At 44.4% G+C, this 133,822-nt stretch overlaps 2 protein-coding genes across 5 annotated transcripts; one reads left to right on the forward strand and one right to left on the reverse strand.

The window, feature by feature from the left end:
* Positions 1-2,717: 2,717 nt before the first annotated feature.
* On the reverse strand, positions 2,718-43,909 carry SYT8 (synaptotagmin 8). Of its 2 annotated transcripts, XM_053252142.1 has the most exons (11): positions 43,853-43,909; positions 41,229-41,302; positions 36,076-36,155; positions 29,608-29,748; positions 24,994-25,154; positions 20,439-20,534; positions 18,682-18,849; positions 17,330-17,497; positions 6,538-6,655; positions 5,189-5,322; positions 2,718-3,454 (listed from the first exon to the last, which is right to left on the reverse strand). In XM_053252142.1, the coding sequence occupies exons 4-11, from the start codon at positions 29,729-29,731 to the stop codon at positions 3,221-3,223; spliced, it is 1,203 nt and encodes a 400-aa protein (XP_053108117.1). In that variant the 5' UTR covers positions 29,732-29,748; positions 36,076-36,155; positions 41,229-41,302; positions 43,853-43,909; the 3' UTR covers positions 2,718-3,220. The 2 variants fall into 2 exon arrangements, with proteins under 2 accessions (XP_053108117.1, XP_053108127.1); XM_053252152.1 differs by lacking the exons at positions 36,076-36,155; positions 41,229-41,302; positions 43,853-43,909 and adding an exon at positions 30,628-30,706.
* Positions 43,910-44,647: 738 nt separating this feature from the next.
* LOC128326085 (cytosolic 5'-nucleotidase 1A-like) lies at positions 44,648-70,110 on the forward strand. Of its 3 annotated transcripts, none has more exons than XM_053252198.1 (7): positions 44,648-44,768; positions 48,003-48,061; positions 50,347-50,514; positions 57,757-57,886; positions 61,097-61,219; positions 63,091-63,269; positions 65,159-70,110. In XM_053252198.1, exons 2-7 carry the CDS (start codon positions 48,017-48,019, stop codon positions 65,459-65,461), a joined length of 948 nt encoding a protein of 315 aa, XP_053108173.1. In that variant the 5' UTR covers positions 44,648-44,768; positions 48,003-48,016; the 3' UTR covers positions 65,462-70,110. The 3 variants fall into 3 exon arrangements, with proteins under 3 accessions (XP_053108173.1, XP_053108162.1, XP_053108180.1); XM_053252187.1 differs by lacking the exon at positions 44,648-44,768 and adding an exon at positions 45,324-45,439; XM_053252205.1 differs by lacking the exon at positions 44,648-44,768 and adding an exon at positions 45,647-45,737.
* Positions 70,111-133,822: the final 63,712 nt, after the last annotated feature.

The raw sequence follows: 133,822 nt of genomic DNA on the forward strand, positions 1-133,822 counted from the left end.
CGGAGGCTGCCGGAGAGATTAGAGGTGATCCTGCCGCCAATGTCTCCGCTGTCGTGGCCACCTATGCCATCTCAAAATTTAATAAGGTTAAAAGTACCCTATCTCCCCACCCCACCCCCACATTACTATCTCCCACCCCACCCCCACATTACTATAGGGAATGCCCTTTACTTATAAAGAGGAATCCTCCCTGAATTCCCCTTTACAAGTATACCCCCAAACTGGTCAGCGAACCAGTTCTTAGAACTGGGGCTGGTCCGGTTCAAACTCGGACCACTCAAACTGGCCAGTTCTATTGGAACCACAGTTCAAATCAAGCATCTATCTAGCTTAGAGCAGCATTCTAAAACTGTAAAGTGTGGCTGCCCCTGTTTCCATGACCAGAAGACTGGAGTGGAAATGGGGCCAATCACATTTACAGTGTTGAAAATTGGTATATAAATATTCAGCTATATGCATATAATCTTTTCAAGAAACCATTTATATTTGCCATCACAAGTTGAAATTGTATGTCTCTGAAAGACAAAACAATTCTCAGTTTTAAGAGATTAATATATACAATGAGCTTAATTTTGGCTGAACTGAACTCACAGACTCTTAACTAGTACTTTAGTTTCAATAGTGACACAAGAATTCAGTCCGAGGACCAGCCAAAACAGTTAATTGTAGTCCTGGGCACACTTCAGAGTCTAGTTACAAGTAGGAGAAGCCTGGATATAATGATGCAGATCATATAGATTTCTAAAGATTGCTGGGTTTTCTTCTGGACTCCAAACAAAAACATCTGAAGTGAAATATACAGAATTCCACTTACCCAATTTTAAAAAACAACAGCACCCTCCAACTGCTTTTTACTTTGCCTCCTTGTCTTTCTGTATTGCTAACTCTTGCCTGTTTGCTGCTGCTGTTGCTGGGCTTCTGGAACAGAATCAAACAGACAAGCAGCCCCCGTCACTTATGAAGAATCCATACTCCTCCACAAAGCCAATTGTGATTGGCTGGCAACTGCTGACTATGGGTATCCAAGATACTGCTCTCTATATGATGCCACATTTCACTGCTTGAGATCCAGAGATATAAGCTCTTTGTACAAATATAGTTAGGAAGATAGTGTTTCTAATATTTTCAAATCAGTTGGTACACAATAAACCCTCCAGAAATAGTTAAGAAATAGCATCAGAGGCAGGGGCAAGAAGTAGCAGCTTAAGATACCCTTGATTTCTCAATAGAAGATAGAACAGTCTCAAGATCTTCTCTCTGTTACTGCAGAATTCATCATTTGATGGTGACATTTGTAGTCCATACATAATTCTAACATAAGCAGCAGATTTACCCAGGCAGCACAGAGAAATAGTAAAAATACCATACACCACTGTGCTATACTGAGTACACCAAGTATATATACTCTTTGCTGGTCCCCAAGTAAAAGGTATTCAGGCATATGGCGAGCTATTTGCCTTTCATTCTTGCTATAATGCCACATCCAGAATGCTTTAATTTTGAGGACCAGACACAACTTGCTTCTGATCCCTTAATGCAGGGGGCTTTAGTCCATGGGTAGCCATCTGTAAATCTACATAACTGGACAATCAGAAGCTGATTTCCATCAGTAGTGCAGCTCTGGCAGTGGCTACCTTTCACCTTTGTATTTTCAGGCATGCACAACAATGGAAGGTTTCCAATTATAAAACCCTAAAGCCCAATCCTGTGAATGTTTACTCAGAAGTCAGTCTTAGTGACATCAATTGAGCTTACTCTCAAGTAAGTGTACATAGATTTGCAGCCTAAATAACTGAGGCTCACCATACAGTCAACCTTCTGTTTCAAAATTTCTGAAATCAATTGAGGGTACCATTTTAACAATATCATCTTTGCACCAACTAGACACAGGAAGTGTGCCTAGAAGGAAATGCCCAATGGCTGTTCCAATGCCCGAGCTGGAATCCCACAACTGGCAAGTTTCCAAAAAGGAAGGGAGTCAGAACAGCTTCCAGAAGTGTTGGAACACTTATCTGTTTGAGTGTCTCTTGGTAGTTTGGGATAAGCTGGGAGGGATTTTTAGTAGCATTTTGACTTGCAGAAATTAAAAATTGCTTGCATTTTATTCTGTTTTAGTTGCAATTTTGTGCTTTTTGTTACCCTTTAAGAACAGCAGCGCAAAAAGAAAAGACACATATACAATGGAAACACCACATAGAGTCACTGAGGTTGCATCCAAATATCAGTTTCTTGTACTTCTGATTGTGCTATTTTGTGCTGAACTATAAGTACAGGAAGCAGTACTAAAACAAGTGGTGGGGGCCAGAGCAATGCAGAATTTTTGCATGAAACCCTTCATAACCCATTTTTGGGTACCATGTCATCAGACCGACCCTATTAAACCTTGTTGGACTAGGATCAGTCAGCTCAAATATGGACATAGTTCCCATATAGTTAGAAAACTCTGCCTACTAGCTCTCCAAGAGACAAGGAAGGACAAACCAAACTAGGGGGAGGGGAATGGAAACAGAAGCAACAGCAGTGGTATAGGCCTCTCCTTGGTCCATGTGTTTATGTCTCATACAGACACATTCTGGATGGTTTGCCACATTTGTCTCATCTGAAAAACCTTTTAGAAATCTGCCTAAAACAGCTAGTAGCAATGTTGGAAGGAGCATTTATTTGTTGCTTTGTATTTAACAAGCACTTTATTAACAGTTGTTCAAAGGCTAATGAACTTCAATGTGATTTTTAAAGTATTAAGGTGGACAATAATCATGCAATTATATTTATTTCTGAGTTTTTTCTTCCCCTTAGGCTTGGTGGAAATACCAGCTCTACACAAGTCCATATACATCACCCTCTCCACATCATGTTAATCACATTGCTTTAAATCCAAGGTTTTATTGACTACATATTATATCAAAAGTACAACCATGGGCATCACATGTTATTCTCTCCATCAACACGAAACAGTACTTTTGTTCTATTATGGCAGACACATGCAGTCCTGGTGTATTTGGAATCCTGGACTGCTCTTTGCTTGACCTGGGGTCCAAAGGGATACTTAGTTATCTTGCACAGGACACTTTTAGCTTCCTCTCCAATTGATTCTGGTATTACACAGCAGAAGCCACTATTAGCTCTCTCTTGGCAAACTTGTCTTTTCATCCAGACTCTAGGATGGGTCAGGCCGTGGTCTTATCAAGAGGAATAGAGCGCAAGAGAACCACCTCTTTGTTTAGCTACTGGGTAGCGGCAGCTTGAAGCGGGTCTTCCTCCCCAGGGTTTTGTCAACTTCTTCCACAGGTTGCAGGTTGTGCCACTGTGCAACAGGCCTGCGGGGATTGGCCAGCATATCTGACCAGTGGCGCAGCTGATTGCCTGTAGCTCTGCAGCCGAGGAACACTTTGCCAATCTGGTCATCCTTGGTCACTTTGTCATGATCCCAGACTGAAATCACCAGGTCTACATTCTGGAAAGGAGATACAAAGCAATAGGCTGAGAGGATATGCAATAAGAGAGAACTGAAATGGGGAGAAAGATGTTTTTTGACATGATGCAGACAGGATGTATTATGTGTACCCTGCATATCCTCCTACAAGATTCCCTCTAAATAGAAGTGCCTTTATATTGATTGATCGTTAAGTTTTTATACTGCCTTTCATAAAAAAACCATTCCAAGCCAGTTTACAAAAGTTAAAATACAAGAGAATTTCATTCAAATGTTAAAATCAATTAAAAACCACAAAAATATCACAAAGCAGTAGCCATAAGGAGATGAAGGCAGAGCAGCAGGGGAGCAGAGAGATTGGCAACCCCTAGGAGTTAAAAGCCTGAATAAATAAAAACATTTTAGTTGCTTTTTTAGAAGCAGCCATAGACGTCAGTGAATGGACACATCCCGAGAGAGCATTCCGGAGCCTGGGGGCAACAGAGAAGGCCCTGTCCCATATGCACAACAGTAGAGCCTTCCTCAATGTTGGTGCATGGAGCAAAGCCCCCTCTGTTGGATGGGCAGAAACCTTTGGGAGCAGGCGCTCCTTCAGATATTCAGGGCCCAAACCATTAAGGACTTTAAAGGTGATCACCAGCACCTTGAATTAGATCAGGAAACAAACTGGCAGACAGTGCAGCTCTTTCAAAATAGGTGTAATAGGCTCAGAATGAGCAGTTTCAGAAAGAACCCTAACCACTGAATTCTGCACCAACTGATGTTTCAAAATATTGCTCAAGGGCAGCCTCACGGAAAGTGCATTGCAGTAATCCAGCTATGATGTGACTAAGGCATGAGTAAACGTGGCCAAATCTGTCTTCTCAAGAAAGGGACTACCTGAAGCTGGGCAAAGGCATCCCAGGCAAACGCCTGCACCTCAACATTCAAAAGCAGAGCCAGGACCAGCAATACCCCCAAGCCGCATACTTGCTTTTTCAAAGGGAGCCTAACTCTATCCAGAGCCAGCTGAACCCACAATCCTGATTGGCTTTCCTACCGACCAACAGCACCTCTGTACTGTCTGGATTTACTTTTAGTTTAGTTGCCTTATAAGTTACAGCAGTGACTTTTCCATGAGTACATCCCACAGCATTGAAGTAATGTTTATAGACCTGCCACCATGTGGAGAGTATAAATTGGGGATTGGGCTGTAGCTCAGTAGTAGAGCATCTGCTTAGCATGCAGAAGGTCCCAGGTTCAATCCTTGACATCTCCTTGTAGAACTGGGGAAAATTCCTGCTTGAAGCCCTGGAGAGCCACACTGCCAGTCAGAGTAGACAGTATTGAGCTAGATCAGGGCTTCTCAACATGTGGGTCCCCAGATGTTATTGGACTTCAGCTCCCATAATCCCCAGCCCCAGTGGCCTTTGGTTGGGAATTATGGGAGTTGAAGTCTAATTACATCTGGGGACCCACAGGTTGAGAAGCCCTGAGCTAGATGGACCTGATTGGTCTGACTCAGTACAAGACACCTACCTATATTCTTAATCACACAGGTCTTTGCCACCCAAGTTTTGCCTTCAATTCCAGCCAGGGAACAATTGCATAGTGAGGATCCTTGTGCCTGGCCCTGCCTGGTGGCTAGTCTGAGCCAGAGGACTGTATGCACCAACAACAACTGGTTAAGCTGTGTACAGATTCACCATTCCCTAGGAATGTGCACCTGCCATTAAAAGGTACCCACTGGGTGGAGTGGGATGGAAGAGCATCTACCTGAATCAGGTTGAAAGGCACTTCAAAGCTGAAGGCCTCGTTAAAGTAAGGACTTAACGTGTTTTTCTTTATGCTTGTCTTCTTTCTCTTCCACTTCTTTTTGTTCAGAAGAAGTTGCACCTTGACATAGGGATCTGGGATGGAGGAGAAGAGAGAAGAGACTGAAACAATTGAAATTGTGATAGAGAAATCTAAACAGTGAGAGGCATTGGGAGGCAATCCTGGATTTCTATTTGGCTCCCTTGTGGGGTCCTTCTAAGGCAATTTAATTCAGAGTGGTATCGTTTTCCTCAGACATCAACTTTTCATAAAGGTTTCAAAAGGTCCAGAAGAGAGCACATCCTACTCTTTTGGACCTTCACACCTCCTAGGACCTTCACCTAGCTTTGTTAGCTGAGTCCATGCTGCATAGCTCCTAGGAGTGCACAGAGTTCATCATGATACAACCTTTTGTTTTGTGAACTGCAGCTTAAGACCTAAGATCTACTGAGACTCCTGTCTAACACCAGACAGGAAGAAAGGGACCTCGCTCACTTGTGCATTTTGACCATTTTGCCTTGTTTGCTTGTAAACTGTCCTGCTTTTTATATTTACTTAAACAAACTAGATTTTGATTGATTTAAACCTGATCTCGCCAGGAAACTTGCTTCATTCTGCTTTGCTATGTGCCCACTCTGGCTTGTTTTGAGGCATTTTGCTGTGTTGTGAGTTCACCCTGGTTCTAGATAGAACAGGGAAGACTTTAAAGTTGTTTTCCTCTCTTGTGAGAGTTCATGAGGCAGTTTCACACAACTGGGCAAAAGTCAGTAAGCCAGGAACCACTGGTTTCCAGGGAGTGTGCACTCTTGACAGGCGTGTTGTTCAAACTCAACAACACGCCCAGTTACCAACTTTCTCCCAAGATTCGACTGAGCATCTTTGTTCAACCTCAGATCTAGGTGTCAAATTGGGTGAAGATTCTTGGTAGAATTTCAGTTACAGGCAGAAGTTGGTAACCAGGTGCATTTGTAGGTTTGGTTTATACACTCATCAGGAGTGCCCATTCCCTGGATTCTTGGCTTCTCTCTCAGCCTTAGCAATCTGAACTGTTTGTTATGAAGCTAAAATGCTTATCTGAGCTCTTGAGGCCCTGAATGTAGCTTTCTTCTTTCTAATACCTGTACAAGGACAGCAGGAAGTCAAGTCAAGATTGCTGAAATAGTGCTCAGCATGCTAGATTACATCAAAGAGGAACCTAGGTGCAATGTGGCTTAGATTTTATCCGAGACCTGCCCATCAGTGGATCTCTGCATCTGCTTCACGTTCCTCTGCTCTGCACAGAGAGCTCCTGTTCTATCTTTCCTCATTACCTGACAATCCATGTGCATCCATCCGCTTGAGTTTTTGGGCTTCCAAGATGACTATGGTTAATTTGCTGGTGCTGGGAACGTATCGGAGTGAGAAGCAAATCTCCCCAAGGTGTTCTTGCTATTTGAAGAAGAGACAGGGGGAGGGGAAAAGATTAATAAAATCATTGACAGGGAGCTATGAGCAAAAATTAAAGGCCCAGTTAGGATGTACTGTGGCTCCAGACTGCCTGGAAACCATGAGCCCTACTCTGGCAGTCCTTCCCAAGACAGTTGTGATGACATATAAATGCACTCCAAATATGTACAGAGGTGCTGCTCTCCTCTCCAGTAAGTATGATAGTGTAAAATTGTTTCTGCTTATGGAGGATACAGAATGCGCAGAGGTCGATGTCAAGCACTGAGCTAGCTCAAGCTAAACACCAAAACAGAGATGGCATGGAAGATCCACAGTAGGATTTCAAGTAGACTTGAAAGAAAACATATTAAAGCAGACACAGGGAGCTCTAATTTTGATGAGAGCAGCAGCACTGGGAGACAGGGAGGCTCTACACATGAGTGGTGTGTAGCGCCTGGGAGGGTTCAGCAGGGAGAGTGGGCTTAGCCCGCTCTCTCTGCAGACGATCACTTGCGGAGCCCTGGGCAGCCAGATCAGCCGCCCACATGACTACTGGCCTTGTCACAGAGCCGGTAGGGGCTGCAGGGATTGGGGGCCTCTCAGCTGCCATAAATCCCAGGATATGCATGGAGCATGCGCGCAGGCGAGTGCACGGGGCATCCTGTGGAGACCTCCCGAGACTGGGAGGATTGTTTTAGCCTCCCGCTGGGTCTTTTCATGAGTCACCACAGCACGGAACCGTGCCATGGCGACTCACAATTGCCAAAATTGGGTTAGAGGAGCGCTCACTCCGCTAGCCTCATTTAAGGAGAGGGCTACTTTGGTGGGCTAGCCCCCAGTGAATGGGGGGAAGCAGGCTGGGCTCCTTGAGCCCGGTTTCCCCCCATCGTGAGAATAGCCTCCGGGTGTTTAACCCTCCCTAGCAACCAATCCATCTCTCTCCCCAAAGCTACTATCAGCCCCATTAAGGAAAACGTATAGGTACCTGTATCTTCTACCTCCAGCAGTTTTACCTTTGGGGAAATGGCACAACTGGGGAAATGGCACAAGAAGAAAGGTGAATGCTCCCACAGGCAGCACCACTGCTCAGATCAAGATCAAAGAATCCCTGTGGCTATTTTAATTGGGGTTTTTAAAACACACACACACACACACACACACACACACACACACACACGTTCTTATCACAGATCTCCCACATTATTTACTGAGAAATTTTTATAGTTCATCCCCCCAGCACAATGCTGCTCAGGTCAGCTCACAAAATAAAATCACATCTATTTGGCCCTGAGTATTATCAAACCTATATAGCACTGTTTGAAGAATGTTACTTAGATAACTAAGAGCACACTCTTTTATCTAAGAGCACACAGAGATATCTTTGAAGCAGGTATTGCTGTGTTTGTTTGTTTTTCTCCCACGGGGTATGCATAGCTTCCCCACCTTCACAATGCATCTGACAGATATACCCACCAACGATCTGAATGCCGCTTCATTCATCTGGCTTGTTTCTGCCCCCATTCTTTAGGTAAGCTGTCTGTCTTTTTATGTTTATTGTCATCATCAAGTAAAAAAATACAATCATGTAAAACAAGATGTAGCGTGCCTTAGATGCACAAATATGATCAAGAAAAAATGAATAAAAATACTGTAAAAATACAAGTACTCTCTTGAAGTACTGTCAAGAGAGCCAGTACTGAGCATGTACAGCACAGAGAAATGTTAAGGGAGTATAAATTTCTACAGTCATTGATGCAGAGTGTCTTTAACATTGCTTGCCAGTTTATTTAACTCAAGGGTTCTTTCACTGCCTTACACACAGAAACATGTGCACACACTATTTAAAAAAAAACACCATTGAAAACGTGCTCTGAGCATGTGGGTGTATGACATCACAGGCACCAATCAGCACTGTGTACAGCTGGCTTCTGATGTAGAGAAGCCAGATTTGTAGGTTAAAGACCTACAAAACCAGGTTTCCTTGTACTCAAATTATATTAGTTTGTATGCAATCTATAGTGGGTATTGTCACATTTGTCATCATAGTGCCCTCTAGGGGAATATTTAGTTTATGCAGAGATGATAAGAGCATAAGAATTGCCTTACTGGTGTCAAAGGCACTCTTCTTTGTTCCAGCTTTCTTTTTCCAATAGTGACCTGGCAGATCCTGTGGGAAGCTCACAGACAGGGCATGGTCATTTTCTGAACTAAAAAGCCTCTTTGGCCTTTCCTCAAGGAGTTTGAAGAATGGAAGGGAGAGCTAGATTCCAATCCCCGTTCAGCCATGAAGCTCACTGAGTAACTCTGGGACAGCCACTTCTCTCTCAGCCTAACCTACCTCATAGGATTGTTGTTATGATAAACACAACCATGTACACCGCTCTGGGGTAGTTGGAGGAAGGGCGGGATACATAAGAATAAAAATAAATAAAATGTGCTCCTGTTCTAGGTGAGCATCTCTTAGCTTAGAAAACTGGTGTTAGTTGCCATTTGGTTGATTAAAATAGACTTGGGGAGGATTCAGAAAACCAGTTTTCCCCGACATGTTCACTTTTGTGCTCATCACTTTGTGGGAATCAACAATTTCCCACTCCATGCTTTGGACAAGCTGGTAGCTTTTATCTAGCTTTGATGAAACTGCAGTGGACATGGAATCTAATGCTTCTTTAACCCCTTCAACATGCCTAGTTCTGCACAACATGGGGTGCATATACTCAGGGTCACAGATGAGCTGTACCTTAATGTACACATCATATTCATAATGAATAGTGGTAAGAAATGAGAAATCTCCATCTTGTCTATCCATGCTTCTGAGTGAAGTGGAGATCTTAATTTGTGCAAGCATGCAGCCAGAAAGTAATAGCTGCTCTAGACTCATTAACATGGCACACTAGGCATGCTCATATCTGCCCCCAGGTTCAGTGTCCACATGGTATGTTATCATCTCTCCCAGCTGTAAGACTGCCACATTTTTCCTAACAGAGGCACTGCATAGCAGGCACAGACATAGGTTTTTTCTTTCAGCCTGTCTTGGTTGGGAGTAAAGGTCAAATGAGTGCACTTTCAGAGGAAGAGTTGTATGCTTGCAAGAGAAGAATCTCCCATCTGCTGGTTTCCCCCTACCAGGGCCTCCTCTGTCCAGCATCCGTGTTCCCTTGGCAACCAGGGTTTGGGACCTTACCCCGCTAAGTAAAGAGTAAAGATACCCTTTTAAAAGTGGTGATTCTCTTAGATTTAGCAGGGGGAAAGCAACTGGCCATATCCAACCCCAGTACAGTATCCCTCCAGTGGCTGTTGCTGGTATCTGCCTTATGTTTCTTTTTAGATTGCGAGCCCTTTGGGGACAGGAGACCATCTTATTTATGTATTATTTATTTTTCTACGTAAACTGCTTTGAGAACTTTAGTTGAAGAGTGTTTTATAAATATTCGTAGTAGTAGTAGTAGTAGTAGTAGACGACCACATGCTGAAGCACTTCCATTGTTTTGGGGATCTCTTTCCTTCTCCTCATACTGTTCCTGAGCTGAATAATTATGAGCATCATCAGATAGCTTTCTCCAGCTGCTGCACTGAAAGTGCTGTCCCACCAGAGAGTATTACCATAGACAGTAGTGTAGGATTAGGAACATAGGAAACTGCCATATACTGAGTCAGACCATTGGTCCATCTAGCTCAGTATTGTCTTCACAGACTGGCAGCGGCTTCTCCAAGGTTGCAGGCAGGAATCTCTCTCAGCCCTATCTTGGAGAAGCCAGGGAGGGAACTTGAAACCTTCTGCTCTTCCCAGAGCGGCTCCATCCCCTAAGGGGAACATCTTGCAGTGCTCACACATCAAGTCTCCCATTCAGATGCAACCAGGGCAGACCCTGCTTAGCTATGGGGACAAGTCATGCTTGCTACCACAAGACCAGCTCTCCTCTCCTGATTCCCTACTGATCAAGACTGTTCCTCAAGTGCCCATTGATCCCATGATTCAGAGAGACTTTGGGGCCACTTCATATGGTCACCTCAGCCAGTACCAACTACAGTTTCTATCCAGTCCATGCTGATTTTCAACACATCAGCCTGGGACAAGAAGATTGCATGGACCCTGATGTACATAGGCTTCATCACTCAAATCAACCCTGTGGATACACTCAGTATGATCACTCATATCTGTGCAATCCTAATGGCTGTTCAGCTATTCTGTTGGCATTAGACCACTTTTTCTTTTAGAGCAAAATACATGAATGGTGCAATAGGATCATGCCAACTAACCATGTTTCCCACTGTCAAGATGTTGGCACCGCCATGGTCTCTGAGCATCTCTGCATTCAGCATTTGCAATGGCAAGCTCTGAACATATGGAGGGTCTCTCCTCATGCCTGAGAACCCAGAGCAGGATTTTTAGTAATGGGGAGAAGCTTGCCCCACATTCAGCACTTGCCTTTGCAGACAAACACTGAACAGCTTGTGGGGTCTGGCTAGCTAATGCATTAGCTGGGAGGTTTTGTTAGCAGGTGGCATCCTGCTGTGCCCCTCGCAGGTTTGCTTTTCCCAGATAACATAATGCTTGAACAGTCTTTACTCTGTTCTACACTTGACCGAAAAGTAGAACCATTTTTATGGTGTGTATACACACACGCACCCCCATCTGTCCAAACAATCGTTATGATAGCAGATGCAGTTCGATATAAAGTTAGAAGGTGGTAGGTGGAATATATTTCTTGCAGGTGTTGTTTGCCTTGATCTTGTAATGCCACCCCTTCTCCTCTAGCCACACGGTATTTATTATCACTCCTTCCATCATTGGTGAGGCCTCTTATTTAAAGGAAATGCCATATAACAACATGATTCTGTTGGCAGAATGTATTATTTATTTCCCCTTTGTACAGCATTCTGAGACCACAGCCTCAAAACATTTTGAAACTGTTAAGGTGGTTTGCATTTGCTTCCTTCCAAACATTTAACCTTCTGCTGCTCTTCCATATCTGACCCAACTTTCGCAACTGGCTTTACCTTACATCCTGTTTTGGTGCTTCAAAATACTACATCATGCAAGTCATTTATGCAGCACACACAGCCATTTTCTTTCTCTGTTCCCCCAAATGCCAATAAACAGATATTTTATGTATGAAAGATACTGAGACGTTATTAGGACTAAAATGAGCATTTTAAAGAAGAATTATGTTTTGCCACACTGTTCTTAGGGATGTGCATGAACCGGTTTGGCGGTCCTTTTGCAGACTGCTGAGTCAGTTCGAAGGTCCGGCAGTTCAGCTGGTTTGGTGCGAGGGGTGTGTGTGTTAACTTTAAAGATCGGGGAGGGTGCTTCCCCCCACACACTGCATTTTCCCTGACGGCAATGTCTTTAAAGCTAGCTGACAGGAGCTGGACAGTATCAGGTTCAGCATATGCCATCCTGTAAGCTGCGAGGGTGTAAAAAATTCAGATAAAACAGAAGGGGACAGAATGAAACCACATAAAGAGCAGACAGAATGCGGTGCCAGCTGCTCAAAGAGTCCAAAGAAAGATAGCATACACCAGGGAAGAGATTCAGCTTATAGATGCTTATATGCCAATGCCAGAAGCCTCCAAGCCAAGATGGGTGAACTGGAGTGCTTGGTTGTTAACACATAAATAGATATGGTGGGCATAACAGAAACATGGTGGAATAGTGAGAACAGGGGTGGAGCAAGGTTGGAGTGGGCCCAGAGATAAGATTTTAAAATGCCCCCCCCCAACTGAAGCGCAACTCATGAAGTAAAGAAATCTTAAATGAGGCTGAATAGTGGTAACAAAAAGCATAGTGATATATATAACATCATCCTAAATTATTTTTTTAAAGGTTTTGAAAATTGTGGATGATGCAAGTCATTTAATGGTACTAGAGAAAGACATGCTGTTCTGATAGCTCCAGGTCTTAACACCCATATCAATTTTGGAGGATGAATACAACTGAAGGAAGCCCAGGCGGGTGCATGGCTGGGGGAGTCAGTCATGTGACTTGCCTCTAGGGCCCCCCCCAGGCAGTGGGCCCCTAGACAGTTGTCTCCCCTTGCCCCATTATTGTTACGCCCCTGAGTGAGAACCAGTGGGACACTGTTATCCCTGGATATAAACTCTATAGAAAGGACAGGGAGGGGCACCTTGGAGGTGGAGTAGCACTGTATGTTAGAGAAGGGATAGAATCTAACAAGGTAGAAAATCTACTAACTAGGTGGACTGGAGTCCTCCACAGAAGCCCTGTGGGTGACAATACAAGGCCTGAAAGGAAATATGCTACTGGGGACGTGCTATTGCCCTCCAGATCAAAACACTCACAGTGACTGGGAGTTGCAGCAGGAAATCAGGGAAGGTTAAAGGAGATGCAGGGCAGTAATAATGGGTGACTTCAATTACCCCACACATAGACTGGGTAAATTCACAGTCAGGTAATGACAAATAGGTCAAATTTCTAGATACTCTGAATGACTGTGCCCTAGAACATTTGGTCTTGGAACCAACCAGAGAGAGGTTGACCTTGGACTTAATCCTGAGTGGCACCCAGGACCTGGTGTGTGATGTCAGTGTCATCGACCCTTTAGGGAACAGTGACCATAGTGCCATCAAATTCAGCATACATGTGGGGAGAGAATCACCAAGGAAGTCTGACACAGACACTGTGTTTCAGAAGAGGAAAGTTCTCCAAAATGAGGAGTATGGTGAAAAGAAAGCTGAAAAATCAGGAGAAAAATCAGGAGAAAAATCAGGAGAGTCATTTTGCTCCAGAATGCATGGAGTTTATGCAAAACCACAATACTATAAGCCCAATTAGATTGTATACCCAAAAGGAGGAAAGGAACCACTAAGTCCAGGAGGATGCCAGCATGGCTAACAGGTAACGTCAAGGAAGCCATAAAAGGGAAGAAGACTTCCTTCCAAAATTGGAAGGCTTGTCCAAATGAAAAGAACAGAAAGGAACACAAACTCTGACAAAAGAAATGCAAGCTGACAATAAGGGAGGCAAAAGGAGAGTTTGAGGAACATTAAGCTAAAAGCATCAAGGGGAATAACAAAAACTTCTTTAAATACATCAGAAGCAGGAAACTTGCCAGGAAGGTGGTTGGACCCTTAGACAAGAGGGAGTGAAATGGATTATTAAAGAGGATATGGAGGTTGCAGAGAAGCTAAATGAGTTCTTTGCATCTGTCTTCACGGTGGAGGATACTGAGCTTATGCCTGTTCCTGAACCAGGCTTTTTGGGGATGGAGGCTAATGAACTGAGTCAGATAGAAGTGACAAGAGATGATGTTCAGTTTTTCTGTCTGGAAAAACTGAAAACCAGCAAATCACCAGGGCCGGATGGCATCAATCCAAGAGTCCTCAAATAACTCAGATGTGAAATTGCTGACCTCCTTGCTAAAATACATAACCTATACTTGCAGTCAGGCTCTGTACCGGAGGACTGGAAAGTAGCATATGTAACACCGGTTTTCAAAAAGGGACCTAGGGGCAATTCAGGAAATTACATGCCAGTTAGCTTAATGTCCATTGCAGGCAAATTGATGGAAAGCATCCTCAATTGTAAAAGCACATAGAAGAACAGGCCCTGCTGGGAGAGAACCAGCATGGCTTCTGCAAAGGTAAATCTTGCCTCCCAAACCTTCTGGAGTTCTTTGAGTGTCAATAAGTATGTGGATAAAAGTGATCCAGTTAACATAGTATACCTGGACTTCAAAAAAACTTTCGATAAAGTTCCTCATCAAAGACTCCTGAGAAAACTTAGTAGTCATGGGATAAGGGGACAAGTACATGTGTGGATTGCTAACGAGTTAAAGGACAGGAAACAGAGGGTAGGTATAAATGGCGAGTTTTCACAATGGAAAGAAGTAAGAAGTGGGGTTCCCCAGGGATTTGTACTGGGACCGGTGCTTTTTAATTTATTCATAAATGATATAGAAGTAGGGGTAAGAAGCGAGGTGGCCAAATTTGGAGATGTTACCAAACTCTTTTGGGTAGTGAAATCCAAAACGGATTGTGAGGAGCTCCAAAAGGATTTCTCCAAACTTGGTAAGTGGGTGACAAAATAGCAAATGTGGTTCATTGTTGGCAAGTGTAAAGTGATGCACATTGGGACAAAACCCCCAACTTCAAGCATACATTGATGGGATCTGAGCTGTCAGTGACTGACCAGGAGAGGGATCTTGGGGTCGTGGTGGACAGCTTGTTGAAAGTGTCTACTCAATGTGCAGCAGAAAAAGGCCAGTTCCATGCTAGAGATCATCAGGAAGGGGATTGGAAATAAAACTGCTAATATTATAATGCCCTTATACAAAACTATAGGGATGTGTGAACCGGTTCGAATTCGAACCAGTTTGAATTGAGCCAGGGTGGTTTGGAGGTTCGAATTCGAACAGAACCAGCCATCAGGTTCGAGCTGCAGGTTCGATTCGAACTGGTTAGAACTGGTTCAGACACCCCAAAATTGGTAGGATGGAAGCTGGCACCCAGGGGTACCTGTCACCCAAACCCCAAAGCAATCGGACATGCGTACAATTTTTTAATAAAAAAAATTTCTCATAGGGTATAATGGGACTCGAACCAGGCCATTATACCTTATTGTGGAGCACCCATGGGTGCCAAAAACCACCCAAACCCTGAAACAATAGGACAGTCCTACGATTTTTAATGAATATTTGAAATATTTTTAATTATTTTTCTCATAGAGTATAATGGGACACGAACCAGTCCATATCCCCTATTGTGGAGCACCTAGGGGCACAAAAGCAGGGTTATTGGTTATCCTCTGATTATTGGTGAATTGTTAAAGTATTTTTGAATTCCTCATAGAGAATAATTAGGATTGCAGCAAATGTATAGCTTCATGTCGGGGGGAAAGGGGTGTCGTAGAGTGGAGTGTGGTGGGTGGTAGTTCCAAGGGTGGGCAAGGAAGCTATCAGAATTATTTGAAAGGAATTGGGCAAAGGGCTGATTTTTAAGTGATTTTTGAAGTTTACGCGTCTTTAAGGTTTTTCTCCCTAAAGAAGCATGGAGGTGTCAGCAAATGTATAGCTTCACGTCGGGGGCAAAGGGGTGGCCTAGAGCAGTGTGGGGTTGGTGGTAGTGCCAGGTAGGGGCAAGGAAGCTACCTGAATTTTTTCAAAGGATTTGGGCAGAGGGCTGATTTTTGGTGAATTGTTGAAGTTTACGCGTCTTTAAGATTTTTCCTCATAAGGTATAATGGAGCTTTCAGTAGCCCCATAAGTGCACTTGGGGGGTGCTGGGGTTGCCCAGAGTGAGTGGTGGTGTAGTGCACATAGGGTGCCAACCACCCCCATGGGTTTCTAACCCATGGGGTACAGGGTTCTGTTGTTTCTGAGGTATTCTGAGTGTGGATTCTATGATAGCAAATGAGATTTTCAATGAGACACCATGAACCCACTCTAATTTGCTATCATAGAATCCACACTCAGAATACCTCAGAAACAACAGAACATCCCTACAAAACTATGGTGCGGCCACGCCTAGAGTACTGTGTTCAATTCTGGTCACCACATGTTAAAAAAGGACATTGTAGAACTGGGAAAGGTGCAGAAGAGAGCAACCAAGATGATCAGGGGCCTAGAGCACCTTTCTTATGAGGCTACAACACCTGGGGCTATTTAGTTTAGAAAAAAGACGAGTGCGGGGAGACATGATAGAGGTCTATAAAATCATGCATGGTGTGAAGAAAGTGGATAAAGAGAAATTCTTCTCCCTCTCACATAACACTTGAACCAGGGGTCATCTCATGAAATTGATTGCCAGGAAATTTAGGACCAACAAACAGAAATACTTTTTCACACAACACATAATCCACTTGTGGAATTCTCTGCCACAAGATGTGGTGACAGCCAACAACCTGGATGGCTTTAAGAGGGGTTTGGATAACTTCATGGAGGAGAGGTCTATCAACGGCTACTAGTTGGAGGGCTGTGGGCCACCTCCAGCCTCAAAGGCAGGATGCCTCTGAGTACCAGTTGCAGGGGAGTAACGGCAGGAGGGAGGGCTTGCCCTCAGCTCCTGCCTGTAGGCTTCCAGTGGTATCTGGTGGGCCAATGTGTGAAACAGGATGCTGGACTAGATGGGCATTAGGCCTGATCCAGCAGGGCTGTACTTATGTTCTAAAGTTGCTAGCGTGGGGCAGCAGCATACTTCCTTGCTGCCCTGGTCAGTGTCAAACTGGAAATGCCTGATGCACGTGCATTGCACGGTCTTTTGGAGGAATTAGTTAATCCTTTACATGGGTTTGTGGGCTTGCCTCAGCAGGTTGGCAAGGGCATAAGCCAGGAGACCTAATTCTCCTTACTCTTTACTATACATTGTACAACCAAAGCCTATGTTGCCGATTCAGCTGGCACAGCACAAAAACAGAGGTAGCATCCTTTAGTAGGCAAGTGTTGCTGCTGCCATATGAAAGCACTTTTGTCCAGGCTCTGTACCGAATCACAACCTGAGCGTATCTAGGCAAGAGGCCTTTTATCTCATTTCTTCTATGGTCAAGTAATAAACAAGGTAACCCAAAAAGATTTCACGTATAAATATGTTGTACAGCAAGTTGCTACATCAATGGGAATGATGGGGAAATCACCACAAAGCAGTCCTAAAGGACTGCTAATACTTTGCCATTCCACTCTGTTTAGCAGAATTTGCCACCCTCTTGCCTGAAATACCAACCTCAATCTTGCTGGCTGCAGTGAGCTCATGCCATTGCTCGATGACATGCTGCAAGTCAACATCACCAAGAGGCAGTCTCATCTCACCAATGATGTCATGTTTGGAAAAGCGGTTGAAATCATACACCTGCATGACCAATGCAGATTCAGCTACCTCTGCTTGGGGTATCTGGAAAGGAAAAAAGGAGAGGGCAACCTGATTCCCAGCTTTCTCTCATGAGGTCAAATCACATGTCTTTCTGGCATTATATGTGGGCTTGATGCAAACATTCATTTGGGTTACACAGATCACCAAACACAAGTCTTTTCAGATTAGGCCAAAGGTCTATCTCATCCAATATGACAGGGATCTCCAACAGTGGACACAACAGTGGACACAGTGGCTCTTAGGGGGCCCCTCAGGAAATTGCTCTCCACAGGCCCCCTCCTACCTGGGTAGGCCTCCACCTCACAAAGGTTATGGACAAAGAAGTGGTCTCAAGAGGCAACAGTGGGCCCTTCTGCAAGCCCATAGATGCTCAGCAGCTGCCCAGTAATGCCAACCCGAGTGTATTACATTGAAAAGCATCCATTCCTTAAGCCTTTCTTCAAATGGAAAATACTCCATTCTCTTGATCATTTGACCTCGGCCAGCTTTACCATAGCCTTTTTGAGATGGGAAGGTATTATCTTCATTATTACCTTTGTGCCCATCTTTCTCCTGCATGTGGCTAACAATCCCCCAGGTCTCAGAATGTATGCATTATGCATCTGTACAAATGTTTCACACCATATGCTCATCAAGACAAGCTATTTTGAGGACATAAACACAAGTCCCCAGGATCGTTTTGAAAACACAGTTTATATTCCAACACACTGAAGGCCTCACATGGAAATTAATAGCCCCAACTTATTTAGCACAGAGATAAGGTAAAGGTAAAGTGTACCATCAAGTCGATTTCGACTCCTGGTGCCCACAGAGCCCTGTGGTTTTCTTTGATAGAATAAAGGAGGAGTTTACCATTGCCTCCTCCCATGCAGTATGAAATGATGCCTTTCAGCATCTTCCTATATCACTGCTGCCCGATATAGTACCAGCGGGGATTCAAACCAGCAACCTTCTGCTTGTTAGTCAAGCATTTCCCCGCTGTTCCACTGGACAAGGATAACAAGCGTTTAATATAAACATTCATTGGCCATTAATAGGGGTGTGTTCCTACTGAAGTCAAAGTACACCAGACCACTAGGTGCTACTGAAAATTTTATCTAAGCTTTTTCTACTCTACAGCAAATCCTCTGAACAAATATGCCCCTTGCAATATTGCACTGGACAAATGTGGATTAGTTAGTTGACAGAGCTAATCTTTTTCCTACCTGAAAAGTGAAGTTCTCATTGAAAACAGGGTTGAGGGTCTTACGGTAAACCTTTGTTTCATACTTCTTCTTCATATCAGATGTCAGGTAGACAATCACATAGGGATCAGAGGTTCCGCCACTGTCCATGGCCTTCAGATCTGCTGCCTGCTTCACTCCAACCTTCATCTTGAAAATAATTTATATGAAAAAATTAACATCATGCAATAACAATCTGCATTAAGTTTGGATATTCTCAGGAAGAAAGGAATTGGCGACTGGAGCAGGAAACCAAGCCAGATGCAGAAAAATAAGATGGTGAGGAGAAGCTGTTTGGCACCAGAGGATGGGAGGGAATCAGATAAGCACTCCATAGGCTAAGCATGCATTCATGATCTGCCTGGCAGATCATGTACTCAGGTTGACCTTCTATGCACCAAAGTGAGGCAGCTGCCTAGAGCAGCAGATGGGGCGGGGGATCAGTGTCATCTGCCTCCTGCCACTATAACCAGTTTGGCCACCACTACTATTTCCCCTGCTCTCTCTGTCTTTTGAAAAGTAGGAGAACAGGAAGTGTAGAATTTCTCCCTGACTCTGCTCCAGAAGACAGGGATGGCAGGATAATATGTTGGAGATGGAGATCCAGTGCATCGACCTTTTGCTCCAACTATCCTAATGACCACTAGGGGCATTGGGAGTAGAGGTAGTTAGTGAGGGTCCCCCTACCTGTCCCTGCTTTTCCTCTACTCTATCATCCCTGCCTTGACTCCTTAGGTATTTCCTGCAGTGAGTCAGACCTACTTCCTTTCTCCTTGGAGAGCAGCTGGGAGCATCTCTTTCTCTCCCCTCCTATTCACTATGTAGCTCATAGTTAGGATAGGTCTTTCCTATCTCAAATGTACTTAACATAATAACTCTTATTTACTTTATACTACACTACAATCTCCATGCTTGTTCTTGACTAACTGTAACAATAAGGCTCTGCAGTACTTCGTAACTGGAGTGGGCAGCTTCCTCTTGGTGCTTTGCTAAACCATCACAGAATTACAACATAATAGTAGCATCTAGGGATGTGTGAAATGATATGGGTACAAAAAAATTTGTACCTGAATCTGACTGATTCAGGTGATTTGTAGACAAAACAAATCGCCCCTGTCCTCAATTGCCCAGATTTGGGTACAAAACAAATAACCCCAGATTCGGACCTGAAAAATTTGGAGATTCAGACCTCCATTTTGTGGCCAAAGTGAGTTGGGTGGTAGTGCCCAATGGGTGGAAACTACCACCAAATTCCAAAGAAATTGGGCAAAGGGGTGATTTTAAAAGAATTATTGAAGTTGGCATGTCTTTGGGGCAGATTCAGGGCAGAAAAGGGGTTTCGGGGGCAGAAGAGTGGGCCAGTGCCCTAATGGGTGCCTGCCACCACTCAGATTTCAAAGAAATTGGTGAAAGGGGTGATTTTTAAAGAATTTCTAAAGTTTGTGCCTCTTTAAGCTTCACCCCATAGGGAATAATGGGGAATTTCAGCAGCTCCATAACTCCAGTTGGGGGGCACCAGGGTGGCCCAGAGTGAGTGGTGGTGTAGTTCACATAAGGTGCCAACTGTCCCCAAACCCACAAGCCCATGGGGCACTGAGTTTTGCGGCTTCTGAGGTGTTCTGAGAGTAGATTCTCTGGTAGGAAATGAGAGTGGATTCAATGACAAAAATTTATTTATTTATTGTAATAAATTTTTAAAAGCCACATTAATATTTCAGCCTGGGGTTTGCAGTTTATACCTCATGACTTCGGAAGTCATACTCCAGGGAATATTGCATCCGTCCTCGTTTCTCATTGTCCAGTCCACATTCTATGTCTTCCGTATCAGGCTGGACCTTTGTCAAGAAAGCAACATGCAGTCAAAGGTGACTAAAGTGTATTGCACCTCTAAATCAAACTGCACTCTTAGAAGCTGGAGATCAGTTCAAAATTCATGAGAGGTACATTGCTGGCAATGAAAAAACATAATTGCCATGTTCTGGGACTGAGACATTAAGGAGCAGCCATTTTGGAACCAAACAAAATTAGACTTGTACAAGATTCTATCAACAGCAAATAGCAAGAGAAAAAGAGAGGATACATTAAAAAGACATAAGCCACTCTGTTATGTAGGCTGCTCCCAAACATCATGCCCTGCAAAATGCATTTTTCATCTGTTTCCTTTCCCAAACTGAATTTATGTGGAGCTGTCAGTAGCAAGGCAGTCCTAAAACCAGCAAGCCATGGAGAAGCTTCTTATTCTGACCTGGCTCCAGATACCTTCATCTATCTATCTAATTCTCTAAGGTGTACCCATGGCTAATCCTGTGTGTGGCAACTCTCGCGAGAGTTCCAGCAAGAGAGAGTTGCTGGAATGGCAGCTGCTGCCGAGGAGGGAGGGGGATTGAGAAGAAGGGGAAGAAATGAGCAATGGCATCTGTTGCTGCCGAGTCTCCTCACGAGGAGGATGGCTGAGCCAGGGTGTGAGAGTACACCGAGGGATAGAGATGTGTGAACCGGTTTGAATTCGAACTGGTTTGATTTCAAACCAGGGTGGTTCGAAGGTTCAAATTCGAACCAGACTAGTCATCAGGTTCGAGCTGCAGGTTCAAATTTGAACCAAACAGGGGGTGGTTTGATTCAAACCAGTTTGAACTGGTTTGAACCTCCAAAAGTGGGTGGGGTGATAGCTGGTGGGGTGATAGCTACCACCCAAACCCCAAAGCAATCGGACATTCATACAATATTTAATGAATTTTTGAAATTTATTTTTATTTTTCTCTAATAGGATATAATGGGACTCGAACCAGCCCATTATTCCCTATTGTGGAGCACCCATGGGTGCCAACAAACACCCAAACCCCAAAGCAATCAGACACTCCTATGATTTTTAATGAATATTTGAAATATTTTTAATTATTTTTCTCATAGGATATAATGGGACACAAACCAGCCAATTTCCCCACTCAGGGGTGCCTACCACCCAAAAAACTGCAAGGCAATCGGACACTCCTCCGATTATTGGTGAATTTTAAAAGTATTTTTGAATTCCTCATAGGAAATAATGAGGATTGCAGCAAATGTATAGCTTCACGTCGGGGGGAAAGGGGTGTCATAGAACAGAGTGCGGTGGGTGGTAGTTCCCAAGGTGGTCAAGGAAGCTATAAGAATTATTAGAAAGGAATTGGGCAAAAGGCTGATTTTTAAGTGATTTTTGAAGTTTACATGTCTTTAAGGTTTTTCTCCCTAAAGAAGCATGGAGGTGTCAGCAAATGTATAGCTTCACGTCAGGGGCAAAGTGGTGGCCTAGAGCAGAGTGTGGTGGGTGGTAGTGCCCAAGGGGGGCAAGGAAGCTATCAGAATTATTTGAAAGGAATTGGGCAAAGGGCTGATTTTTAAGTGATTTTTGAAGTTTATGTGTCTTTAAGATTAGCAATGAGAGTGGATTCATGGTTTGTCATTGAAAATCTCATATGCTACCAGAGAATCTACACTCAGAACACCTCAGGGGAAAAAAAACCCAGTACCCCATGGGTTAGCAACCCATGGGGGTGGTTGGCACCCTCTGTGCACTAGGCCACCACTAACTCTGGGCCATCCCAGCACCCCACAAGTGGCTTTAAGGTTTTTCTCCATAGGGAAGAATAGAGGTTTCAGCAGCCCCATAACTGCACTTGGGGGGTGCTGGGGTGGCCCAGAACGAGGTTGCCAACCACCCCCATGGGTTGCTAACCCATGGGGTACTGGGTTTTGTTGTTTCTGAAGTGTTCTGAGTGTAGATTCTTTGGTAGCATATAAGATGTTCAATGACAAACCATGAATCCACTCTCATTGCTAACCTTAAAGACACATAAACTTCAAAAATCACTTAAAAATCAGCCCTTTGCCCAATTCCTTTCAAATAATTCTGATAGCTTCCTTGCCCCCCTTGGGCACTACCACCCACCACACTCTGCTCTAGGCCACCCCTTTGCCCCCGACGTGAAGATATGCATTTGCTGACACGTCCATGCTTCTGTATGGAGAAAAACCTTAAAGTCTTGTAAACTTCAAAAATCACTTAAAAATCAGCCTTTTGCCCAATTCCTTTCAAATAATTCTGATAGCTTCCTTGACCACCTTGGGAACTACCACCCACCGCACTCCACTCTAGGACACCCCATTCCCCCCCGACGTGAAGCTATACATTTGCTGCAATCCTCATTATTCCCTATGAGGAATTCAAAAATAATTTTAAAATCCTCTCTAATAAAAGCCTTGGTGTCCGTCCGTGGCGTGTGTTCGTGCCTCCCTGGCATGTTCTGGGCATGTGCGGAGCACATGCCCAGAACAGAGCAAGGGACAAACGACCGCCAGCACCCGGCGGACATCTTGGGTGGCCAGAAACGGCCGTCCCGAAGAAGTCGGGTCTGCGGCGGAGGGGGAAACTGGCCAAGGCAGCGGCGGAGCCGGTGCCTCGGCCATTAGCTGCGGCGCAGGCAAGACGAGGACAAGACGGCCAGAAGCAGCCGCCCCGAATAAGCCAGGGGCAATGGCGGCGGGGGAAATACAAAACGGAGGCTCCTCCCTGTGCACAGGACGCAATAGGCATCTGTTGCGCCCAAAGCACCAGTTCAGGAAGAAGCTTTGCAGAGAGAAGAGCTCTGCTTGCGAGCTCCTCTCTCCCTCTCTAATTAACGACTCTCTTCACCCGAATGACGTGGGCCAGGGTAAGAAGGACACGCCAGTTGGGAGGAAGGGCGGAAGGGCGGTGGTGTCGGCCGCGGCAGCAATTTTCATCAGTAGGTCTGTCTAACTAGGACCGTTATGAGAAAATTCTGTTGCTTAAAAGGTGCTGCCTGAGATCCTGCACTTCCTAAGACCAGAGAGCGCTGCTGCCAGTCAGAATTGGCAGTTGGGAGGGAGGGTGGGAGGTCCCTCTTTGCAATTAAAGACGGCAGAGAAAGCTAGCGCCCGTTATCATAACGGGCTTAAAAATACTAGTTCACCCATAATCAGAGGAGTGTCTGATTGCCTTGGGGTTTTTTGGGTAGTAGGCACCCCTGGGTGTCTACCATCCACCATACTTTTGCGCCCCTAGGTGCTCCACAATAGGGGATATGGGCTGGTTCAGGTCCCATTATACCCTATGAGAAAAATAATTAAAAAAAATTCAAATATTCATAAAAAATCATAGGGGTGTCCGATTGCTTCGGGGTTTGCATGGTTGTTGGTACCCATGGGTGCTCCACAAGAGGGAATAATGGGCTGGTTTGAGTTCCATTTTACCCTATGAGAAAAAAATATAAATAAATTTCAAAAATTCATAAAAAATTGTACGAGTGTCCGATTGCTTTGGGGTTTGGGTGGCAGGTACCCTTGGGTGCCAAATACCACCTTACCCATTTTTGTATGTCTGAAATGGTCTAAACTGGTTCAAACCGGTTTGAATTCAAACCGAACAGGGGGAAGTTTGAGCAAAACCAAAATCGAACCACCCCCTCCTGGTTCGAATTCGAACCGAACCAGGCAAACTGGTTTTGTGCACATCCCTACTGAGGGACATCCATGCAGGCTGGAAGGGAAACCCTGACTCGGCTGTCCTCCTTGTGAGGAGACTCGGCAGTGACAGGTGCCATTGCTCAATGTCTGAAGAGAGACTGGCTATGGGGGTGAGGGGAGACTGGCCAAAGGGAGACTGGCTGAGATGACTGGCTGAGGGGAGACTGGCTGAGGGGAGATGCCTGGCTGAGGGGGTGAGTGAGCAATAAAGTCCTAGAGCGTGGATGCAGGATGCTCTGTCCTACCCCTCTAGGACACTTTCCTGCCTGTATTTTATGGCAGATTTGACTTTGGAACCCAGGAATGCCTAATTACTGAAATCCTTGTTCATTCCCCTTGAATACAACCAGCCAGCATCTCATTTGGAGTGTTCAAGTGTGGTATAGTGGTTAGTATGTTGGACTAGGACTGGACACAAATGCAGTAAACAAACAAACAAACAAACACCAATTAACTTGCTTTTGCATGCAGACAAGAAAAGGGAATCAATAGGACTTTGGGCAACCTGACCCTCTGAGGCCAGTTGCTGGATTGCATAAGTGGGGTTCCTGTTCTCCTGCTATGCATTTGCTTCTTCATTCTACCCACTCTCACTAGTTTGTGTTGACAGTCTGGAGCCCACTGAGATTTCCACAGACAGGGTAAAATCCTGCTGAAGTTTCTTGGGACTGAACATACTTCCTTGAAACTCAACATGTTATTTTGCAACACCCCATCTAAGAATATACTGACTAGTTCTTGGCCACAGTGGGAGCCACAAGAAGACAACCTTACCAGACTGGCTGTAGTGGAGGAGCCATTGATGCTAGCCAAGTTGAGTTTCTCCTTCTTCTTGCGCTTCTTTCTGCAACAGCAGCACTTGATGATGCAGATGAGGAACAGGATGAGGATGAGGCCTACTGCAACGGCTATAGCGATGAGAGCCCATCGGGGTACTGACAGCATTAGGGGACAAGGTACGGGGCAAGAAATAAGAGGTTCATGTTTAGTCTTTGCGCAATGCATATCAGTGCATTAGTAGTGTCCCTCACTAACTGAGCAAAGGCAAACTTTTTAAAAGTGGTGGTTCTCTTTATTTAGCAGAGGAAGAGCAACTGGCCCTATCCAATCCAACCCCAGCACAGCATCTCTCTAGTGGCTGTTGCTGGTGTGTCTGTCTTACGTTTCTTTTTTAGATTGTGAGCCCTTGGGGGACAGGGGGCCATTTTATTTATATCTGTGTAAACCGCTTTGGGAACTTTTGTTGAAAAGCAGTATATAAATATTTGTAGTTGTAGTAGTAGAGAAGCATTTTTGGCCAAAAGTAGTATCTTCAAGAATCCTGGGTTCTGGCACCACTTTCTAAACATTAGGCAAATCATTATGATCCAAAACGACTAGACCTGAATGTCAAAAGCTAAGTGGTTCTATGTTCATATACCTGTCATATACTTGTATTTCCCCCCGCCCCTGTTCTTTTCTGTCACAAAGTTTTGGTATTTGGATTCTCCTGTGGTGGTTGTGTGACCTCTGAAATATGAGTGTCCAATTTCAATGGCAAAATTATTCCCTGCTGATCTTTCAAGGAGCCAGTTAGTGTGTTTTTTCTGACTGTCAGGAACATTAATTTTAATTGTTATAATTACTACCACCAGATGGCATAATTAGATGCCTAACTGGTTCCCTTTCCACCACCCACCCTCAAAGGGAAACAGACACATTATAAATTTGGTAAAGCAACCTCACCATGAGCACCATGGTGAACCTCACCATGCTGAAAACAGCCAAATAAATTTCTTTTCTCATCTTATCTTGCTGAAGTCCATTTGTAAAAAGACTAGAAAGGAAAATGAAAGAAACCAATCCACAGAAACTCATTTATGATCATAGCTTATTTGTGAATTTCAGCCATTTGTAAGTGCAACTTTACTGTACCTATTTCTTTTTAGATGATTTACAGTTTTACAATTATTCTTGTTAGATATCTGTGTAAGCCAGAAGATATGTGCCTAACCTCACGTGCTTTATGAGGAGGGCAGGAAGGAGACATGATAACTGAAGATGGGTATTACATGTGAAAAGATGTATTCTCAACATCCCCTTCCCTGCCAGCAGCCTGGAAAAGCTTCATGACATCAGCAGCTGCCCTTCCAGTGGCCACAAAGGAGCAGGGGGTGGATGCAATCATGCCAAAGCTGCTCTAGCTGCTCATGATTGGATGCAATCATGCCAAAGCACATCTTCAAAAAATGTGCTTTGAAGGCTAGTGCATGCACATCCATTGACAGCAACTGCTGCAGGCACAGGTCTCAATGTCTGCTGTGTAGGTGAGGGTGTGCCATGTGCCAGGAGCCCAGGTAGGAGTGGCATCTGGGTTCTCATGACTGGATGATCAGGATAGGTAGGTGCTGCTTTTCTCCACCCTTATGTACAATGCTGCTCACCCTCCACCCTTTTGTACAATGCTGGGTACAAAAGCTGGGTAGCCCTGCCATGAGCAGCCTGATTGGGAGGGAAAGCTTGGCCTCTCACTGTCATGGAAATCTGGGTAGCTCTCTTCCTGCCATAATTATAGCAGTCACGAGAACCAGCCCACTATATCTCAGCTGATCGTACCTCCCATAAAAAGGAGGTGAATCCTATGGGGCTGGCAAGAATAAGAGTGGAAGGAATCAGGACATCTTGGCAGACAGAGACATGAGGGTTGGGAAGATGACTTTGGAAAAGGTCAAAAGCCCTATTCACACATTATGTTTAACACTCAGGCAATCTGTGTACAATGTATACTGTACAGGTGCAGATCTGTACGCCAGTACTACACTTCTTATATGTGTCCTACATTTGAAGGGGCCTGTACCCAGGTTCACTTTTTTAATGAACACGGGTACAGTCATTCACACAAAAAGCGTACAGACGTATGAGCATACAGACATCTGAACACAGTTACAGCATAATGTCTGAACAGGACGAAAAGATCATCTGGAGGTTTTTCACACATGGCTCTATGCCTCTGGGTATCTGAAGAGCGAATCTGCTTCGCAGCAGATTGAGGGATTAGATGGACCATTTGCATAGCCATCAGCACCTCCTTCATATAGCCATCAGCACCACCATCAACACCTTTGGAGTAAGCATAAAGTGATATTCATGAAGTAAAGTGATGCACATTGGGACAAAAAACACCAACCAAGTATACATGGATGTCGGTGACTGACCAGGTGACTGACAGGTGAGCTGTCGGAGACTGACCAGGAAAGGGATCTTGGGGTGGTGGTGGACAGCTCACTGAAAGTGTCGACTCAATGTGTGGCAGCTGTGAAAAAGGCCAATTCCATGCTGGGGATCATTAGGAAGGGGATTGGAAATAAAATGGCTAATATTCTAATGCCATTATACAAAACTATGGTGCGGCCACACCTGGAGTACTGTGTACAGTTCTGGTCACCACATCAAAAAAAGGACATTGTAGAACTGGAAAAGGTGCAGAAGAGGGCAACCAAGAAGATCAGGGGTCTAGAGCACCTTTCTTATGAGGCAAGGTTACAACACCTGGGGCTATTGAGTTTCGAAAAAAGACGACTGCAGGGAGACATGATAGAGGTCTATAAAATCATGCATGGTGTGGAGAAAGTGGATGTGTGGAGAAAGTGGGTAGAGAGAAATTCTTCTCCCTTCACTAGAACCAGGGATCATCCCATAAAATTGATTGCCATGAAATTTAGGACTAACAAACAGAAGTACTTTTTCACACAACACATAATCAACTTGTGGAATTCTCTGCCGCAGGATGTGGTGACAGTCAACAACCTGGATGGCTTTAAGAGGGGTTTGGATAATTTCATGGAGGAGAGGTCTATCAACGGCTACTAGTTGGAGGGCTGTGGGCCACCTCCAGCCTCAAAGGCAGGATGACTCTGAGTACCAGTTGCAGGGGAGTAACAGCAGGAGAGAGGGCATGCCCTCAACTCCTGCTGCAGGCTTCCCAGAGGCATCTGGTGGGCCACTGTGTGAAACAGGATGCTAGACTAGATGGGCCTTGGGCCTGATCCAGCAGGGCTTTTCTTACGTTTTTATAAGCCCTGGAGTTTTTTTTTCAAAACTGCTGGAAATAGAGGATTTTTTTTACCCCACACATAACTCGGGCTAAGCCAGAATTCGCAGCCTTCCTTTGGAGAAAAACAATGTCCTATCTGTCCTGGTCCCTGATAGCCCGCAGGGAGGTCAGGTTAAATCCAGTGAATATGTGCACTGGCACACTCCCATCAGAAGTGGATTCGGAGGGAAAGCCCTGTTTGTAAAACCTCCTGGGGAGGTCCATCTGCAGTTGCCACCAGTTTGTCTGGTGGCTACTCAGGGACGGGCCTTCTCCATTGCTGCCCTGAGTCTTTGGAATGCACTCTCTGTTGAAATAAGAGCCTCTCCATCTCTGATTGCTCTTAAGAAGGCAGTTAAGACACATTTGTTAATTATTTTAATGTTTTAACATTTTAATTTTGTTTTAATTTGTGTTGTTTTTTGTGTAAACCCAAGAGGTATATAAATATGTTAAATAAACAAATAAATAAATTGCATTTGGGTAGCAGAAGGGAGAATAAAGAAATAGGCAACTCAAGGACCGTAGGAGGCAGAGGGGAGAGGAGATACTACCCAGTGAGAAAAGGAGACAAGGACACTATTCTCATGAGCAGGCGAAACCGGGCTAAGGGAGCTTAGCCCGGTTTCGCCTGGTCGTGTGCAGCAATGGGAGCCGTGCAGCTCCCAGCAGCAAGCCTCCCTAAATGCTCCGCTAACCCCGTTTATTGGATTGTGTGCTAATAAGGGCTACAACAAGCCTCCTGGTGTTGGGGGGCTCCCCAGAATGCCCCATGCACATGCGCGGGGCATTCTGGGACTTCCAGGGCCCAGGAGGCCCTGATCCCCACTGCCCCAGCTGGCTCCGTGAAGGAGCTTGTAATCGTGTGTGCGGCCAATCTGACTGCCCAGAGCAAGCTGACTGCTTGTGTGCGGGAAGAGGGAGCCAAGCCTGCTCTCCCTGCAAACCCCCTCACGGCTCTCCATGCTGCTTGTGTGGAGAGCCTTAATATTATGTTTCGGTGACTGTTTTGGTGTTGGTGTTTTGGCAGTTTTGGTGACTGGAGGATTCTGGGCCACAAAGGTCAAAGCAGCGGAGAGCAGGGATGCATATTGGTTTGCACTAATCAAATCTTTCTCCTTGTATGGTAGGATGAGACTGAATTTCCTTACAGTCATCCAAATCTTTATGTACCCAATATCTTAAACAATTCAAGTGAATGTTAATAAAACACAGAAAACAAGGGCTCTACCAAAGTGGAGACCCATCCACGTGCTTCCAGCAACCCTATAAACATAATATTTCTGTTCATTCCCTCAGACCTTGAATTTACTCACATGGAATTTTGTTAAGGATGCTGTCAATGAAGCTGGGACTATCTGTGGCTGCAGCAGTGGTTGTTGTAAAGTTACTAGGGCTGCTAGGAGCCGTGGTGATGCCAGATGTCATTTCATTAGCCATGGTTTGAGAACGGGGAGCTGCAAAAGTAAATGAGACAAAGAGTTATTTTCCAGATCTTTCTCCCATGTTTATGGTAAGGGTCAAATTTGAATCAGACCTCAGAATCCATTTCCAGTTCCAGGCTCAGTCTTTTAAAATGTGAAGTCGTAATGGATAATTGGCTTCTCTGAGCATGTACAGAGTGTAGAGGGGCCTTTGGGGGGTTTCAATGGAGAGGAACAACCACACGGGATTGACTTCCCCTTCCCACTACCTGACATCCCTAAATGGTGTTCCCCCAATACAATGCATTTGTTTCCTCTCAACTCCTTAAACTGGTAAAGAATATTGAAGGGGAAACAGGGTTGCTTCAAATTTTGCAGGGGGAACCTCTTTAGAAATGACTTTTTAATTTTTCAAATTACTTCCACCAAATCCCTGCTATGTATACACAAGGTACAGAAACAGGGAATTTTCTTCAGAGAAAATGGCACAGTTTCCTTCTAGGTGCATGACTACATCTGTTGCCCATTCAGCAATCAGAACAGGGTATGAAGATGAAAACCCCTCCCTGGGAACACACTCATAAGAGCCACACCAAATCAGTGGGGCAGATGCATCAGTATATTTGCTTATTTACTTTGGCTCCCATCCTGCATCCACTCATACTGATGGCTAACATGGCTGCATTTAATCAGGAAATGCCAGCAGAAATTGCCAGCTGCTCTTTCCAGTCAACCAAAGTAGATTTTTCTGGCAGCATTCCCTTACTGGAGCTTCCCTTCCAAGAGGTGAACACTGAAGACATTTGTACACACAAATAGTGAGCACTGTGAACCCTCCATTAAAGCAATTGTATGTGTGTGTTTAAAAAGTAATTGCATCCTTTCCCTGAGTTGAAAACGCAAGAATCCTACCTACACCCTTCCTAGCTCCATCTCAAGACAACACATCATCCGGCCAGTAGGGCTTCTGGGGTGCTCCTGCACGTTTAATAGCTGTATGAAAGAGATCTGAGAATCTCCCCCAGCAATCTTAACCCAACTGCTGCGGCTGCCAGGGAACAAAAGAGCTATGTTCCTCAGATGCAAAGCTCACTCATATCAGCAGGTACCTTTATATTAAGCAGATTGCACTTTCTTCCTAAGAGTTTGCAAATCAGTAAAATCTTATTTATCTTTAACATATGTCAGAAGACTTGACACTTAAGAGGAAGCAAGAACTAAAACCCAGATTATCAGAGGGAGCAGGTTGTGTGTACTGCATTCATACCCAGTAACCAGGATCTGCATGGCACAGATAGCTGTCTATTTTCACTTTGGGGCAATGTGATTAAAAAACCAGCTGTGTGGGCCCAGTTTGGCTCACTGCATATCAACAGTTTGGTTAGGTTAGTTTTTTGTCAAAGCATGGATATGCCTGTTTAGCTTATCTGATCTATAAATCACTAGGTAGTACTACCTTTTGGGGTCAGCTTTTTGAAGGCCTATAATAAATAATGTGTGGAAGTAAATAGGCACTAAACATGAAAAGCCAACCACAGACCCTCCCAACGTTTCACCAGTGAAAACAGGGGCATGCCTGTGGATGTGCAGGGAGCAGGGCCAAGCAAGGACATTTATGGAGTCCTTTATAATGTTTGGTTTACAAGTTGAGCTTTAGATGGAATTGAAATAACAGAGCACTCCTACAAGCAGTGACAGGTTACATCAGATCTCCAGGGAGCAGTTCTGCACCCCAACATGCTTCAGCTCTTTGTCCAGCTTCTCCATTTCAGACTCTTTAAAACTCAGTCTGATGCTGCAGAATTGTGTTCTGTGCTACGAGCTGCTGCTTTTGTTCCACACACCCGGTGGGGTGGGGGTGGGGTGTCACCGTATACCCTCACATCAGCCCCTGCCATAAGCTGGAGCTATTTACTCTCTTACAATTTTTTAATGACTTCTTCCTTCCCCTTCACTGGCCTCCTGGATTATCAGCCAGTGATCTCTCTAAGAAAATTGCTGGTCAGCTAGCATTTATATCCATAACAACCCCAAGTTAATGACATGGTAAAGTGATGGCCTGGGCATTTTCCAGATTATATGCTGCAACAGTTGTGTAATGTGTCTGCTAAGTGCCCCTCCGTATTGGCTGTATTTCAATATCGCGGTTGCTGCACTGTCAGCAGGGTACGGTCCATACTTCCGATGCCTTGATTTGGATTTCATTGATGACCTACAATGTTGTATATGTGTTGCAGGAAAGTAGCTGTATTTTTCCATTGTAGGAGGCTTGCCCCGTTGTTTATGTTTTACAGTGTGGGGTGGGGTGGGGTGGTGTAGACCAGTGATTCTCAACGTTAGGTCCCCAGATGTTATTGGACTTCAACTCCCATAATCCCCAGCCAAAGGCCACTGGGGCTGGGGATTATGGGAGTTGAAGTCCAATAACATCTGGGGACTCAACGTTGAGAATCCCTGGTGTAGACAGTTCAAATCTCAGTGCAACAATTCATTGATTTTTACAGCCCCTTTCTGTCTGGTTCATGAAATAATTTTTTCGTCTTTCATAAAATGATTTTTTAAAGAAGAATTTGCAAACCATGTTCTAACCCTATTCACACACTGTGTTCCCTGTATGTACAATCTGTGTATGGTGTACACCTATACAGATCTATACATATGTACAGTTATTCACACATGTTCAGTTCATGTACTTTTGAGCATTTGAGGGGGCCTGTACCCAGGCTCACTCGTAAAATGGATGCATGTATAGTCATTCACGCAAACATGTACATATGTACAGACATCTATGTGCATGTTTAACATAATGTTTAAATAGGTCTACTGTGATGCTATCATTCTTTCTCAGGATGCTGTTTCAATTCCTATCTGCTTCTGGCAAAATGTTCTCCTAGGAGTGCTGCTGCTTTTTGCAATAATCAGGCTCAAATCGCCAAATCACTTTTTCTCTCTAAGGAAAGACAATCCCACCCTGACACCTGTGAGAAGCTTTGCACTTCCCCAAGAGCAGTGGGACATTTCTGGGGCAGCATTGGCAGGTTCGTTCTTCCTTGGAGGAGAGAGAACTGGAGACTTATGGTGTCTTTATGACATCTGCTTTATTTACAAATATATCCACAGAGCCTATTGGAAGCAAGTAGAGTCTTAAAAACAGACAGTAGATCACCAGAGAGCAATTTGTGCACACGTACTGCTTGCAAAACTCACCCCAGTGTCTAGCTGACTGTAACTAGAAAATTATTCCCTCCCCGCACCCACCTTGCATGCTGTCAAATTCAAAATCTGCAAAATGCATCTTGATTTCTTTGATGATGTATGGAACAAATACATTATTAAAAGTCTGCAATGTGTGTTTTGGCCTAGGGATAAAGGACAGCCTTTAGACTAGAGGCAGCTCCAGGGGTGTAGCTATAATTGAGCAGATGGGTTCAAGGAATCCGGGGGGCCCAGCACCCTGAGGGTCTCCCAGCTCCACCCCTCTCTATTTTCTTCATTATCTCCCTCACTCTGAGGGACCACCGGGGAGAGGGGTGTTTGTTTGTTTGTTTTACAACCCATGGTCAGCTTACAAATCAATTACAGATAATAAAATACAGAAAATCCTGCAAAAGGTTAACAGTTGCTAGAAAGTAATAAAACATCAATCACATACAGTACCAAACAGAAACTTAACTAGCAATTGCTAAAAATAAAAGTATGAATATAAGACTAAAAGTTCAAGGAGAACATACACATGAAATAAAATGCTGACAGAAGCACATAACATTAGAGCAAAACTTTGCCACCTTATACGTAACAGGTGGAAATTGATCTGCCAGAAGATAAGAAAGACAAAAATCTTCTGAGCATCCTAGAAAAGGTGCCAGACAGCGAGATATCAGGGAGCATCTTAGCTCTCTGTAGAACAGGCAGTGGAGCAATACATGTTGGATGGATTCAAGGGGAGAGGGGTGAACATGAGCCCCCTCTTCCCTAGCTACGTCCCTGGGCAGTTCTCAAGTGATACCCGTAGGGACAACTCTAATCTGATATCTGTAACAATCTAGAAGGGCAACTCTCAGCTAATATCTATAAGAGAAACACCAAAATAAATGACTTGTTGCATCTAACAATGTATTATTTAACAAGCACACATTAGAAACCTTGGTTATATAGAAGTACACAAATTGCACACTAGATCTCTGAGTGTATGTAACAGTTTGGAGTCCTCCAGCTAGGGCAGGCTATACAGTACATCTAAAAATTAAAATCAATCTCAATTTTTGTTTAATTGAATGTAATGAGATGTTTAAGATATTGTTAAAATCAATAAAAATTTAATGCAAAAAACCCCAGCAATTAAAATCAATTTGTTCCATAATGCTGAAACTCCAGTGCAGATAAGGGTACTTCCCCCTTTGCTCCTGTGCCCAAAGAGCAGCAACCATCAGCACTGCTGCACCAGCAGTAGAGGGAAATTCCTGTAGTAGTCCAGAAGCCTTTCCATGGGCATTACTGAGGTGGGAGAGAGCAAGAATGGAGAAAAGGCCGATCCCCCCAGCTCCTGTTCTGGCAAGCCCTTGAAAAGTGTTTGGAAACTGCAGCTAGCACAAAATGCCACCAGAGACCGCTTATGTTGATGATATCACCTTTATATTAAGAATGTTTCTGGATCCCATTCAAGGTGGATTACCTTTACAGTCCTAAATGACTTGACCCCTAGATAGCTGAAGGGCTGCCTGCTTTGCAGTGATTCTACCTGTCCTACGCGGCCTTCTGGGGAGACCCTGGTTTGCGTGCCGATACCTGACAGCAGGAAGGCTGAGTGTAATGTAGTGGTCCATTGTTGACCTGATTTGGTTATGCTGGCTGCTGCTGTTGCATGTGATACACTAGTTTTCACTGCTGTGATTTTAATTGTTTGAGCGTATATTTTATACACTATGTTTTAAACTGTGTTTATAATTGTATACCATTCTGAGGCAATTTTTAACGAAAGGTGGTATATCAATAGAAATAAATGAATGTTAACATGTCGGTCAGAAACATGGTGTCTTAGGTCATTCCACCCCCCTCCACTCCCATCCCGTTCATGTTTAGTGCTGTAGGCTACATTCTGTTTAGCCATTAGCCATTGAAAGATGGCTGCATGAGGAGGTGTGCCAACTTCTTCGGAAAGGCGTAGGAACAACCTGCGTGGACGTTGTTCCCATCAATGCACCAATGTATTGCCATCTGACCATGCAGTGCAGGACACCAAAGAATTACATGCAGTCAATGGTCACAGCTAAACCCATATCTGAATCTTTCAAATGTGACATGGGAGGACTACAACACTGCCCCTCTGTGTACGCATGACATTGAGCATGTCACTGGCCCTGGTGTGCTTTAATTTTCTTTGGTAAACAGCAGCTGACTGGGGGTGGGGTGTATATCAGGACTGGGGGGTGGGGAGTTTAACTGATCCCTCCACTATGATCCTGGTCTGGATCACCCCATGTGTTCAATTTGCCAGTGCGGGGGGTGGGGTAGCTTCCATTGACACAATTTGTGATAGAGACAAGGGCCATATAAGACTGTAGCATAGGCCAAATTGTTATGGTCAATAGCACTTCAGTCTGCATCAAGCATATGCTACGCATCAGCTGGGTGGCTGCCACTGGTGCATAAATTAATACAAGCAGAATTGTAATGGTAGTCCTAGAACTAGCAAACTCCTCTTGACTTCATCCCTGGAGATTCCTGGTTGGTTGGGATTCAGTACAAGACTTCCTTTAATCTTCAAAAGCAGGAAACAGATACTGACTATGAGAACAAGGACATGCAAGCTATGGAATTTGTGTTGTATGGGACAGATCCAAGATCTCAGCGAAAGGAGAAACTCCTTCTCAAAAGAAGGAGAAACTATTAGATATAGAAATATTGGGGAAATTGTTAAAAACAAGAAAGCAGGCAGCACCTAAGCATATTGAATGGCAATAATAAAAAAGTAAAAGTGACACATCTAGCTGTCAATTAAAGAACACGCAGAAATAATCCTTGCATCCACTTCCTTCCCATGCAAAATTAGGACCTGGGTTACTGTCACACAGTGAAAAACATGGAAGTATGAACACTTTACCAAATAAGGAAAATGTCAATTCAGACCTCATTTCTGACTTATGGAAAGGGGGCGGGTTGTTATATAAAACAGTTGCCTTAAATAATCAGAATATGTTGCTCTATGTATTTCACTCTTTAAAAATCATTTGTGATATTGTAGTTTATAATGATTAAAAGTGGTATGTAATCATTTCTATAATTTAGAACAACTATTGAAATTAGACAGGCAGCTTTTTCAATAATCCAAATGATAACTGGAAAGGAAGCAAGACTACTTACTACTTTCAGTCCCTCTTCATCATATCTCAGCAGGAGGCTTCTTCCTGTTTCTTTAGCACTTCTTCTTTCTTCCTCAGAACCTGAACGGAGCACATCATCGCTAAACGTGTCAACCCTCAGCTCAACATGCTGAGTTTAATCCCCAAGACCCCGAGGAGAGGACTTGGCTGCCCTTTCAGTGGAAAGCAGCAACTAAACCGGAAATTCTTCTTTGTTAGCTGAGAAACCAGAGTGATTGGAGTGGCTCAGCTTGGCCCCACCTCAGGTATGAAACTATGTACCTTTACACAAAAAGAAAAGCAACTGAGGGCACTCCCAGTGAGATGGGAATTTTATCAGGGACCTACACCGCAGGAGGCTAACAGACTCCAGTAACCAGAGTCAGTGGACATCTGCAGTCATGTCCCCGTTGGTGTCAGTGGGACCGGGTCTGCTGAGGTAGCAAGATTAGTTTGGGGTTTAAAAAAACTCTCTTGTATTCTCACCACTCACTGTTAAAAGACACCCACAACCTGCCACAGAGCTCTGCTTGGAACTGGCTGTAAAAGAAGGAATAATGAGATTTCCAAAGTCTACTGCCATTTCCAGCAGATACTTCAGTTGTGAACTAGACTGGAAAATGTATGAGGTGGATGCAGTTCTCTCCCCTGTCCATTTCGCCATGCAGAAGAACAGAGATAACTCCCCTTCTAACACTCCTCTAACAAAGGCATTGCACAAATGCCTCCCCCCACATGCCTCCCCCCCCATCTCCCCTCATCTGGTACTGTTCAGGATTTCATCAGCTATATTTAGTATCCATGGGAGCATATCAGACACAGCTCAAAGTATTTCAGCACTGAGGCAAGGTGCAAAGCGCTGCCTTATCTTGCCCCCCTAAAGCAGTTAAAGGGAGGGGGACAGGTTGAGGGGACTCTATCACCCTGGTCACCTTTCAAAGCTTGCTGGGTGGCAGGGGTGGGTGGGTTTGCAGAGATTAGAAGAATCTGATCTGCCAGTAAGCAGCCTCTTCTCCTTAACCCGTGTTCCAAAGCCTGCCTGCCTGCCTGCCTGCCTTCCCTTGAATGCTGCTGACTGCAGTGAGCACAACTCTTATGCACCTCAGGGCTTTGGCTCAAGAGGCTTCTCTGCTATATCAGTGTACCTATGCACTCCTATACCATTGTAGCCATGGACTGTTGCACTTACTGTACCATTTAAGGATGTGCACGGAACCAGTTTGGAGGCCCTCCATGTTCTAGAGACCGGCAGTTAAGGCCGGTTCAAAGGTAGCAGGGATAACTTTAAGGACTGGGGAGGGTGCTCTCCCCTGCCCCACATTTCCCATGCCAGTGCTGTTCTCAAAAATTGTCCCACCGGGGTGGCAGCCTATCTCTTTGCCGCCCCGGTAAGCCACGGACCAGAAGTGGCTGGCCACTTCTGGTATGCGATGTACCGGAGCTGCAAGGAGGTATGCTGCTGCCCCAGTGGGACCCTTTTTGAGAAAAGTGCCAGCAGGGAAAGTGTGTGGGTGTGTGGGTGTGTGTGTGTGGGTGTGTGTAAGAGCACCCTCCCTAGTCCTTAAAGTTATCCCCACCACCACCTTTGAACTGGCAGTCACCAGTTCCGTGCACATTCCTAGTACCATTGTGCTAATGCACCATTGTACTAGTTTATCATTGTACTAGTGAGCCATTGTACCCATGTACCACTGTACTCATTGTGCCATTGTGCTAGCATACCATTGTACTAATGTCCCATTGAACCATAGTCCTGGGGAATTCTACTGATGTGCCAATGCACTACCAATTATTATTTGAGGAGGGCTTGTCCAATGGGTGTGTGAAGCGACACAAGGAACTGGATAAATGATGTCTTTTGTGATTTTACTCAGGAGATAGGTTAAAGAACTACAGTAGGCAATGGGTTCTGGCAAGCAAAGGCTAATCCTAAATGTACGCTAAGCTTGTCTAGTAGGGGAGGGGGAGAGAGGCCGAAGGGGAATTGAAGGGCTAAAGGAAAGGGGAAAGTTCATTACCAAGGAGTAGGGAATCAGTGAATGGCCTCTGTTCTCCCGACGATCAAGATGCATCTTGGGGTGCATCTTCAGCCTCGATTGATAAGTGCTAATTGTCAAACAACCATCTCTTTCCTTCCTGGCCCTTTGACCATCAAGTCCTTGATTGACCCTTTAAAGGGGGAATTTGGGGGGAGGGGTGTTCAACTGGAGGTGCACATAACACCACCTGGGACCCACCACCAGAGAGGAGACCAGGGCTGGGAGCCACAAGCTGCAGTGCGCCAGAGGTGGAGGACAAAGGATAGTGGGAGGGGGCAAGTAGGCCACAATGCAGCAGGTGCAGCTCAGGCTCTGTGTGTGGTATGGAACTGCTGGCAATCTTCCCTCTCTGCTCTCACCCTTGCAGAGAGGCTTGATGGGAAGCTCCTGATCTGAGCCTTGCAAGACTCTGCAAGGGCACTGCATGAAGAGGGAAGGTTGCCAGCAGCCTCCCTCTCTGCTTGTTGGAATACATACAGGGGTCAAATCAGGAGCTCCTAATCTGAGCCTTGCAAGCTCTTGGAGGCAAAGAGAACCCCTCCTTACTGGGTGGTGTTGGTGGTGACAGAGGGCACCCCAGTTGCTTCTCCTCTTCCTCACTGCATTTCAACCTTTGCTTGTTCAAAAAGCTGAGGGCAGGGAAGTTGGAGTGGCAGGAAGTGATTTAATCATTTCCTGTCATTCCAACTTTTCTACCCTTTGCACTTGAACAGGCAATGGATGAGACATGTCAGGGAGGAAAGAAGGTGTAGAAATGGACAGGAGCAGTGGCTGGCAGGGATGATAAATGTTCTAGAAGAAAAATGTTCTGGGGGTGAGAGGTCCAGATGGAGTGAAGTAGCCAGAGACAGGGGTCAGTCCACAGAGGTGGTCAATCCACTGCCTCCACAAATTCAGTGCTCAAATAAGGAGGAAAGGTACAATTAAATTAAGGAGAATGCCAATGTGGCTAACAAGCAGAGTCAGGGAAGCTTTAAAAGGGAAGAAAACTTCCTTCAGAAAATTGAAGTCCTGCCCAAATGAAGAGAACAGAAAAAACATAAGCTCTGGCAAAAGAAATCCACAGCAGAATTGAGCTTCTCAGGTTGGGAGGCTGAAGAACTGGGCCAATTTGAAGTGATGAAAGAGGATGTTCTAAATTGTCTTGAAAAACTAAAAGGTAACAAATCACTATGGCCAGATGGCATCCACCCAAGAGCTCTGAAGGAACTCAGATGTGAAATTGCTGGTCTCCTAGCAAAAATATTTAACTTGTCCCTACAATCAGGCTCTGTACCAGAGGACTAGAAAGTAGCTAATGTAACTCCCATTTTCAAAATGGCATCCAGGGGGGATCCGGGAAACTACGCCTGTCAGCTTAACTTCTGTTCCTGGTAAATTGAGGGAAAGCATGCTTAAGGATAAAACTGTTAAACATATAGAAGAAAAGGCCTTGCTGCTGAAGGAGAACCAGCATGGCTTCTGCAGGGGCGAATCTTGCCTCACTAACCTTTTGGCATTATTTGAGCAAATTATTTGAGCAACAGGCAAGTGGATAAAGGTGATGTGGATGACATAGTATACTTGGAATTCCAAAAAGCTTTTGACAAAGTTCCTCACCAAAGGAATTTGAGCAAACTTAGCAGTCATGGGATAAGGGGACAGGTTCAACTGTGGATTGGTAACTGGTTGAAGACTAGAAACAGAAGGTAGGAATAAATGTGCAGTTTTCACAATGGAGGGAAGTAAGAAGTAGGGTCCTCCAGGAATCTGTACTGGGACCATTGCTCTTTAACTTATTCATAAATGATCTAGAAGTTTCAGTAAGCTGCAAAATGGCCAAATTGTGCAAATTTTGACACTGAAAACGTTAGTTTAGTAAAATCCACAACAGATTCTGAAGAGCTCCAAAAGGATCTCTCCAGAGTGGGTGAGTGGGTGACAAAATGGCAAATGTGTTTCAATGTAAGCATGTGTAAAGTGATGCATATTGGGGCAACACCCCCCCACACCCCACCGGCAACTTCACATACACACTGATGGGTTGTGAGGTGTCAGTGACTGACCTGGAGAGAGATCTTGAAGTCATGGTGGATAGCTCATTGATTCAGTGTGTGGCTGCTGTGAACAAGGCAAATGCCATGCCAGGGATCATTAGGAAGGGGATTGAAAATAAAACTGCTAATATGATAATTCCCTTATACAAATCTATGGTTTAGCCACATTTGGAGTACTGCATACAGTTCTGGTCAAGGTATCTTAAGAAGGACTTTGTAGAACTGGAAAAGCTACAGAAGAAGACAACGAAGATGATCAGAGGCCTGGAGCACCTTCCTTATGAGGAAAGGCTGCAGCATCTGGGGCTTTGTAGTTTGCAAAAAGGGCGGCTACATTATAGAGGTGTATTAAACATATAGAGAGAGTGGACAGAGAAAGTGTTTTCTCCCTCTCTCTAGAACACTAGAACTATGGGTCATCCCATGAAACCAAAGGCCAGGAAATTTAGGACTGACAAAAGTAAGTACTTTTTCATACAGCACATAATTAATCTATGGCATGGGATGTGGTGATGGCCACTAGCTTGGATGGCTTTGAAGGGGGCTTAGACAAATTAATGGAGGACAGGTCTATCAATGGCTACTAGTCTGGTGGCTATAGGCCACTTCCAGCCTCCAAGGCAAGATTCCTCTAAATACCAGTTGCAGGGGAGAAGACATGCCCGTACTTCTGGCCTATGGGCTTCTCAGAGGCATCTGGTGGGCCATTGTGTGAAACAGGATGCTGGACCAGATAGACCTGGGCCTGGTCCAGCAGGGCTGTTTTTACGACTGCCTCACCTTGCCTCATTAGCAGGGCCCCCTGGGTAGTATTGCATCTGATACATAAATGCTCTGTCTATGCTATTTCTGATTGTCTGGGATGGCTGTTTCAGACATACAAGTCATCCTCTAAAGTTGCATTCACTGAATGTTGAACATGCATTTGTGAACTCCTCACAAATCTTGACTATTGGAGTGTACCTTTCTGGCAAAATATATATAGGATAACGTTCACAAGATACTGGGTACATCGTTGTCACACCTCAAATCCATGTGCTGGTGGAAAGGTTCATGTATGTCAGACAGTGAGAGTGTACCTTGCTTTTTTCCAGTTTGCTTTGTATAATGTTCCACCCCATCGTTCTCTTTCCATATACAGAGTTCAGGGATACTGTATTACAAAAAAGACAGATTAATTATTAACTCCTTGCCATAGTATTCTCGTAACACGGGGCACACCCTTTAACCATTGATAGCCTGCAATCAGAGACAGAGAAAGTTGTTTGTGGCGGGCGGGGGATGGGATACAGAATGTGTTCTTCTTTGGGGTTTGTGCTGTAGGCAGCAAAACTCCAGTCTGTAGCTCAGATATACTGAAAATCAACAAGGAAAACCTGCTGAGAGAGAGGCACAAGCCACAATTTCTCATGCAAGATTTAGGACTGGCTTATCCGGCAGGTGGTGCCACTATATGTCCTCCATGTGACTGTCCTCAAACTCATGCTGTCCAAGTAGGAACCATCCCATGTGAATTCTAAGGTGGTGTCTGCATGGGGTTACAGCAGTTCTGGTGATCCCAGAAACACTTTTTGATGCTGACAAGATACCAAGAATTGCCATGAGCCCATGAATAAATGTATAGCTGTATTTTCATATCGCACTGGTCTATTGCCATGCAGTCATACACATGTGAGCCTCAAAATGAATCACAGTGAAGGAACTGGGTAAAGACTCCCAGTTTATGACACAGCCACCCAGAGAACAATTTGTTACGGGGTGGCTAACAAATGAAGTTATATTATATTATATTATATTATATTATATTATATTATATTATATTATATTATATTATATTATATTAATTAACTGACCCCAGATCCTGAATGGCCTAGATTTTGTTCAGATATTTCAGCGTGGAATCAGTGTTGCTTTAGGTTTGTCTAGTTTTCTAAACCAAATCTGAAAGAAAAACAAACTCAGGAGTTTTGAATAAGGTAACATTTTATATTGTTTAAGAGGAATTACTGAGGTGGTCTGCGGGATGGCACTGGAATCTTCTAGGCTGATTATCCTGGGGTGGATCCAGGAGCGTAGCAGGGAGGGGTGGAGCTGGGTGGCCCTCAGGAGCTGGGGGTCCTGGTTCTTTGAACCCCTTCGCTCAATTATAGCTATACCCCTGGGAGGATCCCAACATTCAGACTGAGCCTCCTTCACCCAATCTGGTGCAATTCAGGATTTCACAGCCTCCATGGCAATGATGGATCTGCCTCAATTCATATCTGGCCTCACTCATCTGCTAACTAGGCAAAGAGGCACCTTTTAAAAATGGTGATTCTCTTTATTTAGCAGGGGGAGATCAACCTCCTTATCCACCCCCAGCACAGTACCCCTCCAGTGACTGTTGCTGGTGTCTATCATATGTTTCTTCTTAGATTATGAGATCCTTGGGGACAGGGATCCATTTTATTTATTTGTTATTTCTCTGTGTAAACTGCTTTGGATACTTTTGTTTAAAAGCAGTATATAAATATTTGTTGTTGTTGGTAGGTCATTCAGCTGATTGGTGTTTTTGTGAGATGGATGGGATGTTGGTGATGTGGAGGTCCAGGAATCTGATGTAGGATCATATTGAATTGGCAGGGACCTTGGAGGTCTCCTGGACCAACCCCCTGCTCAGTGCAGGAAACCGCTACAGCTTACCTAATAGAGCTGTCCAGCCTCCGTCTGAAAACTTCTAGTGAAGGAGATCCCACCACTGCATGGAAATAGATTTCCACTGTTTACATTAGGGATGTGCGGACTGTTCCGGCAGTTCAGTCCGGGGGTTTGGGGTCGAACCAAAACACACACACCCCCGGTTCCATGGGACCAGAACCGGACCACCGGGTCCGGTCCGGACCGGTCCGCAATTTTTTAAAATTTAAATTTAAGTTAATGTAAACTACCTTTAGCCCCTTCAGGGGGCTTGCTGAGGCCGCGCGGGGGGTCCGCGCGGGTTCCCTCTCCCCCTGCCAGCCGTCCTTATCACCGCCGCGGCCTGGGAATTCATCATCTTTGGCCCTTTCGGGCCTCCGTATGAGCGCATGGCTGCCATTTTGGCAGCTGCCGTGCATGCGCCAATGCCCTCTGCAAGGCCGTGGCCGTGGCCTCGCAGAAGGCATTGGCGCTTGAGTGGCCGCCACCAAAATGGCGGCCGCACGCTCATACGGAGGCCCGAAAGGGCTGAAGATGATGAATTCCCGGGCCGTGGCGGTGATAAGGATGGCCGGCAGGGGGAGAGGGAACCCGCGCGGACCCCCCGCGCGGCCTCAGCAAGCCCCCTGAAGGGGCTAAAGGTAGTTTACATTAACTTAATTTTTTTAAAAAAAATTCGTGGACCGGTCCGGAACCGGACTGGACCAGTGGGGTTCGATGGGGGGCCAGACCGAACTCGCCTGGTTCGGTTTGAGGCTGGTCTGGCCTCAAACCAAACCGGGCCAGCTGGTTCCATGCACACCCCTAGTTTCATAGCAGTCACAGTATGTTCTGTGTGGGAACAGATCCACCTTGGTGCTGTAAAGCAGCCTGGAAACCTGATACATCTTTTTCTGTGTGTGTGTGTTTGTGTGTGTGTATCTCCTTGCCTCAGTTGCTTTCTTTTTCACTCCACTCCATAAAGAAGTAATAAATACTGAAGAAGCAATAGTCACTTCCTCATGGTTGCCAAGTTTATCAAGGTTACCTGTGTGTCCAGAACACGTACATAGGTGTTTCATCTCCTCAGTATCAGGTCTGTCCTGTTTCTGTCTGGCAATGAATGCTGTGTGTAATGCAAAAGGTATTTCAGGTGCAAGGTGTTTGGTTTGGTTTTGATTTCCCCGCCCCCAGAATTACCAACAGCAGGACAAACATAATTTAAAGAGCCTCAAAGTAATTGAGGAACAGCTCAGTGTGTTACATTTGTGTCACATCCTTTTTTTTATAAAGGGGTACACTGACACTAGCACCAAAGGCCTTTCCAAAGAAACCGAGAACAAGAAATCCTCATTTGTTGTTGTGCAAGATCCAGATTTCTCTCCCCAAGTTAGTGCTTCTGCTCCAGGAGAATTGTATTTCCCCAGCATCAAAGCACAATATCCTATTACTGAGAAAATGTTATTCTATCCCTAATAGGTTTCCCCCTTGCCTCTGTAAGTGTGGGTGAAATTTGGTTATCCAAATCTCATTTGAGAGCTTTCCAGACTAGCTGCTGGAACAGCAGCAAAATGCCTCCGTTCGGGCAAGTCACATTCGAGACGTAAACAGCAGGGGGGACAGTCTCGCAGCAACTAACAGCCTGAAAAAAACAGCATCTTTTTCACACCGGATGTACGACATCCTTGCTCTACATCACAGCTATTAAATTCACAACAAGGCATTGGAAATGTGAACTGCACCCTGCTGTCCCTGTAGGGACTGCGGTGTCACGATGCAGGAAGTGCGGAAGCACACTTCGGAGATTCGTCCTGATCCCGTTGTAGAGTCTAGTCTGGAAAGCGCCCTGCTGAAAAGCGTCTGAAACATCACCAGTGTGATAAGCAATATGGTTCTCCCCCTGCACATGCCCAGTGGCACTCAGCCTGGGGTGGGTGAAGTTTTGAAGACAAAAGGTGACAACTGTAAGTCTAAATTAAAATGTTAATATAGCAATGAACGGAAATAATAATAAGATCAATGTTTCAAAAATTCTGTTAATATTTTGTAGTGCCCTTTTTATTTAGATATATTGTTTCCAGAGTTCTGCATTTTCCTCTGGCTTGGGACATTGTTAAATTTAACAGCCCATGAAATTAAAGGGCTGGAAGAAAATTAGAAAACATCTCTGCCAGCAGCTAAAAATAAAAATGCCTTTGGTAGCCTCATGGCAGATGAATACATAGCCTAACGAAAAATGAAAGGATAGCCAACGGTAACCCTGAAATTTAACTCTGAGGTTATCTATTTGCACATGCTCTGCCTTGCAGAAATTCCAGACCTGTCATTACTGTTCGCAGTAAATAGGTTCCGCCCATCGCCCGACTAAACCTCTCCCCACACCCCCTGGCAATTTGACAGTGTGTCAGTGCAAGGCAGGCTGGGAAACAGAGTCCACGTTGCCTTTTTCTTTGTAAGCAGAAACGAGATTTCCCACATAAAATCACTACAAATCCCAGAATGCTAAGCTACTTATCTAACCACTGTGAGCTTCCTGTCAGCAATGGGCAATATAAGAGACAGCATCTTTTCAAAAAACTGGATGTTTTGGATGCCGCTGCTGTCTAGACGAGCTGCACGGAGGAGTAAAGAGGCGGTGAGTTTGGGCCTTTTGAGTCTATTGATTTTCCCTGCATTTTTGACCGTTAGTAAAGGAACTTACCCCCGCCCTGCTTATTGTGCAACTAACTTTTTAGAAGTAATGCGGGAACTATAAAATCGGGCACAACCTACAGCCACCCTTGTCTTTTGCGCTCAGAGAGCTCAGTCCTTAAAGGGGGGTGCAAAAACCCTGCAGTAATCAAGACTGATGGGTCTGTTCATCTTTCCCTCCTAGTCCTCTAGACGGACATGCTAAAGCAACAGGACCTAGTAGCCAGGGGAATTGGTGGAAGGTAATGTCCCAGCTTCACTCTACATTTATGCCTAACGGTAGTACAATGCTGGGAGTACTGGTCCAAATTGGGTCCAGGGCTGGTGCATACTTCTGGCTTGTTTTCACATTCTCTGATACATGTTTTCACTTTTCAGTTTTAACTAAAATACAAACTGAGTGATTTAGGGCCAGTTGGTGACTTTATGTTCCTTTGTCAGCCCAATAAACAGTTACGGCCTGAAATTTTCCACCTTTCCTCTTCTACCCTACTAGGTTGTATTTTGCCAGCCAGGCATTATAAAAGAATTTGTGGAAGTTTAGCAGTGTTAAGAAACCAGGAAGTGTGGTTTCTTAATGTGAAACAGACATTTTGACCGAACTCCTCATCTGCTTGACGTTTTAGACTACTTGCAGCCTGACCCTAGCCTGGCATAGCCAGAAGTAAAGTGTGCCGTTGAGTCGGTTTCGACTCCTGGTGACCACAGAGCCCTGTGGTTGTCTTTGGTAGAATACAGAAAGGGTTTACATTGCCTCCTCCCATGCAGTATGAGATGATGCTTTTCAGCATCTTCCTATATAGCTGCTGCCCGACATACCGTAGTACCAGTGGGGATTCGAACCAACAGCCTCTGGCTTGATAATCAAGTCACCTGCTGCACCATTAGGTGGCCCCATAGCCAGAAGTATGTCCCACTAAATTCAGTGAGTCTTCCTACTAGATAACTAGGTTTTAGGATTGTAGTCCAAATGCCAGTGACCAGTGTATGGTCTCCTAAGTTACAATCCACTGATTTACCAGAGAGTAAAGCCCTAGTCACATGTTATGTTTGATGTATGTACAGTTTGTGAGCAATGTATGCATGGACAGATCTGAATGTATTTGTTCAGTGTTTGTTCATTGCACATACAGTAGTACATTTTCTATCTGTACCTCACATTTCATGGGACCTGTACTCAGGTTCACTTTAAAACTGAACACATGCACAGTCATTCTCACAAACACCTGTATGTGTGGGTACAGCAAACAGCCTCAGAATGGATAATAAAGACATTGAAGTGGTGGATAGCTTCTGTCTTTTAGGATCGATTGTCAACAGTAAAGGATCTAGCAGTCAAGAAATATGCTGCAGCCTAGCACTTGGTAGACTAGCAATGAAGGCCTTGGAAAGGATATTTAGATGCCATGACACGTGTACACCTACAAAGATTAAATCGTTCGGACAATGGCTTTGCCTGTGACACTCTATGGATGCGAAAGCTGGACTTTGAAGAAGCAAGATAGAAAAAGCATTGACGCTTTTGAACTTTGGTGCTGGAGAAAACTTTTGAGGATACTATGGACAGCCAGGAAAACAAACAAATGGATCATAGAACAAATCAATCCAGAATTTTTACTCAAGGCACAAATGACCACGCTCAAACTATCATACTTCGGACACATTATGCGAAGACCCAGCTCCCTGGAGAAGCCCATAATACTGGGGAAAGTTGAAGGAAAGAGAAGAAAAGGACAACCAGCAGCAAGGTGGGTGGACTCGATTATGACAGCAATGAATGCACCACTGCGAGACCTTAAAGGCCAAGCTGAAGACAGATCATCCTGGAGAGAATCTATCTATGTGGTTGCTAAGAGTTGACGCCGACTTGACGGCACTTAATCAATCTATCAGCCCTACTGTAGTAGTCTAATTCCTTTAGAATTACTCCTGAGTAGTCCTATTGAGTAACAGTCTGGATGTCAGCCACTGATCCTTAATGATCCTGTGCTCTACGTCAAGGTCTGTATCCCATGGTGTGTTGTGGCCTGAAACAGAGCACCAGATGGTACCCCACCTTTCTTTGTTCCATTAAAATCACACCTCCAGTTCCTGCCTCTTAAAAAATTCTCAAATCTCCAGATTACTTCCTCAAAGCCGAGTACTAATTTATTCCCATTTTTGTGTGTGTGTGTATGTATGTGTGTGTAAGTGGCTTGTTTGTTTTTGCGTCAGTTTCTGTGACTTTCCTGCCTCTGTTTTCTACTTGACTGGATGTTTATCACTCTCAGATCTGGCACTGACTTCTTTAAACCATATTTTGTGTAAATCTATGAAAAGTTACATCAGTGGCACGGATCAGAAATTTGATTTTTATACTCTGGCTTGTGTTTTTCCTGTTTGGGAGAGAGATTGTTTGCAAAGCATGTCATATAATCGTTTCCATTTCTGATCAATGCTACATTTACTGCCAGTAAACTGAATGCAATTTAGTGCTTGGTAGTAACAGCTATTTCCCCCCCTTGAAGGTTAGAAATAGAAGATGGCAGACCCTGAAAGCACAATCCTAAACACCAGTGTGAACCAGGTAAGACACTAATAGCAGCTGTACTTTGAATTTAATATCTGAAATGTTTTGCTACTGTCTACGTCTTACATGAGTTTAACACCACAATGTAAAAAGAAAAGTATAAACAGGAATATAGATCTGTTATAGATTAACAGATTTGTTTTGTATCCCTTTACACTGTACCGGGGAGGCTTGTTCTCATTCACTTCACCTAATAAATTTAATGCACATTACAGCTGACTGAAGAATGAACCTGCCTGTTTCCTGGTTGCTCTGTTGCACAGCCAGATTGATTTCTTGGCCTATAATGGGGAGAGAAACTTTTGTGTTATATGATCAAACAACTGGATGAGCACTTTGCTGCTTGTCAGTGGTAGAGCACCTTCTTTGCATGCAAAAAGTATCTGAGTCAATCCATGGCATCTCCAGTTCAAAAGATTTCTGGTAGCATGGCTAGGAAACGCCCCTACTTGAAGCCTTGGAGAACTGCTGCTTGTAGACACTATTGGGCTAATGGTCTGACTCTATATCAACCAGATTATACAAGCATGTTGGCTTCTAATCTTAAACTGTGGTAACTAAAGCAACTAAGCCCTTGAAAATCATCAAATTGGACCCTGCGCCGGTGTTCAGTATAACCTGGGGGTGTTAATTGCTTCACATTAATACTGTGTACAGTTTTGTGGACAATACAGTGCCACTGCTATAGACAAAAGTAATTTCCTTAAACTGATTTAAAGTAAGTCAGAAATTTAGTCATCTAGGTTGGCTGGTATTCATGGACAGATAGCCAAGAGGGAATTACAACTGAAAGTCAGAAGTCAAGTCCTATTCTACTACTGGAAAGGTCTCAGGTGAGCAGGAAGTTGTTCCAAAAGAGCTTTTCCTTTCCATCTTGTGTCACTTCTGGCAGGAGCCCCTCCTCTGTCGCAAAGTGCCTTCACCTGGGTGGGGACCACGGTTTTCATCTGGGAAGGGAAGCAAATGGAAGAAAGGACGTGACCCGTCCCCTGCAAGTCAGTACTTGCCAAACTCTCTTCCACCACCCCAGGTGCTCTTACCTTCATGCGTCTGCAGTTCAACTTATCTCACAAACAGAGGGCTGGAAGCCCCCAGCCCCCCAGGAGGGAAGCAACTAGGGGGAGTTTCAGGGGAAAAGCAATTTAAGCATTTGCTTGTCTCCCGTGTCTTTACCCAGTACTAATAGCTTCATCTTGAGGTTGCATTTGCAACAGAAAAAAGGCTGTTGGGGGTTTGCTAAACACAGCTGCAGGGTAATGTTTTTTGCCCCTTATCCCTATTTCCCTAACTTTATATAGAAAGTAGTGTTCAGTCTCTTGTGTAGTCTGGCCTACAGGGACGAGCCCAATGAGTGTCAGGATTTCAGGGTTGAGATCCTGAAGTGGTCATGATGTTTATCTGGGGGTCATATCCCTTCAAACCCAGCACTTTGGTATGGAAAAGCATGGAGGGGGCAGGCCACAGGGACTAGTAGCATTCTCTTATTCTTCTAGTGACCAGTGAGCAACTATGACTTGTAAGCTTTTAGGGGTAGAGTGCGACATTGCATCTCATACTGCGCGGGAGATAGCAATAGTAAAAGTAAGGTGTGCCATCGAGTCGGTGTCGACTCTTGGCGACCACAGAGCTCTGTGGTTTTCTTTGGTAAAATACAGAAGGGGTTTACCATTGCCATCTTCCACTCAGTATGAGATGATGCCTTTCAGCACCTTCTTATATCACTGCTGCCCATACAGGTTTTCCCACTGTTTGGGAAACATACCAGCGGGGATGGTAAACCCCTCCTGTATTCTACCAAAGAAAACCACATGGCTCTGTGGTCACCAGGAGTCGACACTGACTCCACGGCACAATTTTACTCTACTTCATGACATGCTCTGGCCTGTTGCTGTTCATAAGGATCCTTGTTGGTGTGGCCAGTTTCTCTGTAGGTCAGAGACTGATGTTGAAACACAGGCTATAGCTGTGGACTTGAATCATGGCTCTTAAGCTTCAGTTCCATTCTGTCATATTTGTGCTAAACAATGGATAAAATGATACAGGTAGTCTGCCCTTAGTACAGGCTTGCAAATCTTTCTAATAGCTAGGTTTCCCAGAAGGTGAGAGATGTATGATGATGATGTGAGTGTTCAACACTGAACCGCTCTAAGTCCAAGTGGTATGTATTTGACATGGGGTGGAGGGCATGGACTTGCTGTTTCTCACAATTTCCCCTACTTGATCACTGCCAGTTGGCTCAATTAAATTCTGCACCTTCTTTGTTCTTGGGCTTCCCTCCTCAGAAAGATGCAAAGGAAGCTCTTGTTATTGCTGTGACAACAAGAGCCATTTTCAACCTGGAAAAGGAGCATGAGATCTTCTTGACAAAGGGCAAGGATGAGTATTTGAAGCACCAGCAAATGAATGAGAATAACCCTTTGGAGCAAGGGACAGCATTTGCTTTTGTTCAGGTAAGGTGCCTTGAACAGCTGTTTCTCAATGCATTTGTGAAATACAAACCTCAGGCCTTTCCTAGTATTTTAAAGAGAAATCTTCATCTTGAAGTCAGTGAGTGCTTTGCTGCTGAAATAAACCAAGGGTGAAGACAGATGAAACATTTCCAACAGTGGTCACAGTAGTTGCTTCACTCAGAGAGGACTTGGCTTTGCCACTTGTCACTTGCGTGTGTAGCTGGTGGGTCAGCTTTCACTCTTGCCCAGAGCTGCACAACTTTGGCCCTCCAGCTGTTTTTTGGATTACAACTTCTATCCTAGCCATAGTAGTCAATAGTCAGGAATTTATTTGTTTATGTATTTGTACACCATCCCAAACTTCCGTCTCTGGGTGGTTTACAACTATATAAAACAAATTAAAACTGAAATTAAAAACCTTAGAACAATTTAAAACCACAAGTCTAGTTAAAAAGCTTGGGTGAATAAATGTGTCTTAAAAGTTGACAGAGCTGGGATGTAGCTATAATTGAGCAGATGGGTTCAAAGAGCCTGGGCCCCCAGCTCCTGAGGGCCTCCCAGCTCCATCTCTCTCTATTTTCTTCATTATCCCTCTCACTCTGAGGGGCTACCGGGGAGAGGGGTGAACACGAGCCCCTTCTCTCCTAGCTGTACCCCTGATGGGGAGGCTCTTATTTCAGCAGGGAGCACATTCCAGAGTCTCAGGGTGGCAACAGAGAAGGCCTGTCCCTGCTTAGCCAGCAGACAAGCTGGGGCAAATGCAGACCAACCTTTCCAGATGATCTCAATGGGCAATGGGCTCGTACTGAAAAAGACATCTTAAATATCCTGGGCCTAAGCTGAACATAAGAACAGCCCTGCTGGATCAGGCCCAAGGCCCATCTAGTCCACCATCCTGTTTCACACAGTGGCCCACCAGATGCCGCTGGAAGCCACAGGCAGGAGTTGAAGGCGTGCCCTCTCTCCTGCCATTACTCCCCTGCAACTGGTACTCAGAGGCATCCTGCCTTTGAGGTGGAGGTGGCCCACAGCCCTCCGACTAGTAGCCGTTGATAGACCTCTCCTCCATGAAGTCATCCAAACCCCTCTTAAAGCCATCCAGGTTGTTGGCTGTCGCCACATCCTGTGGTAGAGAGTTCCACAAGTGGATCACGCGTTGTGTGAAAAAGTACTTACGTTTGTTGGTCCTAGACCTCCTGGCAATCAATTTCATGGAGTGACCCCTGGTTCTAGTGTTGTATGAGAGGGAAAAGAATTTCTCTCTCTCCACTTTCTCCACACCATGCATGATTTTATAGACCTCTATCATGTCTCCCCGCACTCATCTTTTTTCTAAACTAAATAGCCCCAGGTGTTGTAGTCCTGCCTCATAAGAAAGGTGCTCTAGGCCCCTGATCATCTTGGTTGCCCTCTTCTGTACCGTCTTCAGTTCAACAATGTCCTTTTTAAGATGTGGTGACCAGAATTGTACACAGTACTCCAAGTGTGGTCGCACCATAGTTTTGTATAAGGGCATTATAATATTAGCCGTTTTATTTTCAATCCCCTTCCGAATGATCCCTAGCCAGAGGCGTATCTAGGGAAAATAGCGCCTAGGGCAAGCACTGAAATTGTGCCCCCTGTCCAAACAACTGACACCCAGCTTTGAGATAACTTTACCATAATATCAGCTCAAAAATACAAGTCAAGCTCATTAATCTTTTAATATTTCAAAACCTATTTAGCAGTGGATGTAGCCAGATCAAAAAATGCTGGAAAATACAAATTTCAGTATGCTGGGGCTCATGAAATACCCAAATACTATGTGGAGATGTACTTGGAAAACTAAACAGAAGTGCCTGTCTAATTCTCTACTATGCATTGTAGCATCACTATTACATAAGTTATAAAAATCAATGGAGAATTTGACTTTTTTCAAATACTCTGAAAATAATTAAAGGATATGCAGAGTAAACTGTGTCACTGCTTGGAATATATTCTAGTATTTCAGAAAGACAGTTAAAATGAGAGAAAGAGAGCAAGAAACTCCCAGTGGCCTTAATACTAAGGATTTCACACTGATTCAAAGACAAACTCACCATTAATAGCCATCTTATTAAGACCTCACATTTAACTCACTTATCACAAGAAGCAAAGTAAGAGCAAATGAATACAATCCTAGCTCATAAGCTTCAGCTCAGTATTCAAAAGCCTTGATTCTCTGTACATAGTGCCAAACTGAATATGTGTACAGTGACTTATATTATATCAAATTAATTTTTTTTAACCTGTAGTCCCTTGGGGGGGGGGCTTCCTAAAGGCTGTGTGGGAGTCTGCAAAGGTTCCTCTTCCCCCTGCCAGCCTCTTAATTCACCTCCGCAGCCTGTCCCAGGCTGATTTTCAGGCCAGTTTGGGCCTGCAAAGATCAGCATGGTGGCCATTTTGGAGGCTGCCACGTATGCTCAAATGGCCTCTGCAAGGCCCAGGGCCTCACAGGGACCATCTGAGCATGTGCAGTGGGCATTTTTATTTTTTATTTTTTAATGGCCGCTGAAAACAAAATGGACAACACACATACTCAAATGGCCTCTGCGAGGCCTGGCATGGCCTAGGGCCTAACAGAGGCCATTTGAGCATATGTGGTGGTCATTTTGTTTCCAGTGGCCATTTTTAAAAAAAAATTTCATTTCAAAAAATGGCGCCCCCCTTCAAGTGGCGCCCGGGGCACGTGCCCTGCCTGCCCTACCCTGGATACGCCCCTGTCCCTAGCATGGAATTGGCCTTTTTCACAGCTGCCGCACATTGAGTCGACACTTTCAACGAGCTGTCCACCACAACCCCAAGATCCCTCTCCTGGTCCGTCACCGACAGCTCGGATCCCATCAGCATATACTTGAAGTTGGGGTTTTTCATCCCAATGTGCATCACTTTACACTTGCTAACATTGAACCACATTTGCCATTTTGTTGCCCACTCCCCAAGTTTGGAGAGATCCTTTTGGAGCTGCTCACAATCCGTTTTGGATCTCACTACCCGGAAGAGTTTGGTATCATCTGCAAATCTGGCCACATCGCTGCTTACCCCTGCTTCTAGATCAGTGATTCTCAAACTTGGGACCTCAGGTGTTATTGGACTTCAACTCCCATAATCTCCAACCAAAGGCCACTGAGGCTGGGGATTATGGGCGTTGAAGTCCAATAACACCTGAGGACCCAAGTTTGAGAATCCCTGTTCTAGATCATTTATGAATAAATTAAAAAGCACTGGTCCCAGTACAGATCCCTGGGGGACCCCACTTCTTACTTCCCTCCATTGTGAAAACTCTCCATTTATACCTACCCTCTGTTTCCTGTCTTTCAACCAGTTAGCAATCCACACATATACTTGTCCCTTTATCCCATGACAGCTAAGTTTCCTCAGGAGTCTTTGATGAGGAACTTTGTCAAAAGCTTTTTGGAATTCCAGGTAGACTGTGTCAACTGGATCACCTTGATCCACACACTCGTTGACACTCTCAAAGAAGTCCAAAAGGTTGGTGAGGCAAGATTTACTTTTGTGGAAGCCATGCTGGCTCACTCCCAGCAGGGCCTGTTCTTCTAGGTGCTTTACAATTATATCCTTGAGGATACTTTCCATCAAGTTGCCTGGAACGGATGTTAGGCTAACCGGCCTGTAATTTCCCGGATCGCCCCTGGATCCCTTTTTGAAAATCGGTGTTACAGTTGCTACTCTCCAGTCTTCTGGTACAGAGCCCGATTTCAGGGAAAAGTTAAATATTTTAGCAAGGGGGTCGGCAATTTCACATTTGAGTTCTTTGAGGACTCTTGGATGGATGCCATCCGGCCCTGGTGATTTGTTAGCTTTCAGGTTTTCCAGACAGTTTAGAACATCATCCCTTGTCACTTCTATCTGACTCAGCTCTCTAGCCTCCATCTCTAAAAAGCCTGGTTCAGAAACAAGTATATGCTCAGTATCCTCTGCCATGAAGACAGACGCAAAGAACTCATTCAGCTTCTCTGCAACCTCCATATCCTCCTTAATGATCCCTTTCACTCCCTCATTGTCTAATGGTCCAACTGCCTCCCTGGCAGGTTTCCTGCTTCTGATGTACTTAAAGAGGTTTTTGTTATTCCCCTTGATACTTTTGGCTAAATATTCCTCAAACTCTCTTTTTGCCTCCCTTATTGTCAGCTTGCATTTCTTTTGTCAGAGTTTGTGTTCCTTTCTGTTTTCTTCGTTTGGACAGGCCTTCCAATTTCGGAAGGAAGTCTTCTTCCCTTTTATGGCTTCCTTGATATTACCTGTTAGCCATGCTGGCATCCTCCTGGACTTAGTGGTTCCTTTCCTCCTTTTGGATATACAATCTAACTGGGCTTCTAGTATTGTGGTTTTGAGTAAACTCCATGGACTCTGGAGCGAAGTGACTCTCCTGATTTTCCCTTTCAGCTTTCTTTTCACTATATTCCTCATTTTGGAGAAGTTTCCTCTTCTGAAATTCAAAATGTCTGTGTTAGACATCCTTGGTGATTCTCTCCCCGCATGTATGCTGAATTTGATGGCACTGTGGTCACTGTTCCCTAAAGGGTCGATGACACTGACATCATGCACCAGGTCCTGGGTGTCACTCAGAATTAGGCTGTTTAGGGCTTTATTGCAACCAGCATCTTGTATTTTTGCCCGGAAACCTATTGGTAGCCAGTGTAGTTCTTTTAATATAGGAGTGATCTGGTCTCTTCGAGATGTCTCGGAGACCAACCTGGCTTCCTCATTCTGTACCAACTGCACTTTCCGGGCTATATACAAAGGCAGCCCCACATAGTGCACATTGCAGTAGTCAAGTCTGGGGTTACCAGCATATACTACTTTTCTGAGTTTTTTGAGTTTATCTCAAATGGATGCAGCTGGCGTATCAGCCAAAGCTGATAAAGTACCTTTGGACACTGCATCAACCAGAGACATTTAAGAGAAACTCCAAGGCACACAAAACATTCAACATCTAGTATTTTTTGGTTAGCATAAATTTATGTGTACTGTAGCTAGTAGAGTTGCTAATTAGCCACGATTGGCCTGTAATCTCCAGGAATTGGCATTGGTGACTCCTGGAGGGCATAATGGCCTGATATTGTTGATTAAAGAAGCATGGGGAGGGGGGATAATCTTCAGAAATAGCTTCAGTCAGAGTTGGCAACACTATCAGCTAGTGTGACACCATCTAGAACCAGCAGATCATAATTGTCTTCTGAGCTTGCGAACCCACACAGAAAGTACCTCAATTTTATTTGGATTCAGTCTCAGTTTGATATCCCTCATCCAACCCATCACTGCCCCCAGGCAGGCATTTAGGGAGATTGTCTTTTCCTGATGATGTTGATAATGGAGAAATAGACTTGGGTGTCTATGTTAAAGAGCATTGGAGACAGTATGGAGCCCTGGGACACGCCATACAAAAGTTCACATTTAGAAGAACAGTCTCCAAGTGTCACCATCTGGAATCTGCCCGAAAGGCAGGAGCATAACCACTGCAAAGCAGTGCCTGCCGCTCACAATCCTTTCAGACAGTGCAGAAGGATACTATGGTCAATAGTATTGAAAGCTGTCAAGATATCCAAAAGGACCAACAGAATCACACTCCCTCTGTCAGTTCCCCATTGGAGATCATCCATCAGGCCGACCGAGGCAGTCTCCACCCCATAGTCCACCTCAAAACTAGTTTGAAATGGGTCTAGATACAGTTTCCTCCAAAACTGCCTGGAGCTAGGAGGCCACCACCCTCTCAATTACCTTGCCCAGCCATGGAAGGTTGGAGACAGGCCTATAGTTGCTTAACTCTGAGGAATCCAATACAGGCTTCTTCAGAAGAGGTCTAATGATTGCCTCCTTAAGACAGGAAGGCATCAGGCCCTTCCTCAGGGAAGCATTTATAATCTCTACCAGGCCTTCTACAACAACCCCCTGCCAGATAATATAAGCCATGTCAGACAAGGGTCAAGAGAACAGGTGGCAGGCTGCACTTCTCTAAGCAGCTTATCCACATTATCAGGAGTCACAAACTGAAACTGATCGAGCCTAACCACATAAGAGGAGTTGCTGGACACTTCTGCATTAGATTTCACAATAATTGTGGGGTCTGAGTCTACGTTGGCCCGAATAAAAAACATTTTATCCACACAAAAAAATTGTGTTCTTTGGAGGGGGTAAGGTAATGGGAATTAGGGGTGTGCACGGACCGCGGAGGCATGGTCCGACACCAGGGGGGTTGTACTTACCCCTCCCACCGCTTTCCCCCCTCCGGCGCTCCATTTGTGAGTAAAAATTTTGGGACGGCAGCGTTCCTCCCTGCAGCCCCTGCCCACTTGTTTTCTGCCCAAATTATGGAAGTAACTGCGGCGCATGTGCGTGCTACTGACGCACGCGCTGCGCACATCACTGTGACGTGCACGGCACGTGCATGCGCTGCAGTTACTTCCGTAATTTGGGCAGACACCAAGGTGGTAGGGGCGGCAGGGAGGAACGCTGCCGCCTCATAATTTTTACTCACAAATGGAGCGCCGGAGGGGGAAAAGCGGCGGGAGGGGTAAGTACAACCCCCCCGCCCTTAAAGTGACCCCCCACCCCCAGCGGCAAACCGCCACACTGGCCACATGCGAACCAGTTCGCAGGCCTCGACAATGACCTGCGGACCGGTTCATGCACATCCCTAATGGGAATTGGACTTTGGGGAATTATAGGGAATTGGAATTATGGGAAGAGTAGTCCAGCATCTGCAGGAGGACCAAAGTTGTGTAGCCCTGCTCTTGCCCCTTCCTTCATACTTCAGGCAGACTGTCTTATTATACTTTTTATAGTAAAGGCAAAGAGTGTACATGTGTCTTTGTGCATGTCCATCCAACCTTTGCCTTTAAAAAATAAATAAATCCAAAACTCTTTTTTAAAAGCAGTTGCCAAACTACTCCTAGGATTAGACAAGAGCTGTATTAATGGTGTCATGGGCACTGTGAATAGATGGATGTCCGTCCAGTTTTCTGAAATGCTGGAAATGTACAGATCTGATTTTGCTGGTTTTTGTTAGCTGCCTTCCATTCTACTGGAGGGGAGGCAGGGTTAAAATATTTTAAATAAATGAAGTGTAGTGAGGGTGCTTTCAAACCACCTCTACCACACTTAATTTTTATGTCTGTCTTAATTTTTACACCCAAGATGATCTACCTGCTCAGGGCCTTTAAAAGTCAGCTATTTGTGAAACTACTGTATTGTTTCTTTCAGGCCGTGCAGTTTGTGAACAAGCAACTCCTTGAAAGAAACCCAGAGGAGAAAAGGCTATTTGATGTCATTGTTCTCTCCAATAATAGTCCAGAGAGTGGTCTGCGCATCATCAATAGTGCTAAACATCATGGTAGGTTGCCTACTAGACCACTTTCTCTTTTTCTTTTAAAAGACTATTTAAAAATAATAATAAAACAAGGGTGGCTTCTTTTTTTGCCCTGGTTTGAATTAACGTACAGTACGGTGACCCAATGTCTGATTATGTGCATTTTTGAAATGAAAAGAGGTGTGGGTTGAATGGAATTTGGAGTCATCTATCCCAGTGCTACTCAGGAAGACAGCAGTTAGTGTGAAATACAGGTCCAGTTCACACTTGCCCTGGATCCTATGCAAGCACCGCAGGAGCTCTGCAGTTTGTGATTGCAATGACTTGAGAAAAGGCTCACCCAGTGGCACATATCATGACTGCCGTGCACAAAGAACCCCCCTGTGGAACACAGTTCTTGCAAAGAGGCCCTGCATTGCCTTTAGTGTGAACTGGATGCTGGTAAACAGTGGGGAATAGCTAATCCCAAAGTCCCATTCAGATGACCAAACTACACCACCACCTGTGCTATATGGACATATAAAAACGGTTATCGGTGTGATTTCCACTCTCCTAGTCACTCTGATTAGGAATTAATCATACCAGCTTCAGGCTAAGCAAAGTGCTGAAGTGGAGGTGCACTGCCTTTCTAGATCCAGGGACAACCAGATTCTTTGTGCTGGGATGAGTTCAGAACCACAGTATGAATGAAAGGTAATATCTGCATGTCTCCCGCCTTCACTGTGGGGGTGAGATGGTCCCCTACAAAGGCCCAAGATGCAACTCAAATGGGAAATGCAACACAAATGGTAATCACTGGGTTTGTAGTTGTGATTATGAGCTATAGGGGAGGCATCCTGCAAACATCCAAGAGCCAGCGTGGTGTAGTGGCTAGAGTGCTGGACTAGGACTGGGGAGACCCGAGTTCAAATCCCCATTCAGCCATGATACTAGCTGGGTGACTCTGGGCCAGTCACTTCTCTCTCAGCCTAGCCTACTTCACAGGGTTGTTGTGAAAGAGAAACTTAAGTATGTAGTACATTGCTCTGGGCTCCTTGGAGGAAGAGCGGGATATAAATGTAAATCATTATCATCATCATCATCATCATCATCATCATCATCTCAGAACTGTTGGGCAAAGTGTCTGGAATACAGGAAACCTTGCATGGAGGGGGAAATGAGAAACGGCACAGCGGTAAAGGGCAGATGCCACACTTATATGTTGGCTAGCCGAGGGTTTCTCAGTCTTGGGTCCCCAGATGTTGTCTGATTACAGCTCCCTTTGCCCATGGTGGCCATGGATGATGTCATTAGTTCTCCTGTGGCTTTCCCCTTGATATGTGAAGATGAAAGATGGGCATTATAGAGTTCTGTGAGTAGAGACATGAGACAGTCTGGAAATGGCTAAGGTGTGGCCACCTTAGCCATTTCTGAGTCACAAGGAATTTCAGATGGGTATGACTTGCATGGGTGTAATGGTACTTGAGAAAGACATGCTGTTCTGGTAGCTCCAGGTCTTAACACTCACATCAGTTCTGGAGGATGAATACAACTTAAGGAAGCCCGGGCGGGTGGGGGGAGTCAGTCATGTGACTGGTGGAGCAGTGGTAAAACTGCCGCCCTGTAACCAGAAGGTTACAAGTTCGATCCTGACCTGGGGCTCAAGGTTGACTCAGCCTTCCATCCTTCTGAGGTCGGTAAAATGAGTACCCAGAATGTTGGGGGCAATATGCTAAAATCATTGTAAACCACTTAGAGAGCTCCAGCTATAAAGCGGTATATAAATGTAAGTGCTATTGCTATTGCTATTGCACCTGGTAAGGGCCTAGAAATATGATCAGGTGTGGCTGAGGAAAAAGTTAGGTAAGGGTGCATAAGTATTGATCAAATATTTCTTCAAATGACTGTGTATATGCTCTAGATACTCACTTCCATCCCTGCAACTAACCAAATACAGAGTCCTCTACTTCCCAAAGATTCTGCCCCTACCAAGAATGTAGATGCATCTCTAATTGTGATAGTAGTGGATATTTAATGTGGTCATATACATTCTCCAATGTCTCACTTATAAAGAAACCCAGAATTCTCCTGCCACAGTTTGCAGTGCTCTTTCATGGTTAAATGTTTAGGCTTTCTTTCTTGATTGTACGCTAAAGAATTTACATGATTTGCTAACCTATTAAAGTACACTTGGTTATTTTGGAAGCTACTTTGACCCGAATGTGTTGCACTTCCTTCAGTATCTCAAAATGGTATCCATATTGATGTTTTGGTGTATGGATATTTATTTAAAGCCATTAAACTTCTGAAAAAAATAAGCAGATACTAAACTCTCAACCCTGGTGATTAAATTGGACCCTAGAAATTAACTAACTAAATCATAAGTTGCTTTATCTAAGCCTCCAGCCTTAATAGATCATGTTTAGCCTGGCCCAGAAAAACGGGGCAGATTTCTCACTTTTCCTTCTTTGCATAAAGAGTGATGGATTGGCTATTTTCAAGGGATGTCTTTATCTGATCTATCAGATCAGATCTAGTTGGCAATCTCAAAGTGTTACAAAAGTAAGCTACAGAGCAAAAAGCTGCCCATGAGCTTCATTCTAGAGGGGATGTACTCTTAAACAGAAGTCTACATACCAGCCCAGATAACCAACCACAGAAAGACTACTACACAAAGTGCTTTTGTAACTAACCTTAACTTAGAGCTAATCGGGGAACAAATACAGTGGAAACGTAATGTTTTTATTTGAGGCAAATATCAAAAACGAGACTGATTTGTGCAGTCTGATATCTTCTCTTTAGTTGGAATGAGGAGTACTGTAAGCTCACCTTTTAACCCAGAAAATCTGCTTCTTGAAGGACAAAGAGAATGGGATGGAGAGGGTACTCACTCAGTCACACCTGCCCCCCACCCACCCTGCAGAGCTTCAAATGCATATCTGTTGTTCTTGAATATCTGTGAGGGAGTGGGGAAAGCTTGAGGACAACTTGGAGCAGAGAAACTGCAGTTGTCCAGTTTGGCCCCAAAATCAAGGCCTTACAACAGAGCAAGGATCACCACACTTGGGCACTCCAGCTGTTGCTAAACTACAACTCCCATCACTCCCAGCTGTACTTCATTGTGGCTGGGGATGATGTGAGCAACATATGGAGTGGTACAGATTGCCTATCGCTGTAATAGGGTATACTGTATTTTCCTCTGGTATTCAAAAACTCCTTCTGTTTGCCATTAGAATGGGTTTCTTTGGATTGTAGGTCTGGAGATCTCCAAGTTCTGCTTTGTCAGTGATGAAGATTCCACCCAGTACTTGAAAACACACAATGTGAAGCTTTTTCTCTCAGCTGACAGAAAAGATGTGCGTAATGCACTTCAGAGAGGTTTGTTTTTATTCTTTCATTTTTAACTTGAAAACTTGCACTTCCTTCTTACATCATCTCCTTTGACTTTTTTTCTGACCCCAACATACTACTTCCTTCCCTCCTATCAAAGATTTCATGAGTATCCTCTTAACAAAATGATAGGTGCACCACCAAGAGCACACAGAGGGGCATTCATTCTCTCTCTCTGTATGTATGTGTGTATATTTCTTTTTTTTTTTTTAATTGCAGAAATGTACAAAAGAAAACAAATTACAAAAAGCAGATAGAACTTGGCTCAAGAACAATAAATATAGCACCTCAGGATCATTACACAGTTTGGATGAGCAAAGGCTTTTTAGCTGGGAAGAGAGCTTGTCCTTCTGGCTTGGGACCAGGTTACCTGAGAGAGCGCCTTGCTCCATATGTCCCATCTTAAGATCTTCTTTGAAGGCCCTGCTCAGGGTGCCCCTGCCAAGTGAGGTGAGGCAGGTGGCTACTAGGGAGGGGGCTTTTTGGTGGTGGCATCCTATCTATGGAGTAGCCTCCCCAGTGAGGCTTGCCTGGCATCGTCACTTTGTTCTCTAAGATGCCTGGTAAAGACCTTTCTGTTCACTCAGCCTTCTTTAAAACAATGTAAATCGTTTTGTATTGTAGTTTGCATTTTTTTTAAATTGTGTTAGATATGTGTTTATTGGATGTTTTTTGATGTTGTGTTGTGAGCTGCCCAGAGAACAATATGTTATGGGATGGCTAGCAAATAAAGTCTTATTATTATTGTCCTGCACTATTAGCTCCCAAACATTAACTAACATTTGTTTCTTCCTTTTCCATGATTTAGCAATGCAGAGTTTGGCTGCTAGTAAAAAAAGCACTATCAGTTCCCTGCATAAAGTAGACAGTGGTGGCTTCTCAAAGGAGTTAAGCAAAATTACTTCAGGTTTCACAGCAACAACACAGATGTAATTTCCTTCACATACTGAATTATTCTACGCCAAAATAATTTAAGTCATGGGCAAGACCACCATATATGAAGATATGATCTCACTTGACCACAAAGTCTCAAACACTTATTTGAATATTTGGGAATAATATGGGTGTGTTTTGCTGTTCTTCTGTGGCATCTAGACATGACCTTATGAGTAGATTCCCTTATATTTAATGAAGAGGAAAACAGTCCCTTAGACCATATATTTGTCCATATAGATACATCCATCTTAACTCTTAAATCTGTTTCCCAACTTCTCATGTAATCATGTGGAGATTTTCCCCATTTTAGCATAAGAAGAGTGTAAATTTTAGTAATTAAAAGAGGCATTCTCACTGGTTGCTCTCCTGCTGTGAAATTCTGTTAAGGTGGGTTGCTTCCTTGGGAACAGCTGGTCACTCTCTAGTGCCTCAAGTTGCACTTTCAGATTGATTGCAAGGAGAGTCTGTTGCTTGTAAGAGAAGAATAATGTTTTCTGGCCATAGTCTTGGACATCTTGAGAAATACTGTCTGCCCCATTCATCTAATGGAGGGGAGGGGAGGAGGCAAGCTTCAATCCAAGAAAGACTGGGCTCACTCTTCTCCCACCCAGCCCCACCCCACTGAATCTTATGACAAGCTGCATCAAAGGCCATCTGTTGTCCTCCTTTCCTGATGACAAACTTGTCAATTGTGACATCTAAAAATCTTAACCATTTGAGAAGGTTGCACAGCCATGGAGAATTCCGCAAGCCATTTCTGTCTCTTGTGAAATATACTGCATCTGCCTCCCCTTGAGTTCAGGAGAGCACTTCATGCCAGAAAAGAGGATATTGAAACTGGGGCCTGTGCCAAGCTATATCTGTTGTGTATTGCTGATGAGCCACTTTCAGCCAGACAATATAACATAAGCTTTATCATACAGGAGTCTCAGCAGCACTCATCTTCCAGCAGGAGATCCAGACTCCCAACACCCAGTTGCGTGTCGTCTTTGATGGTGATGCCGTGCTCTTTTCAGATGAGACTGAGCGTGTCTTTCGTGAGGAGGGGCTGGAGGGAGCTATAAAGTATGAGAAGCATATGGAGAATGTGCCCATGGGAGAGGTAAGGTTGCTTTGGCCACTTATAAAGTGTTCTTCTTATACTACCACTACTGTTTATATCCTGCTTTTCAACAAAGTTTCTAAAGCAGTTTACATAGAAATATAAAGAATAAATGAATAAGATGTTCCCCTGTCCCCAAAGGGCTCACGCACTAAAAAGAAAGCGATAAGGTAAACACCAGAAACAGCCACTGGAGGGACGCTGTGCTGGGGTTAGACAGGGCCAGTTGCTCTCCTCCCCCTGCTAAATATAAGAGAATCACCACTTTGAAAGGTGCCTCTTTGCTCAGTTAGCAGGGGTCATACTTCTACTTCACTCCTTTGTCCCATGAGGTATGTGGGTGACTTCCACTTGGAAGACTCATTTCTATAATTTAACCACCCTCTATAGATAGGCCAGACCGGCACAACTTCTGACCCACCAAGACCGATGCAGTGCAGCAGCCATGTATTGTGGCCTACTAAGTGCTTGATACTCCCTCTTTCATCCCATTTTTGGAGCTCCAGGAAGACGCCTAAACCAGGAGAATTGCTGAACCCCTCATGGGCTACAGTGCATGCCTGCTAGGCTGCATGTGGCTTGATGGGTTACACTGTGTAGAAGTCTGAGCAACTCTGCATGAGTTCACATATTGCATGCCATGTTAGTCAGCTGAAGACTATTAACATCAGGAGGTAAGGTAAATGCTATGCCTGAGACAGAGCTTTCCTATTATCTGGCATAATATCAAACACAATACTTCAGTGGAGGCAGTTAACGTGGTTAGATGCAAGTCTTCAGGTGATGCAAATATATGTGTAAAATCAGCCCTACCAATTGTCACAATCACCACCAGTCCAGGGTATTGCAATAACTAGATAAGTGCTTTACTTGTTTGGATTTTGCAACACAGATCTGTCTTCACAGTGCAATCCTTTCTGCTAAGATAACTACACTATCTGTAAGATAATGACACAGATTACTATTTCACTCTGACCTAGTGAATATTCAAGACAAATGGACATACATGACTTAATTGTTAAATCCATGTTAACCCCTGCTAACTGAGCAAAGAGGCACCCTTTTAATATGGCGATTCTCTTTATTTAGCGGAGGGAGAGTAACTGGGCCTATCCACCCCCAGCACAGTACCTCCAGTGACTGTTGCTGGTGTCTATCACATTTATTTTTAGATTGTGAGTCCTTTGGTGACAGGGATCCATCTTATTTATTTATTTCTCTATGTAAACTGCTTTGGAACCATTTGTTGAAAAGTGGTATATAAATATTTGTTGTTGTTAATTGAAGATTATAATATGTTACATTTTAAAATGTAAACTGCCTGGAGATAGATGTTAGGTGTTATAAATAACAAAATTAAATATTCAAATGTTTATTTAAAATTCAAATATTCATTTGACATCTCTGATGAATAGAGCATAAGTGTGAAGTGTGTTGAAATACTTAGATATATTAAACTGTTTTCATAACGATTACCTGAACATTATTACTTGGATGAAATAGGATTATTCTCTTTTAGGTCATTCTATTATCATTGTTTAATTAAAAACAAAAAAGGAGAAAGATATGAAACTGCCTTATGCTGGAGTCAGACAACAGGTCCGTCTAAATCATTATTGTCTATGCTGACTGGCAAGTAGCTCTCCAGGTTTTCAAGCAGGCATCTTTCTCAGCCCTAACTGGAGATGGCAAGGTGACCTTCTGCATACAAAACATGTGCTCAGTGCTTTGCCACCTGAGTTATGGCCCTTTAAAAGAAAAACTATAATGGAGTCCCATAGACTCCTTCCAAGTGGAACTGTTTAGACTTTCCCAGTTCCTGCTTTCTGACGGTCCTGTGAAATGCCTTCCTTCCAAAACTCTTCCTCTCGTCTACTATATTTTTGCAGGGCCCACTGAAAACCTTTGCTTTGCATCTTGGGAAGATGCGTAAGATGTTTGATCAAGGAGACTCCCCTATCCGCACCTACTTGGTAACTGCCCGCAGTGGCCGTGACATGGGTATTCGGGCCATCAAAACCCTTAGGGAATGGGGCCTAGCAATTGATGAGGCCTTCTTCATGGATGGAGCTCCTAAAGGCCCTATCCTATCCAAGATCCAGCCCCATATCTTCTTTGATGATGGTCTTCACAATATCCAAGGTGCTCGGGATGTCGGCATACCCTCTGCTTTGGTCCCATGGGATTGCTAAAAGGGATCTCAGTATTGTGGCACTTGAACAGACAGAGTGACGTCTGGGCAAACCTTCTGCATGCAGGAACAAAGATGGAATTCTGAATCCACACTGGCCACAGGTAATAAATTCTCTGCAGGAAGATATGATGATGGATGCGTTGCTGTGATGAATCTGGAATAAATCAAAAGATATGATCTCATTTAACCTGAGCAGCAGGAAGCTCAATATGCATGCCAGAAGGATACTTGAAATATAAACCAATTGACTCATTTCCACCTCTGCCTTAATTTTTTATCCTCCTGCAACTGCTATTGGAAGTTTTATGCCCTATGTCTCCAAAGATTGTCCTCAACAAAATGTATACACATTGAAACTGCAGCTCCACTGTGCACAGGAAAAAGCAACTTGCTTGAAATGTAAAGTAGGACTCTGCTTACAAGTGTTCTGGTCTAGAACCTTCATGCAAAAGTTACTGTGTGCTCCAGATATTGCTGCTGTTGTCTGAATTGCTCTTTCCCTAAGGAAAACTTGTGAATTTAGCACACAGGTTAAGTATAAGCCTTTGCTGAAAAGGTTTGGAAGCAAAGTTTCTCTTTAAAAGAAATTGGAAGAAGAAACTGAAATTCAAAGAATATTTGGGGAGGTTTCCTAAGAAGAAATTCCAGAGATTTTTTTCTCAGAATGTTTTTCCACAGTAGTGACTTTTTGGTTTCATTTTTATAGCTACTCCAAATTGCTGATATTTTTTGCACATGGATTTGTACCAATGTGCCATTGCCCTGAACAGAATTCTAAGTGAAAGCAAAACCAATAAGTTAATTAATATTAATTTCTCTCTTCTGCTTTGTTTTTCACCTGTGACTGAGCAAAGCTGCTTGTATTCATGATACAAGACCACCCATGTCCACCTTTCTGGTTTTCTTGCTTTGGAATTGGAGCTGGTCAATAGTAGTCTTTGCTAATACAACTACAACAAATATTTTCATATACTGCTTTTCAACACATTTTCTCTAAGTGGTTTACATAGACAAAAGGAGATGGTTCCCTGTCTCCAAAGGGCTCGCAGTCTAAACAGAAACATAAGGTAAATGCCAACCACTACCAATGGGAGAAACAGTGTGCTGGGGTTGGATAGAGGACAGTTGCTTTCCTCCTGCTAAATATGAGAGCCACCACTTTAAAGGTACCTCTTTGCAAAGTTAGCTGTTAATAGATAGGCTGTCTTTATAGTCTATTATACTGTTCCTCAGATCAGGGTAAAAGGCATTTTAGGTGTAGGAAAACGAACATTTTGCCCAAAGATTTCCAGATTTCTTTAGCTGTGAAAACATTCATGTGGCACCTTTTAAGGACTACCAGGTTTATTGGAGCACATAAGACTCTCAGACTTCTGTAGCAGATAGGGAGGAGATTCTCACGATTGGCAAAAAGTGGGCTAAGGGAGCTTAACCTGCTTTTTGCTGATTGCCTGATGCCACGGGAGCTGCGCGGCTTCCGATAGCAAACCCCGCAAAATACTCCTCCCTTTAGCCGAGGTTAACGGAGCAAGTGCTCTGTTAACCTCGTCTTTCTGATCATGTATTGCTGTGGCGTGGCAACACATGAGGAGACCCCCACTGGGAGGCTGAGACAAGCCTCCCAGCCCTGGGGGTCTCTCCAGGATGCCCCAAGCGCTTGCGCGAGGCATCCTGGAACTTCCGGGGGGGCCGCATGGCCCCTGATCCCCACATGCTCGGCTGCCAACGTGCTCATCTGTGGGGAGAGCGGGCTAAGCCCGCTCTCCCCGCTAACCCAATTCAGGCAAGTCTCACTGATCATGAGACTTGCCTCAGGGTGTCCCAACTACTCAATGTAAGCCACATCCATTGTGCTTACCATCTGCCCTTTGCCCTGCTTAGTTTGTATACATAAATGGGGATCTTCTGCTTTTTGATGTAGTGTGCTTGGGGGATTAACTTTATCTCCCAAATCCTAACCATTCTTTTCTAAATCTACATAGAAAGCTTCAGTACAATGTTTGACCTGTTACTGTGGGCTCCTTCTTCATTTTAGCAATTGGCAACTATGAACCAGATGCCATTTTAAAACATAGTTATTGTGCTTCACTCCATTTTTAAAAAAAATCTTCTAGCACTAACAAGCTGCTGTCTAGAACTGCTAGAGTTTTCCTTCTGAAGGCAGCAGACATGACTTTGAAGGAAATAGCTGAAGAGAAAGGAGCTTCATATTAATGTCGAAGAGTTATATAACTTCGTCCTTTCCTGGATGCCCAAACATCATGTTTTAGATCTCCGAAGTCATGTCACTAGGTGTCTCAATTGCTCGCTGCAATGCTTTCTGAATTTACAAATCTGCTAAAAAAATCAAGATGTGTATATAAATTGTTTCTCCTGAGACTAGGATTACCACCTTTTTAAAAGTAGCTGAGCTCGCTCCCCCTATGCCTTTTGATATTTTTTGTGATCTGCTTGCACTAGCAAGTGAATGGGCTTATCTTTATTTTGTGAAAAGCTTCACCTGCTGGATTCTGTCAGCTGAGCTCTTACCAAAGACAGGATCAGGCCACTGTTCTTTCTGGTTAATTGGCCATTCTAAGCACTTGGGGGACAAAGGTACCAATTATCTGGTTCCTGTGCATGCTTCCCGCAGAATTGCTGGCCAAACTTCTTGAGAGAATGCATCTTGTGTTAGGAATGATCTATAGATTTTTAGAAACAAATACATTTTGGAAATAGTCTCCCATTTGCCAGCAGCTGAGGCAGAGCAAAGGATGTTTTTTCCCCACCTAGTTCTAGGACACATCATTAGTTTATGTCATAGTGTGAAAGAGCCTTTAGTGAACCTGGGCATAAGGAGAGTACTCCTGGATCGGCTGGACTACAGTGCCTTTCGCAGCTACGGAACAAGCATAAATGCACAGCTTTGCCCATCGCTATATCTCCATGCTGGAGAGGTGGCAGGGGAGGCCCCTTTTGAGTTTCTGCCTGTTATGCAGACTCTAAAGGAATAAGAGCTCTGCCCGGGGGAGGGAAGAAGTGCTGTGAGGTGCTGCTTAGTCTGACATAGCAGCGCTTGGATGGGAAAAGCCACACAGAGCAAAACCCTCACTTTCATACAACTCTTTGTATGGATAAAGTGGGTGCTGCCTAAATCGAATTACCCTGGACTGAACAAATGCATGTGGCCTTGTGAGGAAAGCTTTTTAATTAAAAGGCCTGCTTTTTCGCTAAAAAGATTGGCTGAATTTCTGAATTACTGAGACCCCAGCATGTTTTTGAGAAGAACAGCTGAAATGCCTAGAAGCCTGAGCAGTATGAACATCTCTTATCTATACACTTTCAGGCCTTGGAAAGTGATAGGGAAAACACTACCCTTTATCAGTTAGCAACCAGCTAGCCAAGGTTTTCCAGTCCCAGTGAGAGACTCTACCCAGGACAGGGGGAGATAGGATGGATCACACTGAAAACAACTTAACTGCTCTTCTGTTCCTTTCCCAGAGCTTACTTACCTCTCTCCTTCAAAAGAAGCAAGTTAGCTCCTGATTCCTACTGCAGAGGCATGTATCTAGTCAAATCATCTGTATTTTGCTTTTCTACAGAATTGTGCACAAATGGTGATATGAGACACCAGCTACTGAGACCACATGATCCCTTTATTGTGCCATCTACATTGGCTCCCAATTTGTTTACAAGACCAGTTTGAGGTTCTGGTCATTGATTGCACTTAAAGTTCTTAACAGCTTAGGACCAAGATACCTGAAGGACCACCTCCCCTCCCCCGATCTGCTGCTGCCCAACTAGTGAGGCCTTTCTTCATGCCTTGCCACCCTTAGAAGTGTGGTAGGCAGGAATATGTTAAAGAGCCTTTTCAGTAGTGACATCCAATTTGCAAAGCTCATTGCCTTGAGATCAGGCAAACCACATCCATCCTGATGTTCTGTCACCTGCTGAAAACCTTTGTGGGGGTAGTATTTAATTTGTTGGGTGTTAAGCTCTTTTTTCACACTGCATTATTCTTCCGTGTACTTTTTAAAGCCTAGTTTCCTTAAGGAAAGTAAGCTTATAAGATTCTGTGAGTATGTGTCCCTATCAACTTTGCAATTCCTGGACCAATATTAGCCAGTTGTAGGGACATATAGGGAAACCTCCACACATAGTTTGTGATGGTGTCATCCACCGCAGTTCAAGATGGCAGACATGTGAATGTTTGAGGTGCAAGTAGGCTAACTTGTGAACCGCCTAACCAATTTGAACCAAATTTGCTACAGGTGTAGGGACACCTCAGCAACATAGTTTGTGATGGTGTCATCCACCCCAGTTCAAGATGGTGGATGTGTGAATGTTTAAGGTTGAAGTGGGCTAACTTGTGAGGATGGTAGTTATTTATAAAGAGTATAGTGAAATATAAATAAGCAGATTAGTTCTTACCAGAATATCTTGTATCTTAATTCTGCTGTGCTTCTTTGGTTTTGTTGCACTTTTATTGTACATTTTATTTAAATGTGTTGATTGTTAGCCACATTGAACATCCCAGAACTGGGGGAAAGCAGAATATCACTTTTAAAATAAGTAAATATAGTGCTTTTTAAAAAGTAAAAATACTTGTAGGGCACATAGGCCCATTTTTACATTAACCCAATAAATGTCCTTGCTATATTTTGGAAAGTGATTGTCTCCTTCCTGTTCAAAAACATCCTCCTTGGCAAAACTCATAAGACGCATTCATTCTCAAACTGTGTGTCAGGGCACACTATTGTACTACAATAACACTGCTAGTGTGACCTGAGAAATCAGTTAAATAGCTGAATAAACAAAATAATTATTTCAGGAGGTGAGTAGTAGTAATGGAACTCTTTGTAATGTGAATTCACAGCAGTTTTTTTACATGGCAAGAGGAAGTATTTTTTTTCAAACATCACACAATTAATCTATGGAATTATTAGCTATGGAATGTGGTGATGGCCACCAGCTGGGATGGCTTTAAAAGGGGCTTAATGGTGGACAGGTCTATCAATGGCTACTAGTCTGGTGGCTGTGGGTCATTTCCAGCCTCAGAGGCACAATGCCTCTCAATACCAGATGCAGGGGAGCAACAGCAGGAGAGAGAGGGCATGCACATACCTCTTGCTTGTGGGCTCCCCAAAGGCATCTAGTGGGCCTCCTGGAGGCATCTGGTAGGCCACTGTGTGAAACAGGATCCTGGACTAAATGGGCCTTGTGCCTTATCCAGTAGGGCTGTTCTTATGTTCTGATTATTGGCCCAGCCACATGCGCTAAGGATGTATACTGCAAGACCACAGATGCCCTTCCCTCCTTGCTGGCGTGTTGGGGCGCCTTTCCCTAATGTTGTGTAGTTCTGGCACACTGAGGTGCTGGGCTGCCTTTCCTTAATTGTGGGAAGGTGCCCTGGCACACTAAGAGGGGGGAAAGGTGTACACTCTCATGGAGTTCACAAGTCCTTATTATGTATTGCTCAGCCAGTTGAAGAAGTATAATTTGAACTGACCCAATGTCAGCCAAACCTATCCTTTGATCAGTGGCTTTTAACAGGATTACCCGATGCATCTGGGGACTCTTGCCGGTACAGGCCTATGAGAAATTGTGCCTTTTTAATGAAAAATGGAGGGTTAACAATAAGGCCCCATTTGAACGTAGTGTGAAACCTTGGGTAGACAGAGCTGTGGTTAATCTTTGAAGCTGAGATTCATACTGCAGATGATCAACTAACTGCAGTTTGGCAACGTCCAGCTTTTGGGCAGAGGAGCCCCTCTCTCTTCCTGGTCTGCCCAGGCTGCACCCCAGCAAGCTCTGTTCCACTCACATTTCCAGACATGCTAGTGAAGCTGCAAGCATTGGCCACAACGTTAGAGGGGGTCATGCTCAGTGAATTCATGTGATTGTGCCTTTTTGGCAGCATCTACCCACCCTTTGCAGGGCAAAGACAGTTTAACCCTCTCCTCACACTGCTTGCACCACTGTCTTCCACAGTTAGGAGGAAGGGTCTTGTGGCCCCTCTCTTCTCTCTGGTAGGAAGAGAGGATTGGGCCCCTCTCTTCTCACTTGCACTGGTCAAAGATAGTCTTCACAAGCGATCCCTCTACTTTCTCCCTTATATCTGCAGAATGAGGTTATTGGTGATGACCATTTGTGACACACCTACACCAGCCCACTCTCCAGCACATATCCCATGAGACTCACATTCCCACACCACATTTCTCTAGGGACCTCTATTTTCCCCCCTCTGCCTGGACCCCCATCCCTATCCTGTTCATGAGTGCTGGATAGGATGAGGCTAATAGGAAGAGGACAAGATTTCTTAGGATTTGCCCCTTCAGTTTTTGGTAGTATTGCTTTTCCCCCCTTTTTTCACACAAGTTGGTAGGGGAAGTAGGGCCCAGCCACTTCCCCTTGGTTCAAGCATTGGTCTCAGCCAAGCCTCATGAGAAGAACCGTCCATCTAGAAGAGAATTAAATCACATAAGAGATTCCTTTTGTATGATGAAGATGGATCTGACTTCTGAGTGGGCCACTCTCTCATGAGAGTGCCTGGCCATAGAGACACGCATGTGGGCTGGAGGGCTTTTACTGCTCAGCCAGGCTGACAGTTCCACCAAAGCCCCTGGAAGGGTCCCTCAGCAACATCTTCCCCGGCTCTGGTAAGTGCTGGGTACCAAGAATACAAGTGCTCCTTAAAAGAGTCTGGTCTCTCCGCAACACATCTCCATGCTCGGTTTTACTGCTTGTGGTCACCTGGCTGGCCAGGGACCATTCTAATCCACGGGTGTCCCGTACCAGAGAGCCCCGCAGTGTCTGGTTTGCATTTACCACAGCGTCAGGACCAGATTGTAGTGATTGGCCTGGGACAAAGGATTAATCCCCGGTTTCTCTTTGTTTGCTCACCCAGCCTGGAACCCAAAGTGGCCTGGACCACTTTTAAGTCCGGAAGGGTTGGGCAGAAGGGGCAATGTGCTGAGTATGAGCTCTATTGTTAACTGGTGATGCCAGGAGCCCCCCAACAGTAGGGGCCCCTATAGTTGAAAGGCTTACCTCATGAGAGTGCAGTCAAAAGGAGAGCTGAAACACATTAGAGTTTCTGTTTTCTCCGGTGGACTGGCCCTCCCATGAGAAGGGTAATCCCTCGGCTGGCCCAAGGACAAGAGTGTGTTGGGTCTTGCTTATTGCTTTGTCCAGGTCTGCATGCCTGGTGGTACCCTTGGTTACAGTGAACCAATCTCCAGGATCCTTTGCCTGCCTTATACATACATCCTCTTAGGAATTCAATAAAATCTATTGAAGTACCAGATTTCTGAAGTACCAGACAAACGGTCCTGGCACTTCCATGGACCAGCAACTGGTGTCTTACCCCAGGATTCTCGGACATGTCCCTTGGTCTGGTTCCCCTCCACTGCTGCACCTTTGTGTACATTAAAGCCAAAGAAACCATACTCCATTGATAGCATCTGAAGGCCCCAGGAATGAGGCTAGATCGGGTGTTAGGTCAATAAAAGGGCTTCTTGCATGTGTATCTGTTCTCATTTTTTTATTTAAAGTGTGCTTTCCCCAATGCAAGAAATGCAGGGACAAGGCATCCCTGTTGTTAAGCAGCAGTGGGAGGAGCAAGGGGGTGGCAGAGGGTCAGGCATCAGCTCTAAGAGGTGGCCAGTAAGAAACAAGGGCACCCTAGAACTGACACATGTATGGGCTGCTCTGAGTCAGCCTTTCTATGGTGGTGGGAGGAGCTGTGCACATAACCCAGGTTATGTTGGGTGGCAAAATTCAGATGACACAATGCTGCCTTCTAACTTCAGGTTTCAGCAGTGAAACTCACTACAAACCGAGGGTTCAAATTCAGGTTTGAAAATGAAAACAGAACTGCGGTTGAGTGATGAAACCATGGCTTCACGCTTTTGGACGATCACAAACTCAAACCTCTGGCGCATTTACCTATGGTTTGGCATTATGTCCAAATGGGGCCCAAGAAAAATACACAGCTTCTCCCAGCTTAAAACTGACCCATTAGCCTGTGCCAATGGTGTCCACTAGGGGACAGCATTGAACTCTTTACCAAACTAAGCATGGTTTCGTCTATCCCTACTCCTTCAGATGAAATAAAATTCTAACCCTATTCCTTCAGATGAGATTATAAAGTCTGGAGCTTTCCATTCTGGAACAAGCTTTCCATCTAGCTCAGTATTGTCTTCACAGACTGGCAGCGGCTTCTCCAAGGTTGCAGGCAGAAATCCCTCTCAGCCCTATCTTGGAGATGTCAGGAAGGGAACTTGGAACCTTCTGCTCTTCCCAGAGTGGCTCCACCCCCTAAGGGGAATATCTTATAGTGCTCACACATCAAGTCTCCCATTCATATGCAACCAGGCTGGACCCTGCTTAGCTATGGGGACAAGTCATGCTTGCTATCACAAGACCAGCTCTCCTTCCTGGATATACAAGTTTGGGGGTGGGTTGAGGACAGAAGCACACATGAATCTTGATCCCAGCATACAGAAAGCTAGCACACCAAGAGTAAAGCTAGGTTAAGTCACGCAGCAGGGAAATGCTTGACTAACAAGCAGAAGGTTGCCGGTCCAAATCCCCGCTGGTACTATATCGGGCAGCAGCAATACAGGAAAATGCTGAAAGGCATCATCTCATCCTACACAGGATGAGGCAATGGTAAACCCTTCCTGTATTTTACCAAAGAAAACCACAGGGCTCTGTGGGTGCCAGGAGTCGAAATAGACTTGACGGCACACTTGACCTTGACAACCTCTTTCCTTGTCATGTGAGCTGTTCAAATGCATAGAATTGTTGTGTTTGTGGGGAAAAGCATTCAGACATGTACATAGGCACTGGCTCAAAATTTGTAGCTGCCTTGGCTGACTTCAGTTATTTATGGATTAGCCATTGTAAATAAACTGATACATGAGTGAGGCACCATTTTGTTCAAACTGCGCCTTCCCACTTCCTGTATAGCACATACCTATTTCCTGGTTAACATTCCAGGTGAATATTTGTTGCCATGCTCTGAGGAATGCAGCTACAGAAAACAGCAGGACTGGATCATAACACAAGATTTACAATCCCAGTCCTTTCCTTCAACAGGAATTGACCACAATGACCTTAACCAAAAACCATGTTACCTCATGAATTTGATTTCACTGTCTTTCTTTTAGCAGGAGCATGGCTACGATGAGAGCAGCTGCTTATAGTTGTGTCAGTCTCACCATTCAGTTGCTCTGGATCAGATCTTCGAGCACTCTGACTGCAGGAAGTTGGACCTACTGCACAGCAGCATCAGACAAACTTAATTAAGCCCTATTCCCTAGGATTTCCTGACAATGTAAATAACATTATCGGCGAGGAGAGCTGGTCTTGTGGTAGCAAGCATGACTTGTCCCCATAGCTAAGCAGGGTCCGCCCTGGTTGCATATGAATGGGAGACTTGATGTGTGAGCACTGCAAGATCTTCCCCTCAGGGGATGAAGCCGCTCTGAGAAGAGCAGAAGGTTCCAAGTTCCCTCCCTGGCTTCTCCAAGATAGGGCTGAGAGATATTCCTGCCTGCAACCTTGGAGAAGCCACTGCCAGTCTGTGAAGACAATACTGAGCTAGATAGACCAATGGTCTGACTCAGTATATGGCAGTTTCCTATGTTCCTAACTGACTCAGTCAAACATGAGAGTAAGACAGGATTAGCCAAGGCAAGCAAGTAGTGCAGAAATGAACCTCTTGCTGGTGGTGGAAAGACATGGTGAGACAATCTAGAGACATGATGGGTAGAGGAAACCAACCACCTACAGCCTTGGGATGCCTGTCACCCTGAACAAGCAGAAATGCACAAGTGCTTAATTGCTGAAAAAGGGATAAGCAGTCATGTGCTTCCAGTCAAGTTCTTTCAGCACAGAGGGCAAAACTAGCCTATACAGGGAAACAGAAGAGTCTCGTCTTGTTTTTTTTACTTCACACAGACTGACTCAGGTTTTTGATGTCGTCTTTCAGTCTTCACAGTAGTTCTGTGAAGAACTACTTCATAGTAGTAGTAACCTATCTCACCCCACTACTATTCAGCTGCATTCATTCTAGAAATGATGAGAAATTATCTTGCTGGCAAAAAAAAAAAAAAAAGCGACTCTTTGAATAAGCAGCACTGTAGGTGAAGTTGTTGCATGCTGAATAGATGGTGGGCCAGGTAGCAGGGCCGCACAGACTGCAGAGGGTAGTGGCCACAGGTCTGGACAGGCAGGGCTGCAGTGTGCTGTGAAGGAAAACTGAGTTTTCTGGCTAAAGATACTTGGTTGTGCAGCTGAGATCTTATTATCAAGCCGCCTGACAAGGCTGGGAAGCTCACCAAGACCCAAGCAGCACTGAACGGTTTCCAAGCATAAGGATAGATCCCCAGCAGATGTCAAGCGTAGCTTGACTGGCCTTACTGAAGCTCTGTTGATGTGCACCAGCTGGGCATCTTGCCCTGAGGAGAAGACAGAAAAGCCAGGGCTGCTGAATAGAGCTATGGAGTTGTTTCAGATCAATAATAATATGCACTAGAAGGGACTTCCATAGTCAAGTCATTCAACTTGCCACCCTGGGCATGATTGTTTTGTCCTCTGCATCTTATTCATGATTTCGTCAATACGTTGTGAATAGTCCCTTCGTTGTGAATAGTCCCTTCGGAGAAGATTCCCAGAGTTTTTAAGCAACAATTACCATTGCAATTGTTGCCATTCGTGGGTCTGGCATTCTTCCTTGAGTGGACTCACAGGTTAAAAAAAAGTCAGGGAAACCGTTCTGTACTAGGGGATAAATAACCAGGGGATAACCAGGAAGTTGTATTGGGTGCAAACCAGGGTCATGACAGAAGGAATAAAGGGCTGCTCAGCTTTTGCAGCAAGGCAACAGTCAGGACCCAAGCAGCAGTGGTTGAGGGAATACAGTCTTGTGACACACTGGGGCAGAGGAAAAAGGGTGAGAGAACCAGCAGAGACAAAGGTCAGTGGCCTGGCCTGGGGGAAAAAGTGCTAGCAGCCAATCCTATAAAGGGATTTAAGAATCAATCTGCATAATCCTCATGCTGCACACTGCCCAGAGACTGAAGGTCTACAATTTGGGGAAAAATGTAAAAATTTGCTGCTTGCCATGCACCCTGATGCCAGCCTGCCAGCCAGTGTCTTACCTTCTATCTGTCCTATTTATATACCACCCAAAATGCAAGTCTCTGGGCAGTTTACAACAATACAATAAGACAACAAATAAAAAGGTTAAAACCTTGCAGCAATTTAAATTTTAAAACAACGTCAAAAGTATTAAAAGCCATCAAACTATTAAAACAGTATCTAATTAAAAGCCTGGGTGAAAAAAATGTGTCTTGACTGCCTTTTTAAAAATTGTAAGAGATGGGAAGGTTCTTATTTCAGAAGGGAGTATATTCCAAAGCCTCGGGGCAGCAATGGAGAAGGCCTGTCTTTGAGTAGCCACCTGACAGGCCAGTGGCAACTGCAAATGGACCTCTCCTGATGCTCTCAATGGGCAGTGTGGTTCATAGCAAATAAGACATTCTCTTCAATACCCAGGGCCCAAGCTACTTAGGGCTTTATAGGTTATCACCAAGATCTTGAATTTTGCCTAAAAACTTCTCAGCAACCAGTAGATCTTTTAAGATAAGAGTGATATGGTCTCTCCATATGACCCAGAGACCAACCTGGCTGCTGCATTCTGGACCAACTGCAGTTTCCAGACAACATACAAAGGCAGCCCCACATAGAGTGCATTGCAGTAGTCAAGTCTGCATTCCCCTTTTTTAGGGTGCAGCTCCTAGCTTGACTTTTAAAATGAATGCATGTATAGGCCTTCACATGATAATATGTGTACAAATCACCTGTGTCTGCATGCAATATAGTCTGTGAATAGCCCTCATGCATTTGCTGAACATGTGGATGGGACAGAGCAGACTAGGGCTCCAAGCATTTAGATGAAGGCCTGAACAGAACCTACATGCAGGGCCAGCCAGTCCCCTAGGTGGACCTATCGTCGTCGTCATCATCATCATCATCATCATCATCATCATCATCTTACATTTATAAACCGCCCCATCCAAAGACTCTGGGCAGCGTACAACAAATTTAAAAAGACATAAAAACACACACCATCTAAAACACAGTGCTAAAAATAATATAAAAACAAAACAGTTAAAAACCATTTAAAATGAATTAAAATATTTTTTTAAACTATTTGCAAACCTTGGAAGGCCATGCCAAACAAGTAAGTTTTTAGGGCTCTCTTAAACGCTGACAGTGAGCCTAAACTGCAGATATCTGCTGGGAGTGCATTCCATGGGCCAGAAGCATCTACAGAAAAGGCCCTGTTCTAAGTTGCCACCAGACATACTTCAGATGACCTCAATGAGCAATGGGGATCATACTGAAGAAGGCGCTCTCTAAGGTAGCCCGGACCCAAGCGGTTCAGAGCTTTAAAAGTAATAACCAGCACTTTGTATTTTGCCCAGAAACATATCGGCAGCCAGTGCAACTGTTTCAAGACAGGCATAATATGGTCTCTCCAGGTTACCCCAGAGACCAACCTGCCGCATTTTGAACTTACTGAAGTTTCTGAACTACGTACAAAGGCAGCCCCACATAGAACGCTTTGCAATAGTCAAGCCTGGAGGTTACCAGCTGATGCACCACTGTTTTGAGATCATTCTCTTCAAGGAATGGACGCAGCTGCCGAATCAACTGAAGTTGATAGAAAACGCTTCTGGCCATAGCCTCCACCTGAGATACCAGGGTAAGGCCTGGATCCCAGAGCACTCCCAAGCTGTGTACCTGTCCCTTCTGGGGAAGTGAAACCCCATCCAGCACAGGAAGATCTAACTCATCCCTCAAATTTCGCTCTACCACAATGAGCACCTCCATCTTGTTTGGATTCAGCTTCAATTTGTTATCCCTCACACAGACCATTACTGCCCATTGGCAGACATTTAAGAAGTGAATGCCATTTCCTAGGCGGCCACCTGGGGTGGAAGCATTTCACTCACCAAGATCCCATCGCTGTGCTCATGAACCCACTGCCGCCACCTCTTCTGCCTGCCAGCTGATTCTGCTACTAGAGAGGTCTCTAACTGCTGCAGCATGTTGTAATAACATGAATACAATGTGCTGTAGCAATTAGAGCAAAAGCAGCCAACAGGTAGAAGAGGAGGCAGTGGTAGGGGTCGTGGTGAGTGCAAGGATGGTGGTGAGTGCAGGGATGGGGCAGCGGATGGAGCGGCCAGGCTATGAGATCCTTGGGCCAGCCCCACCTACGTGCATTTAAATGTGCACACATAGCCCTGTCTTCTGCAAGGTTTTCAATTACAGCATATATGTGTACAACTTGTGTACAAGCTCTGTTCAGAACTTTAGCGGAATGCACCAAAGCTGGGAGAATTCAGTGCTGTTCTCTTCTCCATACATTCAGAGAATGTATAAAAAGTGCTGACATCTAATGGCTGCTGTAGGTCATCCCTGCTTTCTAGGGAATACATAAAATTGTAATATTATTTCAGAATGTTCATGTTTCATCAAACAAACATCCTTAATGCCCTAAAGCCCCACAGAAGAAACATATCTTTAATTTTTGATTAAACTGCCCAGAGACGCAGGTTGTAGGCAGGATAAAAATATGTTAAATAAATAAAATATCTGACTCCCCTGTTCTTCCAGTGACTATTCCCACCACTATGTGTACCAAGTGCAAATCCATTCCAGCTTTTGCACAATACCAACATACCACACAACTCTGTCTGGAAAGATACCAGCCTTCTTGCTTTGGAATCTGAGCAAACGCCTTTGTTAATATACAGTGCTGAGAATTGCAGAATTTCAGGGATAGATTCGAGACACAGGAAAAATGTAGAGTTGTGGCATCTAAATGTAAAATATGTGTTTTCTGGATAAAGGGAAACATGCAATCTGAAGTTAAGATCTCTTTAGAGGGGGGCATTGGCTACCAGAGGATATCAAGGAACTGTCTTCCTCTTGCTCTTTGCCCTTTCTTTGTACACAGATGGACATTTGTACACTTTGCCTTTACTTTGTACAGACATTTTATGAACTTGAAGCTGTGTGCTGGGGAAGCGTGGGCGGGAGGCTAAGAAAATGTGGAAGACTGAATTCCCATCTCATCGAAAGCTTGGGTAGCTGAGCTCAAATGCCTCCGTACATGCTTGACCTGTTATCTTGGGTTACTTCTTCATTTCAACAAGTGGCAACTGTGAACCACAATGTTGGTGCCAGGTTGCTGGGAGCCCTGGGCCAAAGCCCTGTACTGCCCTTTGTGGCACCTGGGGCCCCACCTCCCCCTAATAAGGCTGCAGGAGGACAAACACATGTCCAATGTGCTTCTCTATGCAGAGGATCAAGGAAGCTAGTGTCATTTTGCAGGGGTGAGGGTGCACATACAGGTGGGTCTTCCAACTGCTGCGCAGGCAAACCAGCCAGCCCAGAGTTGAGCTCAGGCCTCTCCCTGTCTGCCGTCTCATCCCAAGCCTCCTTCAGGCATTGCAGCTGTGAAGGCCACTGCCACATTAGTCGGGCTACAAAATGGAACACAGCACAGCACAGCACAGATCCCATGGAACAGACAGCGCTGGCCGGCACTGCTCGAGAAGAGGCCAAAATGCTGCTTGCCATGCACCCTGATGCCAGCCAGCCAGCATCTTACCTTCTAGGCCAGCCACACTGGGGTTCTTGTAAAATCCTGGCAAAGAGTGCCTAGAAGGTAAAGCAGAACTGCAAGATGCAGAAAAGCGGCACACATGGGAGGTGGGGCTGGCCAAGCCTCCGGATGCCTACATTAGCATCAGGGGGCTAGGATGGTCCACCTCTGACACCCACATGCTGCTTTCCCCCATCTTCTAGGCATGCCGTGCTGGGGTTTTAAAGTGCAGACACCACAGCTGGCAAGGGAGCATTCGCTTGCTGGCCATTGCTGTTCTGCACTTTAAAATACCTTCCCGGCAAGTTACGCTGAGAAGGCAGAGCCACGAGATGGCAAAGGGTGGGACAGTGAAGCACCAGAGCAGGTGGCAGCAGTAGGCAGGTGAGGTGGTGCCCATGGGTGGCGGGAAACAGGGCGAGAGGACTGCACTCACCACGCCATGGCACAGGCACCACCTAAGGCCATTGCCTCACCTTGCCTTATAGGCAAAGGCAAGAATGGTCTCAAAAAAGGTGAGGGGAAAGTGAAAAGGCATGAAGCCTTTTTTTTTTTTTTTGCAAAACATTTCTCCTTGAAGGGGGAAAAATCTCTGCAGGTGCTCCTACAGTAGTCGCTGATCAGACCTCACTCACTTTCTCCAGGGAAGAATTGAACTCTAACACCTCCAAGGCTGTTGTCCAGTAAACCCTGCCCCTCACTCTGCCACAGGGATTTGATTCTCTCAGGCTTTCTTCCTTATTTGGAGAAGTCCAGCCTCCCAGCAGTTACTCTAATTGAGGCCTAGTCCTCCCTAAAGCCTATCACTACATTCCCACATTCACTTGTCCCAAAGGTGCTTAATTGCACAAAAAGCAACAAATATTACTGTTTTATTTAAATTTTGTTGTGTGGCAGCACACGTCCAGCTTACTGCACTTCTGCAGCATTTCCCCTTGCCACATAGTTCCCTCAAAACTCCTATGGTGCTTAGATTGAATATAACCAAGTCTCTTTGTTCTTTAGACTTTGTTGCTGATATATCTTAATAAATTCCTTCCTGAACATTCCTCTCAATTCCCACCCCCCACCCCCATTCCTCCTGCCCCATCATCTCTCTCTACTGACTTGGCTGCAATCATATACTACACTTTCCTAGGGGACTTACTTCTGAGTAAACATACAGCAGTCATGCTGCTGGGACCACAATGTCATCCGGTTTATTTGAATCTTAAATTGCTGCTCTTTTGGTTACCTGGTGGCAGTGGTGAAGAGGAGAATGAGCTCTATAGTGCAAATATTGCACTAATATACTCACATCACCCCCATTCACAATTTATTTTGTCTGGGGATGATGGCAGTTGTAGGCAGCAACAGCTGGCGTGATGTTGCCTACAACTGCCATTATCCCCAGACAAAATAAATTGTGAATGGGGATGATGTGAGTTGTAGGCAACAAGAGCTAGAGTGTTGAAGGTTGCCTACCCCTGTACTGTGGTGTGATGACCTCACAAGGATCCACTGTGCTTCCAGTTTTCACCCCATGCTTTCATCAGTTTTCTGACGAGAAATAAGCCAGCTATAAGCATTGTACTGATTCCCCATCAATTCTTTGAGCTATCTGGCCAGTGACATCAAGGGATGTTCTGTGGATGGGCCGTCAAAGCTTGAATATCGAAGATAGAATATTCATATCTCCTCACACATTGCCTCATACGCCATGATTTTCAGGGGAGCCCATTCATAAGGACATCAGGACTATGGATCCTACTAGTCCATCTAGGCCAACATTTTCTTTCCATCATTTCCCACTGGAAGGGAGAGCATCAAAAGTTGCATCTGGGCAGCCTGGGAACCAGGTCTCTGTCTCCCTAGATTACACAATGTTTTCAGGTCCTTTCTCAAGTATGTTTCTCAACCCAGGTCATTCCCAGCATTGCAGGGACTGGCTGGCTGGTCTTTCAGTTAGGACTTTCAAGCAGGGTGTCCAACAAATTCATTAGCACAAAGTTTCAAGTGTTTAACTCTGGAGAGTGAGTCATTCACATGCCAGTCATGCCTTACTGAGTCAACATCAGAAACTACACTTTGCATGGGAGAGAGCCCTTCCTTTGTATGTTTCCACTAATGCAGAAATAGGGTCCCAAATGGTAACTGCCACAAACAAAAACAAGTGCCCTGCAATTTTGTACTAAGGTTATCCCTTTACTACAGAAGGCAAATACTGTGGAGAGATCCTTCCTGTGATGCAGAACACTGGCACTCTCCACTGTTCTGATACTGGGAAGACTCTCTCCACACATGCAGCAGTTGTCTCTGCAGGCAAATGCTATGCCCATGTGAGGGCATGTTCCAGAGCACATCAGCAGAGTGGCAGGGCTTCCATATGCCTTGTTGGGGATGCTGGGACTAGAACATGGTCTAGCGCAAGGGTTCCCAACCATAGGTCCCCAGATATTGTTGGACTGCAATTCCCATCAACCCCAGGCACAAACCATTGTGGCTGGGATCATGGGAGTTGCAGTCCAACAGAATGGACCCAAGGTTGGGAACCCCTGGTCTAAGTGCACATGCTACAGCCACCTCACTGAAGCTAAGCAGATTCTGGAGTGGCCATTGCATGAAGGAGACACCCATATACTGTCACCCTCACTTTGGAGGTGGGGCCATGGCTCAGTGGCAAGTAAAGACCATTTTGTTCACCCAGGCCTTTAAATTTGGTTTTCAGAATTGAGCTGATTTTTAACTAATATTAAAATGAGTTTTTAAGCTGTTTTGTATTTGTATTTTTGTCTGTTATGATTTAATTCGCTATGTGTTTTATTGTATGTACAATATAAAATAATTGTCATAATTGTATATAAAATTAACATACAATTAATAACAATTTGTTTTAGGGTGGCTAACAAATAAAGTTTATCATCATCAGCATCTGTTTTGCATGCAGAAGATTCCAGGATCACCTCCAGATAAGGCTGGGAGAAGAGCTGGTCTTGTGGTAGCAAGCATGACTTGTCCCACTAGCTAAGCAGGGTCTGCCCTGGTTGCATATGAATGGGAGACTAGAAGTGTGAGCATGACTTGTCCCCCTAGCTAAGCAGGGTCCACCCTGATTGCATATGAATGGGAGACTAGAAGTGTGAGCACTGTGAAATATTCCCCTCAGGAGATGGAGCCGCTCTGGGAAGAGTAGAAGGTTTCAAGTTCCCTCCCTGGCTTCTCCAAGATAGGGCTGAGAGAGATTCCTGCCAGCAACCTTGAAGAAGCCGCTGCCAGTCTGTGAAGACAATACTGAGCTAGATAGACCAATGGTCTGACTCAGTATATGGCAGCTTCCTATGTTCCTACGTCTGATCCTGCCTAAAACCTTGGAGAAGCCACTCCCAGTCAGTGTAGACAATACAGAGCTACATTATTCAGTAAAATGAATATTTGAAGTTGACATTCTACAAATATTTTTTACTTCCCTTTTGTAATTAATCAAAATTATCTTACATATATATAGTTTATTTGTTTTGAAGAGTCTGAAGGATTTGTTTGTGCCCGATTACCTACAGAGATATCAAGTTTTGCATAAACAATCCTGCCACTTAAAGTATCTGAATGCTCTACTTCTTACACTGGAATATGCTGGGGTGGGGGTAGGGGGTGGGGTGCGGGATGGGGATCAGTAAATAACTTTTTATTTTTAAACACAAAAAACACCTTCTCTGTCGCTGCCCCTGGGCTTTGGAATGCATCTCTGGCAACTTTTTAAAAGGCACTGAAGACATATTTGTTCACCCAGGCTTTTAATCAGATTTATGAATTTAATACTTTTAATGTTGGGTTTTAAATGATTTTAATGTTTATATGATTTTAATTGTAAACCACCAAGTTTTGGGCAGTATAGAAATATGCTAAACAAACAAACAAACAAACAAACAAACAGTAAACAAGCAAACGAATAAATAAATAAATAAATAAATAATAAAATGACTTTGCCTAGTCAACGACGAGCCTCACCTACTAGTTCGTTTAAATTTGCATGATTTATGAAAGGAACAGTATATGGCTTTAGGAAAATGGGCAGTGTAACTCAAACATATTTGTTTCACAAGGGAATTCATTAGTCAATTCCATGCCTAAGGTATAATCCACCCATAGTTGATCCTTTATTATACCTAAGAATACAGACACCACTCTTTGAGAGAGCAGGCTCATGGCTTATTAGAGTAGCCATTCATTAGGCTTCTGCTCAGTAATCCGCCACGGCCATAGTTCAAGGCAGGGAAGCATGCTTTAAAACCCACTGATTTAATTGGGCTTGTGTGCTTAAGTCTGTATTGGATTATAGAATGTATGTTGGAATCAATAATGTCATCAGTTATCCCAGCTTCTTGTCTTTGATCTTTAATAATGGAAAACTAAAGGGCAGGCATTCATGTCCTGACTATGTCAGTTTATTGAGAGACTCACATTTCCTTGACCCCCATTTATCAGTTCTTTAAAATACAGCAACTACTTGAAGCTCCCATAGGTCTCATCAGTCAATAAACAATTCTGGATATGAGCAGAAATCAAGTAATGTGTGCAGAGCTGCAACTAGGTAATTTTGGAGCCTTTGGAAAGGCCTTTGGAAACACCTGCTGCAAGTTAAACCTCATCCATCCACACTGACACAGGCAGTATTTTTAACACGTGGGTTCTTGAGGGCACAAACAGCAACTGAACTTACAAGAATGTAAGACTATAGAACAGGTATATTTATGCAAATATGCATTTGCAGAAACATTTCAACATGCAACTTAACATATTCCCACTCCACATGTTTCTTTCCCTACTCCCCCCTCTGGCTCTAAAGCAGAGGTCATGCTCGGCCACCTGGCGCAGGCCACAGTCATGCTCGGCTGCCTGGTGCAGCATGGCGATCACACCACCTGGAACAGACGAAAGAGGATTTGGGGGACCCTCAGGGGGTGTGGAGGCCCTGGACTTCAGCCAGGTAGTCCAGGGGTAAGAGTGCCTCTGAATGTGTGTGCTCTTCCACTAAGCCAGGGATCCTCAATGTTGGGCCCCCAGATGTTCTTGGACTTCAACTCCCATGATCCCCAGCCAAAGGCCACTGGGCCTGGGGATTATGGGAGTTGAAGTCCAAGAACATCTGGGGGCACAATGTTGAGGATCCCTGCACTAAGCTATGGCCCCTCCCCTCAAAAACTCTGGTCTTTGGGGCACCTGCATTACATGCAGAAGGTCCCAAGTTCTCACTCTCTGAGATCTTCAGGTAGGGCTGTGTCTGCCTGAAACCTTGGAGAGCTGCTGCTAGTACAACTCTGAACTAGATTGACCAATATTATAAGGCCGCTGCATACGTTCAGTGTTACTCACTCCCTGAGCAGCAAGAAGCTCCAGCGGTGTGTGTGGAGGTGGGCGGGTTACAAAGTGTTTACATAGGAAAAGGAATCAGAAGAAGGGGCTCACAAATGAGGGGGGATGGGACACAATGAGGACACCAGTAACTAGCCACTGAAAGAGACAAGTACGCTGGGATTATGACATACAGTTGCTCTCTGCCTGCTACATCTAAGACAGCCACCACTTTCAAAAGGTGTCTCTTTGCCCAGTTGGCAGGGATGGGCCAGCCCACACTAATTAAGGTCTCAGGCTAAGGAGAGTATAGATGAGGGTAAACTAGGTTACACAGCCTGGAGAGCAGGGAGGGGGAGGAGGATGCTGCTGGCAATGGAAACACCCAGAAAACTGACAGCTAATCAGTGGTATGCATGTTTTAAATGCTTCAGCTCTGTACCCTACAACTCTTGTCTCAGAATATTCCAGAGGTTGTGGAAAACATAATGGCCTGGAAATATGCTCAGGAGGGTGGGGCCTTTGCCACCTGATGAATCCCTTATCACAAGAAATATCTGGCTCCCTGGCTATTCCTGCTATTCCTGAAAGGCTAGACTCTGCAAATGCCATCAAACTACTATCATGTCTAACTTTGGAAAACATGTTTTTTTCTTTGGAAAACAGGAATCAACAACCTGTTGCTGAACAGGAAATAACCCTGGTAGGCCACTGTGTGAAACAGGATGCTGGACTGGATGGGCCTGATCCAACAGGGCTGTTCTTATGTTCTTAATCCTGTTATTTATAACAAAATAACAAAATTCATTTGATTCTTGTCATTCAGTATGCAGTATTGTAGAGAATAGCAGATTTAAGCCTAGCCTTTGTCTCAAAGCAAGCCCACATGGGGGAAAGAAAAATGCCGCATCATTCCCTCCATGTTTGCTCAAAAAATGCTGTTCCTTTAAAACTTAACCATTTCTTGGTAGTTTTGCTGCCATCACACCCACTTTTTAACAGTTTAATCCCTCCCTGGTCTGGGCAAAATTCCAGGGAAACTCTCCTTCTTTTACCAATTGGTGGGAGGGGGATACAAAAACCCCTCCACGTGCAGCTTCCACGTGATGGGAAAACTTGTTAGGTTGCTGAACAATTAACATTGAGGCATGTTTGTGCCAGAGTAAAAAATCCAGTCAGAGGCAGGTAAAATCCAAAGAACAAAAAGAGAGAAAAAAACCTTTACTCAAAATACTACAGACTGCTTCAGTCTGAGGCTTTCTCAACTTTTAGTACAAGTAACAGAAATACTCAGTACTTGCAAGAATACTTCCAAAGAGCATTCCAGATGGTATTTGGAGTGGTACACTTTAAAAATCGTGGTTACCAGTTGCAAAGATAATTCAAAAAGCACCCCCAGTTGCAAGGAACCTTTAAACACACCTTTACAGGATCAGTGATTTCTGCAGAGCCTTGGTTGGATAAAAGAGCTCAGGTTCAGTTCCTCTTAGTTACGTTACAGATAAAAAACACTATAAACCAATTGTAAGGATTTGCAAAAACATAAAATCAAAATAAATCTAATGCAGGCTACCTAACACACGGTTCCCTGGCTAAACCTTTTCCCGAAGCCAAAGCCCTTGGCTTCTTTTTCCCTTGAACTCAGGAAATAATTCAAGTTTCCTGCAATCTTGTCTCTCAAGGATCTGCAGATCTCCTTCCATGAGAGAAGTCTCCAGGCTGGCTGTTGGCCATGAGGCAGCCAGACTTCATGGTTGGTGCTCACGAAGTCTGCTCCCCTTCTTCTCTCACGCTCTCCTGACTCCTTCTGAGCACAAAGAGCCGTTTCACGTCCTGCCGCCAGACCCTCTAGGTCCCGGTCACCATGTGCTGAGTGGCTGATCCCTAGAGGTCACTGTCTGACAGACAGGACAGGGTTCACTTCCAGTTCACTCTTTAGAGGAGGGGAGGACTAATCACCACAAGTATTATGGATCCTTTCTTTCTACAAGGGCTCATCAGTGTTAGGGGAATAAGTTCAGTAACTTGATTAGGATGCCTGTATAAGTTTATTTGTCTCCATAGGGACAAATACATATGTTTCTGTCATCCATTGGTTTATGATTGACTGCTTTATCAGCAGAAGGGAAAGAAGAGAATGTGAGTTATATTATATTTATTTTTATTTATATACTGATTTTGAACAGAAAACCTCTCAAAGCAGAATAGGCCTGGTTCACACAATTGTTCAAAACTAGGTTTAATGTGGATTACCAGCATTAAACCTAGATCTGAATGACTGTGTAAACCAGGCTTCAGAAAAAGAGTAGTAGGAAGAAGATGGTTTCCTGTCCCTCAAAGGGCTCACATTCTAAAACAAAAAAACACAAGGTAGACAACAGCAGCAGCCGTGTAAGAGAGCCACCACTTTCAAAGGTGCCTCTTCACCCAGTTAGTAGGGGCTATATATTTATCTGCATAGGTTGTAGGCCTGAAGAAGGATATTTCCTCACAGTGGATATGCTATAAATAGGAATGAGCTAAGGCAAAGGAAGTGGTTCTGCTTTTTATAAGGAAGCAACAACTGCTTTAAGCAGAGAAGGGGTCCCTGGTTTCCAGCTCAATCTGTGGCGGCAGCAAGAAACAGGTCTTCCACCTTGGGTTCTCCAGGTATGACAAGCCAAAAGAACAAGGAAAGACCAGGACTGGATACGTTTTCCCTCAACAAATAGCATTACAGTCAAGAAATAGCTACTGAACAGGAAGAATGACTTCCAGGACCCAGAATAGTGCCACAATCTGGAACAACAAGAGTGCTAAAGAAGTACTTTTGATTATACAAAGTGGGAGTTACGTGGTTGTTTTGAAATCTTACTTTTTTCAAAGCTGCAATTTTGCATGCAATTCTCTGGGAGTTATTCACACATGGCTTCATGCTGTGGGGTAAATGTTGAGCAAAGCCACTTCAAATCACATTTGTGGCATTGAGGGAAGCAGCCCCTCCCCTCTGTTTTCGGGTTTTGTTTTGATGCAAGTTCACATATTTTCCTCCGTGTTTTCCTTCTAGCCAATGGGGTGGGGCGGGGAGAGTACTAAAGAGCTACATCTGCATTTCTAAAGAGAGTTTCCTTATCATGCTAATGATTCTATGTCAATGCCTCTCCCTATTTGCTTGGCGTTTTCAGAAAAAGTAGCTTAAAACCAGCAATTAAAAAAATGCCTTGAGATAAGCTAGAATTCGCAAAACAAAGCCTGATTTGTATGTGGAGTGGGTCCAAGGACCTCGAAGGAACTTCGGGGTAAGTTTGGCTGGTGTGTGAACGCACACACTCTCTTCTGAAGGAGATTTGGGGTAGAAAACCTGTCTGTAAAGCCTCCTGGGAACACAAAAAACTAATAAAATCAGTGGTGGTTGCTTCTGAATAAAATATTATTGGAATCAGTTGAGTTTTCTGTTATTACTTAGTAGCTATGTTGGTTTGATTTAATCTAGAATTGGACTGAGCCTGATCTGGCTACGGATTAGGATTAGGGATGTGCAAACAGATTCGGGGGTTCGAGGTTTTGGTTTGAGGGTTCGATGGTTCAACCCTCGAACCAACCCCCCGCCCCCGGTTCGGTCCAGACCTGGACCAAACCTCTCCCGAAGTTCGGGGGTTCGTGGACCACAAATGTTTTTTTAAAAAAATTACCTTCTACTCCCCTCGAGGGAGTTCCTGGAGGTGGCAGGGGGGTGTCCGCGGAGGTTCCCCCTTCCCCCGCCAGCCTTCTAAATCATCCCCTCACCCCTTTGGGTGCTCTTTGGCCAGTTTTTGGCCTTCACCTGGTGGCTGGCAGCCATGTTGGGGGCTGGGCGACTGCTCACATGGCCTCTGCATGGCATGGCTGAAGAGCGCCCGAAACGAGGTGAGGACCCCCTCTGCAGACCCCCCTGCTGCCTCCAGGAACTCCCCTGAGAGGAGTAGAAGAGAAATTAACATTTGCAGTCCGCGAACCCGCCGAATCCGAACCAAACGGGGGGGCGGTGTTCAAGGGAGTGCCTGACCAAACTGGCCTAGCTGTGAACCAAACCAGGCCAGCTGGTTTTGTGCACAGCCCTAGTTAGGATGGCTATTTAATGCATACCCCTAATTAGGATGCCTTGAGCTCTAGACTGTGGAGGACTGCTGTCCCATAAAGACTTTACTCCTGAGTTCAGTAGGACTTCTGAATATGTACAGGCTCAGCCTACATGTTTCCACTCTCTTTCAGTGGAGTTATTCAATGGTAGCAGTTCACCCACAGCAAAAGGAAATGCTTTGCTTTAGAAATGGTGAAATCAATCATATTTAACTCTTGTGGTGAAATGGTTGTGCAGTGACTGTGTCAAGCTGACTCCAAATTACAAATCACCAGGTTCTTCAAAAGGTCTCCAACATGCATCGAGCTAAGTACATTTTGAATAGCAATTTGGGGCTATATTTAAACCATCCTATAGCTTATGCAGCGCATGGAGAAAAAATACATGGATGTCTAATTTTTAAGTTTGTCACATTAAAAAGGAAACTACCATGGAAATCAGTCAGTGGACACTCAGCTTTAAAAGCAGATTTTGCAAAGGTTGTCAGAAGCCAATTCTAAAGTCTTGGCTGATTTAACAGAGGTGGTGCAGTTTCCTTCTGTTAAAATAAAAGGTTCATACAGATTCTCAATAGACTGGGGTTAGTTTATGGGATAAGATATAGGCCAAATATCACTGTTCCTTTTAGGATATGCAGCTGGAGCCTATTCATGTTTACTCAGAAGTAAGTCTGAGTAGAAATGGGGCTCACTTCCAAGGCAGTGTTCATAGAATGTCAGTCTTAAGGGATAAGGAATTTAAAATGGCACCATCGCTGAAGAAGTGCCTGTGGCCAGGAGTAGCAGCAGCAGATATTCCTCCTAAGAACTAGGGCTGCCTTGAGGGGTCAGCTCAGTGGGCCCCAACCATTAAGCAGTACTGTTTTTCCATCCCCTGGGCCAACTCTCCTTTTGGATGCTCTTTGATTTTTCCATGAAATTGTATTTTAATTTAAAAATAAAAATAAAAATTGACCATCACAACCCATTCATTTTCATTCACATTACTATAGAAAAAAGTGCTGCATCAGTTCCTTAAGATGTGTAAGACAGAAAAAAGAGAGGTCAAACAGCAGAGGAAGCTGGAAATGCACTGATTCTACAGCAGACTGAGCCTTTCCTATCCCAACTGTTGTATGACTCAGCATTCTGTAGCCCAGATTTGTCAATAATATTCAACATAATATTCAACAGTGTGATAAACTGTTGCCCATTCCACACAACACATATTTGTAGAATCAAAACATGGAGGAGAGGTAAAGGATCATATCCATAGGCCACACTGGAACTATGGATAGTTCCAGAAGGGATTTATTCCTGAAACAACATGGTTGGGGGTTCATTTCAATAAACTGTCCCCTAATAACAGGCGTAACAAAAGCTTTTGTAAATGCTCAGTTTGGCATAGCTCACTCACCTTTCAGAAACTGTTTTATTTTATTATTATTTAGTATTAAAACTTTTATACCGACCTTCCAAAAGGCTCAGGGCGGTTTACATTAAAACATCATTAAAATCAGTTATTAAAACAAAAATTATAAAGCATAAAAACAATGATTAACAATTAAAAACATCATAAAACAACAATCAAATAATCAGAACAATTTAAAAACAAGTTTTTAAAAGCTGAGTACCAGGATTTCTGTACCAGGATTCAAAATATGTGAAGCAGTAAAAACAATGTGAAACAATCCACTTACTAGCAAACACACACAGCCTATCCCTGCCCATATGCAGTTGCGAAAAAGGTTTCCAGGTAAGAGTGTCCTCAAGAAAGGGATAGATCCTGGCAACTCTCCTTTGTATGGTAATAGAAATAAATCAATAATTAAAAAAATTAATGATGACGATGATGTTATATTCCATTTTTGGGTACTCAAAGCCTTTCAGTAGTGAACTTAGCAATCCTTTAAAAAACCATGTAAGAAAGGCCAGTTTTCCCCCCATACTACAAATGGAGCAAGGTCCAGAAAATAGTGGCTTTCTAAGTCTTAACTGGAAACTTTCTCATATTCTTTCAGAACAATCCCATGCTTATCTATTCATAAGTAAACCTCACTGTGTTCAATGGGGCTTATTCCCTAGTTAAGTGTGTTTAGGATTGTAGCCTTAGCCATGATGCAGTTATCAGCTCTGGGCCCAATTCACCAACAGTCTAATGGCAACATGAACACTCTGGAACAATCTGTGGATATTAAAACTGTGTCACTACAATGTATTTAATTTTATTTATGTAAATATTTAGTAGCATCCTCATCTCCAAAAACCAATTGGCTTACAACAAATGAAACAGCCAATCCTAATGCAGCACTGGCCCAGCAATCAAAGCAAAGCAACACAAGCTTAAAAAGCACAACAAAGTGACAAAGCACATCCTACTGAATACTGTAATTGGCCAGTATTAGGCCTGGCTAAACAGGTTGCTTTAGCTTTTTGCTTCCTGAACGATCATTTGTAAGGGTGGACAAAAGCACATTTCCCTGGCAAAGGGTCCTAGGCAGTGGATCTGCTGCAGAGAAGACCCTGATCTACAGTATTCCCTCAGCTGCTCTCGCTCAGAGTGCCTTGAAAGAATCACTACGAGCAGCAGGCCAGTCAGTTCCTCATTCAGCTGGCAACACTTCCAGGGGCAGCCTTTCCATGAGGCAAGGTCACCTCAGACAGCAGGTTATTGGGGTGCAAGCAAAGCATGAAGATGCCCTCCTACTCTCTGCTTTTTTTAGAAACCGTGAGAAGGGGTAGCATTTGGCAGCACCCAGGATCCAGTGCACAGAGCTCTTGAGCCACCACTAGGCACTTCTCATGACTTTGAGCAAGAGTTTGCCTAGTGGAAGTGCGCTGGCTGCTGGCGGCAGAGATAGATACAGCTTGTACCAGTTCCCTTTTGAATGGTATCAGCAGCAGTGCCAGCTAAGTTTAGAAGTGAATGCCCATCCAGCTGGTGGCACACTGGGAGCGGTGTTGAATGGATAATCATGTCCTCTCCAGATCAAATCCTAATGAGCAGGTAAGGTCATATGGGGAGAGGCATAATTACCTTAAATTAATAAACAGGGAGAGAGACACAAGCTGATGGGAGAACATGTCCACATGAAGGAGGGAATATTGAACTGAAAGTGTGAAAAGATTACATGGGAAAATGAGCCTTCAGCCTAAGCCCTGACTCAACAGAACCCTTTCACATAGAGAACCCTTTCCTGTTAAACCTTCCGGGTATATTCCTAATGAAGTATTCACTGTTGTATCCAAGTTAGCTGTTGTTTGGGTGGATACAAGAAAGGCAAGTGCATGACAGCATCACCTGCAGGCAGTTTCTACAGCTCTGGTAGCTTCTGGAGAAACACGGACTGGCCAGGTTTCAGAGAGATGGTTAAAGCCCCTCAGAGCCTTGACTCAAATAATATGACTAAATGTAATTAGAACTAATTTAAAGCTCAATCAGAATTGGGTGTTGCAAGCTTAAGAGCAGGAATGGGATGATGATAACATCAGCAGATAGCAAGGGCATGTGTTACAGCTGGAATGAGTGTTCCAAATTATAGGTTTCATGCAGAAGTTGCTTCTTGGAAACGAAGAGAAAGGAGAGACAACATCACACACTTAAAGATGATGCTACACTACAATTACAAACTGGTTGGCTTCACCACCACCATTTTGTCCCAAGAAATTTTGGGAACTGTAATTCTGTGAGATGGGTAGGAATCTTTACTAGAATTGTCTGTACCTTCCCAAAAATGACATCATTCCTAATATTTATTGGAACGCATGGGCGTACTGTTCATTAGGCCAGCCCACTGCCTCCAAGGGCCCCCCAGGGAGGCAAGTCACATGATCCACTCCATCCCGACTCCCCAGCACCCGCCCAATTGCATCCCACTGCTAGAGGCTTCCTTCAGTATTCCTTCTCTTTCCCCCGCCCCACTTCTTTCCCCATCTCTCTTTTGCTCCTCCTTCCCTGTCCTCCTGGTGTCATCTCCTTGTGATGCTCTATTCAGTCTGTGCTCGCAGTTTTACTGTTCCCCTCCCTTCTTCTGCTGCTTCCCCCAGCCCTCTGCCATCAAGTCTCGGTGTTGAATTGTTACTTTAATCCGTGCCATGTGTCTTCTCCCTCCCCCTCCCAGCTTCTCTCCAGCTGCTTCTTACTACAAGCAAGTTTACCTTCACACCATCCTCAACATGAGGGTTTCCAGTGTGACATGTGTCAAGGTGGCAGGTGGTAAACACTGTCGTCCGTTCCCTCCCCGCTTCCAAAAATGCAACATTGTGGGGCTATTCGGTATTTAATTTTGCATGCATTTTCCCCCCAGAAGGCGTTTTTAACTGAAATCATTTTTTTTAAGTGCGACTGTTTGTTTCCCTCACTCTCTCATTTGTTTCTAGATAAATTGCAGAGGGGTACCGATGTTTGCGTTTGTTAAAATGCAAAGATGAGTCCTGTGGCACATTTAAAAAAAAATTAACACAGGGTTATTGTGACATAAGCTTTCGTGGACTAGAACCTACTGTCAAATGCAGCAGCCGATGTTAGTCTTTAAGACTTTGCTACAAGCTCCTTCTGGGTGCTGAGATGTACACACTGTGTACGGAGCTTTGCAAACTCTTGCACTCAACTAAAGTGTCCAACTCCATCAAGATAAAAAAGGGGGAAACTAACTACATAATCCTGTACCCAAGTAGAAGCCTTGAGGAATGTTGATTAAGATGACATGCACATTGTAGACATGTTGGGAAGGACATGATGGGCGTTTCAGGTGAATTGCTGAGCTGACTGGACATGGATCCTACTTTCCCTCTGTCAATACCAGAAACTTTCATTCTTTGTCATAGATAGTTCATTACTTCTGCTATAATGCATTGAATCCTAACCACTTTTTTAGATTGGGGTTTACTTGTTTAGTAGTATCTCAGTAATATTTATGTACCACAGGTAAAGCTTTGCTCTACTGTTTGTGTATTTCTCAAAAGCCTAACTTTGACCTCCCAGTTGGATGTATCTTCTGTCAGTTTTAGTAAATACGTTTTTAAAAAATAAGCATTATACCCTTCTTTTATCATATAAGAAATAAAAGAGCATTAAAATGTACAAAACAGCATGTTTTTTCTTGAATTTTGAATAAGGTTTTTTTAAAAAATCAAGAGCTAAAACCCACATTTTAGCCATCCTACTAGGGCTGGAAGACCCCAACCCTCTTAAATACTTTTAAGACTAGTATTGATTCCAGGACCATTGTAATGATTTATGTATGGGTTAATCTTGCAGAGATGTTACAAACTGCTGAACTTGTAGAAGACAACAGTGTGCTGAATTTGACTGTTGAAGATGAGAAGGAAATGAGTGAGTTTGAATTACATCTATCTAGCCCATGCTATCTTAGCAACTATCTAGCTAAGCAGCATAAATACTCTTACCTCTAGTGTTTCTAGTGTGTTCTAGGCATTAAAAGTAGCACAAATATATTGTGTGTGTATAGATAGATAGATAGATAGATAGATAGATAGATAGATAGATAGATAGATAGTTGGGATAGTTAGCAGAGACATCAGGCCAGGAGAAGGAGAGGAAGGCAGTGAGGGGCCCATTTTAAAATTTCATCTCTGGGCCAACCTTGGTATGTCCCCGTGAAGTAGTGCTTTTTAGGCTAGTTTAAAAACTTAAATGTTAATGTATGTCAAGTTCTTGCAATGAAACTTTCTATATCTTTATTAACTTTAATTGCTTGTAAACCGCCCTGAGTCCTATGGGAATAGGGCGACATATAAATCTAAATTAAATAAATAAATAAATAAATAAATAACTATAATAAAGTTATCTTTATTTGTGTCTAATAAGAATAATAAAGTTACCTTCAGCATGCATGGTTGAGCCCAGGCGTAGGTGAATACAGGCAATTTATTTCCAAGTAATAGCTGATCATCACTGGACATGAAACCACTTTGCAAGCCTGTAGTCTGAAGCATCTCATCAAGTTCACTATACACATCTTCACCCAATCAGAAATACAAGAAAGTAGAGGAATTATAAAATTAACCTCTTTTTTCCTCATGTACCCCTGCTAACTTGGCAAAGAGGCACCTTTTAACATGGTGATTCTCTTTATTGAGCAGCGGGAGAGTAACTGGTCCTATCCACCCTCAGCACAGTTCCTCCAGTGACTGTTGCTGGCATCTATCGTATGTTTCTTTTTAGATTGTGAGCCCTTTGGGGACAGGGATCCATCTTATTTATTTATTGTTTCTCTGTGTAAACCGCCCTGAGCCATTTTTGAAAGGGCAGTATAGAAATCGAATTAATTAATAATAATAATAATAATAATAATAATAATAATAGTGATGATGGTGGTGATGATGATGATGATGTACCTTTAATAACTGAGCAGAAGGAATTTCAGCAGATGCTGCATGACAACCTGCACCCACCAAAATTCCCTCCTGAACCCCACTATTAAAGATACATGAGCCCTTGTACCCCACTGTTAAAAATACATCTGTCTACTCTAAATGAATGGATTTGCCCTGCATGATTAAAGAACTGTGAAGAACTTAACTTAACTTAACTTAATCATGCAGCATGCATGATCTTTCTTGCTTCCCTACCCCTGTTTGTTTGATTGGTTTTTTTCAATACAGGCTGGGAATTCTTCAGGGCAGGGAATGACTTTGTTCCAATATGTCTTTATAGCATCCTCCTTGTGACCCCAATCTTGGGGCCTGCAGGTGCTACAACAATAGTAATTTATAATTAGTTATAACTTGACTAACACCTTCACATTATGCTTGTTTGCTGGTGCTTCTAAAGCAGAGTAATTTGCTGCAGTTAAAAACCCCACACACGCCTTTCCAAGAAGAAATGGAGATGGCATTGCTGGTGCTGCTTTTCCTCTTCCATACCCATTTAAAATATACCCAAATGAACTTTTGGCTAGCTTCATCTCCCACTCAAGGAAGTTTGGGTTTATGTTGGGTTGTAATAAATGTAATACACTTATAGGCTTCTACTTTCTCTCATTATAAGAAATTATTATGGCCGTCACAATCAAATAGCTATGTCTCTATGAGTAGGACAATATTCTGTGTTGCCAATGAAGAAATAAAGCGAAAGTATTATTTCTCTTGTCAAAGGCCTTGGAATGCTTAGATGGCCGACACTTTAGCCATTGTTCCATCTCCTACCAGAAAACTGTAATGGACACCATTTCAGATTATATAGGCTGTGTACTAGAAATCACATAACGATTTGAATACATTTTACTTAAGTAAATCCTGTTGAATTAAGTGGAGCTTATTTGGAAGTAAGCTCCATTGGAATCAACAGGATTTACTTAAGTAAAACGTATTTTCCATCATTATGTGTGCTTAAGATCAAAGCTACAGGGGTTTCTGCACAGTGTGCTACATGTGTTGGTGTTCCTCAGGTGACTTTTAGCCATTGTGTGGTATTCCCCAGGTGACTATTTATTACATTTATATCCCACCTTTCTTCTATCATGGAACTCAAGACAACATGAATGGGGTTCCCAGGTCGTCACACATTCTGGCACTGACCAGATCTAGGTCTGCTTAGCTTCAGTGAGGTGGTTGCATCAAATGCCTTTGGAACACACCCCGGGACACCCTATTGGACTAACAGTAAAATACCCTTTTTGCAGATAATAAATTGCAAAACAATGGGGACTACATGCTGCATGGATGATAGCCTTATTGCTGCTTGTAGCTAAAAACCACAAGGAGCCATTCCACCAGACAGGAGTTAATTTCTGGCACTTATGGATGCCCTGCTTCATATTTACAAGAGCTGAATCACCCGCAGAGGGATGAGAAGTACGATATCTATGGACTATTGTAAGTAGAAAATATGCCTTCTGTAATGTCACGTCAACATCTGGAGCCATTCAAATTCCTTGTAACACATTGAGCCGGGCTCAACAATTCTGTGGCATCTGAGCCAGATGTGACCGGCAGGAGGAGTGAGCAAGCAAGCAAAGCAGGGGAAGGTTGCTCTCTCCTCCTCCTGGGCGCTTTCCAGACCATCTGCTCATTAGCAGCAAAATGCCTCTGTTCGAGCAAGTTGCTTTCGTGCCGTAAACAGCAAGGGGAGCAGTCTTGCAGCAACTAACAACCCGAAAAAACAGCAACTTTTTCACACCGGATATATGACGTCCTTGCTCTATATCGCAGCGATTAGATGCGCAATAAGGCATTGGGAATGTGAACAGCACCCTGCTGTCCGCGTAGGGACTGCGGTGTCACGACACAGGAAGTATGAAAGCACACTTCCGAGGTTCATCCTGACCCAGTTGTAGGGTCTAGTCTGGAAAGCGCCCTGCAGGGGCGTAACTACTATTAGGCAAGGGGAGGTGGCTGCCTGGGGGCCCCCACACCTCGAGGGGCCCCCCCAGAGAGGCAAGTCACATGAGGCAAGTCACATGACTATATACTGTGAAGTGTGTATCAGCGAGGGGCCCATTAAAAAAATTTTTCTCTGGGCCCATTCCAGCCTTGTTACGCCCCTGGCGCCCTGTTGTGCCTGAGCCAGACAAACACAACCAGGAAGAAGTAGCAAGCAAGCCAAGGGGTACACCACCCCCACCCCCAGGGCAGCCTGGGCCCTAAATGTTTGGGTTGGCTGCTAGAGCCAAAGGAAAGGTGTCAAGGGCTGACACTGGGAAATATGGGACTAGTTATCTAGGTATTTTGGCACACTTTGCACATCATACTAAGGAGACATAACAATATTTCATTAACTAATTAATCTTTTCCCAACAATCTTAAGAGCTCAGTCACTATTATCATTATTAGAAAGATGAGGAACCAAGGAGGCCTGAGATAGTGATTTGCCCAAGGCCACTCAATGAGTCTCTGACTGAGATCTGAACTCAGGCCTTCCATGGCCAGTCCCAACCATAGGCTGCAATATGGCTTAGGGCCAGGTGTGGATAGAACAAGGCAAACAATTTTATTGTGACACAGATCTTATCCTCTTCTTTCCCTGTCGATTTAGTTTTTGGTGAGTAATAGTTTTGACAATGGGGCCTGCAATCCCTGCCCTGGAAATTATCCCCCAGTAACACCAGACTATGAGAAACACCTCTATTGGGCAGAAGCAGTATAGGAAGATGCTGAAAGGCATCATCTCATACTGCGCGGGAGATGGCAATGGTAAATACATACACCCCCGACAACCACGGGGCTCTGTGGGCGCCAGGATATGACACCGACTCGACGGCACACTTTACCTTTACCTTAACATACAGGAGACATGAACCTGCCTCACCCACTCAGTCACTCACCTGTAGCTGGCAGCTTATACTGTAAATAGCATAAATACACATAGGGGTGGAATGTCTGCTGGAAAACCATTGCAAAAGCACATTATTTTCTTGGCACAGTTTAAACATTCCACTCATTCACTGAGCCATACAGCCACGAGATGGCCGTTGCTAATGGGGTACACCCATGATGCACTCCTGTTGCTGCTGCCAGGTTGTGGGGGTGGGGGTGCTTGCCCTCCAAGCTTACTAGCAGGAGATGAGCAGCAGCTCCTCCAACCTCCCCTTTGGCAAACGGGGGTTGGCGGATCAGCCTAACTCTTTGGAATGCTCTTAGGAGAGAATGAAGTGTCCATGCAGGGGCGCACCTAGGTAATTTTGAATCATGGACCTGAAGGGACCAGGCTTTGGACCCACCCCCCGCTTGAGGGCTTAGGGGGGCAAGTTAATTTTTTTTTTTAAATTAACTGTCCACCACTGAGTGGCAGGGACAGCCACTCAAGGGGAGACCAAGGCAGGGGAGGCGGAGGTGGCAGCAAGAGCTCCCTCCCTGAGCCTGCCTGCCTCCCAAATGACAGATTGGGCCATTTTTGACCCATTTAGGGGCTTTCTGCACATGGGGAGGGAGCTCTTGCTGCACCCAGATTTCAAAGGAATTGGAAAGGGGTGATTTATAAAGAATTTTTGAAGTTGGCATGTCTTTGTGGCAGATTTGGGGCAGAAAAGGGGTTTCGGGGTGGGGGCAGAAGAGTGGGTCAGGTGGTAGTGACCCAATGGGTACCTGCTACCACCCAGATTTCAAATACATTGGTGAAAGGGGTGATTATAAAAGTATTTCTAAAGTTTGTACATCTTTAAGCTTTCCACCCATAGGGAATAATGGGGATTTCAGCAGCCCCATAACCCCACTTGGGGGGCACCAGGGTGGCCCAGAGCAAGTGGTGGTATAGTTCGCATAGGGTACCAACCACCCCCAAACCCACAAGCCCATGGAACACTAAGTTTTGTTGTCTCTGAGGTGTTCTGAGAGTAGATTCTCTGGTAGGAAATGAGAGTTCATTCAATGTTTGTCATTGAATCTCCACATTTTCCAGGTCTGAATCTGGGGTGATTTGTTTTGTACCTGAATCTGGGCAATTGAGGACAGGGGTGTTTTGTTGTTGTTTTTTGTTTTTTGGGGTACAAATAACCCGAATCGGCCAGGTTCTGGTACAAATAGTTTTGTAACCAAATCATTTTGCACTCCCTAGTTTTTACTCCTAAGATGTGAACAGCTTAGTGCTTTCATGTTACTCTGCGTGGTAGAACTATCACCATCCCTGCACCTATCTTCCATCTTGTTCTCTGCACAATTAACACACTGGAGACACTGAGGTGGTTCCCACGATCAGTGGGAACCGCTGAGATGGGGTTTGCGAGGAGAGCGGACTTAGCCCACTCTCCTTGCAGACGACCCGTCAGTCGTCTGTGGACAGCCGAACCAGCCACCCACATGACTGCTGGCTCTGTTATGGAGCCAGCGGGGGCTGGGGAGTTGGGGGCTGCTTGACCCCTGGAAGCTCCAGCATGCCCTGCACGAGCTGGGAGGCTGCATTTAGCCTCTCGCCAGGGGTCTACTCATGAGTTGTTGCGGCATGGAGCCACACTGCAGCAACACACAATCCGAGAGACAGGGTTAGTGGATCGCTCACTCCGCTAACCTCAGCTAAGGGGAGGGGGGATTAGTAGGGTTTGCTGCTGGAAGCCACGCAGCTCCTGTTGCAACACACGATCGCCCAAAAGTGGGCTAGGCTCCCTTAGCCCACTTTTGGTGGATCATGAGAATAGCCTCATAATGAGGTCATTCACACAATCAAAAACTGTGTTCTACCCAGGTTTGGGAGCTGTGTCTGCTCCCAATTTTTGCTTGTGTGGAATCAATGTTATAGGGAACCTGGGGTAGAAGTGATTGTGTGGAAGCAAGGTTAGAGGAAAACCTGGGTAGCTGCTTCTCCTAGGTAGCTGCTTCTCCTGGGTAGCTGTTTCCACACAATCAGGTCATTCACACAATCAAAAACTGTGTTCTACCCGGGTTTGGGAGCTGTGTGTACTCCCAATTTTTGATTGTGTGGAAGCAAGGTTAGAGGAAAACCTGGGTTGCTTTTTCTCCTACCTTGCTTCCACACAATCACTTCTAGAGCTGGGTCTCACGATCCGTGAGACCCGGTCTCTTCGGGTGAGCGGGGAAGGAGCCCTGGGTGGCCGGATCAGCCGCCCACATGATTGACGGCTCTGAGACGGAGCCGGCAGGGGCTGAGGAGCTCGGGGGCCATGCGGCCCCTGCAAGCCCCAGTATGCCCTGCGTGAGTGCGCAGGGCATACTGGGGAGACCCCCGAGCCGGGAGGCGGCTTTTCACCTCCCGGCCGGGGGTCTACTTGTGAGTAGGTATGGCGCGAAGGCACGGCGTGGCTACTCACGATTGTAAAAAGCAGGTTTGCGGAGCGCTCGCTCTGCAAACCTGCTTTTTACTAGGGGTTCCAGAGCGGGTTAGCCACTCCAGAACCACCGGGCTCGGCTGCGAGCCTGGTGGTTCTGACGATCCCCAAAAATTGGGCCAGCAGAGGCAAGCCCGATTTTTGTTGATCGTCAGAATAGCCCCCTACTCAGGTTTTCCTCAAATCTTGCTTCCACACAAGCAAAGATTGGAAGCACATACAGCTCCCAAACCTAGGTAGAACACAGTTTTTGATTGTGTGAATGACCTCTATGAGGCAATTGTCACAATTGCCAAAAAGCGGGCTAAGGGAGCCTAGCCCACTTTCGGGTGATCGTGTGCTGCAACGGGAGCCATGCGGCTCCCAGCAGCTAACCCTCATAAATTTCCCCTCCCCTAAGACAAGGTTAACGAGTGAGCGCTCCATTAACCTCACATTTTTGCTCGTGTGCTGCGGCGGCACACGGCAACACATGAGTAGACTCCTGGGTCTCTCCAGGATGCCCCACGCACTCGCTTCTGTGGGCCATGCTGCCCCTGATCCCCACAGCCCTTGCCAGCTCCGTGACAGAGCCGGCAGATATGTGGGCGGCTGATCCGGCCGCCCAGGGCTGCTTTCCGATCATCTGCAGGGGTCGTTGCAAACCCCCTTACGGGGGACAACCCCCTAGCAAACCCCCTTACGGCATCATTGCTAACACCCTTACGGCTCTTCTCACTGATCATGAGAATCACTTCAATGTCTTTTGCTTAATGGGATCCTTGTTCACATAGATCTATAAACAGGTTGCAAAATTTTAAGGACTAGATTGCTAGTAGGAATCAGAGTAATATCTGTAAAATACATACTGAAAAATGGATCATAGGGAACTTTTTGTTTGCCTGCTTGCTGTTTTACTTTTTCCATTCTTGATCCTAGCAACAATTTCTTTAAAAGCTGAGAAGCTATTGTTTTGCTCTTTTCCAAAAGTATCAATTTGTTAGCCCAAATTCATCAGCAGATGTTGTTTTGTGTAGAATATTATGTTTGTGGCTATTTTAATAAACCTGTATGTGGATGAACCAGCTATTTGACAGCTGCTTAACTTGCTGGAGGCAATATCATGCAGCTGGGATTCCACATGCCAGCCTAAACTCTGTGACATTGCATTGACTCAGTTTACTTTTAATCCCTGATAGAATGGGGTGGGTGGAGATCTACAGACTTTTGCTCAGCCTCAGTACTGTTGCCTGAACCAGATCCAAAAATCCCCAATGCTCTGCTCTACAGCTTGTTCTAATCCCTCTTGCGTGCTCTACATATCTTGCTTGCTTTGGACTATCCATCATGTACAATCAGTGTCCTTATTGCTGAGGTTTACAAAGGACACTGCCAACTGACTTGGACCTGGGTGACAGTAAGGAACTAGTCTCTTCTCTGGTGTTCGCGTTGCTTTAAATCAGCAAACAACGCTTGCCGTGCTAGTGGAAGCCCCGTCTGCAAGATGTGACAAGGTGGTAATTTAAGAAGCTCTTAAAGCACTTATCTAGTAGTGCATCATCTAAAATTAATATCCAGCTTTGCAAATATAAAGGCTACCATATTTTCCTTTAGTTCTGCTGTCTGCCTTGCAAGCGGTTTATAAGTGCTAACTAGTGCTAGACTAGAGACCAATCTAAATGATTTCTGGGTTGTTGTTTCCTCCTCAAAGCTAGAATGGCCATTGTTTGTTTGCCCTTGCACAGTTTGCTGCAATCCAAGGTTTTTGCTTTTCTTACAGACTAACACACAGTCCTTTGCATATTTACTTATAAGCAAATGCCACTGAGTTCAATAGGGCTTACTCCTATAAAGAGCAGAAGACTGTGACCTTAATTAGTCTGGAGAGAGTTTCCTTTTGTAATACTGTTGCAGAATGCAGATGGGGCTTCCATTACACCCCCTTTTTTAAAATCAGCAACATCTTTTTTCTCTTCTCCCAATTGCTTGTGTTTATTATGCAGCCTGAGAGAAAATTCTGTGAAACTTGAAGGCTAGCTCATAACTGTATGTCTTTGAGTTGGTCCCAATAAAGTGTTTGGCTGCTGCTGCTTCTCTGCAGAATGATACCAATGACATATTCTCCATCGTTTGAGATGGAAATTGGAACACTTATGTATACTACTTGTCACGGCCCTATTCTCAGACCGAGGATCGCTGTCAAAGCACCACCACCTCAACTGCACATTGTTCTTCTTTGCCAACCATACATTGGCTATAGCAGTTTACTTAAAAACAATATTAAATATGTTTAATTTCAGAATGGAGCCGGCTGTATTTGTATAAAATAGCTGCAGTTCCAACACATCGTGGTGTCTATCTGGATAGGCAGGTATGGTGAGGGAATAAAAGGGAAGCATTATGCCAGCATTTTTTGCCCTTGTGCAAGCATTGATGCACATGGGCACTAAAGGTTCATCGGCCCTGCACTCATGGTATATGCACACGAATGAGCATCCCCAACATTCCCTCAAAAGGCAAGAAAAGGCAAGCTAGGACATTTTACAAGGGGCAGTACCAGAAAACAGAGTGTCACTGATGAATAAGGGCGGTTGGAGCATACAAGACAAACAGGCCACCCTTGGGGGAAAAATCTGACCCCAGGGCAATTTGGTCAAGGGTGTGGGTTCTCTGCAGTGAATTCTTTACACTACATTTTTATTTCCTGTATAAACTTAACAGTCATGGGATAGGACAGCAAACCTTGTAATAGATCACTAAATTGCTTAAGGAATAGGAAACAGAGGGCAGCAGTAAATTGACAGTGGGCAGGATGGGCAGCAGTTCTCCCAACGGGGAGAGGTATACAGCGGGACTCCTTAAGGTATATATTTGGATGAGCATTATTTAACATTAATAAAAAGGATCCAGAGCAGGGGTGGGCTATTGTTGAACTACAACTCCTATCATTCCCAGCCACAATTTCCACAAAGAGCTCCAAAGGGATCTCTCAAAACTGTGTGAAGAAGGGGCAACTACAACAAATAACCAGCTAGGCAGGGCAGGGTGATAGTCACTGGCATAGATGACTTCAAGAGGGAATTAGATAAATTGATAGAGGATATGACTGTTAACCAGGATAGCTAAATGAAACCTTAATGATCTGAGAGAGTGTACTGCTGAATACCTGCTCTGGGGTGGCTCACAACATGTTAAATCTTGGCTTTTTACCCAGGCTTTTATATGATTGTCTCTGCTGCTGCTTCTTTGTATTTTGTACTGTTTTTATGCTTGTGTTTTACATTTTTAATCAGATTTGTTTTATATTTTTAGCTTAATATTTTAATTGTGTCATTTTTACAATCTTGTTTTTAAATTCTGTGTAAACCGCCTTGGGATTGTTTTAATGAAAGGCGGTATATAAATGTAACAAACAAACAAACAAACAAACAAACAAACAAATAAATAAATAAATAAATAAATAAATAAATAAATAAATAAAAGCACTATCAAATATAAACAGTAAAATAAATAAAACGCAGTGTAGAATAAAATCAGTTAAAACAGACCCAATTAAAAACCCATCAAACTCTAGATTTTTTTTAAAAGCAAGTCTGTTTTAAGGTCAATGGTGAGGCCACACTCAGGGCTCAAGATGATGAGTGAGGGCCCTGGCAGACTGATATGAGCGAATGCGGTCCAACAGATATGTGTAGGGCTGTGTAGGTCTTCAAAGGTCAAGACCAGCACTTTGGATCTGACCCAGAAGCAAACTGGCAACCAGTGAAGCTGCCATAGGATGGGTGTAATACTTGAGAAGTGACTAGTCTCAGTTGTTGGAATGGAGGAGCAAATTGCCTATGCTTTGTTTTGCAAGAATTCTAGCTACTAGGAAATTTTACACACAGCAGTTTTACCACGTGGTTTTTGCTTTTAACTCGCATCTCCTCCGGAATGGAGGGTGCAAGTACACATATTGGCCAGATTTCCCCCGAAGTCCCTGCGGGTTATCGGGGAGTAGTTCACACGTGGAATTCGGGTTTTCCACTGCACCCGAGTGTAGCCCGATTTATCTCCAGAGTAAAAAACTCCACTATTTTCAGCGGGTTTTTGAGACAGCTTTAAGTTCACAGTTAAGCCTCCCAGTAAACCCTTGGTAAAATCTGCTGCGAGTAAAACCTGCAGGAGCCCACAAGAGTTTAGCTAGTGGTCAGCTGGTGGACTATCCACTCTTGCTGTGGAGTGTGCTGTCACACAGACAGGATCCATTCAGGTCATCCATTTTCTATTTCTATACTGGCACAGCCAAGTTCATATTTTTTCAGCCAAGTTCATAATGGTGATTGCAGTTTCTTTAGTTCTGTCATCATTCTCCTCTTGCTGAATCTCACCCTCCAAGCTTCCAATATTCCTTCAGAAAATTGGGCACCTCATAATGAGAGTCATATGTAATGTAAACTAACTTATATAGTAAGGTCCTGATACTGTTTGGAGACTATCTTTTTGAAACTGCTTTTGTAATGAGCATTTTAATGTTTTCCTGTCTTCTAGCCAATGACACACACCCTGACCTGGAACCAGAAGCCTTCAGATACCAGCGGATGTGAGCATTAAAGAATCAGGTGACAACTATTAACATTGTTCCAGTAAATACATCAGCACTTCAGAGCACATTGTCATAACAGATCTGCCCTGTTGTGCTACCAGTTCTGCACATTAGCATAGCTTTCCCATTTGATCTTGTGTAATCCATCTTTCTGACAGCACAGGAAATGCTGCAGAAAGACCTCATCGCTATTTGTCAAACAATGGTCTTAATCTGGATATCTGTTATGCAGATGGTCCCATGCCTGTGCTTAATGGGCAAATAAAATGTGACCGTCAAGAAGCATATGAATGTAAATGGGCCGCCAAGGGCCAGAGGATCAGTATTATCAGCAGACAGATGCTGATCTATGAACAGGAGAATAATTTGTAGCATTAGAGTCTACTTCAGCTGTTCAGAATGAACCTGTTACAGCCATTGGCTATTGCATGGGTAGTAGCATCCCAGTTTCAATGCCAGCCAGCATTAAAAAAAGGAAGTCAGTGATAAAAGTAAAGATGGTGGTCTCTACACTTTCTGCTGGTATAAACAGGTATAAAGCTTAAGATGCAGAAGGTATGGCAATTTCGCACCAGATAACGATCAAGTAGTAATTCAGGGTGGCCTTTAATAAACAAGTCATCCAAGGCCTGCACTTGTTGAAATTATGAGCTTGTGTAAGCATTGGACTCCTTCCAAAGAGGACTCCTTCCAAAGAAAGATTGTGTCACTTTTTGCAGTGCCACCTGGAATAACAAGGAAGCACTAGGACTACTCATCACAATGACAAGCCATCTTTGGGTTCAGATAGGAATTTGTCCAGCTTGAAATACTTAGCTGTATACAAGCCAGAGCCCAGAAGTTCCTTTCCAGCTCCGAATGTTAAATGAGATTCTGCACAGATATGGTCAGCCTTCAGCAGACCAGGCACCTGTAGCTTTGTGGGCATGTTCACTAAAGTCCTTTAAGGTTAACCCAGTGGCTGTCTCGTGGCCAGTATGGGGGCAGCTGGGGGAGACAGAGAATGAGTCACAGCTGCGCAGGTTTGGACTGGCCCACAGGGCAAAAGGGCCTATTCCCGGTGCGCCCTATCCGCACGGCACCCCTGTACCCCAACTCCCACCAGTAATTACCTATTCTGCTCAGAACTCAGCACCCTCCCCACACACATTCCACCGCCCTCTCAGTGCCCCCAGTCCAGCCCTGCAGCTGCGGCTTATCCTCACTCTTCTTTCCAGTAGGCTTATGAGATCACCCGGCATTCTGTGTGTGTGTCTGTGTGTCCATGTGTCCCTGCCCCCCATCAACTTCACAACACCTGGACCAATATGAACCAAATCTGGCACAGTTTGTAGGGACACAGAGGGACACCTCAATGGTGTAGGTTGTGATGATGTCATCCACCCCAATCCAAGATGGCAGATGTATAAACTTTTGAGGTGCAAGTGGGCTAACTTGTGAACCACCTAACTGATTTGAACCAAATTTGCTACAGATGTAGGGACACATATGGATGCCCAAAGGGTGTGCTGTGTGATGATGTCATCCTGTCATGGGCATGCTGGAAGACTCCAAGGAGGTTTTGGAGATTGAGACAGAGCAAACAGCAGATGAGAGTGGGCAAGGACGAGAGCTTGCTAAGGAGAGTGGGTCTGCCGTACAGGGAATAGAAGAATTACAGCTGGGTGAGGCAGCTCTTGTGGAGGAGGCGCAACCAATCCCAGCTGTGGAGAGGCGCCGATCCAAAAGACAACAAGAGCTAAAAACTCGCATGCGTTTTAATGGGCAGAATTTCAGTGGTGAAAATGAATGTCTTACCCAAAATGTTGTTTCTCTTTCAGACTATTCCTATAATTAATACTTTAACTTGTTTTAATCAATGGCAGATGGACATAACTAAATTTGTTTGGCAAGGGAAAAGACCAAGAATTAATTTTAAAAACTTAACAGATGCAAAAGAAAGAGGCGGTCTTACCCTACCAGACTCAAGGTTGTATTTTGATGCTGTTTGTTTGACGTGGTTAAAAGAATGGATAACATTAAGAAACTCTAGAATACTTGATCTGGAGGGATTTGACAGAAAGTTTGGATGGCACTCCTATTTGTGGTATGACAAAAGTAAAGTACATAAAGATTTTCTTAACCACTATATAAGAAGGAGTTTAATGAGAGTTTGGGTAAAATATTAAAAAATGGTTGGAACCTAAAACTCTGCTATGGTTATCCCCGATTGAAGCTTTAGTACGTAAAGAGGTAAATATGCAATCACAATGGGGTACTTATAGGGATTTGTTATGTTTCCAAGAAAAGGACTGTAAGTTAAAAAGTTTAATTGAAGTACAAAATTGGGTCAGTAATTGGTTTCAGTACCAACAGTTAAATGAAGTTTATAAGAAAGATCTTAACGTTGGATTTGAGGATCAGACGTCGAGATTTAAGAAGGAACTGTGTGAAAATGATGAAAAATTAGTTTCTAAAATGTATAAGCTCTTGCTTAGGGAGGAGACAAGAGATGAAGTGGTTAAAACACCTATGGTAAAATGGGCTCAAGATGTGGGCTATAATATAGAAATGGCAGCCTGGGAAAAATTATGGAAAACTGATTTAAAGTTCATTGCATGTTATCTTTTAAAAGAAAATTATTATAAAATGATGTGTATATGGTATTTGACGCCTAAAAAATTGGCATAATGTATAAAAATGTTTCAAACAAATGCTGGAAATGTGGACACTCTGAAGGAACTTTTTTTCATATGTGGTGGTCTTGTAGGAAGGCTAAGGCCTTTTGGGACATGATATATAACGAGTTAAAGAAATTTTTTAAAATGACATTTCCTAAGAAGCCAGAATCCTTCCTGCTGGGAATAACGCAAGGAGTGTTTTCTGCAACCAATTTAACATTCTTTATGTACGCTACTACGGCAGCCAGAATAATATATGCGCAGAAATGGAAGAGTAATGAAGTGCCTTCAAAAGAAGATTGGCTGATAAAAATTTTGGAATATGCAGAGATGGCAAAACTTACAGTACTGATAAGAGATCAAAATTTGGAATGTTTTAAAGAAGATTGGAAACTATTTTTATTATACTTAAAGAACTATTTTCCTAATATTGATTTTACAACAGGGTTTGAAATTTAGTAATAATAGCAGGTTGGGTAGATCAAAATCGAGTTTGTAAGGTTTAAGATATATGTTTTGAATTACTATTATAGCAAGGGCTAATTCTATAGTTGGTGATTCACGAGGAGGTGTGAGCGGGAAGTCAATAATTGTTTAATGTGATGTGAATGTTAAGATATTGTTAAAATCAATAAAAATTTAAACATTAAAAAAACACCTCGCATGCGTAAAACAGGCAAAGCTGCTGACTCCGCAACTCTTAATTTACAGCACCGGGGAGGGTGGGGGGCTCAGCCTATTTAAGATGCCTGCTGATAGCAACAACAGTTTCTTCCATGCTACTTGGCTGCATTCCTGTGTTTTTCCTTGAAAGTGTTTAGACCTTGGACTGACTGACCTTGCCTCTGGATTTCGCTTTGGACCATGTTGAATTTCAGATTGACGGACTGGATAGGAACCTTTCCATGATTTTGTTTCTAAGCAAAGAATGGAAAAATACACTATGAAGTTGCCAGGGGAAGTTTCAAGCTGGTATTAGTGAGTGATACCTGTAGCCTAGAGTGGTCAAGTTTCGCAGCTTGTTAGCATCTCTGTGAGCAGCAGCCCTTGAAGGGAGGAGAAACAAACAAACAGTTTACTCTGAGGGTGGGTTCAGATGTAACACAGATCTAAGGTTAATCTTAACCTAGGTACACACACAAGTCAGCTCCAAACTTAGGCTATTCCCACGAGCAGCAAAAATTGGGCTAGGAGAGCCTAGACTGATTTTTGCTGCTCGTGTAAACCAGGCAATAAGAATTACTTAGCTTACTTGAAATAAACCGAGATTATGTGTGACGTCTGAACCAGCCAATAAACTCGATGGCAAAGGATGACAGTGATACAAAGTGGATTATTCTTTTCTCTAATCAAACTCCTCTTAACAAGTGTAATGTCTACATCAGTCTTTCTCCACCCTGTGACAGAAATACCGTTCACAAGGATCTGGTCTTGTTCTGGGCAGGAATCTGTCCTTCAGCCGCTCTGTTAATTCCACACAGGGATTTTCAGTAATCTGTTCTTTGCTTTCAGGTCTTCCATTCTGGGCCCTCAAAATAGCAAACAGACTGGGCAGAACTAGCCATAAGCTTTCTTTTGCAGAAAAAATGGCACCCCCCTCTTCCAGTCCAAAGTCACAGAATCTAGCCCTCCTCTGTGTAGTTCCTGGTTAACCATTTCAGTTGGATTCCCCCCAGTGGAATTCAAGAATAGGCTTACCTTGGAACCAGGATTTATTTAGATCCTAACATTTCTACAGATACAAGGCAAATTTTAAAGCAGTTGGTGTGAGGCTGTTCTACTTGGCTGAAAATACCTCAACCACTATAGACAGCTTCTAAAGCATCTGAGATGTTGTGGTATGGCAGGAGACTCTGGCAGGAGGCAGGGCTGGATTAAGCTAGTGCGGGGCTTGTAGCATTTGTTATAAAGGGGCCCTAAATTTTTAAAAAATGCACATAAATATTAAAACATAAATTATTTACCTGCACAGTAAAGTGATTCAATTTCTTCATTTGCTATATTTTGGAGTATGGGAGACCAAGCCACAAACTCACACTTACAACAGTGAACCTTTATATGCCATTTTTCAATCAAAATTCTCAAAGTGGTTTACATAGAAAAATAAAGAGTGGATAGATGATTCTCTGTCTCCAAAGGGCTCACACTCTAGAAAGAAAAATGTGGTAGGCACCAGCAACAGCCACTGGACAGATGCTGTGCTGGGCCTTCTCTTAAAAGGCACATTTAGCAGGAAAGGGATATTTATTGGAAGGCAGGTGTGCGGGGCCCTCGAAAATGTGAGGCCCGTAGCAAATGCTACATTTGCTACTACGTTACTCTGCCATAGGCAGGAGGGCATATCTGACTGATCAGACCAAATGCCTGTAGAGTCTAGAGGGGTGGGCGGGCAGGCAGGTAGGCAGATAGCTAGTTTGAAAGAGATCCTTCCTGGGAAGGAACATACTATGGATTGATCTGGATAACCAGAAAAACCAAGTAAATTGAGCAATGCAGAAATGGAAACCAGACTACTCTTCTCAGCCAGTGTTGGGATGCCACCTCACCTGGTTGCCTACATGCCCTCATGGAGTCCAGCAGGGAACATGGCATCCCTCCTTTGGGGCTCTTGTCTTCCCTAAAGGGAGAAAGGGTGAAATGTTTCCAGGCTGGTTGGGTCCTGATGGGGTTGAACAGACAAGGCAGGGAGAGCTGCAGCAGACACGGTCTTACCCCAGGACTTCCGGGCCAAAGTCCAGGGCCTCCACAACCCCCAGGGCCCCCCAAATCCTCTTTAGTCTGTTCCAGGTGGTGTGATCGCCCGGCCGAGCATGATGATGCTTAATTTGCAGGGGTGGGGGGTGGGGCTCCAAAGGCTTTTTGGTCCAGGCTCCAAAATGCAAAAGATGCACCTTTGAGCTGCACGGAAGAACTCCATTGGGGCAGCCATGTTGGGTGTGGCATAAAGCAGGAAGTGAGACCAAGGAGGAGGAGTGTGGGGCTTGGAGTAGGCTTTAAGCCCTGTCAGCTTTGTACTGGGACATTTAAAGCCAAGGCAGCCATGTTGAGCACGGGAGTCAGAAGTTTCCCTGGAGAGGGAACTGGCTGAATGTAGCAAGCCAGGAGGAAGGTTGAGGTGATGAAGTAACCTCCTCCCCTGGCCTACTCCAAGGCTGACTTTGAGGTGCTTCACACTATTGGTGTGAAGTGCTGTTAGGGTTAGTGCAGGGTGAGCAGGCTTAGCCCGCTCTCCCCGCACATGGGCAGGGAGCTGTCTGGCCACCCACACGATCGCTGGCTCTGTCATGCAGCCAGTAGGGGCGGTGGGGATCAGGAGCCAGACGGCTCCCGGAAGTCCTAGGATTCCCACATTCTGGAGAGACCCCCGGGGCTGGGAGGCTTGTTTTAGCCTCCTGGCAGGTGTCTCCTTGTGTGTTGCCGTGGTGCGGAGCCGCGCCACGGCAGCACAGAATCAACCAAATGGGGTTAGCGGAGCGCTCACTCAGCTAACCTCATTTAAGGGGAGGGGTACTTCTGGTAGTTTGCTACCAGAGCAGGAGACATGCAGCTCCTGTGGCAGCAGACGACCAGGAGGAATCGGGCTAGGCTCCCTTAGCCCGATTTCTCCTGCTCGTGAGACAAGCTTCCTTGTCTGTTCCCATCCTGTAATTCTGGGTTCAAGAAAGGCCAGGAATACACCTCCTCCCTCTTGGAGCCTTATAGCCAGGCACATAGCCAGAGGCAGAATGGAAGAGATATTCAGGCAGGTGGGCTATGGGGCCCTTGAATAGGAGCCAAATCCTGGCCACGAGAAGCCTGTAGCTAGACAAACAACAAAAACAAAAAGCTAGAGGACTGGCCCCATTTGTAGTTTGAGCACTACAATACACAATAAGTGGGCTATTTGTGGAGATAATGCAAAGCCTACAGAACTGACATACAGATTTGACTTCTTGGCTGATACCTATCATGACTGAAATGAATATAACCACTGTAGTCATGTATGTGCACTAATAGTAATTGAGACAGCTAGGAGGATTCTAAGAGCTCTAGCCTGTAGCTATAACCAGTTGCATATGTACGTATTTATTCATATAAGAGCATTGTATGTACCCTGTCCTTCTGCCCCAGAAATGGAGCCCACAGGGGAGCTAGTAATGATCATAGTAATTAACCTATTACCATAAAAACCAACATAAAGCTAATTAAACAAATGATACAAGTAGTATCAATGAAAATTCAGCAGCAACAAGAATATCAGATGAAAACCAGAACTGAAGCAGTAATATTTAACACTAACAGAGTAACACAATATTTAACAGTAACACAGAGTAATATTTACAACTTCTTATGGAAGGCAGGCCTTTAGCCATTGGGGCTGGGGATGATGGGAGCTGTAGTCTAACAACCCCTGGGGACCCAAAGTTGGGAACCCTTGCTTTAGGGCCGTGAACTCCAGAGACCAGGTTTCCTCACCAAGGAAGTCCTTTGTCATCCTTGAAAGCGTTCAAGTGTTTTTGAAAGGGCAAGACATGCTCTGAAGTGACTAAATTCATTACCACTCAGGATTAACCAAGTCATAATTTATCTGAAATAAATATCTAAGAAGAGAACTGTGATTTGAATAATCTGTAGCTTCAGTTTCATTATCATTGTTCCTCTGTGTAGGGCCAGCGTGGTGTAGTGGCTAGAGTGCTGGACTAGGACCGGGGAGACCTGACTTCAAATCTTCATTCAGCCATGAAAACTAGCTGGGTGACTCTGGGCCAGTCACTTCTCTCTCAGACTAACCTACTTCACAGGGTTGTTGTGAGGAGAAACCTAAGTTGTAGTACACTGCTCTGGGCTCCTTGGAGGAAGAGTGAGATATAAAATGTAAAAAATAAATAAATAAAAATAGATAATTCTTTTAGTACCCATTTTATTTATTTCCTTTTGCATAAAGCGATACAACGGCGATGGAATGCGCATGACAATATTTCACAAAACTTACAAAACAACCTCTTTAATGTGCAAAAACAGGATGTTAAAATATGCATACAAACCTAGAGACACGTAAGCAAAGCAATCATTTTGGCGTAAAACACCATAATCAGCACTCTTTTTAAAAGTTGTCAGAGATGGAGAGGCTCTTATGTCAGCCTGGAGTGCATTCCAGTGTCTCCGGACGGCAGCAGAGAAGGCCTGTCCCTGCTTAGCCACCAGACAAGCCGGTGGGAACTGAAGAGGAACTTGGATGATCTGAATGGGCAGTGGGGCTCATGGCAAAGAAGATGCTTTCTTAAATACTCAGGGCCTAAGCTGTATAAAGCTTAATTGGTTATAACCATCACCTTGTATTTTGCCTGGAAACTTATTGGTAGCCAGTGGTAGCTCTTTTAGTATGGGAGTAATATGGTCTCTCTGAGGTGACCCAAAGACCAACCTGGCTGTTGCATTCCGTACCAACTGCAGTTTCTTTGTGTACAAAGGCAGCCCCACATAGAGTGTATTGCAGTAGTCAAGTCTGGAGGTTACCAGCATATGTACCACTGTTTAACCCTTTCAGTTACCAAAATATCTCATTGCTTTTTTCATCTCTTCAACCCAATACATTAATATTGGGTTACAACTGCTCTACAAACATTGCTTCTTTAATCTAACATCTCATTAAATTCCCTTCAACTGCCAGTATTGACATTTTGTTTGTGTTACTTCTACTTGATGTTTTTCCCTCATGTGCATCGTCCATGGTTTAGTTCGATTTTTATTGTGCTGCATATCAGCCAAATGCTCTTTCTGTCTTTTCATTAATGTCCTTCCTGATTCCCCAATATAGAACGCTGCATATTTCACACATTCTATCTTTATACACTGTCCCCTTCACCTTACACCCCCCCTCATCTTCCTCACAGATGGAACCATCCTTACTGTCACATTTATTATTGTATAGCTGGGATTTAACTAGATGTCGTTTTAATGCCTTAATACCATGTTTATTAAGAATTGCCTGTACCTGCCATGTAAATCTGTCTATTGCAAATGGAATTTTTAAAACTGGCAATGCTTTTTCAAACTTTACCCTCCTACTCAACGGATGTTTATACCCATTTATTTGAAAACTTTTCAGTCTTTTCTCTAGATTACTCAATGTGCTCTCTAGATGACACTCCTATAGCCTACTCCCCCCTTTTAAAAAAATTGCTACCACTTTTCACCATAAAACAGCTTCAAGGCAGCTTACAATAATAAAACTGTGATAAATAATAATAAAAAAAATACAATAAATGCATTCTCACTTCACAAGATAAGACAGCAAATAAAAACAACATATAAAGCAAGTAACAAATAAATTGTCATTAAGAGATCTCAAATGTCACTAAATTCTCAAGAAAGCTGGTGGGATTTTTTCTGTCTGGGAATTTTTTCACTTGCCACTTGCATGACTTCAGACAAACAATTTTCACAAGTGATATGCTCCAAATTAACAAGACATTTTTAGTGTTGCCTGTGAATGTTATGCTTTCCTCTTGCTCTGTGATGAAATCCCATTGGCTCTGTCTATGGAGGATGGAGATAAGGAAATTCTGAAGACTGAAAAACATTTGTTCAGTTATCTTATTACTGTCCAGATGGGTGGATTCCACTCTGATACCTCAGGGGTATTTCCCATATGACAATTAACAAAGGAACATAGGAAGCTGCCATATACTGAGTCAGACCATTGGTCTATCTAGCTCAGTATTGTCTTCACAGACTGGCAGCAGCTTCTCCAAGGTTGCAGGCAGGAATCTCTCTCAGCCCTATCTTGGAGAAGCCAGGGAGGGAACATGGAACCTTCTGCTCTTCCCAGAGCAGCTCCATCCCCTGAGGGGAATACCTTACAGTGCTCGCATTTCATAATTCTTTGCTTAGGTTTTTAAGATATACTAGCATCTGCACCTCTGGCCGGCCCACCCACCATCGCTGTTCCCCACCACCACCACGCCGGCATGCCTGGCTTTCTGGTTTTGGGTTGCTGCCAAGTGAGCCAATAGCAGCCACAACCAGACCTCCCTGATTATCTTAATAGACGGTGGGGTTCATGAAGAAGAAGGTGTTGTCTTAAATACCCTGGGTCCAAGCCATTCAGGGCCAGGGTTATTACCTATAATAACCAGCCGTTTGAAGTTTGCCCGGAAACTAATTTGCAGCCAGTGTAGTTCTTTTAAAATAGGAGTAATGTGGTAATCACTAACCTGGCTGCCGCATTCTGCACCACTTGCCATTTCTGAACTACACACGAAGGCAGCCCATTGTAGAGCGCATTGCAGTAGTCATGCCTGGATCTTCCCAGTATGTGCACCATTAAGGTCATTTGACAAGTGACTAAGGTAATTTGTCTCAAGAAACGGACATAACTGGCATATCAGCAGAAGTTGATAAAAAACACCTGGCCATTGCCTCAACTAGAGATATCATGGAGAAGTTTGGTTCCGGAAGTACTCTCAAGCTACATACCTGATCTTTCAGGGGGAGTGTAATATCATCCAGAACCAGGGGCACACCTAGGTAATTTCGGTGCCCTGAACTGAAGGGCTTCAGAGGCCTCCCCCCCCCCGAGAAAAACAACAACAACAAACAGTTTTTGAAGTGGTGCCAAAAGATCCAGGGGGGCCTCCAAAGGCCCGGGGGGGCTCCTACCTGCTGCCACCCCACCCCCGTGGACCTGGTGTTGGCATCAGTGGACGGAGCAGGACTTGGGAGCAGCTGCTGGGTGCGCCGGAGCTTCCTTGCAGGGGCTGCTCTGGGCTGAGTGGTCGACCCCAGTGACTGGTCCCGAGCCTGCCCACTGAAGCCAGGTCCACAGGGGTGGGGGAGGTCTGCTTGGATAACCCCCACACTCCAGCCGTGCACATGGTGCGGCTAGAATTTTTGAAGTTTTCATGGGGCAGCAGTGGGGTGGGGTGGCAGCAGGCAGGGTTGCCCCCCTGGACCTTGGAGGCCATGGCCCAGGTCCCCAAGGTCGGGGGGTTAGAGCACCTGACCAGAACAGGCAGATCTAAACCACTTCCTAAGTTTTGGCCTCCCATAACAAGTACCTCTGTCTTGTTTGGATTCAACTTCAGTTTGTTCTCCATCATGCAGCCCATTATGAGTTCCAAGCAAGCATTTAGAGTGGTTAAGCCATCTCCTGAAGTTGATATGGAGAAAGAGATCTGAGTGTTATCAGCATATTGATAGCACCCTGCACCAAATCTCCTGACGATCTCTCCCAGCGGTTTCATGTAGATATTTAAAAGCATTAGAGATAGAATGGAGCCCTATGGGACTCCATATAATTGCTCTTGCTTTGAAGAGCAACAATCTCCAAGTGACACCATCTGGAACTTACCTGAGAGATGTCCATGTTTAGGGAGGAGGAATTCCCCAATTAACCTTCACACCCTCTCACACTAAGTTACAACCAAGGGCATTGCCTCAGAGCTGGGGAGGAGGGAAGTATGTTGACTCCACTCCTTCACCTATCAGCGGGAATAAAGGTCCGGGCTCCTCCCTGGGAGCCCACAGGACCAACAACCCCCATCCCGGCTGATTGTCTCATCTTCGGCAGCCCCTGCTTTAAACAAAGCCTTACATTTAGGGCACTCCTCCCAGCTTGCTTCTTCTCCCTTAGCCAGGCAAGTGGATTGGCCGCCCAATCTCTGGCCTCCCAAGGGGCCTTTCCTTCCAACTCCGCCCCACTTGCTAGCATTCCACACAGGGCTGCAGCTATGCGGCAGACGTCATCATTACTCTGTTTCCACCACTCTGTTGTCTCTTGGGCTGCACCAGCCCATTCCCCCAGCAGCCGTCACCCACTTCTCCGAGCCTTTCCTACTTTCTGGGAGGGAATTACTGAGGTGGTCCCAGCAACCGGAGCTTCCTGCCTCTCTTGGCACATCACTGTTTCACTGAGTGAACAACCCTGTTTCACGGAGGAGGGTGGGGAAGCCTGACAAGAGGTAGGAGTGGAACCACTGCAAGGCAGTGCTTCCCATGTCCAGCCCCCTCAGGCAGGCCAGAAGGATATCATGGTCTATGGTATCGAAAACCACCAACAGATCCAAAAGGACCAACAGGGTCACACTCCCACTGTCAGTTCCCAATTGGAGATTGTCCATCAGGCCAACCGAGGCAGTCTCCACCCCATAGCCTGGCCAAAAGCAAATTTGAAATGGGTCCAGAAAATCTACTTCTCCCAAGACTGACTGGGAAGAAGCAGGCTTGGGGTGTGGAGAGCAGCACATGTGGCCAGGAAGGATGGCTGCAAGGTGGATGACTGCAGCTCTTGGAAGATAGAACTGCAGGGGCTTGAGTCTCAACTAGGGTGGTGAGTTCAAGAAAAGGAAGCCTGGGCATTGGCTTTGGGAAGTTTAGTCTAGGGAAAGTTTGTTTAGTCAGATTTTGCATTAGACTTCCTGTTTCTTTGCTGTGTGTTTTGCATATTCCTGATACTGTTCTGTTATTGTTTACCTGTAACATAATTAACCTAAGAAACACTAGCCTTCACCCATCCAGCCAGCGCGTTGCAAAAGACGCTATAAGCTTTTAATTGTGCTTTTATATTTTCCTACATACCTGTCCCTTGCAACTGGGTAACCACGATTTTTAAAGCATGCCACCCCAACATCACTCGGGGTGCTTTTTGAAGTAATCTTGTAACCTACTGAGTATTTTTAGCTGTAACTAAAAGCTGAGAAAGCCTCAGATGGAAGCAGTCTGTGGCATTTGAATAAAAATGTTTTATTTTACAAGCCTCTCTGAGTGGATTTTTAATTCAGGAGAAGGGGGGTGAAAGGGTTCCCCCCCCCACTCTGGTGCAACCACACCTCAGGTGGTCAACAGCTATCAGTTTTCTTACCACATGTAGGCTTGCACATGGAGGATTTTTGTGTACTTTTCCAATAGCAAAAGGAAGAGAGTTTTCCCTGGGAATTCCACCCCAAGTCTAGGGAGGTTCAAGCTCTGTAATAAAGGGGGTGGTGGCGGCAGCAGCCATTTTTGAACATACCAACCATAAAGAAGAGTTTTAGGATAAGCCTAGCCATGCAGCTCAGCATGGATGATCTAGCATTTCTTTCCCTCACGTGAACATGCTCTGAGACAAAGGCTTTAATCTGCTACAGGGTCCAATGCAGCTTTCTTCAAAAGTGGTCTAACAATTGCCTCTTTAAGACAATGAGGCATCCTGCCCTCCCTCAGAGAGGCATTGATGATACTAACAAGACCCTCTCCAATAATTTCCCTGCTAGATTGTATGAGCCATATGGGTCAAGGGTCAAGATAACAGGTGGTAAGGTGAACTTCTTCAAGCAGCTTGTCCACTTCCTCAGGAGTCACAAACTGGAACTGATCCAACTTAACCATACAAGCAGAGTTGCTGGACACCTCCATAATAGACACTGCAATAACCATGGAAACCAGTTGGACTTGAATCTGAGATATTTTATCCGCAAAAAACCTCATATATTTTGGATGGAGTTTTCATATAATAAAATATGGAATTTTCATATCATCTCGCATCACCTCAGACAGAAAACTTCAAAGCAGCATCTGTTGCATTCCTGCCTGTCATGAGGCTATTAAAGAACCTCTCTTAGGAAAAAGGTGGTAGTCTCAGGTTTTGCTGCCGCAGTCTTTAATTCTGAGGAACCTTTCAGGTGCCAAGCAAGTAAACGGTGCCAAGCAACTACAGCTCATCTTTACGTAGAATATGCCAGAACTACATCAGCAGATGATTTATCAGACAGCTCGAGTAACTACTGAAGATCACTGGGAAAGGTGTCAGGCATAGCAATCGCAAATGGTAATTTTAAAAGTCAGATTTATGGGATTGTTTGACTCGTATTTTCTGTTCACTCACTGGATTAGAAACTTTACCAATAGATTCTAAAATCCTCATGCATTTATTGAGTCTAAAGACTATGGCTGCCTTTGGACATCACATATTACCAGAGGCAACCATGCCAGAGGTTCAGGTTTGTGGTCGTCCAAAAGCAGGAACCTGCAGATCCATGAGAAAAGTGACCTGAGGTTTCCGATCACAAACCTGAATTTGTTCCCTTGGTTGCTCTTCGGTTTTGCCACCGAAACCTCTGGATAGAAAGTGATGCCATGTCATCCAAAGGCTGCTGCTGTTTGTAACCAGAGTTGAGAGTAGGAAGCTCCTCCCTCTCTCTCCAACTCTGATTGGTTGCCCTAATTGTCTTTCCTGAGAAGGAGGAAGCCCACGTAGCAGTTTCTCCCCACTTTCAGGCTTCCAGACTTCAGATTAGGATCATCTGGGAGCATGGCAGGAGGAATGGGGGTAAACCACGGGTCCCTTGGACCCGCAGTTTGCTGTTATGTGCGAAAGTGGCCTATAGCAAGTTTTTGCATGTTCAGACCTAAAATGCATTAAAAACTGGCAATCTCGAAGATTCCTGGCCTTCTACTTAGCTGACTTTTTGAAGGGCTTATCTAGGAAGGAGATCGTTGTGTTGAACTGCATTGTACTAACAGAGTGATACTGCTGCAAATCCTCCATCACATGACATATGGCCGGTGATTCTGTCGATGCCCTGGTAGGAACCTGGAACAGGGAACTCAACAGGGCAGTAGACACGATTGCTCCTAAGCGTCCCTTCCGACCTGCTGCAAAAATGGCCCCTTGGTATACTGAGGAGCTGCGGGGGCTGAAGCGGTTGGGTAGGTGACTAGAGTGCAAGTGGAGGAGAACTTGGTTCGAATCTGATAGGATTCAGCATGTGACCCACTTGAAGGCTTATGCGGTGGCAGTGCGTGCAGCGAAAAAGATATTCTGGTCTGCGCGCATTGTGGCTGCAGGTTCACACTCAGCGGAGCTATCCTGGGTTGTGAGGAGTTTGGTTTCTGCTCCTTCTACTTCCAATCAGTCCCCGGAGTTGCTCTGCTGTGATGCCTTTAATGGGTTCTTTGCGAATAAGATCTCCTGTATTCGGGCTGACTTGGACTCCACTATTTCTGCAAGGTCTATGGAGGAGGTGTCCAGCAATCCCTCTTGCAGTATTAGATTGGATCAGTTTCAATCTGTGACTCCTGAGGATGTGGACAAGCTGCTTGGAGCGGTGCGGCCTACCACCTGTTCTCTGGATCCTTGCCCGACTTGGCTGCTTCTATCTAGCAGGGAGATTGTTGGAGGTGGCCTAGTTAATATCATAAGTGCATCGCTGAGGGAGGGTAGGGTGCCCCCCTGTCTGAAGGAGGCAATGGTTAGACCACTCTTAAAGAAGCCTTCCCTGGACCCATTAGCGATGGACAGCTACAGGCCAATCTCCAATCTCCCTTGGTTGGGCAAGGTGATTGAGAGGGTGGTGGCCAACCATCTCCAGGCAGTCTTGGAGGAAACTGATTATCTAGACCCATTTCAAACTGGCTTTAGAGCTGGCTATGGGGTTGAAACAGCCTTGGTCGGCCTGATGGATGACCTTTACTGGGGAATTGACAGAGGGAGTGTGACTCTGCTGGTTCTTCTGGATCTCTCAGCAGTGTTCGATACCATCAACTATGGTATCCTTCTGGATCACCTGGGGGAGTTGGGGATAGGGGGCACTGCTTTGCAGTGGTTCTGTTCCTATCTCTCAGGTAGATTCCAGATGGTGAAGCTTGGTGACAGTTGCTCCTCAAAATGGGAGCTGTTATATGGAGTCCCTCAGGGCTCCATTCTGTCACCAATGCTTTTTAATATCTACATGAAACCGCTGGGTGAGGTCATCAGGAGGTTTGGTGATGGGTATTATCATTATGCTGATGACACCCAAATCTACTTCTCCTTTTCATCTTCAGGAAATGGCACTCATTCTCTAAATGCCTGCCTACAGGCAGTAATGGGCTGGATGAGGGATAACAAATTGAAGCTGAATCCAAGCAAGACGGAGGTGCTGATTGTGGGGGCTCAGAATCTGAGGGGTGAGTTAGATCTTCCTGTGCTGGATGGGGTTACACTCCCCCAGAAGGAGCAGGTGCGTAGCTTGGGAGTACTCCTGGACCCAGGCCTCACCCTGGTATCTCAGGTGGAGGCCATGGCCAGGAATGCTTTCTATCAGCTTTGGCTGATTCGACAGCTGCGCCCATTCCTCAAAGAGGATGACCTCAAAACAGTGGTGCATCAGCTGGTAACCTCCCGGCTTGACTATTGCAATGCGCTCTATGTGGGGCTGCCTTTGTACGTAGTCCGGAAACTTCAGTTAGTTCAGAATGCGGCAGCCAGATTGGTGTCTGGGGCATCCCGGAGAGACCATATGATGCCTGTTTTGAAACAGTTACACTGGCTGCCGATATGTTTCCGGGCAAAATACAAAGTGCTGGTTATTACCTTTAAAGCCCTGAATGGCTTGGGTCCGAGATATCTTAGAGAGTGCCTTCTTTTACATGATCCCCACCGCATGTTAAGGTCATCTGAGGAGGTCCATATCCAGTTACCACCGGTTCGTTTGGTGGCGACTCAGAGGTGGGCCTTCTCTGTATCTGCTCCTGGGCTGTGGAATGCACTCCCAGCAGAAATTTGTAATCTTAATTCTTTACTGACCTTCAAGAGAGCCCTTAAAACCCATCTGTTTGGCCTGGCCTTTCAGGGTTTTTAATTAGTTTTAATGTTAACCTGGTTTTCAGGGTTTTGATTGTTTAATTGTTTTTAAAGATGTTTTTAAATTGGTGTTTATATTTGTATTTCTGTTTTAATTGTTTTTAATGATTTCTCTTTTTTTATTGTAAACCGCCCTGAGCCAGTTTGAAAGGGCGGTATAAAAATCGAATAAATAAATACGGCCCACACATAATAAAGAGGAGACAGGATTACTGGGGGAGGGGCAGCCATGCTGATGCACCTCCTTTCCAGTGTATCGGATTATGTAATCCAGTACTGTATTGAAAACCCAGTTAAATAAAAATGGTTTGACTTGCCTCTTAAAGTTAAACAAATATTGGCTATCTTCTTTGGAAAGGACATGACTAAGTGCCTTTTAAGAACATAGATATTGTCTTGCTGAATTAGAGCCAAATTATGTGTTCTACTAAATACATACTCAAGTCTTGCATTTTTCACATCTTTGAGGGGTGTTGGAAAACTAGGGCTGTGCATTACATCAGAACAATAATTGGTTCAAATGCAATGTAAGCCCTGCCAGGACATTTTTCACTAGAAAAAATGCTGATGAACAAATGTCCCCAATATCGAAATTCAATGCAATGGCTCAATGCAATGTTGTGCTGCATCATATCAGCATCGTATCGAGCCTATTAGAAGATTGTGCGTGTGTGTGTGTGTGTGACTTTTCCGGATGATCCAGCATTTCCCAAAGAAAAAGGCTGCCCAGAATGCAGCCATAGCAGCATTAATTCAAATTTCCACCTTTCCTCCATCTTCTTGCCCTAGAATGCAACAGGGCAGGAAGCAATGTCATGACAGTGTGTTCTTATTCTGGTGTGATACTAGGAAAAAAAGTTACAGGGCATGGCCATTTTCTTCCTATTAAATAATGCACCAGAAAAAAGACAATACTGTTGTGATCTAGAGTCCCTCCGATGATCAAATGCACAATTCAGTAGATGCTGAGACTGGGTTGATCCAATAACAAGCACTGTGCACGATTCTATGGGGCACTACTTTCAACCTTGTGTGTGATGGAACAACCCCTTGCTGCCTTTTTAGAACACTGGCACATTTACTTGAAACAGATTTACTTTTATACTGTATGTGCTAACACCTAACATGCTGAAAATGTGCTGGTCTTTGTGTTATTTTCTTTAACCTCATGAGTGAAAGCCACTTCCTAATGTTGAGGGAGTCTCTAAATACTTGAGAGAGAAAAGGCTTGAATGTGCACACACCAGTAAAAAGATGTCTCCAAAAGTGCAGCATCATTTTATATGGGGAGCCATGGTTTGCTCTGAGCATGTTCAGGGAGAGGAAGTAGCTGCCACAACCACATCCTGTGAGTATAATCTTGTTTATGAAAGCTTCCCTCAGAGCAGAGAGATTCTACATTGTCCCTGCTCTGCACAGTTATAAGAGATATTTCGGTGGGGGCGGGGGCATTACATTCTTTTGAATGCTGAGAAATGTGAAAGCTGTGGGTGCGGGTTTCAGGGTATTGAGCTGAGAAGCACAGCTGATGCGATAGAAGTTTCATCCGAATGTAATGCTCACAGAGAGAAGAGGCATGTGTGTCAGTGAGAGAGGGACTCAGTGGGAGAGGTGTGTGTGTGTGTGGGGGGTGAGCCTGCAGAAAAAAAGGGTTATAACAATGAAAGGCATTGTCTCTGCCCAAAAACAGCTCTCAGTGTGAGCTGGCATGTTAATTATGCTAGGAGAGGAGTAAGTCGGGTTGGTTGACTCACTGGCAAGACTGATAAAAGAGATGGGAGTATCTATAGATAGAAAGGAAATGGTAAGTATCTGGGAGCTGAGTTTCACAAAAGCTACCCTTTGGGAGCTTTGCCAGGTGATTGGCATAGCTGACGTCTTACACCCATGCGCTTCATCATGCAAGCAATGTAAGACACATGCCAAAAATGTAGCCATACTAATCTGTAGGGCAGAAGGTTCACCAGGGACTGCTGTCCAATTTCTGGTGGGCTGTCTGTTCCCAGCTGGTTGCTGGGATTCTTTCAAAGGATGAGATGGTCTTTAACCTGATCCAGCAAGGCATTTCTTAGGTCCTGAAGCAAGAGTGTACAATGCTTTCGATACAATTGACCATGGTATCCTTTTAGATAGGCTACCTGAGTTGGGTGTGGGAGGCACTGCTTGGAGGTAGCTCCGCTCCTACCTTGAGGCCTGTTCCTAAAGGTGGTGCTGGGGGATTACTGCTCCACCCCTTGTGCTTTGGGGTTCCTCAGGGTTCCATTCTTTCCCCAATGCTGTTTAACATCCATAGAAAACTGCTGGGAGAGGTCCTCTGGAGATTTGGCCAGAGGTGTTATCAGTATGTGGATGACACTCAGTTGTATCTCTCCTTTTCATCAGATGCTGGTGAGGCTGTGACTGTCCTGAATCAATGACTGGATGCAGTGATGGACTGGATGAGAGTGAACAAGTTGGGACTCAATCCAGATAAGAGAGAAGTACTTCGGGTCAGTGGCAGGGATGTACTCGTATCCCTTTGGTGCCTCTTTGGAGAAGCACCGAAACAATTTGGCCTCCTGCAGCTGAAATGTTTTGGCACAGGGCGAGGGGTTCCTTTAAAAGGAGGCAGGCAGTCCACACCTGCTCGTCTGATGAGCTGCTGCCCCATCCTGCCCCACTGTGACACTGTAGTTCATTAAATCTAATTTGAAAGCAGCAGCTTCACTGCTGTCCCCTTTAAACTGCCATGCTGCACCAATGGGATGCTGCTCCCAGCAGCTCTTGCACGGCATCGGCATGCAAATGGCGTCAGCGCATCGACAGCACCGTGATGAGGCAGTGCAGGGTGGCGGTGGCTCACTGGAGGAGCAGGTAAGACCTGCTTGTCTCCTTTTAAAGGAGCCCCTGCCTACCCCCTGGGATATGCACAAAGCATTTCGTGCACATCCCTAGTCAGTGGATCCTCTGTCTGGGTGAATGATGTTCAGCCTGTCCTGGATGAGGTTACACTCCTCTGAAGGATCGGACTCTTGGCCGTTCCATTCCCAACTTGAGAAAATCAACACAGGGAGGAGGGGGCATTGTTTTGTAACTGACTCAGCTGGGGACAGAGGGGACTTAACATTTGGTGTCGGTTTCCCAGGCTGGATGGGGAGGTGTTTCCTAAATGTCCACAAGGAAGATCCCTTTGCAGAGAATCAATTGCTTTCTGGGGGGGCTTGTTGCTCTCCATCCCTGCAGGATCAAGTCCACACCCCACCCCACCCCACTGCACACTCCACAGCACATTAAGTAATAATGTAATAATGAAGGGAGGCACCTCTCACCTCCTCCTGGAATGTGATTAGTTGGAGAGAAAACCCGGAGCAAGCAGTGAGAACACACACAGGAGAAAGATCGCAGGGAATGTGGGGAGGAGCCGACAGTTATACGGATGGTCCATCTAATCCCCCCAAATAAACTGCCTCAAATCTGCTGCGAAGTAGATTCGCTCCTCAGATACCCCGCGGCATAAAGCAATGTGTGAATAACTTCTAGGCTTTGGAATGCTCTCCCAGTGACTGTCCACTTTTCAGCATCTGTGGCTACATTTTAAAGACAACTGAAGAGCTTTTTATTTGTTCAGGCTTTTACCACTTAGGGGCTTTTTCAGCTCTCCTGCAATTCTGTCTTTGTAATGGTTGTAGCTTTTGGGGTGTTTTTATGGTCTTTATTACTTTAACTTATTCTAATGTTTTAATGTGATTTTTATGGAGTTTTATTGTATTTTAATTTTTTTAACAGCCTTATGAAAGGCAGTATGGAAATTGAACTATAAATAAATAAAATACTATTTATATACCACCTTTCAAACACACTTCTCAAGGCAGTTGACCAATAAAAGTATAAAATAGCCACAATTACATAATGTTACAACAGCATTTAAAACCATTAACAAGAACATAAATTCTGGAAGAATAAAAGGATCATTTTCTAGTGCTGAAAGAACAGCAGCATAGGTACTATGCAAGCCTCTCTAGGGAGGAAATTGGAAAAATGGAGTGCTGCAACCAAAACACAAGCAAATATCCTAAAAATCTGGTGGTGATCTGCAAACCCCAGCTAGTCACTAGCTGAGCTGCTGCGATACTATGGAATGTCTCATCACCTTCATGGACACCAGGATCCCTAAGAAAGGTAGTGTTGCAGGACTACTGAGTTCTTAACACTTAGGAGTGCTGGGAAATTGCATGGATGTCCTAGGAATTCTGGTGCCTAAGGACATCCTATGGCAGTGTCCCCAGGTAAAACAGAGGCCCCAATACCAGCCCTCCTCATATTGACTCTTTGAAGCTATTCCCACCATCAGTAGAAAGCGCACTAAGGGAACCTAGCCCACTTTCTACTGATCGTCGGAACCACCAGGCTTGCGGGCGAGCCCGGTGGTTCCAAGGTGGCTAGCCTGGCTAATTCCTCCTCCCCTTAAAGGAGGTTAACAGAGTGAGTGCTCTGTCAACCTCATTTTTTGCTCATGTGCCACCATGGCACACAGCGACACACGATGACACATGTGTAGACCCCCAACTGGGAGACTGCAGCCAGCCTCCCGGCCTCAGGGGTCTCTCTAGAATGCCCAGCACACTTGCGTGGGGCATCCTGGAACTTCCAGGGGCCAGGTGGCCGCCAATCCACACAGCTTCCACCGGCTCCGTGATGGAGCCGACAGTTGTGTGGGTGGCCGATCCAGCCGCCCAGGGTTGGGAGGTTGCTTGTCTGCGGGGAGAGCGAGCTAAGCCCACTCTCCCCACAGACCCACCAGAAGCTTTTCTCACTGATTGTAAGAAGAGCTTCTTTGTTTTGCCACTGCCAGGTATATTTTGGAGAAAAGGGCAGTAAGAAGTTCAAGATCTCAGGTGGGATTGGGGGGATCACAGAAGAGGGTTGGGGGTAGTACCTGAACCCATACTCCTAATTATGGCGTTCAAATTGTTTAGAAAATAATTTGTTTTACCTGAGCCCATTCCCAATCAAGCCGAGGAGGCTCACCCACCACTCATTCTAATTGCTGAAGGGGGATGTATTTAGTGACAGAACGCTGACAAACAATACTGTGTTGTACTACTATTATAAGAGACAAGAAGCTTCTCACAGTATCTGGTGAACTTTATCCATACATTACTGAGAGAGGCTTTCACAATTTTATTCTTTCAAACTATGCCCACAGCATATCTTGAAGGGAGATTCTGCAAACCTCCAGAGGAACAGCGCCCCTGCCCCTGTGGCACTGGCCAAGTGGAGGACATTATCCACTATGTTTTACAGTGTCCCATCTATGATGTGATCGGGGGGGGGGATGCTGGGACAGATTATAGATAAATTTAAAGGTTTGGATGCAAAATGTTTGACTTATCCTCTTGCTGATGTGTTTCCATATTTCAGTTGTCAAGCTGCCACCTTCACTTTACCTTCTTTTAAATTCACAAAGGAATTTATAGCTGCCATAAAGGTAAAGGGTGCCATCAAGTCGGTGTCGACTTCTGGCGCTCACAGAGCCCTGTGGTTGTCTTTGGTAGAATGCAGGAGGGGTTTACCATTGCCATCTCCCACGATGTATGAGATGATGCCTTTCAGCATCCTCCTATATCACTGCTGCCCGATAGAGGTGTTTCCCATAGTCTGGAAACATGCCAGCGGGGATTCGAACCGGCAACCTTCTGCTTGTTAGTCAAGTCATTTCCCCACTGCGCCATTAGGTGGCTGTATAGCTGCCATGCTGTATCCTAAATTGTAGCATTGGTTTTAGTTTAAATAAACTTTTGAAGTAACTTAAGTGGTTTCTATTTTGTTTCTCTTTTACATTGTCCCATCTATGATTTTATGTGTGTATTTCACTTTTTTTTAGTTAGATCTCTGTTTTTATATTTTAACTTAATATTTTAATTGTATAATTTTTATAGTCTTGTTTTATTTTTTCTGTGTCAACCTTGGGATTGTTTTAATGAAAGGCAATATACAAATTTAACAATAAATAAATAAATAAATAAATAAATAAATAAATAAATAAATAAGTCATGTTTTATGTTATGTTACACAACAACTGATTACTTACTGTGTTGTGGGAAAATTAAAAGTCAACTTGGGGTGGGGGGAACCTCGTGGCAAAAAGATCTGTATGTTGTTGACAGGAAGGGAGGCAGAACTGGAAATGCTAAGCAAGAAGGATTGAGAAGCGCCAAGGTAGGAACTACTGAATACACACTGAGATCAATAATAGCCCTATCAAAGGCTTTTCAAGGACTTGCGTACAATAAAGAAGAGGTGTGGATAACCATGATCCAGGTAATGTGAACCAGACACTTGTACTTTAATCTACAAAACTGCTTGCTGATACAAGTACCATTCAGTTCAAATCCTTGGAGAATTTGGGGGATGCTAGATTTGGCTTCCAAGAATCCCAGAAGTGATTCGTTGCTTTAGGTTTCCAACATGGTGCTTTTTAAGCAGCCCCATTATTTTGAGAATTTTCCAAGCACTCATTCAGTTATTGTGCTATTTAAAGGAGTTCTGTATTGGGCTACCCAGAATCTCTTGCCAATTTTTGCAATATCCTGGGTGATTTGCCTTATTTTGGGCATCAACATCACCAAGGTTATAGCTCCAGTGTTTACTGCATGCCCCTTAGGCATATGTGGTGTGTCATCCTTTGGACAATTAAAAAGGCTTAATTACCTACTATCAAATGATGAACAATATTCTCCATTGAACATCACTAATAAGAATGACAATGTAATCCTGATGTTGTGAAATCCTAGTTTGGAAGCTTGCCAGCTTCTAACTATTTCTGATTATTTTTTCATAATGTAGTAGAGAGCAAACAGCTTGATGAACTTGCTTCCAGAGGGTCTGGAACACCACACGAAACCATGCTGGACACATTAACTTCCATTTCACAGCCATCTGCAAAGTATCTCTTTATTTTCTACAGAACCAATATAGGAACATAGGAAGCTGCCCTATACAGAGTCAGACCATTGGTAAATCTAGTTAGGTATTATCTTCACAGACTGGCAGCGGTTTCTCCAAGGTTACAGGCAGGAGTCTCTCTCAGCCCTATTTTGGAGATGCCAGAGTGGGACCATATAATTGAAAAAGTTATAGAAAATGAAGATGCAAAAATATTATGACTACAAACAGACAAACATCTGCCACACAATACACCAGATACAACTGTAGTCGAGAAGAAAGAAAAACAAGTCCGGTGATAGCAGAATAGAAGAAAAAGAAATAGAAAAAATCACCAAATACAAAGATCTACAAATTGAAATTGAAAGGCTGTGGCAGAAGAAGACCAAAATAATCCCAGTAGTAATTGGCGCCCTGGGTGCCATTCCAAAACAACTTGAAGAGCACCTCAACACCATAGGGGCCACAGAAATCACCATCAGCCAACTACAAAAAACAACTTTACTGAGAACAGTCTATAATTTGCGACAATATCTATAATAATAACAACAATATTGATAATAAAATTCAGCCATCCCAGGTCCTTGGGAAGGACTCAATGTCTGGATAAAACAAAGCAGTCAATAACACCTGTTTGGCTGTGTAAACAAGAAATAATAATAAACAAACAACTTTATTTGTTAGCTGCCCCATAACAAATTGTTCTCTGGGCATCTCACAACACTGAATTAAAACATCTAATAAAAACACATTAAATCATAACAGATCAAAAATGTGAGGGAGAAAATACAAAAGACAATAAAAAGCAATTTAAGAACTCTTTTTAAATCAGTTTAAAAATCAAATTTAAAAATCAAAATTTAAATCTAAAAGATCTGAGTGAACAAAAAGGTCTTTACCTGGTGTCTAAAAGAACAAAGTGATGAAGCCAGGCGTACCTCACTGGGGAGGCTATTCCATAAACGGGGTGCATCCCCTGAAAAGGCCCTCTACCTAGTAGCCACCCACCTCACCTTGTTTGGCAGGGGGACTTGGAGAAGGGTCTTCAAAGAAGATCTTAAGGTCCGGGTTGGGACATATGGGGCAAGGCACTCTCTCAGGTAACCTGGCCCCATGCAAGCATTGAGGTGGTCTTCCTAGAGTGGCCCCATCCCCTAAGGGGAATATTTGTTTGTTTGTTTGTTTGTTTGTTTGATTGATTGATAGATTTATATACCGCCCTTCCGAAATGGCTCAATATCTTGCAGTGCTCACACACATGGAGGTGGGTCTCACGATCCGTAAGACCCGCTTTTGTAGAAACTTCGGGGAGAGCGGGCTAAGCCCACTCTCCCCACAGACGAGCAGGCAGGGAGCCCTGGGAGGCTGGATCGGCAGCCCACACGGTTGCTGGCTCCATGACGGAGCTGGCGGGGGGTGGGGGAGCGGGGGCCGTGCAGCCCCCGCATGCCCTGCGCGAGTGCGCAGGGCATACTGGGGAGACCCCCGGCCGGGGGTTTACTCATGAGTAGGCATGGCACGAAGGCGCGCTGCGGCTACTCACGATTGTAAAAAGCAGGTTTGCGGAGCGCTTGCTCCGCAAACCTGCTTTTTACCAGGAGTTCCAGAGCGGGTTATCCGCTCCACAACCACCAGGCTCGGCTGCGAGCCTGGTGGTTCTGACAATCAGCAAAAATCGGGCTAGCAGAGGCTAGCTCGATTTTTGCTGATCGTCAGAATAGCCCCATAGTTTACCATTCAAATGCAAACCAGGGCAGACCCTGCTTAGCAAAGGGGACAATTCATGCTTGTTGCCACCACAAGACAAGCTCTTTTCTCCATTTCAATGCCCTAGAAATCTAAGTCCTAGACAATATAATATTAATTTAACTTTATAATTTTAAAAACAATATAATGCTTAGAATTTCTGAACTTGCTTTGTACCACCAAAATGTCTTTTTATTTGCTCATTACATTTAGATCCTGTCTTTCTTCCATTGTAGAAATCAAGGCAGTGCACAGAGTTCCTAGGCAGTCTCTCATCCAGGAACCAACCACATCCAGATCTACTTCACTTGAATCAGGTTGCTGCATCATAAGGCTTCAGATTATGCACAGTTGTTATCTCCGGTACCAAAACAAGACAGCTTTCATTCTACCAGTCAAATAGGGTTCGATAGTATGCTCCAGTATTTGCACTTAATATTGCAACATGCCATCATGTACATACCTTCAGCTGGCAGACTGATACTGTACATTTAAATAAATACAGCGAATACTACATATTTCATCGAGGTCCATTGCATACCAGTGCTTTCAAGATGTTTCTCATCACCATCTAATTATCATTGTGTAAAATATTGCCATAGAAAGCACCGTGGGAGCTGTCTGAAAAAAGCCTCATAATCCTGTTTAGGAGATAGGACATTTCTCCAGTGCCTCAGACCATAACACATTGGCCACTGGGGGGAATGGCATTCTTTCTAAAGCTAGTGGGGTCCTTGTGACTTGAGCTGCAAATCCTAGAAGGCCTGTGGAGATGAGGCACACACAGGCTCTAAGCTGCTTTGAAGGTTTACATGGCAGCTGATCATCACCCAGGAAAACACCACAGGAGTAAGGGAGATGCTACTACATGCTCAAGCTCTCTGTTAACTCTACAGGCGGCACAAGCAATCCAGTTAAACAAATAAACAATTTGTCCATTATTCCAACAAAACAATTGCAAAATATTGACAGCTACATATGTGTTGATCTTCCACATATGGCTGTCTAAAACTATGGCCTTGACATCTGTGTGGAAGGAGATTTTACAAGTATAATGTGCACATAGTGATTAGTAATTGGGGCAAAAGTCAACTCTGCTTTGTGCTATTTTGTAAACTTTAAAAAAGCTTTTTTAAACAAGCTTTTCATTACTCTCTTTGAATCGGAGCACCCTCCCATTGTAAGAAGCAAAACTGGGAAAGCTTATATAGCACTTTAAACTGAAAGAAAAAGCCATGTCATAATAAGCACATGCAACAGTCTTACGGCAATATATCACTACTTCATGAACTTTTTAAACATTCCATTGTAAAAAATGTATTTAATGGATATTGTACCACACTAAGTGGATCAGAGGTAGTATAGGACCAAAAGAGAGCATAATTCTTATACTTTTGCAATGTAAGAAGTATAGGACTAGAGAAAAATGCTAATTGCATTTATTATTTCAAACACATTGTTAGGATCAGTTCAATCCAAGAGTTTCCAAAATGTGCCCCTTCTTTCCATCTAATGTACCACATCCACATCTCATTTCCTCATATTGGTGAGAGATTTGTTTCTAGAGCCACTGGATAGACTGGAGCCTAAAGGCCAGATTCCACAACAGTATGATCAGGGTGCTTTCATATATGCATACAGTCAGGAATAAACAGTCTGACTCATGTTACAATTCAGCCCAGTCTGGAGCATATGGGATCGTAATTCTTTTGCCGCTGGCTCATCAGGAAGTAACCCAGGAGCTGGTGACAAAACTATTAACGTAAATAAACCGATGCAATGCAAAGTACCACATCTGACCACCTCTTTCACAACCACCTCTTCTGGACACCTCTTTCATGAGTTCTACGAAGTTTGTTTGTTCTGTTCCGTAGAGTTCTATGGTACCGTGAAGCTCCACGGGGCTGCAGAGGTCTGTTGGACAGGGTTCTATGGTGCTGGTGGGAGCTTCCATTCTTTGATACTACGAGGATCTGTTTTATGAAGTCCTTTTAGAAATGTGAAACCCAAATAGCAATAGCAATAGCACTTACATTTATATACCGCTCTATAGCCGGAGCTCTCTAAGCGGTTTACAATGATTTAGCATATTGCCCCCAACATTCTGGGTACTCATTTTACCGACCTCGGAAGGATGGAAGGCTGAGTCAACCTTGAGCCCCTGGTCAGGATCGAACTTGTAACCTTCTGGTTACAGGGCGGCAGTTTTACCACTGCTCCACCAGGGGCTCTGGGTGCTGAATTTCTGTTCTACAAGCCGAACCCTCACAGAGCATCTGTGCGCTCTTTGGGGCCGGCTACCTCTTCCCCCACACCTTCTGCCCCAGTCTCTGGCAGGCAACCAATTCTCCTGGGTGCAGCCCAGCCAATCAGGCGCCTCCACCGCCCAGCCAATCAGCTGGGCGCTGGGATGCACATTCCAAGGCTCACCCCGGAGAATTAAATAAATAGATGCAATTCTATTCATAGAATTCTATTCAGTGAGGCCTATTCTACAGTACTCTGTGACATTGTTTTTTATTAGGGAGTTTCATAGGAAATCCCATAGTTTCCCACGAGGATCCATGTAGTAGTGTGCCGTGCTATTCTATGAGATTACTATATATGACATTGTCAGGTTCTCAGTTCTTTTCAGATACAGGTGTGCTCTGTGGTAGATGATGGGATTGCAGGGTGGCGGGGCAAGGTATCTTGTCCTCCCAGTGGAGTTCTGTGGAACTTAGTAACACTCCTGTTCCTACAAAGCATATTCTTATGTTATGAGATAAAAGGTGACTAAGAATCAGGCTGGCTGACATAGCTTACCAAAGTTGCCCCTGAATGCCATCCTCCTCCATGTGCAACTAGAGGTCCATAGAGAACTTGCTCATGGCCACTCATCATGGCCCAAGACTGGCACCTTGTCACAAGATCTTGTTGTCACAAGACTGGCACCTTTACCAAAATTCAGCTGCTGAAGTCAGACAATGATGCAAGAGCCTTCTAAAATAGAACAAACACTTCTATCGATAATTTTGGTAAGCATCACACTTTACTGTTTGAAGCAAGTGGGTCCCAAACAGCAAACTA

Source organism: Hemicordylus capensis, chromosome 1 (assembly GCF_027244095.1).
Source record: "Hemicordylus capensis ecotype Gifberg chromosome 1, rHemCap1.1.pri, whole genome shotgun sequence".
Classification (NCBI taxonomy): domain Eukaryota; kingdom Metazoa; phylum Chordata; class Lepidosauria; order Squamata; family Cordylidae; genus Hemicordylus; species Hemicordylus capensis.

What these genes read in the sequence shown, in the direction of transcription:
- SYT8 (XM_053252142.1), bottom strand. Translation starts at nt 29,731, where the DNA reads ATGGCTAATGAAATGACATCTGGCATCACCACGGCTCCTAGCAGCCCT. An exon ending in CATCCTTAACAAAATTCCAT is followed by an intron (nt 25,155 to 29,607) that starts GTGAGTAAATTC and finishes TAATGCTGTCAG; the next exon opens with TACCCCGATGGGCTCTCATC. An exon ending in ATGAGAACTTCACTTTTCAG is followed by an intron (nt 17,498 to 18,681) that starts GTAGGAAAAAGA and finishes TTTCCTTTCCAG; the next exon opens with ATACCCCAAGCAGAGGTAGC.
- LOC128326085 (XM_053252198.1), top strand. Translation starts at nt 48,017, where the DNA reads ATGGCAGACCCTGAAAGCACAATCCTAAACACCAGTGTGAACCAG. An exon ending in TAAACACCAGTGTGAACCAG is followed by an intron (nt 48,062 to 50,346) that starts GTAAGACACTAA and finishes TTCCCTCCTCAG; the next exon opens with AAAGATGCAAAGGAAGCTCT. An exon ending in GCGTAATGCACTTCAGAGAG is followed by an intron (nt 61,220 to 63,090) that starts GTTTGTTTTTAT and finishes TTTATCATACAG; the next exon opens with GAGTCTCAGCAGCACTCATC.